The 144,179-nt window shown below is 38.5% G+C and overlaps 1 long non-coding RNA gene across 1 annotated transcript; it reads right to left on the reverse strand.

Annotated features, from left to right (window-relative positions):
* Positions 1-58,540: 58,540 nt before the first annotated feature.
* On the reverse strand, positions 58,541-116,255 carry LOC104005390 (uncharacterized). Its single transcript, XR_678693.5, has 3 exons — positions 115,714-116,255; positions 61,367-61,410; positions 58,541-58,909 (listed from the first exon to the last, which is right to left on the reverse strand). It is a non-coding gene; the product is annotated as an uncharacterized LOC104005390 (long non-coding RNA).
* Between the last annotated feature and the right edge of the window lie 27,924 nt (positions 116,256-144,179).

Below are 144,179 nucleotides of genomic sequence, written 5' to 3' on the forward strand. Positions count from 1 at the left end.
AACACACAGAATTAAAAGGCCATTTTCAGCTGGGCATGGTGGCTCATCCCTGTAATCCCAGCGTTTTGGGAGGAGGCCGAGGTGGGTGGATCACTTGAGGCCAGGAGTTTGAGACCAGCCTAGTCAACATAGTGAGACCCCCATCTCTAAAAAAACTACAAAAATTAGCCAGGCGTGGTGGCACACACCTGTAGTTCCAGCTACTTGGGAGGCTAAGGCAGGAGAATCACTTGAGCCCGGGAGGCGAAGGTTGCAGTGAGCCAAGATTGCACCATTGCACTCCACTCTGGCTGATGGGAGTGAAACCTTGTCTCAAAAAATAAAGATAAAATAAATAAATAGCCATTCTCGTTATATCTCACCAAGGGTATATATGAACAATATGAGTGATCTCTGTTGATGTTAATCTTGATCACTTGACTGAGGTAGTGTTCGTCAGGTTTCTCTCCCTTAACATTACTTTTTTCCCCTTCCTTTTCCACCCTATCCTCTTCGGAAAGATATTATTATAGCCCACACTTTAGGAGTGAGATGTTATTCTCCACCTCCTTGAGGGCAAGAGTATCTACATAAATAATTTGAAATTCTTCTGCATGGGAATTTGTCTATTCATCCTCATTTGTTTATTCAATGGTTTATTTATATCCTTGTGGACTCATGAATATTTATTTATATTCAGCTTATAATCCAACACTACTTCATTTATTTTGTTGCTCAACTTGGTCCATTTTTGGCCATTGAGAGATCTTTCAATTGGCTCCTGTGTGCCCTTGACATAAACAATGTGTTCTTGTTGTTTATCATCTTTTTCTTGAAATGCAATAAAGAAAAAATACAGTAGGACAAAAATTATAATGCATATATATGTTGGTGAAATACACAAATGGGTAAAATTTGTTGTTTGGAGCTGGAAATTTCATCATGGACCCAACACTAGGTTGTCCCTGCAATTGTTCCAACAGCACCAAAAATGTACATGAAATTTCTAGAAAATGCAGGTTTTTTAAAAAATTGGTTTTGATTTTAATTTTGTTGCGAAATGCTTAAAACAATAGAGTAAAATCACAATTTATTGCCTAGGTTAGAGAAGTAAATGAAATGTACTTCCTTTATTTATTTTTTTTCTTTTGGAAGCAATACCACTAATGCCAGTGCTCGAGCCTTTGAGTGGCTTTTATCTCTTGCTTTTATCATCCTTCGTGATTCCTTTCAGTTTTTTTCCCCCCTCTTAATCTTGTTTCAAGTACCGCCTTCTTATCCCTGATCCCCTTCCTCATCTGTCCCTCCAGGCAAGTCTCTGCTACTTGGTTATCCTCAGACAACAATTTCTTGATACAAACTAGACCTTGTATAAGATCCTCTTCCTCCTGGGCTTGAATTATTTCATTTGAAAATACAATGTTTGGACTAGATGATGTCCCAAATATCATGCATATCTAAAATTTCATGATTCTGGCAACCTATGGTTTTGCCAATTATTAAGAGATTATGCCACAGAATCCCCTGCAAAGCAGCTAATTGCGAAAACAAGTTGCACACAGAGTAAGTGACAGAGCCAGGAATAGCTCCAAGTCTCTGACCATCAAGAATCACCTGAGGCAGGAGAATGGCGTGAACCAGGGAGGCGGAGGTTGCAGTGAGCCGGGGATCGCGCCACTTCACTCCCGCCTGGGCGACAGAGCGACTCCGTCTCAAGAAGAAAAAGAAAAAAAAAAAAAAAAAGAATCACCTCAGGCCAGGCGCGGTGGCTCACGCCTGTAATCCCAGCACTTTGGGAGGCCGAGGAGGGCGGATCACGAGGTCAGGAGATCGAGACCATCCTGGCTAACACAGTGAAACCCTGTCTCTACTAAAAATACAAAAAAATTAGCCAGGCGTGGTGGCGGGCGCCTGTGGTCCCAGCTACTCGGGAGGCTGAGGCGGGAGAATGGCTTGAACCCGAGAGGCGGAGCTTGCAGTGAGCTGAGATCACGCCACTGCCCTCCAGCCTGGGCGACAGAGTGAGACTCTGTCTCAAAAAATTAAATAAATAAATAAATAAATAAGAACCACCTCCCCAAGCCTCTCCACTCTACTGCTTTATGCATGGTGTTTAGCCTTCCTTCCTTCCTTCCTTTTCCTTCTTCCCTTTCCTTTCCTTTCTCTGTTTTCTCTCTCTCCTTTCTTTCTTTCTTATTTCCTTCCTTCCCTCCTCCCTCCCTCCCTACCTCCCTCCATCCCTCTTCTTCCTTCTTTCCTCCCCTTCCTCCCCTCCCTTCCTTCCTTTCCTCCCTCCCTCCCTCCTTTCCTTCCTCTCTCCCTCTTTTCTTTCCTCCCTTCCTCCTTTCCTTCCTCCCTCCCTTTCCTTCCTCCCTCCCTCCTTTCCTTCCTCCCTCCCTTTCCTTCCTCCCTCCCTCCCTCCTTTCCTTCCTCCTCTTCCTCCCTCCCCTTCCTCTCCTTCCTCCCTCTCCTTCCTCTTCTTCCTCCCTCCCCTTCCTCTTCTTCCTCCCTCCCCTTCCTCTCCTTCCTCCCTTTCCTCCCCTTCCTTCCTTCTTCCCTCCCTCCCTCCCTCCCCTTCCTTCCTTCTTCCCTCCCTCCCTCCCTCCCCTTCCTCCCTCCCTCCTTTCCTTCCTCCCTCCCTTTCCTTCCTCCCTCCCTCCCTCCTTTCCTTCCTCCTCTTCCTCCCTCCCCTTCCTCTCCTTCCTCCCTCTCCTTCCTCTTCTTCCTCCCCTTCCTCCCTCTCCTTCCTCTTCTTCCTCCCTCCCCTTCCTCTTCTTCCTCCCTCCCCTTCCTCTCCTTCCTCCCTTTCCTCCCCTTCCTTCCTTCTTCCCTCCCTCCCTCCCTCCCCTTCCTTCCTTCTTCCCTCCCTCCCTCCCCTTCCTTCCTTCTTCCCTCCCTCCCTCCCTCCCCTTCCTTCCTTCCTTCTTTCCTTCCTCCCTCCCTTCCTCTCTCTCTCTGTCTTCTTTCTTTTTCTCCAGGCTCTGAAATTAATTACCCTCACAATTCCTTGAAGCCTTTATTTTACTCTATTTGATCAGCACCAATAGCTTAAGAAGAGAAATTCATCTTCATGATCCTTAGTATATTGCACTGTGAAAAGAGCCTGTACTCTTCTCCAAGCAGATTGAAATGCATAATTTTTCAACTGAATGCAAAAGAGGAACAACAAGGATTATTTAATACAGTGACTAATTCCCTTTCTCTCTCCAATTAGTCTGGGTTTAAAGAAGTGAAAAAAATTGCAAGATTTTCCAAAGACTTAGCCCTGTTTCAAGTGCTTTGAGAGATAGGAAAGGAATATAAAATACATTGCAGGTATGAAATTAACAGTCTGCCATTGGAAGGGCAGTATTAGTATACCTGAAATCATCAGTTTACAATACAACATTATGTAATTAATGGCTAAGTTGTGTGGGACTGCCTCCTTGCCCACCATAATACCTAATTCTGGATATCCTTTCAAATGTGCTTTTGATTCAGAATAACAAAGTTATAACAAGTTGAAAATAACACAAAAGTACTTTCTTTGCCTGAATCATCATATTTTCTCTTTAGTGCTGCCATTGTAAATATGAACTGTATAATGTATGGGGTACTTCTTGACATGTTTTCTAAACAGGGGCTTCAGGCCAGGTGATGTTCCTGAATATTTGTAATAAAAGTGACAACTAAGGAGAAAGATTATGGCATCTGACACCATGTGGCCATTTGGTAGCAGCTCAATAAATATATATCAATTGCTTTCCTTCCAGCTGTGATGAAAGATCACCTGGTTCCCTTAGAATCACAGAAGTAAAGAAGTAGTCAGGATTCATCAGAGCATGCTGTGCCAGCTTCTCAGATGAGTGTATCCTTGAATACCCAGTATCCAGAGCTTCTCTCTGCATCCCTTTGACTTTTACCAGTAAGGCTCTTTTCCCTTTACTCAGAATGAGCATGCCAACCTTTTTCCATTTTTTTTCCAAGTCTTGCTAGTAACCTTTTGTGGAACCCACCAGCTAACTCTTCTGAGAAGAGAGAAACTAGAGCTGCCTATTGCAACTCTCTCATCTTTCTACTCTGGTCTATAAAGGCTTCTGCAATCCTACTCAACATTTATTTTCTCGGAACATTTTCCCAGTGGAAAACATTTCTGCCTTCAATCCAAGATTAAATTCTCTGCCTGTGTCCCTGGGCTTCTGTGATGAGTATTCTCTCTTCCTAGAACTCCCTTTTCTCACTGCCCTTGTAATGGAACTCAGCTCCAGTCTTGCCTCCTCTAAGTAGGGTGTCTTCTCTTTTTCTGGGCACCATTACACACTCAGGAACCTCAAAGGAATGCAAACCCATGGCAGCTATTTCATCTCCCCTAGCATGTTAGGTTGGTATCCTCATTAGAACTATTATGCCCTCAAATGAGGAAGCTTATCTTATTTGACAGATGGATATTTGTCTGAAATTTTCCATATTTGTTTTAATACTTATTAAAAGTGTAATAAATCTTTATTGAGGAAAGTTCAGAAAACAGAAACCTATAAGAACATACAAATAATTACTGATATCCCACTTCAGAAATGGTTACTTTTCAGTTGTGTAAATTTCCCTCTAGTCATTTTCTTTACCAAATTTATAGAAATAACATTCCATTTTACATTTGTAAAATATTTATAATTTATATCTTTCTTTCCTGGCTCAACATTATATTATAAGAAGTAGTTCACAGCATTAAAAGGCCTTCAAATATATAATATTTATTTCTATAACTTATTTAACCTTTCCAGAAATGTTTTTTGTTGCTGTTGCAAATTTCTACATATATATAAAGTTATGGTAAAAAAATTTTTATACATAAATACTGTCCACATCTATTAAGATTTTTCCCTTAAATCAGCATTATTGGCCTCATAAATATTATTAAAAATGTTTAAGAAGATTCTTAACTATACTTGGCAAATTGTTTCCTAGAAGTTAGCACTAACTCGTATTTTCATGTGTATCGTATGAAAATGACAATGTCAGTGTCCACTCATTAGTATCAATGACTATTTTTGAAACCTGCTAGTTTGATTGGAAAAAGTTAGTATCTGACTTTTAAACTGGCATTTTCTTGATAATAAGTTGAAAATTTAGCATTTCCTTAATAAGTTGAAAATTTATCATTTACAGGTATTAGTTATTTGTATATCTGCCTTTGGTGAACTGTCTACATTAGTATTTTGGGGGGAGGTATTTTTTCTGCTGGTGTCTTGGCAATGAACTCTTTAGGTATGAAAGACATAAACATTTATTATTTGCATTTTTTAAAATTTATGAAATTTTAAATGTAATTTTTAAAAATTCAAAAGTTCAAATTTATCCTTTTGGTTTATAATAATTCATTCTCCTTTTATATTTATCAAATACTTCATCTACATAAATGTATAATTATATGTGAGATTTTTATGGTTTAATTATTTGCATGGTACTAGAATGTTCTTGAGAGTATAGTGTTGGATAGAATTCTAAATAAAGTTTTATTTCCTTATAACCTAATTTTCTATAGCATGTTTAAGTAGCCCATTTTTCACCAATGTTTAGTATTCTTCTATTACATATTTACCAAGTTTATTAACTGTTTATGTAAAATGCCTTATGTATTTATTTATATATTATGTTTATATGTATACTTATAATATCCATATATAAAACTTATTTAAATGTATATACACACTTATATACATTATGCCTATAAACATTGCTGTATACATGAAAGGTGTATATAACAGATACCTAGTATATACTAATATGTTCTGACTATATATTTTTATATGACTATTGTGTGTCAATATGTGTGTATGTCTTTCCTAGGTTATCTAATCAATTTCATGGATCTACTGATCTATTTATGCAATAGTAAGACTATTTTAATTATTGCAGTTTAAAAATACCTGGTAAGAAGGCCCCACCCTTTATTCTTCTTTTTCAATGTTATAACAATAGCCTAACATTTTATGTAATATAAATATTATATAAATAAAACTTGAGAATAGCTATTGCTATCATATGAATGTTTCTGTCTTCCCAAAATTCATATATTGAAATCCTGGTGCCAAAGATGATGGAATTAGCAGGTGTGGCCTTTGGGAGGTGATTGGATCTGAAGGCTTCATGAGTGGGATTAGTGGCCTCATAAAAGAGGCCCAGGGGAGCTCAGTTGCCCTTCTACCATGCTAGGACATGATGAGAAGGTGCCATCTATGAACTAGGAGGTAGGTCCTAGACAGACATCAAATCTGACAGCATCTTGATCCAGACTCTAGAAGTGTGAGAAATAAAATATCTCTGGTTTACAAACCACCCAGTTTACAGTATTTTGCTAGAGCAGACTGAATGGATTAATAGTTCACTATGCCATGTCTTCTCCTTCCTTACTGTCCACCATCAAAATCCTTAAAATTCACCTGAAATTTTATGGATTCTGTGTATTAACTTGGAAACAATTAGAATTTTTATAATATTCACGTTTTGTCTTTGGGAATATGACCTGTCTCTCCAAATCTTCAAATCTTCTTTGACATTGTGTTTGTGTTTTATAGTTTTGTTCATACAGGTCTAGGTCCAATTTGGGGCTGTTATTGGATTTTTATCCATTTTCTAATTGGCTATTTATGATCTACAGAAAATGATTTGTATATTCATAACAATCTGATTTCTGTATTTTTTAAACTCAGAAAGTTTTTGCAGTTAGTTTTTTTATTATAAAAAGTTACAGATGTACAGGAAGTTTTATATAATATAATAAATATCCTCTGTAAGGGATTTTATATCTATATTTATACATGAATTTATATTTTCATTTCATTAATTCATTAATTAACCCTTTTTAAAGTGTTATGCATATATTTTTATGGTTTTCAGATTATGTTTAATACCTTCTTAGTATTTCAGAAGCAGCAATATTTTGAAAATAGCTAAACATAAACTTTGGCATGTGTTGTTAAGGAGTTAAAAATATGATAACAAGCTCTGAAATTGAGGCAGTAATTAATAGCCTACCAACCAAAAAAACCCAGGACCAGATGGATTCACAACCAAATTTTACCAGAGGTACAAAGAGAAGCTGGTACCATTCCTTCTGAAACAATTCCAAACAACAGACAAAGAGGGACTCCTCCCTAACTCATTTTATGAGGCCAGCATCATCCTGATGCCAAAACCTGGCAGAAACACAACAAAAAAAGAAAATTTCAGGCCAATATCCCTCATGAACATCAATGTGAAAATCCTCAATAAAATACTGGCAAAGCAAATCCAGCAGCACATTATAAAGCTTATCCACCACGATCAAGTCAGCTTCATCCCTGGGATGCAAGGCTGGTTCAACATACGCAAATCAATAAACATAATCCATCACATAAACAGAACCGATGACAAAAACCACGTGACTATCTCAACAGATGCAGAAAAGGCCTTCGACAAAATTCAACACCCCTTCATGCTAAAAACTCTCAATAAACTAGGCATTGATAAAATGTATCTCACAATAATAAGAGCTATTTACGACAAAACCCACAGCCAATATCATATTGAATGGGCAAAAGCTGGAAGCATTCCCTCTGAAAACCAGCACAAGACAAGGATGCCCACTCTCACCACTCCTATTCAACATAGTGTTGGAAGTTCTGGCCAGGGCAATCAGGCAAGAGAAAGAAATAAAGGATATACAAATAGAAAGAGAGGAAGTTAAATTTTCTCTGTTTGCAGATGACATGATTGTATATTTAGAAAACCCCATTGTCTCAGCCCAAAATCTCCTTAAGCTGATAAGCAACTTCAGCAAAGTCTAAGGATACAAAACCAATGTGCAAAAATCACAAGCATTCCTATACACCAATAATAGACAAACAGAGAGCCAAATCATGAGTGAACTCCTATTCACAATTGCTACAAAGAGAATAAAATACCTAAGAATACAACTAACAAGGGATGTGAAGGACCTCTTCAAGGAGAACTACAAACCACTGCTCAACGAAACAAGACAGGACACAAACAAATGGGAAAACCATTCCATGCTCATGCACAGGAAGAATCAATTTCGTGAAAATGGCCATACTGCCCAAAGTAATTTATAGATTCAATGCTATCCCCATCAAGCTACCATTGACTTTCTTCACAGAATTAGAAAATCTACTTTAAATTTCATATGGAACCAAAAAGAGCCCATATAGCCAAGACAATCCTAAGCAAAAAGAGCAAAGCTGGAGGCATCACGCTACCTGACTTCAAGCTATACTACAAGGCTACAGTAGCCAAAACAGCATGGTACTGGTACCAAAACAGGTATATAGACCAATGGAACAGAACAGAAGCCTTAGAAATAACACCTCACATCTACAAATGTCTGATCTTTGACAAACCTGACGAAAACAAGCAATGGGGAAAGGATTCCCCATTTAATAAACGGTGTTGGAAAAACTGACTAGCCATATGTAGAAAACTGAAACTGGGCTCCTTCCTTACACCTTATATAAAAATTAACTCAAGATGGATTAAAGACTTAAATGGTAAGACCTAAAACCATAAAAACCCTAGAAGAAAACCTAGGCAATACCATTCAGGACATAGGCATGGGTAAGGACTTCATGTCTAAAACACCAAAAGCAATTGCAACAAAAGCCAAAATAGACAAATGGGATCTAAATAAACTAAAGAGCGTCTGCACAGAAAAAGAAACTATCATCAGAGTGAACAGGCAACCTACAGAATGGGAGAAAATTTTTGCAATCTATCCACCTGACAAACGGCTAATATCCAGAATGTACAAGGAACTTGAACAGATTTACAAGAAAAAAACAACCCCATCAAAAAGTGGATGAAGGATATGAGCAGACACTTTTAAAAAGAAGACATTTATGCAGCCAACAAACATATGAAAAAAAAGCTCCTCATCACTTGTCATTAGAGAAATGCAAATCAAAACCATAATGAGATACCACCTCATGCCAGTTAGAATGGTGATCATTAAAAAGTCAGGAAACAACAGATGCTGTAGAGGATGTGGAGAAATAGGAACGCTTTTACACTGTTGGTGGGAGTGTAAATTAGTTCAACTGTTGTGGAAGACAGTGTGGCAATTCCTTAAGGATCTAGAAGCAGAAATGCCATGTGACCCAGCAATCCCATAACTGGGTATACACCCAAAGGATTACAAATCATTCCACTATAAAGACACATGCACATGTATGTTTATTGCAGCACTATTCACAATAGCAAAGACTTGGAACCAACCCAAATGCCCATCAATGATAGACTGGATAAAGAAAATGTGGCACATCTACACCATGGAATACTATGCAGCCATAAAAAGGATGAGTTCTTGTCCTTTGCAGGGACATGGATGAAGCTGGAAACCATCATTCTCAGCAAACTAACACAGGAACAGAAAACCAAACACTGCATGTTCTCACTCATAAGTGGGAGTTGAACAATGAGAACACACAAACACAGGGAGGGGAACATCACATACCAGTCAGGGGAGGGATAGCACTAGGAGAAATACCTAATGTAGGTGACAGGTTGATGGGTGCAGCAAACCACCATGGCACATGTATACCTATGGTAACAAACCTGCACGTTCTGCACTTGTATCCCAGAACTTAAAGTAAAATAAAACCCAATAAATAAATAAATAAGTTAAAAATAGATCCAAACTTTTATTGAATTATTGCTGAGGTATACATTAATAGGGTATTGGAAAGACAGTCTGTGATGAGAAAATAGGTTTTATCTTTTGCATCAGCTGCATGTGGCTGTTAGTGGCTGCTTGAAGCATTCTCTTGAAAAGGATAATAAGTCTAAGACTAAACTCAATGAAAAGGAAAGGTGCACTTGATTACTAATACCTGACATGGATGCAGAAGAAAGAAATAATGACACCTGCAGTACAAAATTGACATCTGTGGGCCAAATCCTCACTAGATGAAGCAAAAGTCTTAAGTCATATTTAAACAAAACTAACATTTAATTTTTTGTTTTTTTGTGTTAAGTACAATTTCATGCTAATAAAAATTAACATTATCAAACTTTAGTTTATGAATCGCCAACCACACATTTCAAAGTTTGAAAGGTACACAAGGTGTAAAGTTAAAAACTCTGCTTCCCATTACAAGAAAAAGACCATTATTCAGAGTAGTTTCAGGTTCACAGCAAAATCGAGAGGAAAGTACAGAAACTTCCTATTTCCCCCATGCTCCCACCCATGCCTAACCTCCATTATCAACATCCTCCTGCAGAAGAGTAGGTTTGCTACAATTGATGAAGCTACTTTGATACATCATTGCTACCCAGAGTCCATAGTTTATATTAGGGTTCCCTCTTTGGTGTTGTACACTCTATGGTTTTTTTTAGAGCAGTGATTTCCAGACTTCTTACTTTTGAAGATTTCTTTTTTTATGATAGAAGTATCATGGACTTCACTGTAGTACTGTAAGATTACATATTTTCTCAAGCAATGGATAAAGTCCAACTATTATATGCCCAATTAACATGTTTAATTTGTGGCCGGGCACTGTGGCTCATGCCTGTAATCCCAGCACTCTAGGAGGCCGAGGTGGGCAGATCGCGAAGTCAGGAGTTTGAAACCAGCCTGGCCAATATGGTGAAACCTTATGTCTACTAAAAGTACAAAAAAATTGGCCAGGGGTGGTGGCATGTGCCTGTAATACCAGCTAATCGGGAGGCTGAGACAGGAGAATTGCTTGATCCTGGGAGGTGGAGGTTGCAGTGAGTCGAGATTGCACCACTGCACTCCATCCTGGTCCACAAAGCAAGACTCTGTCTCAAAATAAATAAAATAAATAAATAAATAAATAAATAAATAAATAAAATTGTTATTCTGTTACTTACAATTACATCCACATGTACTTGAAAAAATTATTTATGAAATATATGGTTTTATTTATTCAGTGTATTGACAGTACTTGAAAGACATATAGACCCTCAACTCCTTTTGCAGTTCAATGGTAAAATGACCAAAACCGCAATGATAATGAACAATACTTAACCATTTCCCAACCAAAACAAATCAGAGAAACAAAACCTGCAATAGTAAGAGAGCAGAAAATTTTAAATCATGATGATTTATAGGGTTTCTATTTATGGAGTGTTTGCTGTCTGTCAAGGATTAAACTAAATACTTTTCATTCCTCCTTTCTTTTAGTTATCATGACTATGCTATGATCACATATTAAGTTTGCACAGTGGATAAGTTGTGCACCTAGGCTTTAAGGATGGATCTCACTGGCTCTAATCCGTGTGTTGTTGCCACACATCTCCTGCCCATCTAAGCATCTGGTTAGTCTAAGGCATTCTGCTTTGGGGTTTAGAATATATTATATATTGTAAATTTAATTTCAGGTTTATCTTTTAATTATCATTGTCTTAGGTCAAGATTAAGATAAATCGGCCGGGTGCGGTGGCTCACGCCTGTAATCCCAGCACTTTGGGAGGCCGAGGCGGGCGGATCATGAGGTCAGGAGATCGAGACCATCCTGGCTAACACGGTGAAACCCCGTCTCTACTAAAAATACAAAAAATTAGCTGGGCGTGGTGGCAGGCGCCTGTAGTCCCAGCTACTCGGGAGGCTGAGGCAGGAGAATGGCGTGAACCCTGGAGGTGGAGCTTGCAGTGAGCCGAGATTTGCGCCACTGCACTCCCGCCTGGGCGACAGAGCGAGACTCAGTCTCAAAAAAAAAAAAAAAAAAAAAAAAAGATTAAGATAAATCTATATGTTTTGAATGCACATTAGCTGAGGACCACTTGGGATAATCCAGAATAAAATATGTGGTAAGAAAAATTTAGGTGGGTATTAGATTATTACAATGGGTGACTGGAAACTGGGATGCCCTATATCCAAGAACACACCCATGGTTCTTGAAATACATATTTCATTTAACCCTGTATAAAGGGAGATAAGACGAATCAATAAAGCTCAAATGGCTTACATTTGATAAACTGAAGAAATAATGTTTAGATGACATAGAAGTAGAGAAAAAATTAGGCACCTTAGAATAAAAGAAGACTCACTTTTTTTTCCTTTTTTTGGGACAGAGTCTTGCTCTGTCACCCAGGCTGGAGTGCAGTGGAGCGGTCTCCGCTCACTGCAACCTCCGCCTCCCAGGTTCACGCCATTCTCCTGCCTCAGCCTCCTGAGTAGCTGGGACTACAGGCGCCCACCACCACGCCCGGCTAATTTTTTGTATTTTTAGTAGAGACGGGGTTTCACCATGTTAGCCAGGATGGTCTCGATCTCCTGACCTCGTGATCCACCCACCTTGGCCTTCCAAAGTGCTGGGATTACAGAAAGACTCACTTTTAATTTTACTTTTACAATTTGACCAGTCTTGGCTACGTCACATAGGTAATTTAAACACACACATACACACACACACACACACAATTATTTTAATGTTTGAACAAAATTTGAAACTGTTAAGTTTCAGTTTCCCTTACAATCAGCCCTGTTTTCCAGTCCCCTGGATAATATTGTAGGTCCTTATGTGAACTGCTTTTTTTTTTTTTAAATTTGGCTCAAGTGCGCACATTCTATTGGCCTTTGTATCTATAAAAGGGATCTCTTTCATAAACACTTTTCATTGCCAGTACTGTAGGAAATGCAAATATACCGCATGGCATCTGTTTTGCAATTAATTAGTGTTAAAAAGAGACAGCAGCTTTATTATTATTTCTCCAATAGTTATTTCCCAAGACAAGATATGCTTCTTTACTTATCACTGTGAGAATAATTCTGTATTGAGTGCCCTGTGACTAGAACTAAAAACTTCAACATTTAAATTCACCTTCTCCCCCTAGCTGGAGAATTGAAATCACTACATCACAAATATTCCATCACTTCTACAGGCTATGAATCAGGGCACAAGGTGAAATATTACAGAATGACATCTAGCATTAATTATTATGACATGGCATGAATCCTTATATAGATATATTTACAGCAGTAGCCATTATTGTTATAAAAAGTATTAATTACATACTATTAATCCATTGTCCTTAGTGGGTTGACTCATACTAATAAACATTAAAAATGATTCAGATTTATATTTGAGATCATTTTAGTCTTTTATAATTGGTGAAAATTGAGAAATATCAAAAGGTTTACTTTATGGGTTAGTCCACTGAGATTATCTTATATCACATGATCCCCCTAGGTTGGTGGGAATAAAGAAGTCACTAATTGATGGCTGGGCATGGTGGCTCAAGCCTGTAATCCTAGCACTTTGGGAGGCTGAAGGCAGGTGGATCACCTGAGGTCAGGAGTTCAAGACCAGCCTGGCCAACATGGTGAAACCCTGTCTCTACTAAAAATACAAAAAGTAGCTGGGCATGGTGGCACATGCCTATAATCCCAGCTACTTGGGAGGCTGAGGCAGGAGACTCTCTTGAGCCCGGGAGGCAGAGGTTGCAGTGAGCCGAGATTGCACCATTGCACTCCAGCCTGGGGGACAGAGCAAGACTCCATCTCAAAAAAAAAAAAAAAAAAAAAAAATGAAGTCACTAATTGAACTAAAAATATGTGGGAAGCGTGAAAGTGGGAGTCAAAGTGTTTGGCCCCTTAGCACTTTGTAAACATAAACGCAGTTGTGTCTATACAGATGTGTTTGCTGTTTACTAAGCAAATATTATCTTTGCCAAAAATTCAAGTGCCATAACTTTGTTTCCTTTTGTGTAAGATCAGTTGAGTTTATGTAAAGTACGTGCTTTTATGTAAATAGCATGTTTAATATTACACTGAAGACAATTCAAAATACAAACATGAAAGCTACTTTTTTTTGTTTCCTATGCCTTCATTTATGTTGGTTGGCAAACAGTCTAGTCGTGTTCCTTAATGTGGCACTTTTGGTCAGTTCATCATATTCAACAACTTTAGGTTAACTCAACAGGAGAACTTTTAAGAAACTTGTTGCAAGTTATGAATGGAAAGAGAATGTCAAAACCAGTAATGCAAGAACTTGTTTTCAACGTTGTATTCCAGTCTGTCACATCTCTACTTTTTCTCAGGTTTTCCATTTTGTGTTAAAAAATAAATTATACTGTAGTCTGAAAGTTGACATTCAGTTTACCAGGCTGTAATAATTTTTAAGACAACAGTTTAAATATTCTGTTAGGCAATAGGAGTTTTATTCTTTAGTCAAATGCCATTGGTAATTTTAGAATGATGTATTTCCCTTCAGCACTATAGAAGTTGAAGATTATATGCTCTGGCAGCCACATTCTGTGACAAATCTGAGTAAATTTACATAATATTTCATCAATTCCTAGTGGGGGAAGGGCATTTACAAAGGAATTACCGGTCCTTAGAAAGACGGCACTACACAGTGCAAATAATCACATAAATTAGGTTTTTGTAATAATCAAATTTGGGAAAAATGTAATTGAATTCTGGGGAAAGGGATCAACAAAGGAATGCAGAGACTGTGGGACTTAGCACTTCATTTGTGCTCAACTCAGACGCAAAATTTAAAACACGAAAGGAAACTAAGACACGGTGGACATTTTTATATTCTCTGTCCTTTATAAGATTTCAGAGGACATGTGGAGATATCCAATTTACTACAAAGAGTAAAAGGAACTGTACAGGTCTACAGAACTGACACTCAAGATTAGTGATGCTATTACCTGTATCAAAAATTCAAAATCATGAAAGTCACGATGACTCATGACAGAGCAGGACATTGTGATGTGGCTCATCTGGTACTGTCAGTATTCTGGGATCCTTTCTCCCAGACCCCCACTGTACCCCTGACTTCAGCCACATCCCTGCAATTGACCTCATCCCTGACCCTCACCCCTCATACTCACTGTAGCCCAGACTCCTACCCTTTCATTGGTCATTTATTGTCACCTTCTCCTTTATTCTTACTCCCCCAGAAATCAGCTCCTTCCTGAGCTGCATCCTGTAGTTGAGAGAAGCAGCTATCAGTGATAGATAGGTCAGGCTCAGAGACAGGGTGAATGATACCTCTTATTTGATAAAGAAAAAAGAATAATAACATCAAAATGGCAATGGTTGGGCCAGGCGCAGTGGCTCACACCTGTAATCCCAGCACTTTGGGAGGCCGAGGTGGGCAGATCACAAGGTCAGGAGATCAAGACCATCCTGGCCAACATGGTGAAACCCCGTCACTACTAAAAATACAAAAATTAAGCCAGGCATGGTGGTGTGTGCCTGTAGTCCCAGTTACTCGGGAGGCTAAGGGAGGAGAATTGCTTGAACCTGGGAGGTGAAGGCTGCAGTGAGCCGAGACTGCACCACTGCACTCCAGCCTGGGCAACAGAGTGGGCAACAGAGACCTGGGCAACAGAGACTCTATCTCAAAAAAAAAAAAAAAATGGCAATGGTTGTTGTTGTAAGCCTTAACATAAACTGGATGTGAGAATCAAATGTCCCTCCTATTAAAATACGTGGTGTCCAAATGCCACACACCCCCTGTGGCAATACTGTCTGGGGCACTGGCTTGGCCCTGAGAGGAAAGTAAAAAATGCCCTGTGGATTCTAATAGGTTGCAGTCAAATCAATCCTACCCGACATGCAGGGAGTCAGATGGAGAATCATGCTATTGTCACTGCTAGTTTGACTCTGAAGAGACTTAGATCCAAATTCATCAGGCATTCCTCTGCTCAAATGTGGAATATAGAGTTTATCCATATGACTTGTATGAAGGCAGCATTGTTGTAAGATAAAGGAGACAATTATTTTGTAAAGGATTGTACCTTTTCCTTAGCATTTTTAATGTTGATGGTGTGGGATCATATGTTTCATAAGCTGAAAGAAACTTAAGGTGACTATTTGCTTTACTGATGTTTGTGTTTCAGATAGGAATGCCTGAGGTTGAATGGCACACAGAGCGAGAGAGCTTCTGATGCTATTTAAGTCTCTTGGTGCCGAATGGCTGGTGGACTTGTCAAGGCTGGGAATGTCGAGGAGTCGTAAGTGGGTGGCAGAGTTAAGAAAAAATGACAAAGTGAGAGCTGGTTTTTTTTGAACTCATATTCTCCTCTTTTTCTCCTCTGAAAATATGGTCACTCTATTAATTTCTTGTTAACCAACTGTATTGGGAGACAATGGGTCCTGAAGTAATGTCTCACCTCATATTATGAATTGGAAACAAAATTCCTCATAAATCTCTAAACAGTCTGTCTTGTTTTGATATTAAAGGGGAGAGGGAGAAGTAGAGGAGGGGTGAAGGAGAGAAGCAGGCAGGGAGGGGAAGCAAGGGGACGAAGAAGAAGGGACAGTGTCTAGAGCTGCAACATAGAGCAATGCCTCTGTCATAGCGGCAGCACTTTTCCTAAGTGGGATTGAGCTCTCCAAGGTGCTCCCTTCCTCCTCTCTGCCCTGGGAATTTTTAGCATCAGCTGCTTGCAAAAGACCTCTGGATCCCTAACCATGTTATTGACTTCTCCAGCCCTTCTGCAGGATACTGGCTCAGTCACCACACACAGAGCATCAAGTCAAAGGTGAAAAGTGTTCAGGGGAGCTCTGGAGAGATAGTGGGCTGTCTCTAGGACAGCCATGCAGCAGGCCCCCCTCCAAACCTTCCTGCTCTAAGTAACCAGGCTTCTCAGAATAAATATTTCCCTAAATGATTCACTGAAGTGGTATAACATGTCATGTTCACAAATCTAAACTCATATATAAATACATGAATGATTATGTTTCTTCCTGAACCAGAATGTTGTCTTTCTTTTGGTAGGCAAAAGTACTACTGGGTTTTCACAACTATTATTATTAGTGAACTAAAATGAGCATAGAAGACAGAATGCAGTTTTTCTTGGGAAATATAGTGGTGAATTCTCAACAATAGTTTATGTCATTCCTATATGTAACTGTTTAAAATGTGATAAAATTTAGGTTCTAAATCATCTATGTAGGAAGCATTTTAAAACATTAAAATTAAATCATTAAAATAAGATACTGATATATTTAATAATAGGGATGTAAAACATTTTGTAGAGATACATACCATGAAAAAAATTTAAAAAGATAAATAAAAACTGAAAAGAATTTGCAACACACACGTTTGGAAAAAATTAATAACCTTGCTGTAGAAAAGGTTCTTATATATCACAAGAAAATGCTGCTATAGACAATGGAAAATAAATACAAATGGTACAAATATGAATGCTTAATCTTACTAGGAATGAAATGATTGCAAATTAAAATATATATAGACTTATCAATCTCAAATGAGACCAGTTTATAGAGATATTGTTAGAAATGAAGGGTAAGAAAACTCTAAAATGCTTGTGGGAAATAAATTATTTTACAAACTTTTGGGAATTACAAAGCTGACATTATTTAGTGATTCTGCTTCTAGAAATTTATCCCTTGAAATTTGGTGTTAAGTTCACAATACAGTTGTGAAAAGCAATGCTCATTGCAGATTTTATAATATTGGAAATTATCAAAACCTACTTTTAATATAAAAGTATTAGAGACATTCTAGGGTATTTATATGATGGATATATTAGGAATCGTGCTCATAAATATTAATAAATTATAAATATTAATATATAAATTAACAAATATTAATGCATTACTACATGTAAGTTTAAAAGAACTTCAAGTATGCAATGTCTGCAAATAATTGTGTTTGTTAATAATGGAAATATACATTTATATCATTCTTTTTAAACTCTGTGCATATATGTATGTGTATATATATGCATATATATAGTATCTATCTCTCTATATGCATATATATGCACCTCTCAGTGTTAATGATAATTCTAGGTGTCATAAATGCATAAAAATATTATGTGATTTTATATTTAAACAAAAAATTTGCATAAATAAATCTTTCTCCTCCCTGTCCCTCATCTCTCTTACTTACCTATACTGACTTCCCTGACCCTATTCAATGCTCCAGATAGCAACAGAAGGCTGTAGTGGTGTTGGGAAAAAGAAGTAGAATAAGGTGAATATTTAGTTCACCTTGCTTTGGAGACAGCCTGCCACTCTCTTTAGGTCTCTAAGGAATGAATAGGCACATCCTCTTCTAGACCCGCTACTGGTATTTTGCTAGCACCTTCTGTGCTCTGACATCCCCTGCACATGCTTCGGATAGCTATGTCCAAGAAAAAAAACCGTTCCTTCACAATCCTCAATTTTTATATAAAATGAACACTGGTCTTTTTATGTAGCTATAATTCTCATAACAGCTTTTAGAAAATACTTTAGTCAGGAGAAAAACAACTTCAAGTCATCCTGCAGGACAAGGTGCTTCATGGTTAGTATTCACTCCTTGAAAGTAAACATTTCATGAGAAGGAGGGGAAATAAGGAAGGGAGAGGAGAAAGAAGAAGGATACAGTTATCCCTTAGTCTGTATAAATGTGGCTTTGGGAAATTTCAAAATACTGATGTGATCGAGGCAAACTGATTCACCCTAAATAATTTAAAATCTTAAATAAGATTTCCAAGCTGGATCAATTAGATGAATGATTCTACCGATCATAGGGAAGCTAAGCTCTCTTAGACACTGTAATAGAGAATGCCTTCTGAAAAATAAGAAAGGAAGACAAAATGCTCCTAGTTACGGTGAAAAAAAATCACGGGAGACATTCTTATAGTCCAGAGACAGCAGTGAGTCTGTCAACATCAGTAGAGAGAAAGATTCTGGAGCGGCAAAATGCCGCAAAGGACAAACAAAGACTGACTTGCTGAATTCGTCTGAAAATGTAAGCCAGAATAACCGTTCTAGTGCTAAAAAATCACCACCATGACTGAACATATTTCTGCTACACCTAAATTCTCCACTTACTGTCATTTTTATTTCTTTTCTCTTTAGAACAAGTAAAAAACAGGTCTCAATTTTAGGAAAAACGTAATTCATTCTACAACTGACTTGGCTTGGCCATTCCTATCATAAGATGTGAAAGAAGAGCTGGAAAGTAAGTGTTATTAAAAGACTAGTTTTTCAATAATAGAATAATCGAAGAAGTAAAAATGTATTTAGGCATGAAAGCAATCGTTTGAACATAAGGTGAACTTTAACTGTTAGTGCAAAACAGTATAAAATTATAAAGAAAGCATTCGTTCGAGTTTACGTTTAAACTTCCAGAAGAAAAATAATCTTAAAATAGTCCCAAACATTTGGAGCACTTTTGAATTAGGATTCTTTGAAGCATGAAGATAAATTGATTCCAGGATGATTCCACAAAGGCACCAAAAGAAGTCATAAAGCTGCTGAGTGCATACAACTGTTGAATGTTTAGTCTATAAGCTCAGCACATTTTCTAGACCTGGGATGATGGAGATTTTATTGCAGATGGGCAAGATGGTTTAAGTTGGGATAAGGCTATCATTTTGATATACCTGTGAGGCTTAATGTCTCTAGCCCTCAAAAAGTCCTTAAAATGCAAATGTCAACCACACCTAATTGCTTCTGAAGTTTTAGCTCATTTTAAAGGATTTACAAAGAGTCAATGTTTCCTACCTAGCAACCTACATTGTGTTAGTTGTGTATGAACATATGTGAAACTTCCTAGTGTAATATAATTTTATTAGACAACCTGAAAACTTTACAGACATAATGTATTAGGTAATATAGTAATTCATTAACACATTGTGTGGCTTTTAATTTCTTTTTTTTTTTTTTTTTTACTTTGAGAATTTGGTTGGCTGAGGGAAAGAGGATAGTACAATAAACTGTTAATGGTTACCTGGAATCAGTAATTCAAATAGTTTAAATAGTCAGAATGTTAATTTGGAGTCATTTAATCAAGATACTGATTAGGTGCTATAATTTATATCCAGAAAGATAATATGAACCAGGCATTCTACTATTTAGAATCTTGGTCCACGTGTCAGTTCCAATGGAGCCGTTCATGTTTAATTGCATTCTGGGACCACATGTGTGTTCCTGCTTATTTACAAGTCTTCTCTCCCCACCTCCTGGGATTCCTTTATCAATCTTTCATTTATCCTTTTAATCTTCACAGGGCTCAGTGCATTCCTTCCTACAGAGAAAACAGAACAGCTTGTGTACCTCCCACAATTCTTTACAAGATCTCATTTCTTGATGGTTGCATGGTAGCTCATTAAGCTGCTCTCACTGAGGGTATGAGATGCTGAAGAAGAGGGGAGGTGGCTGAATGAAAAGGAAAACCAAATATGCACAGGTCCCATGGGCATGTGGGCTTCAGCTATATTAGGGAAAAAGTGGGGGAAATCCTGTTTTTCTCCATGTGGATTCCATTATCTTCTTCTCAGAAGGACAAGCTTGATAGGTCTGCTTTGATGGTGCAGTATTTAGAAAAGAAAATATCGGGCTTGGAGCCAGATAGTCCTGAACTGCAATTCAAATCTTAGTTCTGCTGCATTTTGTCTCCATGGCATTGGATGAGTTGCTTGAATTCTTTAAGCTACAGTTTCCTTAACTACAAAGTGTCAATAAAAGTTCTTAATTTAGCACACTATTTTGAATATGAAACAATATAAATAATTTTGATTGCATGTCTCATAGAATTCAATAAATGGCAGCAATTGCTATTATTAATCCTACTAAATGGTTCAGAAAACAGTCCAGCTTCTTGTACACCTACAAACTCATGGCTTATGTAGCCCTAAGCCCAAGTATAGCCTTGGTTACCTTTCAAGATGACCTAATTTAATTGGTTTAAGTCTATAACCTGAGAATCTATCTCCTCCCTGGGTCTGAATAATCTGGTCCCTTCCAGTTCAAAAATGCTGGCTACTAGGTATAAAAATGTTTTATGGGGAAAAAAATGTAACAATCACAATGGAAAAGAAAGAGCAAAGAACTGTAACTCTCTTACATTTTTTTTGGTTTTGGATTTTTGATTTCAAAATATCCATAGGCTGCATGTGGTGGCTCACACCTGTAATCCCAGCACTTTGGGAGGCTGAGGCGGGTGGATCATGAGGTCAGGAGATCAAGACCAGCCTGGCTAACATGGTGAAACCCCATCTCTACTAAAAATACAAAAAATTAGCCAGGCATAGTGGTACACGCCTGTAGTCCCAGCTACACGGGAGGCTGAGGCAGCAGAATCCCTTGAACCAGGGAGGTGGAGGTTGCAGTGAGCCGAGATCGCACCACTGCACTCCAGCCTCAGTGACAGAGCGAGACTCCATCTCAAAATAAATAAATAAATAAATAAACCACTAAATATTTGGTCACTGTTAACTCTTTGCCGGAGTATGTATGCATACATTTAAATATATATACACATATATGTGGGTGTGTATTTATATATAGGCATAAAATGCATTGAAATATTCTGAAAGTTTCACAATCTATTATTAACCAGTAACCATGGGGAAATGAGTGGGATTCAATGGGTAGTGAATGGGAATTTTTAAGATTTTTAAATTCTAAGTCTGTATTATAATTATTACAAAATCATATTTCATCTATTATTTTTTCATTTTTGTTTTTAAAGAGCAGTATTCATTTACCTTTAACAATTCTTCATCTTCTCCTGCCTTACTAATTACTGCAACCCAATTTCTGTCCCTACCACTTCATAAAAACAGCACTCGCAAATCTCATCAGTGACTTACTAATTGTTAAACTCAGCAACCCCACTTGAGTTTTGATTGTACTTGACTTCCTGTAGCATTTGCCACCGTTATGCTTATGGCCCTTCTTTGAAATTCTCACCTTCTATGACATTACACTCTGTTGCTTCCTCTCCTACTTCTGTAATTATTCTGCACTTTATTTAATTTTATTCTGCTCCTTATTAGTTCCTTAATTGAAGGCATCTATACAAATTTTCTCTTGAGCTGTCTTAAGCATACTATTTTCCTGAGCGGCTTTAGCAATACTCAGTGATACAACTTGCACATTTCTAAGCAGAAGATTCACAAATATTCATCCTAGTCTCTCTCATAATTTTCTGCACTCAATTTCTAGTTTATAAGCCAGAGAGCTACCCATCAATCTTTCATGGGTAACTTAAACTCTGTATGTAAAATACTGATCACGTAACTGTTATCGCTACAACTTTCTCCCCATCCTGGGTTTCATATCTCACTTACATCATCTGCCAGAGAATGAACTCATCATCTGTGCATATAGGGTGGAAAGGTAATTCCCCAAATTTAAGAGCTATGTCTTTGGGAAAATTGTTAAAACTACCAGAATATTAGATTCATCATCAAAGAGGTAAATGTTAGTAATTATAATGTTCCCTAATGGTTGATGAGATTTATATATATGTAAATAACTCAGTAAGATGTGAAAAGATTTTTTAAAATAATCTTACTAGACACTGAAACTAGAAACCTTTGTGTAAGTTTATTTCTTTCTATTCTTATAATTGCTTTCCCCCACAACATGCCTTTATTAATAAGAGTATCAGAACCTACCAATTATTTTGCTGAATCATCTCTTATTTCACTCCCTTCTTTCAAGAACCTCATCTTTTCTAAATTGGATTATGACAATAGCCCTCACTAGTCTCCTTGCCCTGTATCTCAATAGCATTTATTTGCTCCCATTGCCATCCTAATAATTTCCAAATTCGTGATTTCATTAACACTTAAGCCCGGGACTTCTACAATCAGGATCCCATCTCTCCTTCCAGCCTTATTCCTTACCACCAGCTCTATGCTCTAATCAATTCAAACAATATACTTCTGTCTCTCTTTCTTGCTTGCTTGCTTGCTTGCTTGCTTGCTCTATCACCCAGGCTGGAGTGCAGTGGCATGATCTCCGCTCACTGAAACCTTTGCCTCCCAGGTTCAAGTGATTTTCATGTCTCAGCCTCCCGAGTAGCTGGAATTACCAGTGTACACATGTATTCCACTCAGCTATTTTTTTTCCTGTATTTTTAATAGAGATAGGGTTTTGCCATGTTGACCAGGCTGGTCTCGAACTCCTGACCTCAAGTAATCCGCCTGCCTTGGCCTTTCAAAGTGCTGAGATTACAGGCATGAGCCACCACGCCCAGCCTCTTCTGTACCTTTACTCATATTTGTCTCTTTGTCTAAACACCTCTTGCTTCTTCCTTCTTTATGTATTGAAACACTATAAAGTTCATCTCAAAAGCTTCTGCCACCATTAGAGATTTTCTGGTGACCTGCCATCCTATAAAGAATTCATTACATCCTAATTTTCTCTTCTACAACCATTGACTTTTATTTCTATGCTACCATTATATCATGCCTTCTTGTATCCATTCACTTATGCATTCATTCAGCAAAGACTTTCAGAGTGGATATACTATGTTGGCTCCTGTGAATTACCCCAGTGGCCCAAAGAGGTGCAAGCTGTGTAGTTTTCTTTCTTATACTATTTAAGTTCCTGCAAGATATTTCTGAGTCCTTTCATCTGTCCTTCTTTCTACAGTTCAGCTCATTGTTTGCATAAAATAGATGGTTATCAGATGCTCGTTGACTGAATCAGGTCAGCATTTACAACAACACCCTCTGCAGAGTCCATCTCTAGAAATAAAGTGTTAGGTCAATGATACTGTCTCCAGAAGATTAGCTCGCTTATTTGTAATCAAATTCTCTCTGAACATCTGAGGTACAAACTAGGTTTTCTTTTTTCAGGGAGTCCAAACTTTCTCTTTTTAAGTCTGTTTCTGCCATATTTATGAGAAAATATTGACTGAAAGAAAGCCTAAGATCAGGCATCTCCATAGAATTATTTCTTACCAGACCTGGAATTTTCAAAGTACTCCAGCCAATATTCACCTTGGGTACACACTGATTAAGCTTCTTTGGAAATAGTGAAATTATCCTGGGCTCTCCAGGGAGGGTGATAGCTCCAAATCCCCAGTCCTAGCTGAAGTTAGCTCTCACCTTTGAAATCTGGATGGCCAATAGTCTTGTCTTAAATACTGCTAAATCTTTTTAAGTAACATGAGCAAAAGGAATGGGAGAGTGGTGCTAGTGAAGTCAGGGAGTGAGGGCATAGAGGAGGTAGAGTCCAAGCAGAGCTTAGAATCCTTGTTCTAAGTCAGCAGACCCCGAAGACAAAGGAGGTTTAGTGGCAATTTGTGTTTCACAGCCTGTAAATCATGTCTGCGCTCTACCAGGTCAAGATGTTTTTTGAGATTTCTTTTAGTTTCATATTGCACATCACACTCACCTTTTCCATGCAAAGTGTTAGAAGGTTGATTAGAACTAAATGTTAGTGAACATTTGCATATGTAAAAAGTCCCTAAGGTTTTTTAAAATAAGCTTCCTGTATAGAAATTTTAAAAATATATTAAATCCCTATTCTGTTTCTGAATCCATCAAATATGTAATTCCACATACTACTACAAATAATATATGACCTTGTAACTTTATAAGGAGACAATGAGAAAATGCTTTCAAAAATAATGATAGCCTTTCTTTTTCCAATCCAGGTGCTTGTTTCTTTTTAGTGGCAAATTATTTAAATAACTGGATATTTTGTTCTATGTGAAACTACTAATTGATTTGTGTGATTTTTAAATAGTTACTATTCTTTTACAAATGAAAGGGTTTATTTTTAATTAACATCAGAGAAATAATTATGACTCTATCATCTACAGAGGAAGGAAACAATTGTATAGCCGCATAACAAATGCATTCATTAAAAGTATTTTGTGGAGGGGGGAGTTTTAACCTTGGAACAAGATTACCAGTTTTCAAATCTGATGCAATGAATATGACTTTTTACTTTTTTTAAGCAAAATTTTTATTTGGCAGTAAGGGAAAACCAGATTAATTTTTGTTAATTGCATGTGGTTATGAACATCTACGATTAATCACTTCAAGTTTATTAAGATGAACACATTGGAATTATCTTTAAACAAATTTAATGATTTTTGTGAAAATATACTGTTCAGATAACCTAAAACCAAAGGACCAGCATAGGAAAAAAAGAAGAAATGAGGGAAGGGAAAGGGAAAGGAAAATGGAAAGGGAAAGGGAAATGGAAAGGAAAAGGGAAAGGAAGGGAAGGGAAGGGAAGGAGGGAAGGAAGGGAGAGGGAAAGAGGGCTGCTATTTAAGAATTTAGGAGTCATAAGAGGAATCCAAAGTAAAAACTTTGTAATAGCTCCTTGGGCAATATATTTTCCTGAATATAGATCTAAGGTTTGAATTATAAATTACAGAGTATTTGAACTGAGTGATATAAAGTCTGCTAAATGGTACCTGATTCCCAAATATCTAGGCATCTGATACTAAAATTAGTTTCTTAAAATATTTGCATAAAATAACAACGGTAGCTAATATTTATTAAGCACTTGTCATATGGCAAGCATTGTTTTAATTTCTTTATTTGTATCATCTTCTTTCAATCACTTAAGCACCCTATGAGACGGTTGATATTATTACCTCCATTTCACAGATAAGAAAACTGAGGAAAATTAAGTAATTTGCACACATTTTGTACAGTTAGGAAATGGTAACTGGAGGTCTAATTCCCAAACTCACATCATTAACCATTATTTTAGTCCACATGAAAGTGAACATTTTATTCTGAAATGATCGTTAATTTTTTTAATCTTAGAAGACCAAAGTTATATGCCTCTCCTGCCACAGGGAGTCAAGGGATGCTTAGAACAGACATAGCCATCTTCCCAAATACATATGGTCTCATTTTTCCGCCACTTTCTCTAAAATTGTTTAAATAGTCATCTTAATAAACTCCATGTCAGCATATGGCCTGGCCAATAGTTATTAAGGTATCATTTTGGACAAAAGCTTTGAGCTCGGGAAGATAAAATATTCCTGCTGTTACTTCTCCACTCTCCTATCCTAACCAGCTACATTTCTGAAGTTCAGGTACATCCTCACCAATGCATTCATTTAAGTTCCAAATATTTAATCATTTACTCCAGGAAGACAAAACACAGAGGACCCTGAAGAGCTGTGTTTTAAAAGCCTTGGTGCTGCCCATGGTCTAAGTCAAATTACTTTGGCTTCCAAGTTACTGAGCTCAGTGTAAAATGGCATGCAGATCCGAATGCTTCTTTGATATTTTTGATGTGAAAAGAAGCTCTCAGCATTGCTCCCTTTATGTTCACTCGTAATGCTGAAAAGATTTTGCAGATTTTATGGAATTCCCACTGAGAGAGATGAAATGCTCCCTTTAGACGGCCCATGTTTTAATGATTGAATAGGCACTCAGCACATTGTAGTTGCTCAATAAAGGCTTGTTGAAAGGAATTAAGTTTTATCAATGGCTTGATTCCAAGAAAAGCATCTGTTAGGATGATGCAAGTTCAAATTTGGTGCTCCTTGTGTGGCTTATTTAGGCCAGGTGTTCAGTAAAGAGACTTTGAACTGAAATGTTAAAATAAAGAAAGGTGGAAGCATTTTAAAGGTAAATCAAGCATAGTGATACCTTACCTTTTTATCACAGTTGCCAGTTTTTTATCATCCTATGAGGCAGGCAGAAAATATTGTCTCAATTTGGCAGGTTAAGACAATTGAGACTAGGAGCAGCAGGAGTTGCATCTGCAAGATTAGTTGGTGCATGATAACACTGAGACCAGAGTGGAGGAGATTTAACTCCAGGCAACCACACCACACTGCCACTCAAAGGAAAGCTCTCCTGAAACCAGACAGCATTGTTTCTGTGCCAGATCTATTTACTCTACCTCCACCCGAACTTTCCTTCCCACAAGACTTAATTACTCATTGCTAGTACCATGCACATTCAACAGTCACGTGTATGGTATTCATTAAGAGAGAAAAATAACATAAAATAGCTCAGCTATGTATCTGCTTTCCCCCAGGAAGAGTGAAATGACTCCCACAGACAGTGGTGGAGCCTTAGGGTGCAGATGATGGAGAGGAATGAGAAGGGAAGAGGAGGCGGGAACGCTGGTCTCAGTGGGTGGGGCGGATATTTACATGAGCTCCTCGCCTCACTCCATCAACTTTATGACTCACCAGTGCACAGCAATTACTCCTCCTTCTCTAATATTTCCCTTGGACAAGCTGTCTCATTGTGCTGCTGATGTTCATAAGGTTTGGGGGAGATGAGTGTCCCTGAAGGTTAGATACATTTTTGTTAGCAAGGAATCCATCTTGCATAATTCTTACAGTGCAAATTAAACATAACTTTGAGTATCATAGCTGATACTTTTATTGCTGTGTGGTGGCTGAACTGCTGTTAGAAACACTGAATTTAACATTGTTCTGAGCCATGCGGGTGCTCTGCAGTGTGTGAATAAATGCCTAAGTTGTTTGTGGTTCAGCAACGAAATAATCTCAGGCTCTGACCCAAAATATACACAAACGTGAATTCTTTATTTTCCAAAATTTGTTTAGCTTTCATTTAGGAGATGAGGAGGGGAGGTATTAAAATGTGGGAATTTGGCTGCATGTGAAAATAAGGAACATTGAAAATGAAGTTAAGCATCTTCTGAAACTCTCAAACCTGTTTTGGATATCCAAATAAATGCAGCAAAAATAATTTATTGATTTAGAGAATTCTGGAAGACTCCAGGTTGATGGAGCACATGTTAATTATTAGATCTTTGTCTTCATAAGACTTTATTGATAACAGAACATCTAAGACAAGTTTCCTCACTGCCATTGGAGAAGACCCAAATTCTAGGAACTGGGCCTTATCCTCCAGAGCTTAAAGAAAGATATCAGTGCTAAATAGCCATGTTGAGTCTAGGAACACTTTAGTCATTAACTTATTTTTGGCTCCCCTCTGTGTAACGGCAACAACAGTCTTTTTAAGGGAAAAACATATTTTTGTAGGTAAAATAACTATGTACTGAAAGTATTATAATCATAAACTCCACATATCTGGGCTCTGAGTAAGTCTATTAGTCCATTTTCACACTGCTGATAAAGACGTACCTGAGACTAGGCAATTTACAAAAAAAGAGGTTTAACTGGACTCACAGTTCCATGTGGCTGGGGAGGCCTCACAATCATGGCAGAAGGCAAGGAGGAGCAAGTCACATCTTACATGGATGGCAGCTCACAAAGAGCGTTTGTGCACTAAAACTCCCCCTTATAATAACCACCAGATCTTGTGAGACTTACTATCAGGAGAAGAGCAGGGGAAAGACCTGCCCCCATGATTCAATTACCTCCCACCAGGCCCCTCCCACAACACGTGGTAATTCAATATGAGATTTGGGTGAGGACACAGCCAAACCTTATCAGTAAGCAAGTAAAACAGCATAGGATACTAAAAGGTAGTTAAGGTCAATGACTGGGGCTTAAAGTGAACACCCATATTAGGCCAGCTTTGAATATCTTTTCAAAGAATAAGTGTCCGGAGGTGCTGTTTATCTGACCATCGAATTAGCCTAGACCACTCTGGTAACTGGTAACGAAGGAAAAAAATCACAGTGCAGCTACAGGGCTAGAGGGTGGAGGGGAGCCAGGGGAAAATAACCTGGCCAGACTGGAGAAAATAATACTGATTCATTTTTCTTAGGAGTAAATACATGTTGAGCACCTATTAATACAAGGTGTAAGCCCAGGCACTTCAGCACTTTGACTTAGACGTGTGTATTACCTTCACTGGATATAATATGCACCTGTAAATACTCTTAATGAATGGCAGAAAGTAATACATTGCGTAAAGGAGTGATAACAAATGAGCTGTGTCAGCTGAAAGGAGTCTAAAATCACTCCAGAGATGACGAGCACGTGAGGCTTTTAAGCCAGAATTAAAGAAATGTGGGGCATGGGGCAGTGTCGGCCGTTTCAGACAAGAGGAATATTATTTTAATAAATGTATAATAACACAAACAATATTAACAAAAGCACAAAATTGAAGAAGTATAAAATTGGCATATGAAATGACTTAGCTGGCTAAAAGGATAGAGTGAGGAGTCAGGGTGAAAATTATGTAAGAATAAGTTGTTTGGGGTTCTTTCTTTACATAACTGTTGAAGGTTTTATGTGTCTACTGATCAAACAAGTTATACAGGGGCTGTATTTAGGATTAATATGACAGTTGTGTATATGTAAGGTACATTGATAAGGAGACCTGTAGAGAGAACATTGCTGTAGTTTAAATAAGAAGTAACAGGGCAAAGGCTTGCTAGTCCCAGGCACAGCAGAGAGACAATGATACCAGGAATTTGGGGTGAGTTCCCAGAGAGGCTAAAACATTAACCGAACTGGGAAATCAGAAAAAGGGGAAGCTTTTCAATGGAAAATGAATGAGCTCAGCTCCAGATAATGCCTTAGAGATCACGATTCAGATAATCTAACTCCAACAGGAGTTAGAAATCCAATCTTGAAACCCAGGAGAGAGACCAAGATGGTAAATATAGATTCGAGAGTCATCCGCTGCCTAGATGCAATCACTGAAGCTGACAGATTAGATGAGAGTGTTAAGGGAATGATTGCAAAGGGAAAGAGGAAAGTCAAGGACAAAGGCCCTAATGTCTTTCTTTTGGGAGTGAAAATCTTGGACTTCTAAATAGTCACTGCTTCACCAAGTGCATTTCTTTTCTTCCAAAATATCGTAGGACTGTTTGCAATATTCTTAAGACAGAAGTTGCCAATATGTTACTTAGCAGTAGTTAACAAATTTCTCTAGAAAGTTGAGTTTCTAATGCACCTCAAGTGTGTTGTGTGTAACAATGGTGAGAAGAAAAATGATAGTAGTTGTCCATCTGTGTGTGTTGGGGGGGCAGGAATAGCCAGATTTTCTTTATCATAAAAGAGCTAAATAGGGAAATGTATATAACTATTTCCACCATAATATTAGCGGTATTACTAAAGCTATTAATAGTTGTTACATACTATACATGCCATTTACCCTTGCAACAATTATTTGAGGTGGGCACCGTTATCATCCACAGTTGATGCACAAGGAAGTGAGTCTCAGTATAGTTCAACATCTCTCTCAGCATCACAAAACTATTAAGCAGCTGAAAAAGATGCCAGTTACTGACTCTAAAACTGAGATATTAATCACTGTATTTTTCTGCTTTGACGTTATTTCTGAATCAATGGTAAATCAGTCTGCTAACCTATGCTATTATCATTATATACTTGTCCATTTATACTTTGCTTGATTTAATTTAATTTTTGAATTTATATAAAGTAAAATGGTCTTTTTTTGGTATACAGTTCTATGATTTTTAACACAGGTATAAACTTCTGTAACATTTACCACAATCAGAATACACAACGCAACCATCACCTCAAAAGCTCTCTGGTGCCATCCCTTTGCAGTTAAACCTTCCCCTTCCCATAGTCCCTGGAAACTGCTGATCTATTCTCCATCACTGTGTCTTTCTCTTTTCAAGAGTGTCTAATCTAAATGGAATCATGCCATATGTAATCTTTTGAGACAGTCTTCTTTATCTCAGTACAATGTCTTTGAGATTCATCCAAGTTTTTGCAAATATCATTAGTTTTTTGAGTAGTTTTCCATTTTATTGATGTAATCCCTTCAGCTTATCCATTCACCAGTGGGTGAACATTTGTTTTTTGTTTTTTTTTCCTTCAGTTTTTAGCAATTATTAGTAGAACTGCTATAAACATTCTCATCACACTTATTCTGTAAACATAAGTTTTCATTTCTCTAGGGTAAATACTCAGAAATGGAATCGAGTCATGTAGCAAATGTACTTATATCTTTTTTTGAAAAAAGCCATTTGAGGTAAGAGAAACCTGTTGTAACACCTACAGGAAGCCATCTTGGCTATCTGTGAAAAAACACTTCCAAAAACATGCCGTTGGCTGGGCACAGTGTCTCACGCCTGTAATCCTAGCACTTTGGGAGGCCGAGGCGGATGGATCATGAGGTCAGGAGTTCAAGACTAGCCTGACCAATATGGTGAAACCCCGTTTCTACTAAAAAGACAAAAATTAGCTGGTGTGGTGGTGCATGCCTGTAATCCCAGCTACTCAGGAGGCTGAGGCAGGAGAATCACTTGAACCTGGGAGGCGGAGGTTGCAGTGAGCTTAGATCGCGCCACTGCACTCCAGCCTGGGCGACAGAGCGAGACTCCATCTCAGAAAAAAAAAAAAAAAAATGCTGCCAGTAAAGCAAAGAGTTGTTTACTAATGTCAGGCTAGGACACACAGAATCCAGAAAGGCATCAGCAAAATCTCCAGACTTCTGTAGAAATCATGTAGAGCCTTCTTAATAGTCTACAGGAAAGCAGTTGAGGCCCCAATATACTATGGCTTGTCACGTCATGAGTTTTTACGTGGCTGAGGCCAAACTAGGATCCTTAACTCCCAAACCGTGGGAAAGAACTGTTCAGGAAAGGCAAATGGAACTCTTCTCCCAGAAGAAGCCACAACCATAGTGGGAGTAGGGCTAACAATTACACGTTTTGAAGACAAAGAAATATATGCCCTGTTTTAGACTTTAAGGACTTTTTAATGGTGTACATGAGTATGCTTATCAAAAATTTCTCTATTTCAATGTTCCGAAGTTATAAACATGAATTTTAAGTTTTCTGTAAATATTTAAACATGAATGATATCCTTTTGTAAATATAACATCATATAAAGAAGTTGTGAAGAGTTGGTTTTATTCTGGGCATTTTGAGGTCATCTGATGTAAAACAAATGTTTAATGCTAACCAAATAACCCACTATGTAAATAACTATACCTCAAGTTATACTAAACAACATGAGGTATAATAGCTTATGAAGTCTATGTGTTTAAGAGCAATGTTCATTTGCTGTAAATAGCATAATTATTATAACTTTTGCTCTCCCATTAGTTGAATTCCTCATGAAATGCTTTGTTTTAAGGTCTGCTGAGTTTGGCAGATAATAAAATAATAAAAATTCTAGTATTTTCCAACTGAAAAAGAGAAGCATAATGGAATTCAGTGGTCAACAAGGGCGTATTTAAAAATAGCATTAATTCCTACCTCAAATATAATGTCTGTGAGGAGGACTGCTATCCAAGGAAGTGTGAATTTAGTGGAGGAGGCAGAAGCAGAAAAGGGTAAAAATGATGAGATCACTGTGCATCTGATGTAAAGATTATTGATAGAATTACACAGAAATCATGTGTGGCTAAGAAGACCACCACGGGTTTGTGGTGGTCTGAGAATCTGCTATGTATTTTTGGCATGGATCAATGTCCAACTCTGTCTGTGTAGCTAGTGAGGATGCAGAAGCCAGCTCAGCTCCAGAGTAGTGACAGATGATGTTCTACATAGATCGTTTACTTCCTTTATAATCAATAAAATATAGTTTGCTATTTTTTTAAATGAAGAAAATGATGAAAAGCACCAAGTTAGAGAAAAAAAAAAATAGAGAAGTGATACTGGGTAAAAAATAGAGACTCCCAACATAGAGGAGAGGAAAAGGTGGTACTCACAGCACCAGATGGTACCCTGAAGAGCCTGGTCCTCATCATTTCTCTGATGATAACTGTCAATCTTGATGTTTCTTAAGGGACTGGCTTTTTTTGCAGGATTGTTGATATTCATGTGCAATCTGTTGACTTAATGTTTAATGCTGTTTTATGGCAAATGGTACATGTTTTCAGTGGCTTGAGGGATCCCTCAGTGATTTCTTTTCCACTTTGTAAATCCCAGTGTCTTATTCAGGTCCCTGTGCCATTAGTCCACCGAAGACAATGTCCTAGACACTCTCATCACCCAGGAACCATCTTCCTGGTGACCCCGTCCACAACGAACGTGGACAGAGAGGATATGGAGAGACTCCTTTATTAATCTGTAATGGAACATCAGCAGAACGAGACTAAGAGATGATAATACAGAGGAAGAAACAATTCAGGGCAGGGAAATGGAGGGGAAGCAAATTCAGAGTAAGGGCAGATGAGGCCAGGGCCGGAGATGAAGTTCGAGAGTGCTGGAGCTCTGGGTTCGTACTCCAGTGGCGCCATGAAAAAGCCAGTGGCTTTCCCAGTATTATCCCCCATGGTGGTGTTGGAAAACTTTCTTCATTTTGCATGGAGGCCAGGCTGTAATTGCGAAGTAGAGGCTGGAGTGAGTAGGGACTGAGGGAACACAGTGTGAAGACCAAAAGTCTTGGCCAACAGCAGAGACATGAAGAAGTGCTGTATACCCAAAGACAAATCTGAAGAGATCAGAGCAAAAATTAAATTTGGGATACCAGAGCAAGCACTCATTAATATATATGTTAATAGCAAGTATTAGTATCAATACTGCTGTTAGTAATTATAATAGACTGATTGACTATCTGTGACTTCTTTTCCTACCTTGCCTTAATGATAACATTCTCTTTAAGCCAGATGTTCTGGGAATGGATGCCTGGTTTTAATTCACTAGTTAACATTTGTTAATGTCGCTGGGTCAAGACACTATACATGGGCTGGGAGAGCTAGGAGAAAGAAACTGTTGTGGAACAAATCACTTCCTACTCTCTGGAGACACTTGTGTCACAGAGCTCTAGGAGAAAGTATAGGTGCTTTTTGATTACCAAGCATTCAGACCAGGCATGCTAACTGGTTAACTATCTGTCATGTGAACCCCCCCACCCCGGGCTCTTCTCAAAGGTCTTATTTCTCATTGCTGGAGAGAGTTTACTCGCCTTAAGAGATACACTGCTTCATTCACATTGCAAACACATGAAAACAATTGAAATGCCACATACAAATATGCATCACCATCCATTTATCCTGCAGACACATACCATTGTGAGTAGGGTAAGTACAAGTGTACTTACAGCAAGATGTAACCTTTGTGAGTGCTGTTTCATTTGAGGTAATTATGTTGTTCATCTTTAGAATTGAGCTGAATAAGAAAAGAGAGTTTTTAATCTATTACCCCTGAATTTCTCCTGATCCCCTTTCCATGAAGAAGCTGGACTCAAACTCCAACATTTCTGGAAGTCATCATTTAATTTTTTTTAAATTATGATATACCAATCATATCAAAGAACATCCTGATAAATTCTCAATATTCCTTAATTCCTGAAACACTAAGTATTCATTTTTTCATATTCCTCATTATTATCCAAGGAAATGCATATTTTCCTAGTTACATTTCATATATTCTGCTGCTTCTCCACAGTGGATCATAATTTTTTCTTACTTTTTCTAAGTAGCTTTCAGATTTATAATTTTAATAACTAATAATTCTTATTTTAAGGCTGACAATGTCTTCTACCTAATTTAAGACAAAGAGTCTTGTCTATTTATGTACAGTTAGAGAATAAATACAACTATAATATAGCTATGGATATTCATTGCTAAGACCATATTGAAATAATGGAGATTCTTGATTATATTATTATAACCAAGGCTAAGTCCTGAATTTGGCAGCTCAAGTAATTTAAAATGGCTTTTTTGTTGTGCTAAATATTAAATTTAGACATTAACTTTCTAGTGGATAGCAATCAGGTTAGATATATCTAGGATATAAGTGACTATTCATATTGTTAAATATAAGAAGGGAAAACATGCCTAAACATGTCTGTGGTTCACCCATCACTAATCTCCTTAACACTGAGTCCTGAGACTCCAGTGAGTGCTTTGAGGAATGTTTTGAGAATCAGTAGGCCTTTGTACTTGACTCTTCAGCTAACTCTCTGGGTCGATGACAGCTGTTCTTGCAATTAGCCCTTCCCCTGACCTCATGGTCAACCACAATAGCCTTGGAGATTTCAGGAAGGGAAACTATTGCTTTTTAGGTATCTGGACAAGACTTGCATGTGTGCAAATTAATAGGGGAACTGTTTTCTGTGCTTTATTCTCCTTCTTCTCTCTTGGTTACAAATTGTCCTCATTCATATGTGACAGGCACATCTGGTTACCTACTCTAATGGGTGCAGAAATGGATCTAACAGGAAGGGGAAGCCATATAATACTCCCCAGGAATGTTTAAAAGAGGATTCTTCAGGCTTTCATGGAAAACAGGAGTTTTAAGGGGACATCCTAGGTAAGTTATTATATAAAAAAGAGAATTTGCTTGCATGACTTGTCTCTCTTATTTCTCTCTTAGAAGGTAGAAATATGTAGAATAAGATGATACTAGGATGTGTCAAGAGTATAAAAACACAATATATGAAGCAGTTAAAATCTTTAACAAGTTGCCATGATAGGTTTATAATGAGCTAAATTCCCTTCCTTTTCCTTATCATCACTGAATCCTCCCCTTTTATCAAAGGATTGTAGGCCTTGAATGCCCACTCTCTTCAGGCCTGTGTCTGCTGAGTCCAGAAGGCAGACTGCAGCTCAGAATCTAGGTTGGAGTCATCTGGGGATGGGGTAAGTGACCGCATGTCAATAAGCCCAGCTCTCTTTCTCCTTCGTGCTTTCCTTTCATTTCAAACAGGTAGAGTTGTCTGTAATTTGTGAGAAATAGAGTTGAACTGGAGAAGATCAGTCAATGAGCATGCCCACAGAAACTTGTTACATAAGAAACCTAAGAATCAAGAGAGGAATTGGAACAATGAGAAAATAACTGCCAGGAAAGGAGGTGCTAACAGCAGAGTAGACTGAGATATGGTTCTGAGAGTAGCAGGAGAAAGTCAAAGGGGAGATTGAAAGTGGAGCTGGAGAATAAGCCAGTGGTGAGCTCTTAGTGGAAACGATGGAGGCAGTCAAAATAGTGAACACATACTAAGGCACAATTCCATAGTAAAGCATTTTTTTCTAAGCCTTTTCAAGCGATGGTGACATGTAAAAACTTGTCCAAACACATCAAGGAGAAGAGGAATGACAAAACTAACTCTAGTCCCAACTATCCTTTAGTCTCAAAGGAAGTAAAAAAAGGAACGATTGTTTTCCAGAACGCCTATGGAAACAACATTCCAGAAATGCTGTTCACTTTCCTCTTGATCAGACTACCAGAGTCTTCCATAATTAAGAGGGTTACACAACTAACTTCCCCAATTATATTTTGTGTATTATGACAATCCTGCCTAAGTTGCTTTAGAGGAAAAAATAGAAATATAAGTTAATAAACATCAGGAAAATTGAATTGATAAAATAAGGACATTTTTACAGTACAGCCCAAATAATTCAATAATGTATTATGATAAAAAAGATCACAGCAAAAACATTCTTTAGAATAATAGTTTTAATCTGCCCATTATAGTTGTCCCATTCTATATGAGAACGCTGAAAAATTGGAACATGTTTTTCATATTTACTCATTGAGCTGTTTTAGTTGTCAAAGCACAGAGATAAATCTATGCCAGGAAGAATATGACTTAATTTTATTATCTTTTATTGGTGTGACAATGGGAGCTGCCACATTACATAGAAAATGTTTCATAAATGTTTGTGAAATGAACTAAGTAAAAAAATAAAAGGAGTTGCAAAAATAAAGGGAGTTGTTGTTATTTAAATACCACAAATGACTTTCAAATAAAAGAAAACTTTAAAAATAGTTCTAAGAGGGGGGAAATGTCCCCACTGCGAGGTGCTTAAGAAGGAGATAGGAGTATAGGCTAGGAACAAGTCATTAAGGACAGTAGTCATTCCAGGAATTCCTGATGAAATTAGCATTTTAAAATATTTCCAGTAGAATTAAAATTTAAATTCTCCTGTGAAACATCATTTGGCAAAAGGCGGAGAGGTTCTACCCATGGAGGTCAGGGAGCATTCCCAGAAGACAGGAAGAGCAGATAACTCTTTTATCTTGAGTCTCTCACACACACTGCCAAGTTTTTGGCAGCTGCCTCTATTTAAGCTGCATCAGATCAGTGCCTGAGAGATTTTGGATTACTCTGAAGTTGCTGCTTTGACCGTATTAGTGATATTAAACCAATAAGACCATGGATTATTCAAATTGGCATCCTTGAATGATCTCAAAACCTTTTTAGCAGGGAAATTCTGAGTGCCAAGAAATTTGAGTTAATTAATGCTAACGGCATTGATCTTTAATAAAAATTTTCCTGTAACAAAAGTAATTGTTAATTTCTTTAAAATAGAGATGGAAGGTGTACACCAGTGGGACTTACTGAAAGTCGATTTTTTCCCCGTGACCCCAGGGGGCATGTGCCAGTGTCTGGAGACATTTTTGGTGTTACACCTGGGCAGGAAGTGTGCTATGGGCATCTAGTAAGTAGAGGCCAGGGATGCTGTTAAACATCCTGTAATGCTTACAGCAGCCCATTATCCCACAACAACGAATGATCAGTCCAAAATGTCTATAGTGCTACTATTAAGAAACTGATATAGAAGTATAAAGATAAATTATCATGTTATTTGAGGGAGCACCAGATTAAAGATACTTGGAGATTTTGATGTATAGTCTTGAAAACTTCTTACATAGTACATTTCCCCTGTGTCTGAACTACTCCCTAATAATAAATTAGGCCTCTTATGATGCTGCATTAACTGTTTGAAACCACTAGGGAGCTATCAGCCTGTTACTACTGTGGTGTATTAAATACAGCCTTAGGGTATTTAGAAAGTTATTGGGATTTTCAAAGGTACGTAATTTACAAGTGAGCATTAAGAAAACCAACACACGTGAAAGGGACATAAATGCACTTAAAAAGGAAGACATAAACAAGCTCAAATGTTCAGAGGACACAATCTTAGTTAGGTGTGTGTTTGTGTGTTAAAGGGAAGGGAGTCATTAGTAAGGAATGGCTGGAGGTGAGTTTTGATCTGGGTTTTCAAGAAAAAGAAAATTATAGATTAGTTAGGAGTACATTCTAGCAATTCAGTAGTCTTTGTTAATGTAAAACAGAAAGTGGTTAAATGCTAATTCAATTTCCTAAGGGCTTTCAACAAATAGGAGTTGAAGAGAGATTAGTATCTACTGAGCAAAAACTATTTAAAATTAATACATCTTTTGATAAATTTTACATAGATCTTTATGATAACATTAATAAAATGTTCTGCATACCTAGAGTATGATTGATGACTTTGAGCTATATGTGTATATATATATACACACATATATATATACACATATATATACACACATATATATACATATATATACACACACACACATATATATATAAAATAACATTTTACAACGTCACAAATTTAGCTCACTAATTGCATGGCGGGAGAAGTTGACTTAAATCTGTGTTGGTATTCTTTATTAAAAAGAATGGACAAGTTTAAAAGGGGGGTCTTTAACCATGGGTTTAAAATACAGTGGGAATAATTTTTATTTTTACTTTTGAGATATACTTCTGGAGAAAAGAAGAGATTATAGCTCTCGTTGTTAGACCTGTTTGTTCCCTGACCCTCTAGCAGGGTACTTTCTGCACATGCAAACAGAGATGGGAGGAAGACTTAGTCAAGTCTGAAATAGCCCAGGAGAAATAGTAAAATAATATAGTTAAGAGCAGATATTTTATTTTCTAAATATGCTTTATACATTAACTTTGGTAGCTATAATATTTCATTGTCAATCTAAATAACAAAGAGAGGCTCTCTAAAAGAAAATGATGTTTACTGGGGAATAGTGCGTTGAAGTGAATACGCATGCCATAGTAAACTATGTGTGTATTCAGGTTGGTGAAGAAAGACAAAGGTGCTGGGCGCGGTGGCTCACACCTGTAATCTCAGCACTTTGGGAAGCCAAGTGGGTGGATCACCTGAGGTCAGGAGTTTGAGACCAGCCTGACCAATATGGTGAAACTCCATCTCTACTAACAATACAGAAAATACTAGGGCATGGTGACGTGCACCTGTAGTCCCAGCTACTTGGGAGGCTGAGACAGGAGAATTGCTTGAACCCAGGAGGCAGAGGTTGCAGTCAGCCGAGATTGCACCACTGCACTCCAGCCTGGGCAACAGAGCAAGACTCTGCCTCAAAAAAAGAAAGAAAGAAAGAAAGAAAGACAAAGGGTTTTTAAAGCAAATAAGGAGGATTGCATACTTGTTTTGAAATAATTATCCTTGACTACAAAGATCTACAGCAAGGGTGATGCCAGTCTGAGGCTGGACAGGCAGCTGTTAGGCAGATGTCTTGCAGAAGTCTTTTCTGTGTAAGGTTGTGATGGCCTTTGCACAAGGTTGTGTTGTTTGCAGTCTTTTGTGATAGTTTTTGTTGTCAGGTATTCATGCGTGAGAACTCTCCATAGCCTTCCTCAGCTCTAGCTGTCAGGATTTTTCTAACATTAGTGATTTCATTTTGATTCTGACAACTTTCACATTATCTTTTGGGAGGCCTTGAGGGGTGAAAACAATTTTGTAACAGAGTGGTTTTTAGAGAAACTTAAGAATTTTGGAATATTGTGTCCTCTGCCCAAATCCGGCTAACCTTTGGCCTCCATGGTGGCTGGAACTCCAAAGACAATGTGATGTTTAATAGAGTGTCAACTTGATTGGATTGAATCATGTGCAGTATTGTTCCTGGGTGTGTCTATGAAGGTGTTGCCAAAGGAGATTAATATTTGAGTCAGTGGACTGGGAGAGACCCGCCCTCAATCAGAGCGGGCACCATCTAATTGGCTGCCAGAATGGCTAGAATAAAGTGGCAAAAGAAGGTGGAAAGAGCAGACTTGCTGAGTCTTCTGGCCTTCATTTTTCTCCCGTGCTGGATGCTTCCTGCCCTCGGACTCCAAGTTCTTCAGATTTTGGGCTCTTGAACTTATGTCAGTGGTTTACCAGGGGCTGTCAGTCCTTTGGTCACACACTAAAGGCTGCACTTTCAGATTCTCTACTTTTGAGGTTCTGGGACTAGGACTGGCTTCCTTGCCCCTCAGCTTGCAGATGGCCTGTTGTAGGACTTCACCTTGTAATCATGTGCATCAATTCTCCTTAGTAAACTCCCTTTCATATATACATCTATTCTATTAGTTTCGTCCCTTTAGAGAGCCCTGACTAATACAGACAATATCACTACCAAAACAAGATTTCAACAGACCTTTGATGGTTAATTTTACATGTCAACTTGACTAGGCTGGGGTACCCAAATATTTGACCAAGCATTATTTTAGATGTTTCTGTGAAAGTATTTTTTAGATGAGATTAACAGTTAAATGAGTAGACATTGAGCAAAGCAGATTACCCTCCATAATATGGGTTGATCTTATCTAATTGAGTTGAAGTCCTTAATAAAGCAAGGACTGATGTTCCTGGAGGAAAAGAGACTTTTGCACCAGACTGCCTCTGTACTCAAGGTGCAACTCTTCCTGGGCCTCCAGCCTTCCAGCCTACCTTACAGATTTTGGACATGTTTGCCTCCATGATCCTGTGAGACAACTCTTTAAAATCTCTTTCTTTCTCTCTCTCTCTCTCTTTCGCTGGTGCCCTTCTTACAATGGTTCAACTTAACAATTTGTTTAGCTTTATGGTGGTACCCATACAACCATTCTGGGTTTTGCTTTTAGAATAATATTCAATAAATTACAGAAGATATTCAACACTTTATTATAAAATACGCTTAGTGTTGGATAATTTTGCCCAACTGTAGGGTAATGTAAGTGTTCTGAGCACATTTAATATAAGTTAGGCTAAGCTAGGATGCTTGGTAGGTTAGGTGTGTTAAATGCATTTTTGACTTACAATACGTTCAACTTACAGTGGATTTATTGGGGTGTAATTCTATAAGTCAAGGAACATCTGTGTACACACACACACACACACACACCCTATTGCTTCTGTTTCTCTGAATAACCCTAATATCGAACCAAAGACCACAGATCCAGACTACAGGGCATCTATATACTACTTTTCTTCACACTCTCTTTCCTTCCACAAATATTTGGTAGATGTTATTATGTAGAAGTTACTGCAATAATGTCTGACTTATGATGCTGAGCAAGATCAGACATTATAAATGCTGATACAGAGCTACAGAATCTACATTAACCTAGCTAAAAATAGACTGTAAGGCAAGGAGAAATACTAGAGGTAAGGGGGGATATTTCATAATGAATAGAGTTTAAAACAGACATTTGGAATATATCATAAATGTAATTTGCATAATCCTGATACCAAAGCTTCAAAATATGTAAGTGAAACTGATAGAAAAAAGATCAGTCGATAAACCTACAAACACAGTGAAAGACTTTAACACACCTTTCACACCAGTTGACAGGGCAGGCAGACATGAAATGAGCCACAATTTGGAAGATCTAAATAATTTACAAAGATCTGAAAATTAATAAAATTGGCCTCATTCTTGTAAATATGATTGTGCTCATATTCTTTTCATGAGCACATAGAACTACAAAAATCAATCATATAGTTAGTCATAAATTAAGCCTCAATTATTTTTCAAAATTCGGGATAATTTAGGGTATATTCTCTGATTATATTGGCAGTAAGCTGGAACTAAACAACTAGAAATCCCAAATCACCTAAACAGTAAATAAAACATTAAACATTACAATTCAAACATGAGTGAAAGAAGAAAACAAAATAAAAATAGGGATAATTTTAAAGGGAGTGGTACATCATTTCAAAAATGCAGCCAAAGGGCCAGGTGTGGTGGCTCACGCCTGTAATCCCAGTAGTTTGGGAGGCCAAGGCGGGTGGATCATGAGGTCAAGAGATAGAGACCATCCTGGCCAACATGGTGAAACCCCGTCTCTACTAAAAATACAAAAATTAGCTGGGCGTGGTCATTGCGCCTGTAGCCCCAGCTACTTGGGAGGCTGAGGCAGGAGAATCTCTCGAACCAGGGAGGCGGAGGTTGCTGTGAGCCAAGATCATGCCACTGCACTTCAGCCTGGAGACAGAGCACATCTCTGTCTAAAAAAAAAAAAAAAAAAAAAAAATGCAGCCAAAGGAGTACTTAGAAAAAAGTACACTTGAAATGTACATATTACATAAAACGACTAAAATACTTAAGCCTCCATTTCAAGCCATGACAACAAAAATAGCAAATTAAGGGAAGAAAGTAAATTACAAAGATTAAAAAGAGAAATGAATTTAAAAATATAGAAAAAAATATACCATAGAAGATTCAACAAAGCAAAAGTCTGTTTAAAAGACAACAAAATGGTAGCTCTTGAGGAAGATAGATTAAAATATAGAGAGATTTTCAATGTCAGGAATAAAAGAGACTCTCATTACAGACACTGTAGACATCAAAATGTTATTAAGAATAAGAGTAGCAGTAATATGACAATTTGGATTAAGTTTTTAAAATTCTTAAAAAAAAGACTTACCAAAACTCACAAAAAAGTTCTTGTAAGAAATTGAAACTTATTAAAAACGTCCTCACATAAATAATTCTGGGGTTATGTAGCTTCACTGATTCTTCCAAACGCAGTGGTAGAAATAACACTGATCTTGTGCACATTCATCCAAGAAATGAACAAGTGTTTAAGACATTCACACTGAAAACTCAAAACATTATTGGGAGAAATTTTTAAAGACATAAATAAATAGAGAATATAATATGTTCATGGATTAGAAAACTCATCATTGTAAATATTTTTATTCTCCACAAATTTAACCTATGGATTTCATATCATACTAATAGAAAATGGAAAAGTCTTCCTAAAATGCATATGGTGATGAAAAGTGCTGAAAATAACCCAGACTATTTTAAATGTCAAAGTTGGGAGACTAACAGTAAGAGATAGTAAGACTGAATCAGGCTGTAATTATAGCAGTTTTATACTGGTGCAAGGAAAGGCAAACTAATAGTACTGAATAGAGTCCACAAATCAATACACATGTGCAAACACATGATTTACACCAAAACAACATTAGAGTGGAATAGAAAAGATGGCCTTTTCAATGAGCAATGCTGGGTCAACTTGTTATCCACATGAATTAGTAACGTGTGTCTTGGCTTCTATTTTGTATCATATACAAAATGCAACTCCAGATGGATTGCAGATCTAAATGTGGAAGGAGAAACAATAAAGCTTTTAGAGGAAAATACAGGAGGACATTCTTGTGATCTTGGTGTTGGCAATGATTTCATAAACAGGACACAAAAGGAACTAACTATAAACAAACAAAAAAAGACAGATCAAAGACAAATTTATTTTAACATCAAGAACTTGCGTTCATCAAAAGACATCACTGAGTAAAAATACAGCCCCAAAAGTAGTTGAAGTTATTCTCAATATGTGTATCTGGCAATAAGTCACATCCAGAATACATAAACAATCCCAACAAATTAATAATAATAAAAAAGACAGACTATAGAATAAAAAAAGTCAAAAGACACTTGAATAGATCCTTAAAAACAGAAGATATTAAATGACAAGTATATGATAAGGTGCTCATATTTATTAGTCATTAGGGAAATACCTATGAAAACCATAATGTGATAAAACTGAATATCCATCATAATAACCAAAATGTAAAAGACATTTAATGCCAAGTGTTGACAAGGATGTGGAACAACTGGAACTCTCATATACTATTCATGGGGGTGTAAGTGGTTTATCCTCTTTGTATCTTCTATAGATAAACACACATAGATCCTATTAAGATCCTATTATGTATGCAGCAGCTCCACTCCTAAGTGCATATGCAGAAGCAAGGAGTCCAGTCCCAAACTAGAAACGGCTCAAATGCCCATCAATTTTAATATGGATGAGGAAATTGCCATATATTCATACAGTGGAATTATACAATAAGAATGAATAGGCCAAGTGTGGCGGTGGAAGCCTGTAATCTAGCACTTTAGGAAGCCAAGGCTGGAGGATTGCTTGAGCCCAGGAGTTTAAGACCAGCCTTGGGCAACACGCAAAACTCTTGTCTCTACAAAAAAAAAAAAAAAATTAGCTGGGCCTGGTGGCACGTTCCTGTAGTCCCAGCTACTTGGGAGGCTGAGGTAGGAGGATTACTTGAGCCCAGGAGGTTGAGGCTGCAGTGAGCCATGATCATGCCACTGCACTCCAGCCTGGACAACAGGATGAGACCCTATCTCAAAAAAAAAAAAAAAAAAAAAAAGAACAATACGCACCCACATAAAAAATATCAATGAATCTCACCAATAAAATACTGAACTTGAAAAAGTCAAATACAAAAGAGCACATGCTATAATGCTTCCAATTATTTACAAAGTGCAAAACAGGCAAAGATAATCTATGCTGGTAGAAGCCATGATAGTGGTTTAGCTGGTTTAGGATCGTGTTTCAGGAGGGAAGAGGAGGCACTAAAAGGAAAGCAGCAGGAATGCTTCTGGGGTGTTGATAATGTTATGTTTCTTGAACTGAGTGCTGGCTACTAATATGGGTTCCGTGTGTAAAAATTTACCAAGCCGTACATTTGTAATGTATTCATTTTTGTGTATGTATATTATACTTTTTAAGCATTAGGACAAATACCTAAGGCATGCAGGGCTTAAAGCCTAGATGATGGGTTGATAGGTGCAGCAGACCACCATGGCACATGTATACCTATTTAACAAACCTGCACGTTCTGCACATGTATCTCAGAACTTAAGGTAAAATAATAATAATAAAAAAGCAGTAAGCTTAAAAATCAGAAAAAAACACAAAAACAAAAACAAAACCAATAAACCTTGGCTCTGGAGGTCAGAGTACTTGGGTCTATGTCCCACACTTACTAGCTAAGTAATCTTGGGCGGGTTATTTACCTGTACTGTGCCTCACCCTTTATATGGAAGATGGCCATAGAAGAGCACTTAGTTCCCAAGCTGGGAGGATCACCTAACGATGCATTTAAAACACGCAAAACACTTCTCAAAAAAAAGTGACCACTCAAATATTGGTTGTCAAAGAATGGCTCATAGGCAATTTAGCTAGAACTCAGCTGAAGTTTACTCACCTAAGAGGGAGTTCAATCATATATAGACTGTCTCTCCGAAAGGTAGAATTTTAAAAGGCAAAATCTGCAGATGGACTATGAAATAGAAAATCTTATTTTATTTTCTCCTAGGGTAAATTGATTGACTAAAGTTACCAAGGAGGGCAATTTTCCCTTGAGCAGACTGGAAGAGTTATTGAGGAGAGAAGAGGAGGTCTTTGAAGGTTTTCCAGAACCTTCTGCTCTCTAGGTAGAAGAGTGATTGGTCCTTAAATGAGCGCCTCCTCCTTAAGCTAAGGCTACAGCTTCTCTGTCATTGTGATTCTCATTTTCCTCTTCTGGTCAACCTCAGCTTCCAAAGGAACTAAGGTGACCATGAGGACTTCTGTCTTAGAAATGGTGTAATCAGCTGCATGTCAGCTCAGGATAATGGCTGCACAGCATCTTAAAGTACCTGCAAATCAAATAGTGGAGAAAGGCAAGAAATATGAGTGACATTATAAGAAACATTTAGGACTTACTTGGTTTCAGTTTTTTGATTCACCTAGGCATAACCGAAAAAACAGTTCTGGCCAGGCATGGTGGCTCCCAGTGCTTTAGGAGGCCAAGGCAGGAGTATTGCTTGAGCCTAGGAGTTTGAAGTTACAGTGAGCTGTGATCACACCACTGCACTTCGGCCTGGGAGGCAGAGCAAAACTCTGTCTCTAAGAATCATTTTGGCTGACTTTAGATAACCAGATGACTGTTCATCTTAATTAATTGTTTTACTTCCTAAATTGCTTTCCCAGATGAAACAAGATATTTTAGTAATTACATAGGCTCCACCTTTGATGGCCAGTCTCTATGGTTGTGGGCAACTTTTATTGCCTCGAACTACTTTAATTGGTTAATACATACTGCTGTATTAGGCCTCTAAAAGTTATCCTGTTTCATTTTCTATCTGGACCAGGGTCAGGGATAAATTACAGAACACATTGTTTACTTGGGGAGATGCTAGGCAATGTAGAATTTCTTACAAGCCAGTGTATTCCAGTATCTTAGACTCCTAAGAAATGAACGTAGGCCAGGCACGGTGACTCATGCCTCTAATCCCAGCACTTTGGGAGGCCGAGGTGCATGGATCACTTGAGGTCAGGAGTTCGAGACCAGCCTGGCCAACAAGGTGAAATCCTGTCTCTACTACAAATACAAAAATTAGCTGGGCATGGTGGTGGGTGCCTGTAATCCCAGCTACTCGGGAGGCTGAGGCAGGAAAATCACTTGAACCCAAGAGACGGAGGTCGTAGTGAGCCAAGATGGAACCACTCCACTCCAGCCTAGGTGACAGAGCAAGACTCCATCTCAAAAAAAAAAAAAAAAGAAAGAAAGAAAGAAGAAGGAGAAGGAGAAGGAGAAGGAGAAGGAGAAGAAGAAGAAGAAGAAGAAGAAGAAGAAGAAGAAGAAGAAGAAGAAGAAGAAGAAGAAGAAGAAAAAGAAAAGAAAGAAAGAAAAAAAAGAGAAATGAATGTAGGTTTATCTGAATGAAATTCAAGCAACCTTTTCTGGGCTGATGAACACATCCCTGTGCCGGGAAGATGGCAGGATCCAACTCCACAGGGACAGAAGCTCCTGTGCTTGGGATCCTTCCTGACTTCATTCTGTATGTACTTCTTCATCTGGCCATTCATCCATATTCTTTATAATAAATTGGAAAAATGTTTCCCTGAATTCTGTGAGCTGTCCTAGCAAGTTATCAAACCCAAGGAGGGACAGCCATGGGAGCCATTTATAGCCAGTCAGAAGCACAGGTCACAATTGCCACTTGTGTCATCTGAAGTGGTGGGTAGTCTTGAAGGATGGAGCCTTTAACCTGCAGGACCTAATGCTATCTTCAGATAGTGACTGTCACAATTTTAATTGAATTATAGGACATCTAGTTGGTGTCCACTGCAGAACTGCTGCTTAGTAGGAAGAAACCCCAAACATCTGGTCACAGAAGTGTCCTGTGCTCTGTTAAGTGTGAGAGAAGGAAAAATTGTTTTTTTCTATCTCATACACAGCCAGAGGGAAAAAATAATAAAACATAAGAAAGAAAAGAAGAAAACATGACATTATTATTCTGATCATAGATTTTGATTCAATGGTCTTAGAAAGATGTCTACAACTGATATAGTCTTGTCCCTCAGATACTTGATACAACTGTCTACTACTGGGCCAAAACTCTTCTGAGGCATTTTAGTGAGCCTCAGAGCTAGATCTCCAGGTGAACTGAGTGTCCAGATTGTAAGATCTGCAGCATATTTATATTGGGAATGCTGGATCCATGGGAGATATGTTGCAGAGTTGAAGAATTGGTTAATGTAATTGAAATGTTTCTTTCTAATGTGATGCCAAGGCTGACTTCAACTTGTGTCTTTTCAATATAGCCAATCTCTCCAGGTTGTGTATCAGATGGGGATGTGTCTGGTTGTATCACTTTTGGAAGGGCAGCTTATCCCTCTTGGGCATGAAGCAATGTACGTAACATTCATTTTTAATAATAGCTAACAAAATCAGAATAAAACATGGTAGACTCTGACAAGTTCTTAAGTTGCCACTGCTGATAGAAAAAGCCAGTTTACTAAACATAGTCCTGAATGCCTTGAGGATACTTGCCCGTGGTGCTTACGGCTGCAGCATTTACTCTCAGATAACTTTGCTATGATGGATCTCATTTTTATTACAATTTTTGCATTGCTCTAATATATCGACTTTGGAAACAATAGACATCATTCTATTTATTCTGTGCTTAGTAGTGATATTTCTATTTACAAAATATAGTAAATCTCGATCAATCACTGAAAATGTCAAATCCTAGAAAATGTAGCATTCCTTTGGGGCATGGTGGCTCATGCCTGTAGTCCCAGCGTTTTGGGAGGCTGAGGTGAGTGGATTGCTTGAGCCCAGGAGTTTGAGACCAGCCTGGACAACATAACAAGACCCCATCTCCTAAAGTAAATTAATTAAATTTGCAAAAAGAAAAATGTAGCATTTCTATATTATTACCTGATGTTAGCATCATTCTCAAAAAGTTGTTGGTCAAAGATTCATTTGATAAGTTCGAGTTTTCTGAAACAGATGATTCTGATGCTTCAGACAATTCTGATGTCAGTTCTGTTTAGAAATAACTCCAAGAACAGATTTATATTTTATTTCCAAATTAAAAATCAGTCAGATTTGCTTCAGCCTTGTATTTTTCCATTCTCACGCTGCTATGAAGAAGTACCCAACACTGGGTAATTTATAAAGAAAACAGGTTTAATTGACACACAGTTCAGCATGGCTGGGGAGATCTCAGGAAACTTACAATCATGGCAGAAGGGGAAGAAAACATGTCCTTCAAAAGGCAGCAGGAGAGAGAAGGGCTGAGCAAAGGGGGGGAAAAGCCACTTATAAAACCATCAAATCTCATGAGGACTCACTATCATGAGAACAGCATGGAGGTAACTGCCCCCATGATTAAATTACCATCTACCAGGTCCCTCCCACAACACATGGGGATTATGGGAACTACAATTCAAGATGAGATTTAGGTGGGGAAGCAGCCAAACCATATCAAGCCTCAAAGAGCATGTTTATGTAAAATTAAATGAGTCCTGGCAGCGAGATGCACTTTATTTTTTTTAATTGAGACAGAGTCTTGCTCTGTTGCCCAGGCTGGAGTGCAGTGGCATGATCTCGGCTCACTGCAACCTCCACCTCTGGGATTCAAGCAATTCTCCTGCCTCAGCCTCCCGAGTAACTGGGACTACAGGCACACACTGCCATGCCTGGCTAATTTTTTTGTATTTAGTAGAGAGGGGATTTCATCGTGTTGCCCAGGCTGGTCTTGAACTCCTGAGCACCTTTTTTTTTTTCTAAACAGGAAAAAGGTTAAATTCCCTTTTCTCATTTTCATATGGGAGCCAAAAGTCATTTTTCCAAAGATTGCCTTCAGTATGAACTTCTTTTCACAACCAAGGCAATAATTTAAATAGCTGTTTCACCACCACATGTCATGTATATCCCAATCCTTGAATAGATAGATTTTTAGTGCCTTCAGTTTTCTAGACCAGAGAACCCATTCCAGACTTCTTCCATTTCCTCCATGTCTTGCTTTGGTTCCTGCTGTCCACTGCCAGTCCCAACCTCTCCACCAATAAGAAGGGCTATGATTGCAAACAACTAACTCTGATTAATTTAATCAGATAAGGACTATATAGGAAAATATTGGGTAGTTCAGAGAATCAACAGGAAACCAGGAGAACACGATTTTAAAAATTAGCAGAAAGCAAGGGCAGCCAGGAAGACTGACAAGATCCCATAACAAAAGTAACCTGATTAAAAATACCCTGGCCATGGTCCCATGATGGCAACGACACTGCAACTAATACTATCACTACTGCTGCTGCCACTATTGCTGGATAATATCCACCAATGCCAGCACCACTGCCACAGAACCACTGGGTGAATATGAGTGGTCTTCTGTCCCTGCGTCTGTGCATCACTCCATTTAAACTCAAAGTTCAAGGTGAGAACATTGGAATGTCTCAACTTTGATTTTGCATTTGAGCTCTACATGCCAGCAATTTGGGAAAGTTGAAGGCAAAAAATAATATTTTACAAACATTAGAGGAAGTTTTAGACATTAGCATGAAAAAAATGACAAATTTCCCCTATAAAACCTGCAACAAGATTTTATGCTAGACAGAAAAATAGATACGTAGATACATAGAATTATGCATGAATATATACACATATACATAAAGGAGAAAGATCTTTCAGGCTTTGGGAGAAGAGCCACAGAAGAGATGTATTATTTTATTTATCTGGCTTAAATTCATTTATGCCTCTCATCTCTTTTATATGTTTACTACAACATACAGTTCTGACAATATGGCAAGCTTCATAAGCAAAGAGAATGTGTCTTATAAATCTAGCATCCTCTTTAACTCCAAACAGACGATGCTGTACAGAATATGTCCCTGATAAGTAACTATTGATTTATTGATCCTTTATGTCAATAGCTCCTTGAGCACCAATTGATTCATGAGTAAAAAGAAAGGCCGAGATGTTAGAAGTAACCCACAACTGTGAAGAAAACTATGAATATCAAGGGATGGGCAAGATCAGAGAGTGTGGCATTGAAACTAGTAGGTATGAAAAAGACTCATGGATTTCTGTCTTTGAAATCTAAGGTAAAAATAAATGAAAATCATAACCATTAAGGACTGAAAATCGAAACTAGCTGTTTCATTTCTTTAAAAGCATACTCAATGCAACTATAATATCTACTTAAAATAATACCATACTTGACTATCTTAATAGCATGCACTGTTTTCCCCCAGGAACATAAGGAAAGAGATGCTATTTTACTCGAAGCTGAAACCAGACCCACCTGCTATTAAATATATATATATATATATATCAGTTTAACTTGTAGATCTAGACATCTAAAGTAACTAAAGGCCTCTCATAAAGTACTTGTATTGGCATACTTCATGGCCTCCATTTTGTGCTTGCAATTTTGTACTAATTAGTATTGCCAGCAAAATTATACATATTCCATTGACCCCAAATGATAAGTTTTGCTCACACAACTAAGGCAAAACAATGGCAAGCTTTTTCAGTATTAGGCCCAATGATGTTTTTGCAAGAAAATTCTGAAAGGGCAAATTCTTACAAGGAAATATATTGAACTCTTAAAAGCCCAAGAACATTTCTTAATTAAAATGTCATTGCTTGAAAAATTCAATTATGCTTTAATATTTACTCAGCTGGCTCTATTGACATATAGAGATGTACTTCACCATGATGGCAATGTTGAATGGTCTAGAATTTTAATATGCAGAACTTATTAGTGATTATGGAAACCAAGAGGCAGATCAGCAAGGGTCTAAATGACCTAGGTCATAAGTAAAAGTTCTAAGAGAGAAAATGCAAAGATAAAATAACCTGGATTCCTTATAGTAATTATTATTAAAAGGGAAAAAAAAGCACCTGACAGGAAGGCATAAAAGAAAGCATGCTAATATTCTCACATATGAAAGTCAGTTTGCATATGTTTACAAAGATGTTTGAAAGCCAAACCTGGTGTGTGCAGGTGAGGTGTACATTGGGAGAGAAGAGTAAGACTGGTAACAATGGCAAACTTTTGTCTTCAGAAAGAGCATGGTGGGGTTACCCACAAAGGAAGCATGCCATGGAGACTGGAGATGGGAATGGCATCCTGGTTAGTTTTGATGGAGATGGTCAGAACCAGATATTCATATGCTGTTTCTCTTCCCCATACTAGATTCCAGGAGAGTGGATACACAGAGGAGTCTCCAAGGACATAGGACACAATCTATTACTAGATAGAATTTTGTGTTCAAATCACCATAGGATATTCTGCACTCGAGAAGGTCAAATGAGCTTAATAAGCTCCAAGCCTCTCTTTACCTTTTTATTGCAAGTTCAGAAACAGGTTACTGGTTCAGAAACAGGTTTAACTGGCCTCTGTCATTGTTCCTTTCACCCAGGCCAGCCCCGGAATTTGGCCCTCTGCATTTCTGACTTTCTTCCTTCCGTTTTTTTTTTTTTTTTTTTTTTGAGACAGTCTCGTTCTGTTGCCCAGGCTGGAGTGCAATGGAGCTATCTTGGCTCACTGCAAGTTCCGTCTCCTGGGTTCACGCCATTCTCCTGCCTCAGCCTCCCGAGTAGCTGGGACTACAGGCACCCACCACCACGCACAGCTAATTTTTATACTTTTAGTAGAGACGGGGTTTTGCCATGTTGGCCAGGCTGGTTTTGAACTCCTGACCTCAGGTGATCCACCCTCCTTGGCCTCCCAAAGTGCTGGGATTACATGTGTGAGGCACTGCGCCTGGCCGGCCCTCTGCATTTCTGCACAGTGAGAAGATGCATGCAAAAGGGAAAAACAGAGCCCTGCAATTCAGACTTGAAACAGATGTGGCCCTCTCCACACACCTTTTCCTGTGGACCTGCCTGTGATTCCTACATGGCCTTCCTAGAATTGGTGATGCCGGATAATCTAGGCCACTGGTTCTCAAATTTAGCTGTATATTGCATCACCTGGGTAGATTTTAAAACTACTGATACCTGGGCCCCACTTCCAGAGATTCTGATTTAATTGGTCTGAGTAATTGCCTGGGCATCAGTTAAAGGGTCTCCAGGTGATTCTAATAGGTAGCCAAGGGTGAGGACAATTGGCCTAGGCCAGAGGCAATACAACAGTTGCAAGCAATGGAGGGACCAGTAAGAGCACCTGCAACGTGGAAAGACAGTCAAGAGAAAGATATGAATAATAATGGGGCAAATGACAGCAAACCATGTAAAGGAGCTTTTTTATTTCTTTGCTGCACCATGGAGGACCACTCAATAGTAATTCTGACTGCCTAATCTATTTTTTTAACCCAGACTCACCGTGGTGAATAGATACTTCCACCGCAATCAGACTTCTTTAGATGTATAAATGTTTGGTTATTGGCCTTTTCACTTTTATTCAAAAATACAGCCTCTTAATTTAATATACTATCATCATACTCTGTAAGAAAATTGGGACCTGGTTAAAATACATGAGAGGAGAAAAACCTATCCCTTGAAAGAGTAATCTTTAGCAAGTACTGTAGGCAGTCAGGATTCATCAGGACAATTTTTTTAAATAAATTTTTTCTAGTGTTATCAAATAGGAGCTGGCCTTTATGACAAAAAATAGCTATGTACTCAGGAAACATGATGAGAAGAAGAAACTGTATAAATAATGTGCTTTGAGTGGCAGGAAATAAAACTCAAACTGGTCTAAACAATAAAGGAGATTGTATTCGTTCATTTTTATTGCTATAAAGAAATACCCGAGACTTGGTAATTTATAAAGGAAAGGGTTTTAATTAACTCACAGTGCTGCATGGTTGGGGAGGCCTCAGGAAACCTACAATCATGGCAGAAGGAGAGGCAGCCACTTTCTTACTGCGGCGGCAGCAGAGAGAGAGCCTGTGAAGGAGGAACTGTCAAACACTTAACACTTATAAAACCATCAGATCTCACGAGAACTTACTGACTATCACAAGACCAGCATGGGGGAAACTGCCCCCATGATCCAATCAACTCCCACCAGGTTCCTTTTTGAACAGTTAGGGATTATGGGGATGGATTATAATTCGATATGAGATTTGGGTGGGGACACAGAGACAAACCATATTCGAGATGTATTGGCTTATATGTAATGGGAAATCTAGAGGCATAAGAGGTTTCAGCTCGCTGGGCGCGGTGGCTCACGCCTGTAATCCCAGCACTTCGGAAGGCCGAGGCGGGCGGATCACGAGGTCAGGAGATCGAGATCATCCTGGCCAACACGGTGAAACCTCGTCTGTACTAAAAAAAAAAAAAAAAAAAAAAAAAAAAAAAAAAAAAAAAAAAAAATTAGCCGGGCGCCACGGCGGGAGCCTGTAGTCCCAGCTACTCGGCGGGCTGAGGCAGGAGAATGGCGTGAACCCAGGAGGGGGAGCTTGCAGTGAGCCCAGATCGCGCCACCGCACTCCAGCCTGGGTGACAGAGCGAGACTCTGTCTCAAAAAAAAAAAAAGGTTTCAGCTGCAGTTTGGTCAGGATTTCAACTCGATTTCTCTACTGTTTTCAGTTCTGTCATCTCTTTTGTATTGGATTTGTCCTTAGGCTAGCTATCCTTATGGGGGCAAAATGGCAGACAGAAGCTACAGAGGAATCTCCTTGGTTGGTGTTTTTCATTTGCAAGAAATTGTATCTTTTGGCTGTGCTCTTGAAGGCATCAGAAAAGTTGTTATATTTTCATTTCAGTCCCCAGAAAACAGCTTCTAAAATCTTATTGTCCCAAATTGGACCACATATCCATCCCTGAATCCATTACCATAGCTAGTAGAATGGAATGGCTTGAGCAAGACAGAGCCCACTCCTGAATCTGGGGGTGACATCAGGCTTTGTAGAATTATATGAGAGCCCAGATGTAAATTTTTTAAAAAAAGGAAATGAGAAGAAATGGGGCTGGGCAGATAGCAAGCATATGTATAAAATAACTTCCAACAGGGAACCAGGGTAGCTGGGTTCCAATTTAAATTCTACTAGTTTTGTGTCCTTGGTAAACAAGTCACTTTTATTGTTCAAATGAGTGTATTTGACAAGGTGATCTGATTTCTAAGGTCTTGTTAAAACCTAAAATCTTAACTTTATATCTCTAAAATATCTTGTGCCTGAGATACTGGCTTTCAGTTCTATTTTGGGGGACACATTTAAAGAAATAGATTTGATTTATGGTCTGGGGCAAAATTGTAAAAGGAAATTAGAAGAATGTTTCCACTTTCCTTTGGTAACACAGGCACCTCTGGTCTTTTTAGCATCTACTGATGGAGTCAACTACTGGCTTCTTTTTTACTATTTCTCTGAGTGACTGATAAATGAGAGCAATTTCTCTGACTTGTATAAGAAAGGATTTTCTTATATTTGTTTTAAGACTTCCTAGAATGATTCACTTTGCTACCACCATTCTGTTGCACTTGCGAAATGTTATGTGACACTGCTAAGGTAAATTTATTGAGGCTCTCAATTTTAATTAGTTTTTTTCTCATATTTTCTCTGAAAAGTTAATCCCCTTTTAATGAAATTGTAAAATATAAGCAAATCTTACATGACACTTTTATCACCTGCTCATTTGAGATCAAAAGTCTAACTGTATTGCCTTCTAAAATTCTACCAAATTTTAAGTGCATATTAAGATGGTAATTTTTATCTCAGATCAATGGTTGAGCTTTAATTTATTTGAGCAAAATAAAACAATACAGATAATGGTTTATTGCTGTATTTCAACATATTTTATAGTACTAAGATATTATCGTAGTGATTTTTATCACTGTTTGAAGTAAAGTAGGAAGCAGATTCTTAACTTGAAAACTTAATGGGTCTAAATTTTCCATCAGAAAATAATCTACCAAATAACATCTTCATAATGAAAAAGGGATTTGCTCTCATCTCTCTCCCAAGTTTTATGATGTAAAATAGTACCCACTGTTACATGTGAGTGATTGTAAAAATCTAGCACATGTGAGAGTTTGCTGGAATAATAGTATTATTCCTTTAGCTTAGTGCTAAAGAAAATATTTGTACTCTAATCTCTGTTCTGAATTTTCCAACTATTTCTTACATTGAAGACCTGAAATGGCATGTTTGTCTCCATGAACAGTGCAATGGTATCCTCCATTTAATTTGGGCACCCAGTTTATATTGTTTTAGCTTTCTTCTTTATTTATGATCAAAGTATAGGTTCACTTTGTAGCCTTATGCTGACAATTTACAACCAGCTCATAAATGCCCTATCTTGTGATTTATGGTGGGCCTCCTACTTGCTGTCCATGACCTCTTTCTCCCAGGTCCCCACTCATTGCTCATCTCAGGCAACCAGTTGAAATTCATTAGCTTAGGTACCTGTTGGAAAAGGAAAGCCAGCGTTTAAACAATGTCTACATTATCTCCAAGCTCTTGAAGCCAGTACGTCAAAGGAGTGAAATATAATGATTTGTAATGATTGGGTCTGCCAACTGCTCAGAGTAAGACTCAACTTTGTTGATAAGTGTAGCTAACACTTATCAGAGGAAAAACAAAAGGCAAAACTAGTGTTGGTAATGAAATTAATTGAGAAAAAGCCAGTCTAACTGTCAAACTAGAAGAACCTTGAGAAGAAAGGCAGCTTCTAAAGGTCAATACTCAGCGTGCTGTAATCTTTACCATCTGTGTTCAGGCTGGTAAGATTCTGAGACTGTCATATGTAGCCCTTTTTCTGAAAATAACAGACAAGGGAAAAAAAGGCTTGCCCAACAGGGAGCCTGGATGTACTTAGCTGGATAGAAAATGAAAACACTATATGGTATAAACTTAGGATGACCCTTAATTTTTCTTCCCCTTGACCTACATGGGTCCACAGATAGTTTCAGAAAAGCAGCGCCATGGCAAATTGGAATAATTCCGTCACCAACGAAATGTAATATAATATTTACAAGGTGGAACACTAGGCAGCTCGATTCAATATGAACACCCTCTATCGTCTGACTCTATCTGATGAAGGCTAACAAGGCCATCACCATGTTTTCCTAGTAAGAAAGTTTTTTTTACGTAAGTGGAAAAATGGACTTGGTTTCTCTTTACTTGAAGATTTGAAAAATATATAGAAATCTAGAATGTTGTGATTCTATATATAGTGGCATAGCTTACTCTTATTAGAACAATATTTAGAGGTTTGGTATTATATAGGCTTTTTAGAAGACTTATACCAAATATACCAGATGTTTATTACTACAAGGGATAATTTCATGCACTCTCATTTCTTAAATCAGTAGTGTTTTCACATAATGGAAAATGATCAAAGAATAAATAAAAATATGTAATATTCATATACATATAAATGTATATGATTGTATATATGCATATATGTGTATGTAAAAATTATATAACATATATTATTATTAATTAGCTAAATCATGAATAAACTTTAAATGATTCTATTGAAACTTTGTATATTCTAATTAAAGTATAAAATACTATTGTTTTACCTCCCTCTATTATATACAAAGTACAATGTTTTCAATATTGTTCATAGAATATCAACTTCTATTTTTTTCTAAAAATCCAATCCTTCAGAGATTTTTCAGCTTTCACTTTTCCTGTTGCACTACCTCCATCTCTAGATGACATCATCTATAGAGCTCATTTTTTATGCATATGACTTCATTTTATACTCACAACATCCCGAGGATTCATGAATACACATATGACTTCAAAGATCCATGATACTGTCTTATAATAAAACATTTCCCTGGATTCATTGGTGCTATTTTAACCATGAGAGGGGTGGCAGGTTTTACAAAGTATGCTGCCATCTAAACTTCATAAATAAAGCTGTAGGTTAACTGATTTGTTTTTCTCTTCTGTGATTTCCTTGATTTGTTTTAGAAACACAAAAAAGGAATTTCTCGTCTCTGCAACATTTGTCACTGCTTCCACAGCCTCCCAGGAAAATAGGATCCATAACATCTTAGACATAAAAAATAATAACACTCTCCAAATGCTAGTTAATAAAATGCTCCGCCTCTTTAGGAGAAAGAGATATTTTATTTGTATTCATTAGGGTGACCTAACCACTCACTAGTACACTTTATTATACCTCTCCTGTGTGATGTAATAGCTTGAACACATGAAAATAAAGCATGCAGATCATATTGCTTTCTCTCTTCATGTATTTAAAACACAGGTACCCTTAGCCTCTCCCTTTTCCTATCCTCCCTTTTCATTTCCTCCTCTTACTCGTCTTCTCTTTGTTTCCTTCTCTTTCTCCTCCATGATCTGCCCACCAAGACTCCCCTAACGAGCCATTCATTTTTATATTCTGAAGGCAATCTTGTTGGTTAAAGCCCCTGTGAGATTTCTTGAGTGGGTTAGGTTTATTTTCTTGTTTTGCTTTGATATCGTGGGTTACGTATTTCTCATTTCAACCGGTTTATGTTGACCTAAAGACCTTTTCTATTTGGAAGAATGCATTGTTTTATAACTAATTAGTAAAGAAAAAATTATTGTAATTAATGAATATAGAATGAAGAATGAAAAGCTGTTCTAGAAAAACAGAAATAGAGAGAAAAAGAAACTTTTTCACAAAGGCTGCTAAATAAATGACTCTTTCCCTTAGTTTTAGGAAAAGGAATGTCACCATTAACAAATGATACTACTCTGAGCCTATTATGTTGAATATTATGTCACTGTCAATCACTTGGCAATCCACAGGGCAATACTTCTCCATAATAACTGCCAACTTTAGTCAATATATTTGCATCATTTTACTTTAGAGGCTTATGAAATGCAAATAAACATTCTACTAATAGTGCTTCTTATTTAATTAGTTCTGCCTGGCAGATATTCTTTTTCTTAAGCACGGCCTTAAAAGTAAGAATTTCAATTCCAAGCCCGATTTGGCCATTTAACAATTCTTTGTATTGTTGACCCATTGTTTTGAGGTCGTTGACCAAGGAGATAGGAATTACGACATGAGAAATAAGACCCTTTTTTGAAAGAAGGTACACAATGCAGAAATCTGTCATTCAGCATATTATTTAAAAACTCAGAGAAAAGAATCATACCCACATTGGTTTCTAAACTAGTTTTAAAAAACATCTTTGGGAAATGGATACTGTGTTTCTGTCTGAAGCCAAAGTCATCCACTACAAATATTTTGCTCTGTTATTCTACTGCATGTATGCACATGTTTACCCAGCATCATTTATTTTGAGAAAATATTGCCTAATTCAAATGCTTTATTAGCATAATTTTTATTTGCATTTCTCCTTCACCCCATAGTAATTCTGTTTATATAGAGAGTAGACAAGTGACACAGGCCTGGCAAATCAGAATAACCCATGACCCTAAACAATTAAGAATAGAAGCTGCCCAGCTAGTTGTTTGCGGAGCCTAGGACCATTATCTAAGATCTATTCTGCCCTCTGGAAGGGATACCCTATTTCAGAAACCTTGACAGCCAGCTTGGATTGACCAAGGTGCTTTGTTGGATGAAGTGAAACAGGTACTCATCAGCTTTCTGTCCTCTTTTCACAATTTTTGACTACGTGGAACATGACCTCAACTCAGTATTGCCAAGGAAGCAAGGCAGTTTGATTGCACTTCAGGCACTTAGGTTTAAACTATGAGGATGATGTGTTCACAGATAATTGAGACCAATGTGAATTACACATTTATATTAAGAGCCTGTTAGAAGATATTCCAGCCTACCTATATCACTAATGTGACACAATCTTAAGATGATTTATTTCTTTGGATTAAGGTGGTGGCATTCTTTCTTTTTTTCTAACGCCAGTTTAAACTATAAATCTCACATGAATCCAGAAATGTACTTTGAAAAGAAGTTAAGCTACTCTTGTAGAGCAAACAAGAACTTTTTATTATTTATTTATTTATTTATTTATTTATTTATTTATTTATTTATTTTTTGAGATGGAGTCTCACTCTGTCGTCCAGGCTGGAGTGCAGTGGCGCAATCTAGGCTCACTGCAAGCTCCGCCTCCCAGGTTCACGCCGTTCTCCTGCCTCAGCCTCCCAAGTAGCTGGAACTACAGGCACCTGCCACCACGCCCAGCTATTTTTTTTTTTTTTTTGTATTTTTAGTAGAGACGGGGTTTCACCATGTTAGCCAGGATGGTCTCGATCTCCTGACCTCGTGATCCGCCCACCTCGGCCTCCCAAAGTCCTGGGATTACAGGCGTGAGCCGCCGCACCCGCCCGAAGTTTTTATTTTTTGAGAACTCCTTCTGTTCCAATCTCTTGCACTCCACATGGATCCCAAGATTATTCCATGGAAACACAAGTCTCTGCAAAAATAAATGTTTGAAAAAAATTAAGACATTGAATTATTAATTGTATAAGAATCATCTCTTCAGGTTCAATCATTCCTTGTGGTATATTCCTATGTCACTAATACTCTAGAGGTTACTCATTTTAATTAGTAAGAATATATAGAAATGGGTGAGTGAGTGGATAGATGGATGGATGACTGAAAGCAGGTATGTATTGATGAAGGAGAAAATGGGAAAAGATAAGTCTGGAGCAAGGGGTAGAGGAGATGGTAATGCCCCAATTGAGGGGAACACTTGACATGCCAGCAACATTATAGTGGATCCCTAAAGAAGAGAGGTTGGTTTAAGAGAAAATTAAGGATAACAGACATGGAGTCAGTATATTTCATCTACTTCCTAACTTTGCTGAGGGAAGAGTCTGTCACAACCAATTTCTTCCTTGACTTAGTATTATATAGATACAGCCATGGCTGATAATAAGGGTGAACCCATGTGGGGCATTAAGACACTGCCACCCACACCCATATGTGTTAATTTACTTCCTGCCAAAACATGTCTTTTGAATCATGTAGGCTTGTGCTAACGGAAAAAGGCAGCATATTCAATGGAATGTAGAAAAATATTCATGAAATCGTGGGTCTGTGACTTCCCACAAGAAGTTTTGGTTTCTGCTTTCAAATCAACCTGCCCAAGTGCTGCTCAGAGGCTTGTAGATTATGGAGATCAATTCAAAAAACCTATAGCAATTGCTTGTGTAGTTAAGATTCTTATTTTCTATTAGAAGATTCCTAAGTTGTTAGTAGAACAATAGGCAGAAAACAGTGTTCAAACCATTTACAGGACACAAGGGTCTAGATAGGTTGTTGCAGTGTCAGGGCGGGACAAACAAAACAAAAACAAAAGCTGTAGATCACATTTAAACCCTCAGGGGAAATATGAACAAAGGGTAGACTATATATTTTTAAGGCATCTGGGTGTAAACCTTTTTTTCCCCTCTTTGCCAGAAACCATAGTGTTTATAGGCATGTTTTACTGGAAATCTGCTGCTTCTCACAATGTTTCCTGCACAACTGTCTTAGTAAAACTACATCTGGAAATGACAAGCACACAGTTGTAAATCTGAAAGTCAGTGTGTTGTTGTAATAGCTTGCAGCTACAGTATGGCTGTCTTGCTGAACACCAAAGAGTTATAAAGACAGAGGCCAGCTGTAGCTACTGAAATGAATGCTATTTTTCTGAAGGGATAGAATGAGGTTTAAGAGGGTTATAATGTCTCCTGTTAAAACTACGAAATGGAGCATTGAGCTGACTGTCTCTTGGACAAATCAATTATTTCAGAAACTCTGACAACCAGCCTGGATAGACCAAAGCATGCTTTGTTGGATGAAGCAAAAACAGGGAGAGATCCATTGACTTGTAGACCTCTAGAGTTAGGTTGGGTCATAGCAACCACCTAAATCAAATGTCTCCCTAAATAATGAACTTCCCTTCTCAAGAGCCACAAAATGCCATCCTCAAATACTAGGTTGAACATTTCAACAGTTCTCAGTCCTAAATGACTGACGAGATCCATATATAGGTCCCAAACAAAGCAACCTATACACTTAGCCTGAAGTTTTCCCTATGCTTTGGTTTGAATGAGTCTTCTCCAAAGTTCATGTGCTGAAATTTAATGGCCAGTGTGATAGAATTAAGGTATGGAGCCTTTAAGAAGTAATTACATCATGAAAACTCCTTTCTTATGAATGGGATTAGGTCCTTATTAAAGAGACTCCACATAGCATTCAGTTCTTTCCCTGTTTTATTCCTTTGGCCTTGTAAAGGCACAGCATTCCTGCCTTTCAGAGAATGCATCTAGGAAGGTGAAGCTGGGCCCCTCATCAAACACTAAAACTACCATTAACTTGATTCTGAACTTCCCAGCCTTCATAACTGTAAGAAATAAATTTCTGTTCTTTATAAATTACCCATTGATAGGATTTTGTTATAGCAGCTCAAACAGAATAAGACACCCTGTGTGTGTATCTTTGGATCATTTTCAAATTAACCTGGGGAATCAAAGAACGATTCATCACTATGGGAGTTTCGTTAAACCACATGTTGATATCAAAGCCACCAGTAAGATTGTAGTGATGAGTTAAGCAATGATTAGTTAATAATAAACAAAAGTAAAATATCAACCAAATTTTAATTTATTATTTAAATAATAATTGAGCATTGGTATGCTTAGACACTATGGGCTTTGGTTGTAACATATACATATATGAGCACTTTTTATCTTTAAAAATTGCTTATACTTTCAGTAATGTCTCTAAGCTGTGTATATCAACAGGTGGAAATTTAAAATAACTACAGTGTCTTACTTCTTCTTTGCTCTGCTTCCAGCATGTTAAAAATGGCTTATACTTTCAGTAATATCTCTAAGCTGTGTATATCAACAGGTGGGTATTTAAAATAACTACAGTGTCTTACCTCTTCTTTGCTCTGCTTCCAGCATGTTCTTTCTTCCTTCCTTTCTGTGACAGAGGAAGAACAGATCATCTTTCCTACAGGGCCAAACTAGCTTTTTATATTTCTTTCATTTCACTTCATTCTCAATTTCAAAGAGATCACAGTATTTTATTATTTATTTTTTCTCTTGTGTCTTCAATATTTGAATTCCCCTTCAAAGCCTTTTTTCCTTGCTCTCAATCATACACAAATCTCTCCTACATGAAAACATTTTGAAATGAATTATATGGCCCGCTGAATCTACCAGAATTGAAGAAGAAAAGTCTCATCTTGTCAAAGAATAGCTTTTATAAGATCCATGAGGGTAGGGCAGTGTCTGATTCATTGGTGTTCCCATTTTCTAAAGGCTGCCCAGCCACAGTAGATGCTCAACAGGTATGTGTCAAATAAACGAATGGAAACAGTAAATGGGTGAATAAATAGTAATGCATATAGACTAGCTTAACTTTTACCTTAACTCCCTCACAATTTACTGGCTGTTTTATTTCCCCACATCAGATTCTTCAAAAGCACCCTGATCTGCTAGACATCAAGTTATTATTTCCACAGCTTGTTCCAGGTCATCATTTTTCTATCTTTGATATATATTTAACATTTAACACTGTGAGCTCCCCATTACCAGCACTGCCCCGAAACACACACACACACACACACACACACACACACACACACTCACTCACTTATTAATAGAGTTTTGTAGCTTTCATGAGAAACCAGCATAGTTTTCATCCCACCTCTTGCTCTATGCATTACGGACTCCCTCACTGTTTTTGACTTTTCTGAGAGACACTTCTCCCTTGGTTCCAACTCCCCTACGTGCTAAACTTGAACTTGTCTCAGCTCACTTCTTGATGATCTAATGGCTTCTCTTTCCTTAGAGGGAGGAAAACAGTGGGGAGGAAAGGATAAAGAGAAGAATGGAGGCTGGGTACGGTAGCTCACGCCTGTAATCCCAGCACTTTGGGAGGCTGAGGCGGGCGGATCACAAGGTCAGGAGATAGAGACCATCCTGGCTAACACAGTGAAACCCCGTCTCTACTAAAAAAAATTTAAAAAATTAGCCGGGCATGGTGGCTGGCACCTGTAGTCCCAGCTACTCGGGAGGCTGAGGCACGAGAATGGCGTGAACCAAGGAGGCGGAGCTTGCAGGGAGCCAAGATTGCGCCACTGCACTCCAGCCTGAGCAACAGAGCGAGACTCCGTCTCAAAAAAGAGAAGAAGAATGGAAAGGTTTAAGTAGGATTTGTAGCTGGAGAAACTCTTTCTAAACAAGCCTAATACTTTTGCTTCTCCTGTTACCTCCTTCCTCTGTTTCTCAAATTGTGCCCTCAGTACAACCTATGTCAGAATTGATACAAATATTGATGTCAGGCTCTACCTTAGTCTATTACTCCTTCTAAAATAGAATTCCAAGGATGGGACCTCCAAAATCTACATTAAAAACAAAACAAAAATCAGTTTTTTCTAGTTTGCAGAGAGGTTTAGGGACCAGTGAACCATGTAAAACTGCATAGAGGTAAATAAATAATGAGAAAATAGATATGAAAAATTATCCATTCAAAGGCTATGGCACCTGGATCATTCATCATAACCTACAAAATCTACTGCAGCCTCTTCCTCTCCCAATTTTACAAGAGTCCTGTACTGAACTCAGCTGTCTCCAGTATGCTGAAGACTATTTATTACTTCACCTTCAATATGCACAGGTACCTCATCCTATAGGAGATGACTCTAGCAAATAATTTTCTGTGAAGTTGGTAAATCGTTATGGCTTTTCAGAGGAGTTTTCTCAAATAAGCAGAGATCCAACCAAATTATATGATTTGCTGAGACTCTACTACTTCTATTTCATTACAAGTCCTACAAATTTCTACTTCTATTTTCATCTTCACCTTTTTTAATCTTTACTACCTGTACTAAATTTTTACTTCTCAAACAAATCAATTTCAATAACTCTACTTTTTGAAATCAAAATATTCCATTTATGGTGTTATGCATATTAGCAACAAATGTAAAATTACTCCTAAAATTTTAAGGGCAGGGATAACTGCAAATACTTGGCATAAAACATGATTTAGTTATATATAATAATGGGACTAGTTTATAGCCACACACAAAATAAGTGACATTTCTTTGTAACTACATGTGTATAGTAGAAAGAGAGAGAAGGGAAAGAGAAAGACTGATTAAAAACCAATGGGCTGGCTGGGCACAGTGGCTCACACCTGCAATCCCAGCACTTTGGGAGGCCGAGGCGGATGGATCACCTGAGGTTGGGAGTTCAAGACCAGCCTAGTCAATATGGTGAAACCCCGTCTCTACCAAAAAAAAAAATACAAAAATTAGCAGAGCATGGTGGCTCACGTCTGTAATCCCAGCTAGTCGGGAGGCTGAGACAGGAGAATCACTTGAACCCCAGAGGAGAGGCAGAGGTTGCAGTGAGCCAAGATTGCGCCACTGCACTCCAGCCTAGGCGACAGAGCGAGACTCCGTCTCAAAAAAATAATTTAAAAAAATTGACTAATATTTGTTTTATTGACACACATATTAATTTCACTCTGTCTACATTCCTATATCTTCCCTTTTTTTTTTTTTTTTTTTTTTTTTTTACTCTGTGACACCCCTAAAGAACAACTGGTTCCTGTCCTGTCCCACTTCCTGGCCATGTTCCTCTTGGTATTTAGCAGTGACTGTTCTCCTAGGGGCCATACTGTGGCATATCCCCTATGCAGGAGCAGAGAAAATCCTGCCACCAAATGTGAGTAAAGAAATGCCTTCAGAACTACAACTTGGTCAAAACCCTACAGCTCTTTTATCAGGCCCTGAAATTAGATTGAGAAACATACAGAGTTTTACAAAGAATAATGATACCAATAGCTCCTGGTACTTTTAGTTCCTCAATTTTCTTTTTTGTTTTTTCTCCTTTCAAGCCACTGCTGTTCAAGAAGGACCTCACTGATACCTGACATGACACATCAGAAAATAAGTGTGAAGTCTGGCTATGCTATAACCCTGAGAGTTCACATTTGTGGTTCAATCGTGGCTACATGTGAGCTGTTTACACTCTAGTTATCTCTTGAAATTTGGCAGTCATTACTTATCTATGTACAATTTGACTTCTCTCTTCCCGCCGGGGAAAAACTATGCCTCGTTACCATCTTTATATCTTTTATCCATCTTCTTTTTAAAATTAGTTTGTTGATGTTTCTCTTTCTAATTATAACATTTGGGAAATACAGAAAATTCTACTGGACATGGAAACTCATGATATAACAACACTCACAATATCATTATCCAAAGGTACCCACTGTTAGCATTTTTAGTACTTCCACTCAACCCTTTTCCTTTCCTGCCTTTTTAGAGGTAAAAATCATACCATGCATTTTTAATTTTTTCTTTACTTTTCTCAGTATTTTATTATAAGCATTTCCCATTTAATACAAAACTTCATAAATATTATTGGTTTCATGATTCCCTACTAAAGGACAATCATATAATTTATTTGAACAGTTTCCTAATTGGGGATATTCAGACTATTTCCAAGGGTATGAATAGCACACATTTGAGAAATGAACATGAAAGAGCATTTTATTTATGCGTCTAACCAATTTGTTTCCCTAGAAGTACAGAGGCAGACTCAATGAATCAGAGTGAGTATTTTTGTGGCTCTCGGTACATACAACTTCTGCCTGTTTTCAAACCTGATTTTAAGTTTTACCTAGTTCCAGATAGTTGTGACTACATGTAGTTAATGTTCATCTATGAGAATTGCTGACTAAATATAAGAGAAGGTAATTGAAGGGAAATGTAATGAAAAGGGGGTAATTTTCTTGGAATTTCCATTTTGAAGAGTTATTTTATCCTTGATTAAGTTACACGTCAATTTTAGTGTGACTTTTCTGACTAGAGAGAACATGCCAGACCTTTTAGCTTTCCTTTAGAAGTGGTCTTCAGGATTTTTCTTGTTTGCTTTTTCTTCCAATTCTTAAGTGAATTTAGGCTCTCTCTTCATTTTTCTGATGCAAATATCCATGTGGTCTGGACAAAGGAGATGCATTCTTCTTTTGTCCTTCCCTACTATTGGGTTCACTTTAATCTGTAACACAAAGCAAGTTATCCCTCTATTTTCTAAACATTTTTGTGCTCTCAGTTTTATTCTGTCCAGTTTCTTGTTTAGCTGCCTAAATTCTCCCAGCTCATTCACTCACAGCCACTTCTGGATGATACTTGTTGCTTCAGGTTAATCACTCCTGTCTTAGTCCATTTTCATGCTGTTGATAAACACATACCCGAGACTGGGCAATTTACAAAAGAGGTTTAATGGACTCACAGCTCCACCTGGCTGGAGAGGCCTCACAATCATGGTGGAAGGTGAAAGGTATATCTCACATGGCGGCAGACAAGAGAAGAGAGTTCGTGCAGGGAAACTCCCCTTTATAAAACCATCAGATCTTGTGAGAATTATTCACTGTCAACAGAATAGCATGGGAAAGACCTGTCCCCGTGATTCAATGATCTGGCACCAGATCCCTCCCACAACACTTGGGAATTGTGGGAACTACAATTCAACATAAGATTTGGGTGGGGATACAGCCAAACCATATCAGCCTTATCCAAACTGTGGCCAGAGAGCTATGTACTCAGAAGGGTTTCCAATGCCACCATTCCACAATCTTACAGTAAAATGTCATCAAACATTCCTGTTAAATGTTGTTCACTTTGTTCTCACTCTGACATAATTCTCTTTCTTTTCTCTCTTCAGGAAAGAGAGCTAAATCCTTCCACTGAGTCCTATCTTGTAAGCAGATCATTCCTTCTCTACGCAGAGCTGTCGAAGTCACAGAAAGCACTAACATTCCAATGGTGATTTTCCTTAAGAAACAGCATTTTAAACAGTGACTGGGGAGATGAGTAGCTATGGCTTCTCTCTAACTGTGGTTTTGTGTGTCTTTGTGTATGAGCAGCAGAGGGCAGTGAAATGGGCGGAGGGATAAAAATAACCAGTCCTTTTATGTTTGGATTGAAAAAAATGTCTTGCTAATGCAGTTCTACATTTAACAATTTTTCTTAGGTAAGTTAGACATTTAATAGCAAAAGTCACTGATGTTCTATGGAAGGACTTCACCAGTCTTCTCTATAAATGACAAACTGCTGGAATGTAAAACATTTGGTTTTTTACAAATGCCTTTACTCGGGTTGGAAGTCGTGATCTATGTTTCAGGTCAAAGGCAAGAACATGCTTTCCCCTATCTGTTTCCTGTCTCCAAGCGATCAATCATTTATTTCCCCAGGGAATTGTAGTTCTTGGGCATGTGGCCTGTTTTCCATTGGCTTCTATTATCTTTTGCTAATTAGATTACAACCTAGTATTTACCTTACTATGTGGCTTTGAGACATTGCCCCCCCCCCCCGCCCCCCGCAGTGTTTTTCTGTTCACTTTACGAATGCTGCACCTCATGAGTTCTCTTGGCCTGCTTTGTTAAACCAGGCAAAGTAAGGAGCTCTACATTCACCTTTGAGGGGAAAGGAGTAAAAAAAAAAAAAGAAAATTAATTAATCTTACTCTATGTTCAGATCTAATTCACCTTTGAGGATACGCCCTCAGGAAATTTTAGAGTTGTTGCTATCTCTAGACTACTTTAGATTTTATTTTATAACTCTCACCTTGAATTTACATTTTGCTTATACTAGGTAAAAATTTATTATCTGACACCAAATAGTATTGCGTCCCACTGTGATGATTAATTTTATGTGTCAATTTGGTTAGGTTATGATGACCAGTTGTTTGGTCAAACACCAGTCTAGATATTGCTGTGAAGGTATTTTTTAGATGTGATTAACATTTAAATTAATAGAATTTGAAAAGCAGGTTATCCTATATAATATGGGTGGGCTTTAGTAAGGCAGACAAAGGCCTTAAAAGACAAGGACCCACAAAGAGAAAGGAAGTTTTGCCTCCAGACTGCACGATAGAATTTCTAGCTTTTACCATCAAGACTGCGACATCAATTCTTACCAGAATTTCTAGCCTGCCCTGTAGATTTTCAACTTGTGAGTCCCCACAAACGCATGAACCAATTACTTGAAACTTCTCTCTCTCTCTCCCCCTGTGGGTGTGTGTGGTGTGTGTGTGGTATGTGTGTGTGTGTGTGTGTGTTTGCATATATATGTATCCTCTGGGTTCTGTTTCTCTGGAGAACCCTGACTAATACACACACTTTGCCCCATTCACCCTCAGTCTTTTCTGATTTTTTTTTCCCAAAGATTCTATTTATGAAGAAACTTTCTTCTAAAACTCTGTATTAATCCAAGCACCCATATCCTTCAGTTTCTATTAATATTCTGAGCTTGTAAGGATAGATACATTGATTTCTAGTCAATTAAAAGGTCTTAGGGCCTTAGGTACGTAAGTATCACAAGGGAATATAAGGTAGTCTAGCTGGAAAGGCAAGAAACCTTTCTCTACAGCACAGAAGAGACATTTATCATAATGGAATTATTGGCTGTAAAATGTCTAACGAACATTTTCAATTTGGATGGAATCTGGTTTGCCATAAACCTTATATATTAGAGATAACATTTTAAAAGTTGGCTACAGAGGTTCTCTGTAGGGATAGGGGAGCTGTATGGAGCATATATCAAATCTCCTGTGAAGCTTTTGAGAACTTTCTCCTCCATTTTGAGAAGAGCATCTCTGTCCAGGGCATCTCTGCCCATGCTGCTTGCATAAGCTTCCCAGGACACACTCACAGCCCTCCCCCTCCAGCCCCTCCTCCTCACTGTCTTCCATCATCATTTCACTATCACTGGACTCTTGGGAAGAACAGAACAGGCAGAGAAGAGGAGGCTTTCTGACACAGAGTTAGAGAAAATTTTCACCTGAAGGCGCAAAGTTTATTTTAGAACTTCCAAAATATTCTAGACCCCCCCCTCCCCCAACCAACAAAGACTGGTGTCAGATGATTGGTTGCAAATTTCTTTCTGGGAGTCCTGGCAGGACTGTCTATTGCTACCTTACCTCCTAATCTCTCAAACTCTTTCTATCACAGTGTAAAAATAAGAGATGGGAAGAACTGAGGACCAGACAAATGGAACACACATTAAAGAGCTCAATAATTTTGTCAACCTAAAATAACCCAAAAGGTCAGAATCTAGTTTAAAGAGAGTTTATTCAAGTGCAAATGTTGAGGACTGCATCCCAGCCCAGCATACACTTCCAAGTTGCCTTGGGGAATGCCCTGGAGACCAAAAGAGAGGCTCAAGTTTTTAAGGAAAAAAAAGGATGAATCAGGAGAAGGGCAATTATGAAAGTTGTTCATTGGGAATTCTCATTGGTTTACAGAAATCACATTGGTTAATGATTGGCTATACATTGCTGAACTATAGGGAGTATAGGGTTTTATAGATACTTGGAATCAGTTAGTCTAGAGCCTGCATAGCAAGTGGTTTCAAGACTTAATTATTTAGCTCAAGGGAGAGTGAGATGTGACTGTTGGTACATTTTAAATGACTTTCTGAGCCTGATAATTTCAAAGTGCTTGCATTCCTCTGATGAATTTTTTTTTCTTTCTCAATTCTTTGGGGTATTTTTGTGGTGGGGGCACAGGGGAACAGCATCTCACTCTGTTGCCCATGCTGGAGTGCAATGGTGCAATCATAGTTCACTGCAGCCTCAACCTGGTCTCCAGCAATCCTCCCACCTCAACTTCCCAAGTAGCTTGGGAGGCCCACAGACACGTGCCATCAAGCGTGGCTTTTTTTTTTTTTTTAACTTTTTTTTTTTTTTTGTAGAGAAGGGGTCTCCCTGTGTTGCCCAGGCTGGTCTCAAACTTCTGGGCTCAAGAGCTCCTCCTGCCTCGGCCACCCAAAATGCTTGGACTACAGGCATGAGGCATGGTGCCCAGCCAATTCTTTGGTTCTTATTGAGCATTTCATTTAAGTGGTACATTGGTAGAATGTGTACTGGGTAAATGTAAGACATAATCTTCAATATATGGCTAGCTGAACATTTCTCATGGTTGAAAACTTTAAGTGACATTAGAAAATGAAAATGTGGTACATTTCCTACCTTCACCAAGGTTCCAATTCAGTTGAGAAGAGAAGGCAGATAGCCCCAAAACATAATGATAGGACTGAAGAAATTCCCAAGAAAGAGCTTTCAGTGTTAAAACTAGAAGAGCCTCAGGTAACCAAGGATGAGTTTGTCACTGTTGAGTATCAAGCAAGGGTGAGGGCCAAGAGTGGTGGAAAATAAAGAGAAGTCATATAGATGAAGCAGAATTGTGAGGGAAGTCATTCTGGATTAGGTGGAACTCTAGGGATTTAAGATTAGGGAGGAAATGCTGAGGCAGGAGGAAGGAGGCATTCCAAGAAGAAAGCTCTGGAGGAACAAGGAAATGAGGCTAGATTAAGCCTAATGCATCCGAGAGACAGCAGGGAGATAAGAAAGGCTAGTTGGATCAAACCCACGCATTTAAATTTTATTCTGTTAACAATAAGAACCAATGGATTTTGAGCAGGGTCCTGTCATGATCTAAAGAATATTTTCATTTTAGGTCATAAAAAAGTTGGATAGGAGATAGAGCAGACTAGAGTCTGAGAGATCAGATATTTTCCTAATTAACGTTTGAGGAAATTAAAAAATATAAATTCATTTGATTGCATTAGAAAAACAAAAGTCAGAACACATATGAGAAGCATGTCAAGGAAGAGCTGGCAGAAAACTATAACTGATTTGGAAAAGGAGTGGATAAAGAACATGGAATCAATGATGCTGTCAGACCTTCTGGAGTCAGAATCACCATGATCCTGGCATCCTGCGAACTCATTCCCTACCAGGAAAAGCTGATGCCTTTGGTTCTTAGGATGACATCATCCCTGAGGCATGTAAAGGGATTTAGCCTCCTATTGCTAATGCCTTAGATCATCTGCTAGCTGGTCTTGGGTACATGTTTGTTTTGGGTCTGTGTCATGGGTCCACAAACTAAATATATATATATATATATATTTATATATATTATTATATATATTTATATATTATTCTATATTCTATATATTATATATTATTATATTATATATTTGTAAATCTATTTCAACTTAATTTCTATTTTGAGCTCACTTGAGCCAGGGTAGCAACATTTTCTACACAGGTTTTTGAGCCACAATAGTTTTACTAAAATCATACCTAAATTTTGAGTGTTTAAGGTGTGGCCAGAAGCATGGGGGAAAGGCAGCCACAATCTGGGCTTCAAGTCATCTTTCCAGGTGGCCTCTGAGATATCAGTCATGTTCTGGGGACCCACAAAGGTGGCTGCTGAAATAACCCTCATTCTCTCCCAACGAACTGTTGCATGGCCGTTTTCTCCTCCAGCGATGTCTCTGCCTTGCTTGTGAGCTTGTGTCTGCAGCATGCCTGGCTTGGTGGGTCATAGAAATCTCTGCCAGTTGGCTAGGGTTCCAACCACCCCAATCCACTGTGCAGCTGCCCCTTTTCTGGGGTTTGTTTGCCTCCCTTAAAAAGGAGGCAGCCAAGCCCCATTAGCTGGGGCTCACTGATACTAACCTGGGCCCCTCAAACTGACGAAAAATCGCTCCTCTACTCGTTTTTCTTTTTCTCTTTCCTTCCTTTCTCTTCCTTTCTTCCTTCCTTTCTTTCCCTCCCTCTTTCTTTCTCTCTCTTTTTCTTTCTTTCTTCCTTTCCTTTCCTTCCTTCTTTTTTTTTGTTTTTTTTCCAGAGTCTTATTCTATTGCCTAGGCTGGAGTGCATTGTTGCAATCATGGCTCACTGCAGCCTCAACCTCTGGGTCTCAAGCTATCTTATCTCAGCCTCCCAAGTAGCTGGGACCACAGGCATACAGCACCGAGCCCAGCTAATTTTTTTATTTTTCTGTCGAGATGGGGTCATCCTATGTTGCCTAGGCTGGTCTTGAACTCCTGGGCCCAAGTGATCCTCCTGCCTGTGCCTCCCAAAATGTTAGGATTACAGATGTGAGCCACCACGCCCAGCCAGCCCCCAATTCTTGACTTTGCCATGGATGGACTGATACTTTTATAAATAAAAAAGTAATAAATAAAATATAAAAAGGACAAGCTTATTTTTTATATCTGGGTCATTAGACATAAAATGACCATGTCCAATTTTGATAAACATTTCTAAATGCTTCCTCCTAATATCTGTACTCATTTTATTGAGGACTAGTCGTACCCACGGGTCCTCTTCCATGATCCACACCTTAACTGCCATAAATCTACCTCTTCATTTTTGGCCCAGAAGGACCATTTCTGATTGGGGATAGAGTTGAAAAGAAATCACATAAATTATCAAGAGAAAAATAATATCTCAAGATTCTTTTGCCACATATTTAGCATTAAAGTTAAGGTTCTCTGAGCACTGCATTCTACCCCAAACCACACACACACACACACACACATTGAGTATTTTAAAATTATAAACTGGGCAACTTACTGAAACTCTGGGAAACGTCATCTGTAAAATGGGACTGAACATCACATCTATGAAAGTTCATAAGTACAGAGGATTTCATAAGAAAATGTCCATAAAGTGTCTGCCTTTCATAGGTGATTGGGAATCGAGGCTGTAGCTATTACCATAAAGATACAGGCTCAAGGAAAAATGAAGTTAGGGGTGAAGGGCTCTGAAATCCATTTCAGGAAATAGGCTTTCAAAGCAAGAAAGATGAGAAGTACTTGGTATGTCTTTGGGTCTTTATCACGGAGCTCTAAGTTCTTGCTGAGTGTAATCTAATTAATCTTGCTCATACTTATGGAGGTGTCATGTGCTAAGCATAGTGTGAGCTATTAGACCATTAACCACCAGAAGCCTCCCCACTCTGTGACTCAGATACCTATCTACTAGACTTCTTTACCACTTGAGAGTTTAACAAGTCCCTTGTATTTATGGTTTTTAAAGCACTTTTGGATGCTGGAGGATTAAGCGCACTATAAGAATGTCTAGCTTGCAATAATAATATCATAGCTTATTCTTGCAATGTTAACTACTCCAACATACAGGATTTTCAATATAATCTAGGCAAACAAATCTTTAAGCTATCTTTCTTGTTAACTAAAAATGACACAAATTTAAATTAATAGCCGATATAGCAATAAAACTGCTAAAAGATAGGATTCATTGTGCATTAAGCTCTAGATTCTTTATTTAGGTTAGGAGTGATTATGTGATAATAGGATAAATGCTTTGCTAAAAAAACTAAAATACTCTGTATATCACAGAGGCATATTACATTTGTAGGGCATTAATTTACCTCATTATGCAATAAAATTTTTCTTTTTAAGTGAAATCTCAAGAAGAAATCAATTTGCTGAATGGAACTCAAGATACGTTAACCTTGGATAAGAATCAGCATTTGGCATATGTTCCATGTCATCCAAATAGCTTCCTCTTGACCTTTAAAAAGAGGAAATGATTCTAGAGAAATCCTAACACATCTTGGCAAAAATTCAGGCATACTATTCTACTCACTCAAGATGTTTTCCTTGAAAGAATCATGGCTTATCCCTAACACCTAAGGGCAATGAATAGTTTGAACAGAGTTGTGCTGCTCTGAGTCAAAATAGTTTAACACTATATCAAGAAAATATATTAGAGTAAATATTTTAATTTAGTAATGACTCTACAAAGTTACTGATTTAAAAATCAAGCAAAATTTCATTTACATATTGTTTGACTACTAAGAAGACTACCTCTGGTTCCATTGTAGTAGCCTGTTTAGATGGCCATGGAAGTAACTTCAATACAATCTACTTAGTTGTCCAAGTCAAAAGCCAAGAGTTAGCTCTTCCTTCTGTTTCTTTCCTTCATCCTCTCCACATCCAATCCATCACTCCATCCTGCCGGTTTATCTGCCCAATTATATCTCAAACCTATACATTTCTGTCTATCTTTATCAAAATCTGAGTCTCAGCCCTCATCATCTTTTTCCTGCCTGGAGGGTGCAATTGCTTCCTAAATGGGCTCCCAGCTTTCTATCTTACCCTGTTATGGTCTATTCTTTATATAGCCTAGAAGGATATTTTAAAAATGTACATCAGATCATATTGCTCCACTGATAAAGCTTCAGGTGACATTCTACTACATTAGGATAAAATCGATGTCATTCTCTGGGTCAGGTCTACTTCTGCTTTTTATTTCATACCACTCTCCTCCCTTTTCACCATGATCTATCCAGATGGGCCTGTTGCTTTTACTTTAGATACTCAAAAGTTGTTTTCAGTTTATTTCCCACTGTTATTCACTTGGATGGAATACATTTCCCCCAAATTTTTGCAAGCATGGCTCGTTCTTATTAGGCAGGTCTTACCTCCAATATTTTCTTCTCAGAAAGGTCTCTGACCATCCTATATGTTGTGATCATTTTCAGTTACTTTCTATTCCATTATTTTCTTTGTATGACTTAACACAAAGAAATACCTTACAGCCCGGTTGATTGGTTTGTGGTTTATTTCCCTGGACCAGAGGCTTCGTGAGAATCATGACTGGATCTGCCTTATCACTCTGAATCTCTAGACCAGCACTGTGCCTGGAACTCAGGAGACCCTCAATAAATATTTATTGAATGTGCTCCTTGACTAAAGCATGTAGATTCTGATAGGCAAAGTGCTGGCTGATGAAAGGGCTTCCTGGCCTGTCCAAAACAGAAATACAAAAGGACAAGTATTCAGCCTATTTGCATCATCTTAATAAGCTGTCATCAAAGACCTCTTTTAAACAAGCAAATTCATTTAGAAATTATTGGTTTGTTAAGCCCTTTGAACTACCTCTAGAGGCTTATGATTGACTGATGACATTTCACGCACCTTTAGAGTGCTGTTCTTAATGTTACTACATTCTCTTGTGGACTATTTCAGCAATATGTTACTATTTGCCATTTTTATTTTCACCCCATAAAGTACATAAATCAAAAAGAATGTTGCTATCATGGATGATCGACATTTTGTCAATTTTTGCTGCCAGGATTAAAAATAATGTTTGGACTGTTCTCCCAAGAGATATTTAATTCTCTTGATAAATTAATGGCTGGCCTCTGACAGAATAAATGAAACTCTTCTTAATCTATGCAATTAAGGAAATTGGCTCATATATATGCTTGCTTCAGGATGCTAACAACATAGGCAGTACATGGCCAGAAACATAGATTACAATCAGGAAGGCAACCTGGAATACCGGCAGCCAAATTCACTCCATTTGCCTTAAAATGTTTAAATACAGCTGATGTAAAATGGAAACTTCATATAGAGAAGGTGGTAGGAAAAACATGTCACCCTAAGAAAGATGACATGAAGAAAATGAAAAAGCAAAATACAAAAATGCATTTCAATTTAAGATCTTCAAGTGGATTAAGTAGACTAGAACGTATTTTGGTTATACACATTTCATTTTTTAATTAGAAATCCCTTTGAGATACTGTTTCATCTAGGCCTCCATCAGCATTTTCTCCTGTCCCTTTCTTTATTTTTCTATGACTTCATCTGGGACATTCCTCCAAAGGTCAATCGCCTCGCCAGAATGATCCACACAATTTTTAAATGTCAGGGATCAATGACGGTGGCGGGGGTGCAGCAGAGGTGGGAGGAGGTAGGGCAAGTGTATAGATGCACCTGGGACTTGTCTCAACAGGGGTGTGGGAGGAATGGAAAGGCAGGCTCAAAGAGGTGGGGAGAAGAGCAAAAGGCAGAATCTAGAATTTGTAACTTCTGGGGCCAGAGGAAGCCGCAGCCTGACATAGAGCCATGTGGAGCACACCCTTTATGCCTCCTTTGCAAGGGAGGCTGGCGAGATGCAGGTCTCACTAATGAGAAAGACAGTGACAGAGTACAAGGCAGGGGATGCAGCAGACACAGAAGGACGGAACAGACATGGGGATTTTCTAGCAAGGCACATTTGGATTGTGCTTACCTTGGGGTACACTCTGGGCCTTCATGCAATTAGGGTGATGAAAATTAGGAAGCAACCTAAAAGTTTTATCTAATTGCCACTCCTGTCTTATCCCCTATTCTTTGTAACACATAGAATTTGTTTGGTTGTTCTCCAGAATCTCTATTCTCAAGAATCCTGTAAGTATCTTTGTGCTATCAATGTTCCATCTGATGCATTCGTCCTTCTACTTCAGTTCCCGCTGCCCTTCTGGCCTCTCCTTCCAGACTACTCTCCATTCATACTGTTGTTGGATGAATGACTGATACAGTAGCATTACCTCTTTTAGGAGTCTGTGTGTTAACTACCATTAGATCCTTAAGTTAAAAAGATGAGGGAAAGTGAAAATGTAATGGAACATAAGTAATACAGTCTACTTACTGTTGTTTACAAACACAGTGGTCATTTTGAAAAGATTCATATTTATCCAGCATGAACCTAAAGTCTACTAAAAAAAAAGGCATGCAAGAAATGTCCGTTTATTTTATTTAAATGAAACTGAATAATATGAAGCCTCCATCCTTGTCGAAAGATGAGACAGTCAATCTTAGAAATTGCTACTCTTGTTCCCTTTCTCTGACCTGACTCCTGATCAAGTCAGACCAAATACTTGGAAAGTTATGTGATGCCCAGAAAGCAGGGTCGTGGCTGTGAGCTGCAGGTGTCTTCCCTGTCCAGAGCTGGCTGCAGGCACATCTGCTGCTTCTTAGCCACGCATGCGGCTGGGAAACTTTGCTGAGTCCCAACCATGCTCCTACTCCTCCTTGGGACACAGCAACGAGGCAATGCAGGGAGAGATCCATGAGTGCAGAGTCAGACTTCCCATTTGAGACATGCTGGTCATGGAGACCTCACCAGGGGGTATCTTTTCAGCAAAGGCTGAAGGAAGTGAGGGGGAATCACATAGAGTGGTAGACTAACAGCCTACAAGCATGGCCGGGCACGGTGGATCATGCCTGTTATCCTACCACTTTGGGAGGCCAAGGCAGGTGGATCACGAGGTCAGGAGTTCGAGACCAGCCTGGCCAACATAGTGAAACCCCATCTCTACTAAAAATACAAAAAAAAAAAAAAAAAAAAAAAAAATTAGCAGGGTGTGGTGGTGGGAGCCTGTAATCCCGGCTACTTGAGAAGCTGAGGCAAGAAGAATCACTGGTACCCAGGAGACGGAGGTTGGAGTGAGCTGAGATTGCGCCACTGCACTCCAGCCCAGGTGACTGTGAAACTCCATCTCCAAAAACAAAATTGAAAAATAAATAAATAAATAAAGTGCTACAAGCCATAGGCTTCTCAACCTAAAGGGAGATTCCTCCTCCCAGGGGCCATTTTCAACTGTGTAGGTGTCTGTTTGGTTGTCACAATAACTGGTAAGGGGTGAGGGATAAAGGAGGCACTCTTGTTGGTAAATAGGTGACAGAAGCAAGGAACCTCAAAATCCTGGGATGCACAGGACATCCACAGACAATGAAGAACTCAAGAAGAGTCCAACAAAAAAATGCCAGTAACATCCTTGTTGAGAAATGGGAAGCAGAAAGAGCAAGTGAAAAGCCATGAGGCTGGAGCACTCCCACACAGCCCCATGCACACTTTTTGTTAACCTAAAGCAGGACTGCTGTGGTCTCCACCCCCTCATACCTTCTCCAATCGCACTGCAGCTCAGCAGCTCAGACGCAGCTTGTGCTGTGTATCTGCCCCTTGGTGATGTGTGCATTTTATCCCAGAACTTGGAGTACCACAGGGCTCAGGAACTCCATGATGAGAGCACGCATGCTTGTCCTTCAGACTTGTGGGTGAATTTGCTGGTGGTGACTGATTTACATAAAGTAGGAAAATCACTGGGATTTCCTACAGTGGGAGACCAAAGGTCCTATGTACTTTGCTCACATGCAAAAAATGCTCTTTACCTGGAGAGTTATTTTGTAAATAAAATAAAACATAAAATAAAATAAAATAGGGGAAGTTCAATACTCCCCAAGAATTTCATCCACTTTGCTGGGAACGCTAGAGGAAAATAGCTAACACTTTTCATAGATAACTTAGACTCTAATTGATCAATTTATGGACTATATTTGTGAAGAAATGAAGCATTTTGCATTTTCCATTTCCATATATATATATATATATATGTGTGTGTATATATATATGTGTGTATATATATGTGTATATATATATGTGTGTGTATATATATATATATATACACACACATATATATATATATACACACTTATATTCATATATTTTTTTTGACAGGCTCTTGCTCTGTTTCCCAGGCTGGAGTGCAGTGGCATGATCTCAGCTCACTGTAACCTCCGCCTCCTGGGTTCAAGTGATTCTCCTGCCTCACCCTCTCGAGTAGCTGGGATTACAGGCACGTGCCTCCACGTCCGGCTAGTTTTTGTATTCTTTAGTAGAGAAGGGGTTTCACCATATTGGCCAGTAGGCTGGAACTCCTGGCCTTAAGTGAACCACCCACCTCGGCCTCCCAAAGTGCTGGGATTACAGGCATGAGATACCACGCCCGGCCCATAATTTCTTTGACAATGAAATTGTCTGGCATAGTTGTTCTACAGTTCAGATCCTCTCTATAATTTTTTTCCTTTCTCATTTTAGTATAAGCCTCTAAAATAGTAGGATAAAAATATTAGGCTATACTTTGATAAATTTAACTTTTTTAAACAATAAATTTCCTCGTGGCTTTAAAAATCCATTTAATAGAATCCTCCTGTGTGTTTGAGCTACTCTTTCTCCATACAATGAAATCACACATGCTTATTAATAATTCTGTTGTTTTACCACCTTTGAAGAAAAACATTAAGCATTACCTTTTTATTCCACATTTTATTTTATTTTATTGAATAGGATCCCAGAAGAGGCATCAAAAAAAATTTGCCTCCAACTACGGTTCAGAGTACATTGCCTCACAAGGCCCACTAGCTAGCAAGCCATGCTATAACCTAACTCTAGCAACAGATTCCAGTAAATAGAGCTGCCTTGGTTGACTGGATCATTGCTCCCTTATCAAGACTGCTTTGTTGTAAATAAGGGAGCAAGGTCAGAATGAAGGCATGAGTTGAAGCAGGACTCTCATACCTTATCTCTGACCATTTTCTCACTCAAAGATATTTTCTGTCCTTTGGTAATTCTTTAGTAACTCTTGCAGAACTGGTTGAACAGAAATACACTTCACCAAATTTCTTTTCTAGCCCTGAAGGACATAACAATACATCTTCTCTAGCAGGGAAGAAGGGCCAGACCTGCCTTTGCTCTTTGCATATTTAACCTAAGCTGAATTTATAATCAATTCCTAGGATGGAATATTTAATGCTCACTGAGAGCCTAGGCAGCAACTGTTCAAGGCACTTTTCAGCAGACTCTGAGAGACACCTGTAAATGCTCCCACGAATGATTTGGGTCACTCTGAACCTGGAAATCTAAGCCATGTCCTAATATTTCCTATTCATATTGATTATAGCCACATGGACACCATCAGAGAAGCTAAATCCTTTCAAAAATTTAAACTTTCCTATAAGAGGGAAATAGAAAAATATATGTTTTATTTATTGCATAACCCAATTCTTTTACCTGCAGGTTTTCATTTCATCCCTGGAGTAAGTTATCAATGGTTTGCAGTGGAATGAGGAAACACGTAGTATTCTTTCTGCAGCATCTGTGCATCATTCAACCTGTGGCATATTTTGAGATTTGACATGATATCCAATATTGCCAAAGAGAAACCGCTAAGATATGACACCATCATTATCCTAAACATTGAGGGAAAACAGTTTCAATTAGGTCAGAAGTTCTTCAATAACACCCCCTAATTATCTCCACTTTTGAAGTCTCATTGCAATTAACTCAAACACTTATTATGGTGTTCATTCTTGTTTCTTTCTTATACGTGTACTGTTTATTTTTATGCTTGATCTTCTGAATTGGATTAAAAATCCTTTTAGGATTTTATCATTTCTGTTTTTCCACAACACCTGCAGTAGGAGGAAACTACTGTACATGCCCCTGAAACGTGGATTAAATAAATAAATTCAAAATTAGCCATGAACCTACCCAGTATTGTTACTATTTCAAGAATTGTGAAGGATGATCATTACTAATAATTGAAGGTAGAAGACTTGCAGGTAGAACAGCTTGCTTCGGTAATATAAACTTTGTTGAATTGCTCAGCTTTTAAATAAAATGCAACACACGCTATTTTCACGAGCAAGAAGATTTTTTGCCCCAAAATACTCACAACAATCCATAAACATTATCCATTATCAAAATAAATGTTCCCTAGCTAGAGTGTGGATCTCATTAGGGCAGATATCATTCTTCCTCTAGATAGAAATTAAATATATCTATAATGTTTATATGTCAGTGCTTTACATGGGGTAAGTACTCAATAAATGTTTAATTTATTTTCTAGAAATTTCTCATATTTTGGCAATAAATTAAATGAATAATTTAATTTTTCTGTCTCTTACTAGAATAAATGCAGACTTTAGGGCTCAATGTATGGCCTTTTAAAGGGATAACAAACTGGATTATCCAAGTGTGGCATGCCACCTGTGTGGGGAAAAAACAACCAATCTTGCTTCTTCCCCAATCCCAGGATCTGAGTGGTGTGGCTTATGCAAATTACCATGAGAACACCTGGAGCATCATGGAAAACTGGCAATAAGTCCATGAGTATGGCAAACCCAGGGCTAAGAGCGCTAGCCTTGCAGGGGAGATGATGCCCAAAAAGAAGACATAATGACCCTAATTACTCTGTCTGTGATCTGAGATCTGAGCTGTCTAAGTAGGCTTCATCTGACCACATCAGCAAGGACCCCAGCCTTAGGAGTCTCTGGACACCAAAGACAATTCTGTTGCAATTACAGAGATGGCCGGGGGTCCATTTGAGCTAAAATAGGGCCCTAGTCTGGGGTCTAGAGTAAGGGGTGTGGGGTTTACTGTGCCATACACCGATTCTAGTAACAGCTAGAATAACCACCCAAGGTTATTTGGCATTCAAAATAGTGCACAAGCACAGTTGAGCATGTGGCCTTAACCCCAAAGGTGAGGGTTAGTAGGTGATGCTACTGTTCAATGACATCAAGTTATTGGGATGTGACTCTTAATAATATCACATGTTAGCCTGTGATTGGTTCAAGGACTGGGCTAAGCTGAGCAGGCAGTGCTTAAGTATAGGTAGTCTCAGTGCTTAAGTATAGGTAGTCTCAGTGCTTAAGTACAGGAAAAGCCAGCCCATTCAGTCCTAGGTCTCTAAACCTGATTATATCTCAATACCTGGTGTTTCATCTTACGTCCTTAAACAATCCTTGAATGGCCATCAGTAAGTTATTTCTAAATCACCCTGCCTATGTGAAATGATTTCTCTCATTGGCTAGCTTCTCAGCTGACCCCTGAAGTTTCCTAAAGGGTCTTAGCCACTAAATACCAGTAAGTCAACCTTGTCATTGATATGGTCGTTTTCATGACATATGTAAGAAATTGACACACAGAGATGATATGTGGCTTGTCACAGAAAAATTAGTTCCAGGGCTAGCAATAAGAGTAAGGCCTCTAATATGCTCTATCATGCAATGTTGCATTTTCTTTTTCCATTTCCAAAATGAAGTTTTGCTTTACCTATTTAAAAACCTCTTATTCTAAACTAGGTTCTCTCACTATTTGTTGATTCTTAATAAACTCTATCTGTAGCCGGCTTCAGGCTGAGTTTTCCCTGTAAAGGAGCAAAAGAAGTAATCACAATATTGGGATTTTTTAATGAGAGAATCACCAAGCCAACCTAATTAAAGAAGGTCAATTAAACATAGCACTAAACCGTCTGAAGTACAAAGAGCAATTTTCTGTTTAGAAATTCAGGATACAGCAATTAACTTGTTAATTTGACATGTAACCAGGATACAGATTCCCAAAGCACAATGCTGTTTCTTAGACTTTCAAGTACTGTAGTTACTTTACACTCATTTTAACAAGCATTCATTTGTGGGTTAAAATTTCTTTTGTAGGTTGCTTTGGAAACCACATAGTTGAGTAAGATTCAAAAATCAGTTTAATGTAGTCTGCCTCTATCCTGTTGTTATCCTACCAAACCCATCTCTTGGTTAATTCTTGATTTAGCATCCAACTGGGAAGACAGTTAAAACTAATGTCCTTTGGAAGAAAGCAGCCAAGTAAAATCATTCTCAATCCAGAAAACCTTCAATTTCTCATGAAGTGGTTCTCAGAATTTAGGGTTAAAATACTACCTAGAGATGTGAAAAATATATTAATTAGCGGGCTTTCCAGAAATTCAGTTGGTAAAAGGTGAGGTCCAAGAATCTGCATTTTAGTAAGAAGACACTAGTGATTTCTATGTGCTGCACAGACTGTATTTGGAAATATTCATTCTTTATAAAATGATGTATTAAACACCCTCCAAAACCTCTCTGTGCACCTACTTGTCCCAATTACAATATTAACTTAAATTTGATAGTCTTGTGTAATAGAGAACCCAAGGATCAAAAAAGGCTGTTCCGTTCTACCTACTGCTTTGTGATTTATCTTACAGAGTTAAATAGAAGGATGACATCTCGAAACTACATCACCTTAAGTTTATTCCTCCCTACCCCGACCAAAGTCCAGAGCCTGTATATATTTGAAACCTAATCTCCTTAATCATGTGCGTCTCTTGACTTAAGGTTTTTATTTACTACTTTTCTGTGTCCCTACAGAATTGATTACTGGGTGAACCATTTCTGGCTCTCTCCAAAAGTTGATGTCTGCGTGTTATATAGAGTTAGACAGACCCGTCAGGAGTTTCAAGGATATCATACAGGTGGCTACGTAACAGTTAGAGTTAACAGGGATGTGAGAATATGTCCCACAGGGAACAGAGGTTTCCTTTTTTAAAAACAGAAGATTGATGTAAACAGAACATTAGCAAAGCTTCTATTCTTCAGCAGGATTTCATTTAAAAAGCGAGAGAGAGAGTGCACAAATTTTTAGGTTGAGGCCTTCTGCCTCTTGATCGTGCAACAGAGATATGTGAAAAATAAACCGATTCATTTTCAGAGCCTGACAATAGTCAATATGATGAATTGAATAAATGCTACCCCAAGGAGTGCTTTTTAACCTGCTGCTCTTTTTTCATTCTAGCAAAAATGCCTGTCCTCAAAGCAGAGCCCGGGTCAACCTTCACAAACTGGCATGAACTCCAAGCCCATCTCCTGAGCAAAGGGAGCCCTGACTTAGTGCATTTGAAATGCAGGCCCATTGTGATGCCCATCTAACCCCTGAAACTGGGTCACTGATAGCTCTGCTTACACCCAAACAGCATTGAGTTCTGGGGTGTCTCAGTGCTTAATGTTAGTGGTCTGGAACTCTCTAAGGCAGAGTTTCATAACTCCAAGCAAATTGTTTTACTACTGTATCTGTACATCTCTGAAACCAGCCACAAATTCAAAGAGCCCCTGGAATCACCCTTTGTTCTGGAATCCCTGAATTCCTAGGCCTTCTGAGTAACCACTACAGAATCTTCTTGAGCCCAAAGTGGTGTCTTAGCATGACAAAGACGCCAAGATTTTCACCGCCATACGAATGTGCTCCTAACCAAAACAGACCAGTCATATCTGTTCATATGACATTTTAACTACGCATCACTCCAAATCATAGACCTATGAGGCCTCAGATGACATGAAACCCAAGAATAATCTATTGCTATTTAAATTGGTTCATACGTAGCTCAAGGATTACCTGGTAATTGTACCAGGGAGGTACCTAAGCCCATAAGATTTAAGTGAGGCACAATTTTCTGCAACATGAAATTTGCTTTTAAAAGCACGAAAGAGTGGCCGGGCACGGTGGCTCACGCCTGTAATCCCAGCATTTTGGGAGGCTGAGGCTGGCGGATCATGAGGTCAGGAGATCTAGACCATCCTGGTTAATATGGTGAAACCCCGTCTCTACTAAAAATACAAAAAAAAAAAAAAAAAAAAAATTAGCCTGGCAGAGTGGCAGGCTCCTGTAGTCCCAGCTACTTGGGAAGCTGAGGCAGGAGAATCGCTTGAACCCAGAAGGCGGAGGTTGCAGTGAGCCCTGAGATCGCACCACTGCACTCCAGCCTCCGCGACAGAGCAAGACTCCATCTCAAAAAAAAAAAAAAAAAAAAAAAAAAAAAAAAAAAAAAAAGTACGAAAGTACGAAAGAGGCCGGGTGTGGAGGCTCACGCCTGTAATCCCAGCACTTTGGGAGGCCAAGGCGGGTGTGGATCACCTGAGGTCAGGAGTCCGAAACCAGCCTGGCCAACATGGTGAAACTCCGTCTCTACCAAAAATACAAAAAATTAGCCGGGCATGGTGTCACGTGCCTTTAATCCTAGCTACTCTGGAGGGTGAGGCAGGAGAGTTGTTTGAACCCGGGAGGCGGAGGTCGCAGTCTGCGGAGATCGCGCCACTGCACTCCAGCCTGGGGGACAAAGCAAGACTCCATCTCAAAATAAATAAATAAATAAAAATAAAAATAAAAAGTATGAAAGAAAAGTACATTTTTATATTTATATTTAAATATTATGGAGCAGGGCACACAATTTGACTGGACTTTGTAACATAAAAGTAAGATTCCAAAGAAAATTTTTGCTTGCATTCGTCTCTTAGGGACCAATATCTTAGGGATATCTTAGGGAATATATTCATTCTCTTCTGTCGCTGAGGCATGTGTTTGGAAAAGTTGGGAACCACTATGCCAATATTCTCATTTCATAGAAAAAAGAAAGTGAAACCATGATCTGTTCGAAGTCAACAATAAACTGGTATCAGAGCTAGCTATGTTTCCTTTTCATAGCCTTCACTTGTATTCTCTCTTGCTCAGTCTCCCTTGTTACATCATAAATCCCAGGAAGGTCATTTTTTATTTTTAGATTCTGCTAAGGTTTACATGCAAATAATTCCAATAAAGATATAAGATGATATAAGACTGACATATTTTCAAAAGTCATGTATAATTAATATGTCTAATTATTTTCTTGAGTATTTTCACAGGAAAAGGGAGAAACAGAATTTAATAGTGGTCTGGGAGTGAACATAGCTTTCTTAAGAATGTGTGTATGTGTGTGTGTGCTGTGCACGTGTATAAATGTAAATGTAAGTGAGTCTAGATTTCTGAGTTTTGCAGTAGAAATGCATTAGGTAAGACAAATATAGCATAAAATAAGAGAAGCCCAAAGCACTGAATACACATTTCCCTATTTGCAATTGTGCACAATATTATAGCAGTTGTTATAACCCAAATATTGCATACCTAACCTCGGCCTTTTCCTTAGAAAAATCATGCCTTCTTGAGTGTTTCCATCACTCATGTGAAAATACAGCTAAACATCTTTCCACTTGCAGCTGCTCGAAGTAATGGATTATGCCTTTGAACTTGCCAGTAAACTTCACGGTCCCGGTATAAATATCAAACTTGTCAAACTTGCTTTCCATGGAAGCCCTATAATGAAAGGCTTATCTGTTTGGGGGTAAGTTAATGCCTCAATGTTGCCTCAAAGCAAGATCCTGAGAAAATTTAGGTTGTAGAGAAGTTCCTGCCAGCTATCAGGGTCATCTCTGGCCAGGCCCAGAGGCTGGTTTCACTGAAGTTTGGATCCAGCCACTCTTCTGGCTTCTACAAAGCCTGGCGCTTTCCCGGTGAACTCTATGCCTTCTCTGCTCTCCCCTTCCCTTTGAATCAGCACTTCAGAGGATCAAAGAGGTCCACATGCAAGAGCTACCATGGAAAACAGTCAGGAGGGTATGATGGGATTTCACCAGGGACCTAAGGGGTGCCTAATGCTGCCAGGCGAATAGCTGAACAAATACGGCTCAGCCAGCTCATTATCAGGCTTCAGGTGGCAGTCTGTGAGGGCCAAGGACAATTTCTCTGAATCTGGGTTGTAAGGGAATAGCTAACAGTTTTCTTCTTTCTGGGAAACATAGATTTAAAAAAAGAGAGAGAAAACCCTGAAACAAGATATCTGCAATCTGATAATGACAAAACCACATTTCAGTGTTGAATTGCAGAGGGCAAAAGAGTATTTTTTAAAAAGGGGAGTTAGAACAGAAATAATATTAATAAAGTAATAAGAGTGGCTTTGGAGCACTTGCCTTACTGATCTGTTCCTTGCAAACACTTAAGTCTAAATCATGTTTTCATCATGAAAAGCTGGCCTCCCGCGTGGATGGGCTGTTGATTTCTTAGCCATCCCTACTAGGCGCTGAGCATCTGAGCATCAATCATCAAGAGTCTTATTGTATAGGAAGACCAGGGGTCTTTTGTTTTCTCCTTTAGGGTAGTTGAGGAATGATTTTCTAATGAGAACCTTCTGGTCTTCTTTAGACAAGAAACTTTGTGATCTCCAGTTTCCACACTACACCCTAGAAAAAGGCCGTGGGTTTTAATATGCTCTGTGGTACAGAACCAAAGGAAAAACTCAAGGAACAATTGCTGATCATCAGATAAAGCCCTCTGAACAAATGTTTCTACCTGGCCCCACTAATAAAGATGCCAGACCTGTTGTTTCTTTTTCTTTTTTCTTTTTTTTTTTTTTCCCACTTCTAGATCTGTGGCCAGCTGTATTGTAGTTAAATTTCAAAATACTCATTTGGCAGCTTTGTATAGTGGTACTATAATGTTTATAAAGCCCACGGTGCTAGTTTGAAAGTGACATGCACAGATATGCACTTTAAAGGGGGCATAAAATGAACAATATGCATTACCAAATGCAATACCCTGTATTAACCACATTCATATGAGTTTTGTATTTACTCCAATAAAACAGTAGTGCCAGATGTAAAATTAGCCTGTAAAACTTTCCCTCTACTTTACCATCCACTATTACTACTCTCAAATACCAACGTACAAAGGTGGCATCTTTCTTTAAAACAAGACGTTTAAGAAAAAGCTGTAGAATACATACCACATGCAGCACACATATATTCATTATATACCATACATATTTATATATATATATAACATATGCAACATATTTCACTATTTATGATGTGTGTGTGTATATATACACACATATATAAAATAGTTACAATAATTTTAATTATTGAGGAAATTGAATGAGGCTCTCTCATTTCCAATTTGACTTGCTCATGCCATATATTAAAGGCATTTAAAAAGCCCTGTGTCCTTGAAAATTGTTCCCCTGATGTGTATCAATATTCTATTTTTGAAAGAGAACAATATTTTGTAAAGGACATTGGTGGTGGTTGCCCAGCCAGTGCACCTTACTCATCCTTGAGATAAAACCATTGGAATTTTCCTTGGGGAACCCACTTGTAGCTTAAGCCAGCTAACCCCATCCCCTCCTCTGTAAGCTGGGGCAGCAGTGGGCACAGAAGCCAGGCATGGATAAGCAGGTCACTTGGCCACCACTGTCAGCAGTTATTTGGTCTTGGATGGACATGTGAACCACACCAGGGCCATGAGCTGTGGTACAGACTTTCATTAGAACCTTTGGGAAGAGAAGACACTTGCATCATTAGACTTGAAGCTATGAAGAAGCGTGTCTATTGCATGCATCTGGGACTGCAGAGGAGGCCACCCAAGAATGGAGCTTACCCATTGGAAAGCCCAGTTGAAGAATGGAGAGAAGCCAGTCCGAGTTTATAAGTTGAGAGATGGCTCCAAGTGTGCCAAAGGCCAGTTCTTCCATGGACTTCTCGGGTAAGTGAGTTGGTAAATCCCTTTGTTGGCTAAGCCATGTTAAGTTAGAGTTCCTCTCTCTTGCAACTAAAAGTATGTTGACTAATACATCTTTATTTCATAAGTTCCAGTTAATTTTCTCAGAATAATCTGTAAGTTAAATATTATTATCTTCATTTAACAAATTAAATATCTGAGACTCAGAGGAGAAAACTAAGTTAACTCACTAGTCCAAGACAATTAGTCAGTCACAGAAGAGAGACCTGCCTAACTCCAGAACCTAGGTTTTTAATATACATGAATCTAGGGTTTTAAGTGTATCTTTAAATGTGAATATATTTGAAAGGAGAAATAATTTAAGCAAGTTATAAATAATTTAAATCTTAATTAAATGAAAGATCTAAGTGTACCTTTAGTTCAAAAAACGAACTTCAAAGGAAGCGGAATCTGAAAGAAGGCCAGATGTGTGACTATACTGATGAGAAACACTTGGAGATAGCAATTAGCAAGAGGTGACATTCACTGAGGGCACATAAATGAACGGATGTAATCCCCCCCCCAAACCCCATGAGATAGATACTATTATTATCCCCATTGTGTAGATGGGAAAACCAAGGCACACACAGGTATAATAACATGTTCAAAGTTATGCAGCTTCTAGGTGCAAGCAGCCCTCCACATCTGAATCTTATTTTAATGTACACGGAAAAGTAGAAGATGCATTCTTAAATAGAATGTATTACTTGTGCTAACAAATACTGTAAATTGCTTTGACAGAAATATTCCTCTAGAATTCTGCAGTCTCTAGAATATGGTTTGATAAACCACCTGATCAAACAAACGATTTCGCCTTTAAGACTTCACTTTAAGAAAACCTTGCTAGAAGGAGGATATGAAATGTTTCCAACACACACACACAAAATGACAATTGTTTGAGGTAATGAATGTGCTAATTACCCTAATCTGGTCACTCACTATACATGATATGAATGGAAACATCATGATCTGTCCAATGAATTTGTAAATTATTATTTGTCAATTAAAAAAGTTAAATTAATTATTTTAAAAAGAAAACCACTGTTGTATGGAAATGTATTATAAACCATTATTTTCCACTGACATGCCTAGAAGGATGGAAATTATAAAGACGATAGCTCTCATCACTGAGAAGTTTATTTGGCAGATTCTGAAGTCCTAAGGTCTTTATATTTTAGAAAAAAAAAAGTGGGGGAAGTATCAAAGACTTTTCTTGCAGCCTAACTGCCAGAGATGTTACTGGAAGTTATTTGATAATTACAGACACAGTGCTGGCTCTGGGGTAATCAATATGATTTTCAATAACTATTTAACATGACTCTCAAGAATCTAGGTAAGTTCTGAAAATATAAGAGCAAAAATTGTGTATGAAAAGGTGTATTCGTAGGTGACATATCTGCACTAGTGATCTCCAAACCTTCAGAGGGTTCATTGATAAGGAAGGGGTAAAGGTCACCTAAAATACTTCTCTTTAAGCAACATGGATTTGAGTGGTCCTGTTCTCTGTCCATTTTCAATGGTCTACGGCTTTTAGACAGCTATGAAAAGAGCTTTGTCTAAAGCAAATCTTTAGATGGTCCTATATGACCTTACCCTAATTTCCCAGAGACATTGGGTGACTTTTCCTTTGTGAGGAAGATCAGGCAGAGAATATCTTAAAAGAGGATAAAAAAGATGCTGAAGAAATGAAGGGAATGTAATTCTTTCAAAACCTTGCCATAAAGCTACCTCCATGTGCTAAGAATAATTTCACATTATAGATGCCTGCTACTTTCGGGTCTTTTATGTAAAAATAGTAACTTTCAAGTAGCGTATATAATGGTCATTTTAACCAGCTGGAGCAGGGATCTTCATATTAAGCCCCAGCAGCCTGACCATGACTTCCTGGGACATGACTAAGAAACAGACTGGTCCAATCCATTGGCTCATGAAAATGCCTATAAATGCATTTTTAATAGACCTTGCTGCTTATGGGAGTGTGTAGGGAGGACATGGCTGAGACTTTACAAAATATCCCATTTAATTACTCGGTAACAGGGTAGAGTAGGTCTCACAAAAGAGGAATCATTACTTTAGAAATGAAAATACAATTTTCTAGAACTCTTTTCTAAATATTTGGAATAACAACCCAGGGCCCCATATCGCTATTTTTGCCCTGAAAGCTTTTCCAAATACAACACAAGGGAACACACTTGTGAAGGGAACACACTTCAAAGTTCACAATTTTTTAATTTTATTTCTATTTTTTTGCAGAGACGGCAGTCTCACTATGTTGCCAAGGCTGGTTCAAACTCCTGGGCTCAAGCGGTTCTCCTGCTCCAGCCTCCCAAAGTTCTGGGATTACAGGTGTGAGCCACCACCCCCAGCCCAAAGTTGATAACTTATTTCTCCATTTCATTATGAATGGCCATGTTAAAAACCAAAGAATAAAAAAAGAGAGAGAGAAAAAGCAAAGCAGTGCATAATGGAATACAAAAGTAGTGTTCTACAAAACAGTTCACTTACATAGGCCTTAAATACATCTAAAATGTAATTTTCTTCTTAGAAATACAACTTTTATGTCACCTATCAGTATAATATCTTACTATGTAAAGTAGATTTCAAATGTTACTTGATAAGTCAAATTTTATTGCAGTTTTTACTCCCCGCAACTGGAAGTACTCACTGCCTGCATGGAAAAAAACTATCATCTTGCCATCAGATCTTAGTGTTTGGTTGATATGCATTAATACTAACATTATAATTCACAAACTATAATATGGGATGAAACTCAGAAACAATAAGAGAAAAAATGGCCATAACTACCCTATGCTATATCTGTATAAGCTTTTGCGTTATCCATATTTTGGTTCTGCTTCGTTTGTGTGGGTAATGAAGAACTGACTGTAATTGCATTCAGTTCATTGATGCTGAATTCAATCTTAGGTCTGAGGTCATTACCTGACTATTACACATTGGCATTATAAATGCTCTCTAGTGCTGCAACGGGTAGTCTTAGATCTGCTGGAAGCCCGAATTTTTTAAATTTGAGTTTAAGAATTTGCCTAATGTCCTTACAAAATAAAGATTAATAAAACTCTGCCCTGCGTAAGATAAATCAAGCAAAGATAATTATATTCATTTTCATAATTTCTCATTATAATAGCCTTTCATAAAAGAAATCAAAAGTACTTAGATTTGGTTACTAATAGGTATATCTAACTAATATATGACAGATAATAAAAGATAATTTATGTAAAAAAAATCAATGCGTTAACATTGATTGTGAAACAATTCTGGAGTATCAAAGCAAACAATATGACAGAAGAGCAATATCCTTGAAATAATTTCTTGCTACCTATATTTTGGTTAGGATGTTTTCTATCTTTTTCCTTTTAATATTTCTTCACTCATGCTGGAATTTGTTTTCAACTCTAAAATGAACCATTACTTTAATAACAAGATTTTTCTCAAAAAAAGAAACCTTAAGGTATCCACTTTTGAATTTACTAATCATAAAATAAATATGTATCCCTGTAATTATACAACCTATTTTCTTCTGTATTGCAGTTTGAGTCTAATTATTTTTATAATCAAAAGATTAATATTTGTTGAATCATTTTGATGTTTGTCATTATGTAGGGCTTCAAAATAACTTTTTTCCCCCAAGCCCATGTTCTCCACCTTCATGTCTTTAGTACTTTTAAGATTGATAGTATTTCAGCATATACAAAAAATACTAAGATGTATAATCTGCATTTCTATTTGGTAAACTATATTACGGTGTTACATTTTTTGTTCTTCATCGATTACCTACTTTTAGAAGTTCTACAAGGTCTCTTAAATGTCAGTCAGAAGATATTGACAGATGTTCATCTCCCTTAAGCTTTCAGAATTCAAGAACAGATTATATTAAGTTCTCCTACCTTTGAACATTTGATGATGATTTCCAAGAGTTTTAGCTATTTCTATTGTTTTTAGTTGCAGGTAACCTGCTCCATAGAGAATGCATTTTCGTTTTGACTCCACATTCTGTTATAATGTTAAAAATAAATTTTACTTGAAAAATTGAATTTTAATCTTTAGTGAAAATTCAACTGCATGTGGAGCCACCATTGCCAAAAATGTAATTAAGGTGACAAGAGAAGGGAAGTCACCTCTACACACAGCTGATCTCACATATGTGCAGTCAAAGATCAGTGCTTCACAATTACTCCCTGCCTGGTACTGATAGTAATATGCAACTCAATATCACTAATATTAAATTAGACAAAACAAAACCGTACCTTAGACTAAGGTATTTCTGCTTTCTGAAATTCCCTCAATGTCTCCCATATTTGTTTTTCAGATTCTGAAATTTTCAAGGCCTTTGTGTTCTTTGGCAAAGGAATCCTTCTCTCCTACAACCTCCTCTAATGCATGTTATTTCATGGTTATTTATGCATCTGTCTTATTTATTCTAGTAGATTGTAACTGTTGAAGCATGCATGGAGGACTGTGTTTCTCTCGCCGCTTTTAGCCTGGCTTTCTGTGCCAACATCTTCCTGCATAGCTCTGAGAGTTTCACCAAAATTCATTCAGTGCAAAGGTATAGGGACTACCATTAGCTATACTTTGTTAAACTGGCCATATTACAGAGTTATTGAACACAGAGATTAGTGAGAGTTCTAATCGTGGGTCCCTTCTGCTGTATATCTGAGGAAATCCATTTTTTTCTTCCAAAATAATTATAGTGAGAATGTTCTGCATGCCAAAAATGTTCATTCTTAGATATAAAGATAGGTTATGAAGAAGAGGCAGGATTCATATTCCTGCTTACAGTAGCACATAGCAAATGCTGTTGAATGAGCGATTTAATATCTGTTGAATGAGTGATCATATAAATTACAGTCTCTGTGTATTCATGATCTATTGCTGCATAACAAATTATCCCAAAACTTAGCAGCTCAAAGCAGCAAATATCAACTCACACTTTCAGTGGGTCAGGAAACTGGGTGTGCTTTTAGCTAGCTACCTCTGGTGCAAGGTCTCTGATGATATTGCAGTTACACTGTCTTCAGGGGCTACAGTCATCTCAAGGCTCAAATGGGCCTGAAGGATCTGCCTTCAAGCTCACTCATGTGATATTAGCAGGTTATAGTTGGATTTGGGGCCTTTGTTCCTCATCATGCTGTGAGGAATCCTCACAGCCTAATAGCTTTACTTCACCCAGCATGAGTAATCCAGAGAGAGGGAGAGAGAGAGAGAGAAACTTCAAATGCTCAAGATGGAAGTCACAGTCTATTTTTTTTAATAACCTAATCTCAGAAGTGGCTTTTCACCATTTCTCCCATATTTTATATCTCAGAAAGAGACAGTAGTGTAGCTGACATGCAAGGGGAGGGGATTACACAGGGCATGAATACTAGGAGATAAGGAATATTGTGGGGTTCTTCTAGAGGCTGCCTACCACAAAGTCCATGTGACAAAATATTGCTCTATCATGCTGAATATAATAAACTTGCCAGAAATGGCTGCATGTAGCTTGGAGGTCAAGAGAAATAAAGGGAAAGTGGCTTAGCACCTCGTATCTGTAGAGGCTATCATGTAGAACAACTTGTTTCCCACCTTGTTTGACTTCAGAGTGTGTTCTTGTTCAGGCTTATTAAAGATTATTGTTGAGGACAATAATCTACCACTTAAGCCTCACATTGATAGCATCAATTTTATTTGTTTTTATTTATTTATTTATATTTTTTTTAGAGACAGAGTCTCGCTCTGTCACCCAGACTGGAATGGAGTGGTGAAATCTCTGCTCACAGCAGCCTCCACCTCCTGGGTTCTAGCAAGTCTCCTGCCTCAGCCTCCTGAGTAACTGGGACTACAGGCATGCGCCACTGAGGCTGGCTAATTTTTTGTATTTTTTTTTTTAGTAGAGATGGGGTTTCACCCTGTTGCCCAAGCTGGTCTCAAACTCCTGAGCTCAGACAATCAGTGCTAGGATTACAGGCGTGAGCCACCTCACCTGGCCAATAGCGTCAATATTAACCAGTGACTTCCATTTTTAAAAACATATTTTATGAGATGATCTAGTAAAAATTCCAAATACCCAGTGATACCCAGTGAGATGAATAGAATAGAATAGAACAGAATAGAATAGAAGACGATTGTGTTTCAGTTATTTGCAGTTATTATGGGAAATCATTTGATGTATCTTTTTTTAAAAAATCAAGTAAAAAGAGAATTATTTTCTTTTTTACCATTTTTTTTACTTCAACTTTTTTTAAAACAATTTCTTGAGTATAGCTCAATGCAAAAGAGGGAGGAAAATCTTCCTAGTTCAATTGTTCAGTTTGCTTTTATTAATTGAAATATCAATACAATAGAAAAAACTATAATATTCTTACAGTTGCCACATTTCTTGATATTTTGGAATTAGCCACTGAGCATTCAAGCCTGAAAATGGCTCTTAAAGAGAATGCCTAACAACATAGAACAGCCAATGGAATGTGTGGAAATTGTTCTTTCTAGGATTAGGAAATCCTAGAACTAATCTGGGAGGAGCAAATGCAAGTGCCATGAAAGGTTTATCCTTTCTACTTCCTGAGCAGTACATTTTTCTGGGAGAGAATGGAAAAAACATTCAGCAATAGCTGTGGGTGAAAAGAGGAGTCACCCCTATGCAAGGGGAGTCGGTGCCTAGAAAATCAAGGCTGCATGGAGCACAAAGCCTCAGATCATGGCCTCCATCTTAGGTGAGCAAAAAGCAGACTCAACAAGCTGCTCAAGATCACATGTAAGTTAGTGTTGAAGTTGCCAGCAAGTAGAAACTCCCTCACTTTCCAGTATCCCCCACAGTGCATTGCAATCACCAGCTACCCTGAACACTCCAGCTGTCTCTTAATTTGGCTTCTTTCTGAGTGTCCTCTCTCCACTTCCCAGAACTGAGTCAGAAAATCTCCGGTAGGTAGGCCTATGGGTCACACCCACTCCACTCTCTGCATCTGCTTTTACCTCTGCCAACCATCTCAGACCTAAGAATTTATGAACTCAGTGACAACATAATTCCTTTCAAAAATGCAGACATTGAGCATACACAGATTTATACCCCTGTATCTTCTCAGCAAGCAGGAACCTGTAGCTAATGATTGACTGTTCTGCACTGAATGTGCAGATTGCTCCCATACAAAGCCATGGAAGACTCATTTAGGAAGGGGACAGGCAATTCTGTTCCCTTCTCATAGCACCTTGCTGGCTTTTTTACTGTCTCCTTTTTCATGTTTTTTATCTCTATTGTTCTTTCTACTTATCTGATATTGATGGATAATTTGCTATATATATTGGGAAGGAGAGATTCTTGTGCAGCTTGTTTGGGAATCCAGCTTCATGGAGATCTTATAGAATAGTCAGTAAGACTCTTGACCCAGAGTGCCAAGGTTCAAATCCAGGCTGAGTCTCCTATTAGCTGTGCAAATGATGTTACTTCTTCCTCTGCTATTGTGAAGACTGAACAAATATGTAAAAGCTTTTAACAGGGCCTGTTAAGAGTTAGCTATTCTAATTGGCCTATTATTGCAAATTACCCTATAAATTTAGACAATCCCTAGGGCTGGGGAGGGACAGAGACCTGAGCAGAGTAGATCACTAACTGAGATTAGAACACTGAATCACAAAATAATCATGACTTTGACTGACTTTACCTAGAAAGGAAGAAATGGCATTTTTTGTTTGTTTTGTTCTTAGGTAGAAATGGGGATATGAAGTAGAAATTAAGGTGCATAATAGAAATATATTTTAAAATTACTGTTGTTATCTGAGTTTGTAAATTGTGAAAAGATTACAGCTACTACCCATATAATCACAACAGGGTAGAGTAAGACGTTAACTGGGGATAGAGTAGGAAGTTCAAATGCAGAATAAAAGAAGTCTTCAGAGGAGATATAACTTTGCCGAAACCAAACAAGACTAGAGGGAGACAAGGGGCAGGTGATCCAGGTGGAGAGTATCCCTTTTTTTCAGCTCAAGAAGTGACAAAGAGATTGGCAATCCCAAAATGGGCATATTCGGCAAGGCTTCAGGTGGTACCTGGAAGGATGCCTGTTAAGGAAGTAAGGCTGGATATGTAAAGAAAGGATAGATCATGAGGGGATTGATAAAGGTGTGTTAAGAAGCTGGGACTTGACTGAAACAATGCTCTTGAGTCTTTAGGGGTTGATAGGGTTTGGCTCTGTGTCCCCACGCAAATCTCACTGCTTTTTGGTTTGTTCGTTTTGTTTTGTTTTGTTTTGAGATGGAGTCTTTCTCTGTCACCAGGCTGGAGTGCAGTGGTGCGATCTCAGCTCACTGCAACCTCTGCCTCCTGGGTTCAAGGATTCTTCTGCCTAGCCTCCCGAGTAGCTGGGATTATAGGTGTGTGCGACCACGCCCAGCTAATTTTTGTACTTTTAGTAGAGACAGGGTCTCACCATGTTGGCCAGGATGGTCTCGATCTCTTGACCTCATGATCCACCCATCTCAGCCTCCCAAAGTGCTGGGATTACAGGCATGAGCCTCCGCACCCAGCCCAAATCTCACTTTTAATTGTAATACCCGTAATCCCCATGTGTCAAGGGTGGGACCAGGTGGAGGTAATTGGATCATGGGGGCAGTTTCCCCTATGCTGTTCTCATGATAGTGAGTGAGTCTCATGAGATCTGATGGTTTTATAAGCTTCTGGCATTTCCCCTGCTGGCACTCATTCTCTCTCCTGCCGCTCTGCGAAGAGGTGCTTTCTGCTATGATTGTAAGTTTCCTGAAGCCGCCCAGCCATGCAGAACTGTGAGTCAATTAAACTTCTTTTTTTATAAATTATCCAGTCTCAGGTATTTCCTTTTCCTTATAGCTATGTGAGAACAGACTAATGCAGGGATTGAAGCAGAAGATTTATGAAGTTACTTCAAGTTTAAATACTAAAGTTTTATTTTTAACTGTTTTCTTTTCCCAATGGACAACTCTCCTCATTGTTGACACAGATATATAAAATATATATGGTTATATAATATATATATTTATCTATAATGTATTTATTACATATTTTATATATAATATTATATATATATATTTTAGCAGGGCATTGTATGGAAGGGGCATAAAATGAAAGAAGGGAAAAGCATCTATGGTAGGCAAAGAGAAAGATTTCTGGGAGTTGTCTTCTTTTTTCTTTCTTTTTTTTTTTTTTTTGACAGAGTCTTGCTCTGTCACCTAGGCTGGAGGGCAGTGGCACCATCTCAGCTCACTGCAAGCTCCGCCTCCCGGGTTCACACAATTCTCCTGCCTCAGCCTCCCACGTAGCTGGGACTACAGGCGCCCACCACCACGACCGGCTAATTTTTTGTATTTTTAGTAGAGACAGGGTTTCACCGTGTTAGCCAGGATGGTCTCGATCTCCTGACGTCATGACCCACCTGCCTTGGCCTCTCAAAGTGCTGGAATTACAGGAGTGAGCTACTGCGCCCAGCCCCTTGTTTTCTTCTTTTAATGAAAACAACACAATCTTGTTTTTTGTTTTTTCCACCTCTGTTCAACCAGTGATTTTTGCAAAAAAGTGAGCATCCTTTGACTTTTTGATTCTCTAAGGGAGCTATTGCCAAAAGGAACTGAGAGAAAGAGAGCTTGAGTCCTTAAGAAAAGAATGTATTGGTAGAGAAAGAAAAGAAATCATTCCACCCATATTCGCCAATGAAAGCTTCTTTTCCAGCTTTGACTTGTTTTGCACTCTCTTATCCTTTCTCCCCAGCATACAAACACACATATATATTTTTTTACATGAAGCATTTCTAAAACATTTGGTTCCAGAGATATTCAAACACATTGAGTAAAGTGATTGCCTTGTATCTTGATTTTCACTCTCATATTCTATCAGAAGACCTTGTGATCATTCTGTGATGATGAAGAGAAACAGAAGAATTTAAGACCAAAAACTCAGCTGTCTCTTAATCCTTGAACCATTTCTTACTCTATTTTTTTGAATACGCTGGTAAAGAGATGGAAATGGATCCCTTTAGAAAGGGCAAAAATGATTTGTGGAAAATATATAAAGAGTTTGGAATGGACATTCCAAACATCTCTAGTCAGTTTATACATTATGTTCTTTTTAAAAGGACAGAAAAATCTTCTTTGGAAGAGAGTGGATCATTCAAATATGGTCAATAGCCCTACGATTTTATTATCAAATTTGAGTGTCTCAGAAAGTGTGAAAACCCATGGGCTAGAAGAGGGAGAGGTCAGAAGCTTCTTGTTATCTGTAACAATCTTTCGTCCTTGTCTTCACTACATGTCACCACTGAAAGCAGCAAGGGACCCTCATTGTCTCAAGGCAAAAATCTATGAAAATCAATTGTTATATTTAATGCTCATTTAAGATGTAAATAATGTCATTGATTTTTTCTTAATATTCTTTATTTTAAAATTGTGTTTATAAAAGTTCTCTCTCGTATCTATGTGTTTCTCTGTTTGTAGGTTTCAAAGTTTTCAGTTTAATCAAGTTCTCCCAACCCTGAGTCCATAAAGTCTGACATTACTCAACCTTACATCTTCAATCATAATTGTTATGAGGTGTCTAAACTACCCTATGTTGCTTTGTAAACACTCTCAAGGGTTTAATGGATAGTTCAATTAACCAGATTATACCTTAAGCATGTTTGAACTGAAGGGAGTTATCCAGTCTTCAAGTATACATCCCTCCTGTCAAGTCTTTTACCCTCTAGACACAATGTTACATGGAACATCAATGTAACCAATGTATCAGCAAGTAAGCATATAATTACTTTCTCTGAAGCAAGGAGAAAGGACTTGGGACCCTGCCTATTTGGTTTTGACCTTCTCATCCTCTTTTCTCAAGGACTGTCTTGCAGTTTAAGGCTATTTACGATCCCTTAGGAAAGCACAAATCTATTTCAACCCATTCATTTTACTAGTGAGGAATCTATAATCCAAAAGAGTTGATTCTTGTAACATCTCACAGACAGTGGTCACCAAAACTAAGACTTTCATTCAGGGGTTCTAAAGTCAAATCTTGGCTTTTTCAACTATAAGATCCTGGATGTAGAAACCATGGTTTTTTGAATTTATTTTTAGTCTTCTTGCTCATTCAAATCAAATTGTGAGTATGACATAGGCTATTTATTAATTAGATGGGTATGTTAATCAAATTGGACAGAGCTGAGTGAACCGTTAGTGTTGGGGATTTAAAATTTAAGTAAACAACAAAGGTATGAATGGAATTGGGGGATTGACCCTAAAGCAAGGAGAGGGGCTGATTGTAAAAGTCTTGTGCCAATATTTCTCAGAACGGTACTAGCATTGCCTAGATTCATGACGATGCACTATGTTCCCAATAAAGTAGTTTCCAAAATATTATATTGCTCATTCTGAGGTATTTCTTTGTAATATAACTTAATTATACTATCTAAAGTAATAAGAATGCCAATAATGTCAGACATACTCATATCCAAAAATAAATACAAAACATTTTAAACTCAAGTTTACATGCCTTTTGGATTACCTACTATTTTGGGATTATTTTTGCATTGTTTCTCCTCATTAACACTAATGATTAAGGACTAATGATAAAATTAGCTGATGGGAGAACATCACATGTCATAATAAATTCTTTCTGTCTTTTGTAATAAAGACCACACTCAAATGTTAACTTGTTGAAAAGTAGAAATTATAGAAAACCACAATTACATTTCACCAGAAAAGGAATGTAGATACTCATGTTTTGCACATCTAAATCCAAATGCCTTAAAAAAGCAGTCATACATAAATATACCAAAAAAATTTTAAACCTAGTAATATAAATATTTATTGGCCCAAACAATTGATTTTATCTAACCTTTTCAGGTGTTAGAATTGTAAATATTTTGCAATTACCATAGCACCATTTGGAAATCAATTTGGATTATTACTATTGAAGCCATGTGTTTTGGATTTTCAAGAAGAGTTCTGACTTCCAGGGCAGTCCTGATTGCCAATATCCTGTCCTGTTATTAGGCCATGTGTTCCACGAATGTTTACTATTTTTTTTTAAGGAAAATATTCACTAAGCTCCCAGTTAAGTTGTTTGGATAACAGATCATCATTCCCATTCTCCCATCTTGGAAGTTCACTCAAGCCAGAGTTTATCCCAAAGCTCTAATACTCCCCCAAAGAAAGTGAGGAGGACAGCCTGAACATTCTAATCCATTGTGGGAGAAATATGAGACCTCTATTTCAAACTATAACAACCTCAGCAACTCAGGATTCCACAGGGTAAGAGCGGCAGATGCAGACCCATTTTCAAACCAAAGCTTGCCCTTTTCTGAAGATAAGTTGTCAGGCTGACTTTGGTCTTTCATGGACCCAAATCCCTGGGATGGTGCTAGAAGCCATTTGGGTGCTCTAGGAGAGGCTTGTTAGTGCTTCCACGCCCCATCCCCCACTTTTGTAGTTAAATTGCATACAAAGACTGCAGATTCCAAACTCTATGGTTTGATGAATGTCATGCAGCTGGAAAGCATAAGGGAGGTCAGAGTTGGTTGCCATTGTGCTAAGGTTGTCCTATTTTCATGTAAGCAAAAAAGATGACTAGGAAAATATAAAACTATTGTTCACGCAGAACTAATGCTAAACTAATGAAACTTCTTTAATAAATAACAGAACTTGTCAGTGGTAAAAGTCTCATCTGGCAGTTCACATGACTTTAAATACTGTTTAGCCACCCACATGTCATAAGCAATATCAGTACATGAGAAAAATGGTGACATCTGTTTTTCTCAATATATGTGTGCATCTATATATGTGTGTATGTGCATGTCTCTATCTTTAATCCATTTAGAAACTAATGAGTATAAATTTACTGTAAGTAAAGCACTTAAATTATTACTTTTAGAAGCAAGGTCTCATTCTAGGTTGGCCAAGCTGGAGTGTAGTGGCTGTCATCATTATAATTCACTGCAGCCTCAAACTCCTGGCCTCAAATGATTCTCCCACCTCAGCCTCCCAAGTCATTGGAATTATAGGTATGAATCACCATGCCTGCCTCCTAAATGAATTTGTTTTTAAACTTCACCAGACAACACAGGGGGAAATAAACAATCCTAGAGTTCAAATGCTTGCTTGATTTGGAGTATTTTCCACATATGTTAAATTTGTCTTCACCTTGATATATTAGTCCATTCTCACATTGCTATAAAGAAATACCTGAGACTGGGTCATTTATAAAGAAAAGAGGTGTAATTGGCTCATGATTCCACAGGCTGTACAGAAAGCATGACGCTGGCATCTGCTCGGCTTCTGGAAAGGCCTCGTGTCACTTACAATTGTGGCAGGAGGTGAAGGAGAAACACACACATCACATGTTTGGAATAGGAGCAAGAGGGTGGGGGAAGGTGCTACACACTTTCATACAACAAGATCTCATGATAACTCACTTGTACACCGTCATGAGAACAGCACCAAGGAGATGGTGCTAAACCATTCAGGAAGGACCAACTTCATGATCCAATCACCTCCCATCAAGACCCACAACCAACACTGAGGATTACCATTTGACATGAGATTTGGGTGGGGACACAAATCCAAACCCTATCACTTGGTGAGTATCAAGTAGTGGGAATGCCACTGGATGGGATCTTGGTGGATGAACAGTTACTTCCTCCATAAGTTAGCCATTCTCAAAGGTGCTCTAACTGTTACAGAATCCTCAAGTACCCTTTTAACAAGCTTTCCCAAGTGGTCTCACGATCCTAAAGCTTTAGGACCCCATTAGCAGAATTTATCTTGGGCTGTGACTATGCAGCTGGTTACACAGCTGGGAAACCAGACAAAAGAACAGTCAATCAATTCATTTTGGCTATTTCCATGATTACTAGTAATTGCTCCAGCTGTACTAATGTATAGTGATCAATATTCATTGTAAAGAGGCAAAAATGGACAGCATGGATGCCCCTTTGTCATTTTATTTCACACATGTTGTCCTGGCACATATACATAGAATGATTCATTCAACTGGCAGCACCTAGCTTCTAATTCTCCCCTTGCAGAATGCCACTATTGACTATCAATGACTATTAAAAACAAAGCAAAACAAAACACTCTAACAACTGGGTGCCTTAATTAACTCAAAAAATAGTTTGGAGGATAGATGGATGGATAGAGGGGATGGCAAAATGCCAGTGGTCCAACATCTGCAGTGTTTAGATACTCAAAGTTGCATCCCAGCAGGTCAGTTGAGTCCTTGAATCTACCCAAAAAGTTGGATGATAAGATAACTAAGAAAGTGAGCTACAGTGAGGACTCCAAGGAATCCCAAATACCATAGGACAATGAGAGATGCCATCTTATTCTTATCCTTGGGCTTTGGTCAACTCTACTCCTGAAGGAGAACTACCCTCTTTCTGTGTCTCCTTTGTCCATACTGAACAAGTTTCTTAGAGATGGCTTTCAAAAGTTTGCATGAAGTGTCAGCCTCAAAAATGTAGAGGCCGATTGAGACCATTGCCAGGCCACTCAGAGGTTTCCAATTTTTTTATTTTTTTGCAGAGGAGGGGACCAAAAAGGGAAGAAGGGCATCTCCTGGGGACCCTGGCAATTGACCTTGAAATCTGAGCCCATTTTTATTCTTTCTTTGAGAAAACCAAAGAGTTTTTGCTAGGATGATTCTTTGTCTCTTATCTAAGGGCTTTTGGCTCTATTGAATGAAAGAATAAATTTCTATCAGAACATTTTAAAAATTAGGTGAATGAAAGAATGAGTGAATGATATCAGACATATGTATAATCAAAAGTTCTCTCTATAGGTAGAAATATGGAAAGTTTTTGGTTTGAATTTCCTTTTTAAAATAAAACATTAATTCAATTAAATGTCATAATTGTATCTAGAGAGCAAAACACAAACGCTTAGCCATGCCAAACCTCCTTTTTATGAATTGTCTTCACTGTCTAACATTCAGCTGCTAATATATTTTTCTCCCCTAACTGAGCTCCGCTCAACAGCATTAGGTTTAGGCTTTAACTTTTACCTGGACTCAGTGTATGTTCTAAATCAATCATTTTATCACCTGAGGCTTCAGTTATTTCGTTAACAACAAAGGTTTAACCTAGCCTTCTCCAGATGCTAGGAGACTTTAGACTAGAAATTACTTATAAGGTGGGGGCATAGTAATTAATTTTGTGTTAAGAGCTCTTGAGACATGGCTCTTTACTTCACACTCTCACCTCTTGATAATGGAAATTTTCTTCCACTATAGAATGGAGGCCATGTAACACCAGGTATTCTCAGCAAATTACTATCTGATTCAATTTAACAACAATGCAATTGGTTATAAGAGAAATGCATAATATTAATCCTCATTATTACATAAAGCTTTCTTTCTTATGACTTACTTTCACATATGTTATCTTATTTTTATTCTCACAATACCTTATAAGCTACTAATTAGGTAATGCTCTATGATTTGCACCCTTACAGAGTTTTTAGGCTTTCAATTACAGGACTGGCCCAGGTTCTACTTGATCAATTTTTCTTAGTATGGTGTTTTCAGAAAAGCTGGTGTTTGGCTCTAGTTGTGAACTCAAAGAGGAGCAGCAGAGCAGGTTTTGTGAATAAGCCTGGGTGTAGGCCTGGCACAACTTCTTGGGAAATTTAAAGGAGAAAGTAACTTTTTCTCTCCAGATTTTAGCTTCATTAGTTGGAAAATAAAGGCATTTGTCCTAATGATCCAAAACTCCCTTCTAGCGCTTTGTGATTCTTTGGAACTGATGGCAGAGCATAATTTTAATTATGTGTATTAGCCAGGTACGGTGGCTCATGCCTGTAATCCCAACACTTTGGGAGGATTAGCAAGAGGATCACTTGGGTCCAGGAGTTTGAGACTGGCCTGGGTGTCATAGTGAGATCCTGTCTCCATTAAAAAAAAAAATCAAAAAAATTAACTGGGCATAGTGGTGCATGCCTGTAGTCCCAGCTAGCTGGGAGGCTAAGGTGGGAGGATCACTGAAGCCTGAGAGGTTGAGGCTGCAGTGAGCAGTGATTTTGCCACTGCACTCCAGCCTGGGAAACAGAGTAGACCTTTTCTCAAAAAATGAATAAATTAATTTTAGGTATTGAATTTTCAAATTATTTCAAATACTGATCATATTTCACTTTTAAATTATTAATACTAATGACTTCCATTGCAGCTAAATCCTTGGCGTGTTCCTGGCCCTTGGTTTGATTCATGTCACTCCAGATGGGGTAATAAACAGAAAATCTGGGAGTCTGAGCTGAATGTACCAGGATGCAGAAAGGTCTTTTGGTTGGAAGACTATTATTAATATTAATTGGGGACAGGGCATTGCCTTTTAACTCTGTGTGAAACACAATGTTAAGGATTTCATACACTTTATCTCATTTAATTCTTTAGATAACTCTCCAATGTGCTTGTCAATATTCCCATTGTATGGGGAAACAGAAGCTCAGAAAATTTAGATTACTTGTCAAAAACCACACAGATAATGAGTGATGGATCTAGGGTTCAAACTTATGTGTGACTGATTCTAAAGTCAATATTCTTTATGATTACCTACCACTGCCTACTTAGAAATTGAAAGGCACACACAAATGCACATGTATACACACACATATATACACATATATGTACTCCAGAAAATGTGTCTGCATAGAAGTAAATAAATGCTTAATTGAGAAATGGGTTGCATATATGAATGCAGGTGACAGTGTTTCTGTGGGTGACCTGGTCTGTACTGGTTTTAAAGGGTCTAAACAAAGTTGTATGAACCTAACCCTCCCGTCCAGGTGCCAATGAGTCTGTATTAGTCTGTTCTCATGCTGGTAATAAAGACATACCAGATACTGGGTAATTTATAAAGAAAAAGAAGTTTAATGGACTCACAGTTCTACATGGTTGGGGAGGCCTCACAATCATGGCAGAAGGGAAAGAAAAAGCAAAGGCATGTCTTGCATGGTGGCAGGCAAGAGAGCATGTGCAGAGGAACTGCCCTTTGTAAAACCATCAGATCTCATGAGACTTATTCACTATCACGAGAACAGCATGGGAAAAACCCATTCCCATGATTTCATTACCTCCTACTGGGTCCCTCCCATGACACGTGGGGATTATGCAAGTTACAATTCAAGATGAGATTTGAGTGGGGATACAGCCAAACCATATTATGCTGCCCCTGGCCCATCCCAAATCTCATGTCTTCAAATTTCAAAACCAATCATGCCTTCCCAACAGTCCCCCAAAGTCATAACTCATTTCAGCATTAACTTAAAAGTCCACAGTCCAAAGTCTCATCTGAGACAGGCTCCCTTCCACCAATAATCCTGTAATATCAAGAGCAAGTTAGTTACTTCCTGGATACAGTGGGGGAACAGGCATTGGGTAAATACACTCATTCCAAATGGGAGAAATTGGTGGAAAAAAAGGGTTTAAAGGCTCCATGCAAGTCCGAAATCGAATACGGCAGTCATTAAATCTTAAAGATCCAAAAAGATCTCCATTGACTCCATGTCTCACATCTGGTTCATGCTGATGCAAGAGGTTGGCTCCCACGGCCTTGGGCAGTTCCACCCTTGTGGCTCTCTGGGGTACAGCCCTTTTCCTTGCTGCTTTCATGGCCTGGCATTGAGTGTCTTCAGCTTTTCCAGGCACAAAGCGCAAACTGTCAGTGGATCTACCATTCTGGGGTCTAAAGGACGATGGGCCTCTTCTCACAGATTGACTAGGCAGTGCCCCAGTGGGGACTCTGTGTGGGGGCTCCAATCCCACATTTCCCTTCTGCGCTGCCCTAGCAAAGGTTCTCCATGAGGGCACCACCCCTGCAGCAAAATTTTACCTAGACAGCCAGGCATTTCCATACATCCTCTAAAATCTAGGTGGAGGTTCGTAAACCTCAATTTTTGGCTTCTGTTTGCAACTGCAGGCTCAACACCACGTGGAAACTGCCAAGGCTTGGGGCTTGCACCCTCTGAACCCACTACCTGAGCTGTACTTTGGCCCCTTTTAGCCACAGCTGGAGTGGCTGGGACACAGCGCATCAGTTACTTAGGCTGCACACAGCAGGAGGGCCCTGGGCCTGGCCCACAAAACCATTTTGTCCTCCCAGTCCTCTGGGCCTATTATGAGAGGGGCTGCCATGAAGGTCTCTGACGTCTCCTGGAGACATCATCCCCATTGTCTTGGTGACTAACATTCAGCTCCTTGTTACTTATGCAGTTTTCTGCAGCAGGCTTGAATTTCTCCCCAGAAAATGGGTTTTTCTACTCTATTGCATCATCAGGCTGCAAGTTTTCCTTTCTTTTATGTTCTGCTTCCTCTCAAATGCTTTGCCACTTAGAAATTTCTTCTGCCAGATACCCTAAATCATCTCTCTTAAGTTCAAAGTTCCACAGATCTCTAGGGTGGGAGCAAAATGCTGCCAGTCTCTTTGCATAACAAGTGTCACCTTTGCGGCAGTTCCCAACCAGTTCCTCATCTCCATCTGAGACCACCTCAGCCCGGACTTTATTGTCCATATCATTATCAGCATTTTTGTCAAAGCTATTCAAAAAGTCTCTAGGAATTTCCAAACTGTCCCACATCTTCCTGTCTTCTGAGCTCTTCAAATCTCTAGGAAGTTCCAAACTTTTCCACATTTTCCTGTCTTCTTCTAAGCCCTCCAAACTGTTCTAATCTCTGCCTGTCACCCAGTTCCAAAGTCGCTTACACATTTTTGGGTATCTTTACAGCAGTGCCCCACTCTCTGTGGTACCAATTTACTGTATTAGTTCATTCTCACACTTCTAATAAAGACATACCTAAGACTGGGTCGTTTATAATGAAAAAGAGGTTTAATGAACTCACAGTTTCATATGGCTGGTGTATTAGTCCATTTTCATGCTGCTTATAAAGACATAACTGAGACTGGGCAAGTAACAGAAGAAAGAGGTTTATTGGACTTATGGTTCCACGTGGCTGGGAGGCCTCACAATCATGGCAGAAGGTAAAAGGTGCATCTCACATGGCAGCAGACAAGAGAAGAGAGCTTGTGCAGGGAGACTCCCATTTTCAAAACCATCAGATCTTGTGAGACTTCTTCACTATCATGAGGACAGCATGGGAAAGGCCTGGCCCCATGATTCAATTACCTCCCATCAGGTTCCTCCCACAACACATGGGAATTCAAGATGAGATTTTGGTGGGGACACAGTCAAATCATATCATTCCAACCTTGGCCCCTTCCAAATCTCATGTCTTCACATTTCAGAACCAATTATGCTTTCCCGACAGTACCCAAAGTCTTAACTCATTTCAGCATTAACTCAAAAGTCCACAGTCCAAAGTCTCATCTGAGACAAGGCAAGTCCCTTTCACCTATCAGCCTGTAAGGTCAAAAGCAAGTTAGTTACTTCCTAGATAAAATGGTGGCACAGACATTGGGTAAATACAGCCATTCCAAATGGGAGACATTGGCCAAAACAAAGGGGCTACAGGCCCCATGCAAGTCCAAAAATCCAGCAGTGCAGTCAAATCTTAAAGCTCCAAAATGATGTCCTTTGACTCTGTCTCACATCCAGGTCAAGCTGATGCAAGAAGTGAGCTCCCATGGCCTTAGGCAGCTCCACCCCTGTGGCTTCACAGGGTATAGTCCCCTTCCTGGCTGCTTTCACAGGCTGGTGTTCAGTGTCTGCAGTTTTTCCAGGTGCACAGTGCAAACTGTAGGTGGATCTACTATTCTGGGGTCCAGAGGATGGCGGCCCTCTGCTCACAGCTCCATGAGTCAGTGCCCTAGTAGGGACTCTGTGTGGGGGCACCAATCCCACATTTCCCTTCTGCACTGCCCTAGCAGAGGTTCTTCATGAAGGTTCTTCATGAAGGCCCCACCCCTGCAGCAAACTGCTGCCTAGGCATCCAGGCATTTCCATACATCTTCTGAAATCTAGGCAGAGGTTCCCAAATCCCAATTCTTGACTTCTGTGCACTCGCAGGCTCAACACCACATGGAATCTGCCAAGGCTTGGGATTTGCACCCTCTGAAGCCGTGGCGCAAGCTCTATGTTGGCACCTTTCAGCCACAAGCGGAGCAGCTGGGATTCAGGGCACCAAGTACTTAGGCTGCACACAGCATCACAGCATGGGGACCCTGCTTGGCCAATGAAACCACTTTTTCCTCCTAAGCCTCTAGGTCTGTGATGGGAGAGGCTTCCATGAATACCTCTGACAAGCCCTGGAGACATACGCCATTGTCTTAAGGATTAACATTCAGCTCCTCATTACTTATGTAAATTTCTGCAGCCAGCTTGAATTTCTCCTCAGAAAATGAGATTTTCATTTATATCGCATTGTCAGGCTGTAAATTTTCCAAACTTTTATGCTCTGCTTTCCTTATAAAACTGAATGCCCTTAACATTACCCAAGTAACCTCTTGAATGCTTTGCTGCTTAGAAATTTCTTCAGATACCCTAAATCATCTCTCTTAAGTTCAAAGTTCTACAAATCCCTAGGGCAGGGGCGAAATGCTACCAGTCTCTTTGCTAAACATAACAAGAGTCACCTTTGCTCCAGTTCTCAACAAGTTCCTTATCTCCATCTGAGACCACCTCAGCCTGGATTTAATTGTCCATATCATTATCAGCATTTTGGCCAAAGCCATTCAATAAGTCTCTGGGGAGTTCCAAACTTTCCCACATTTTTCTGTCTTTTTCTGAGCCCTCCAAACTGTTCCAACCTCTGCCTTTTATCCAGTTCCAAAGTCACTTCTAAATTTTTGGGTATCTTTTCAGCAGCACTGCACTCTACTGGTACCAATTTACTGTATTAGTCCATTTTCACACTGCTGATAAAGAAATACCAGAGACTGGACAATTTACAAAATAAAGAGGTTTATTGAACTTACAGTTCCATGTGGCTGGCGAGGCCTCAGAATGATGGCAGAAGGTGAAAGGCACATCTCACATGGCAGCAGACAAGAGAAGCAAGCTTGTGCAGGGAAACTCCCATTTTTTTAAATCATCAGATCTTGTGAGACTTATTCACTATCACAAGAACAGCATGGAAAAGACCTGCCCCCATGATTCAGTTCCCTCCCACCGGGTGCCTCCCACAACAGGTGGGAATTCACGATGAAATTTGCATGGGGATACAGCCAAACCATATCAGCTGGGGAGGCCTCACATCACGGCAGAAGGTGAAGGAGGAGCAAAGGCATGTCTTATATGGTGGCAGGCAAGAGGGAGTGTGCAGGCAAACTGCCCTTTTTAAAGCCACCAGATCTCATAAGACTTATTCACTATCATGAAAACAGCATGGGAAAAACCTGCCCCTCATGATTCAAATACCTCCTACCAGTTCCCTCTCAGGACGCATGGGGATTATGAGAGCTGCAATTCAAGATGGGATTTGGGTGGGGACACAGTCAAACCATATCAGAGTCAAATTAGCTGCCAATATCAAGTTTTCTTCCTTATTTTTTCCCCTGCTACCTGCAATGGAACACAAATACAGAGGTGTGAAAGATGTCTAATACATTTTGCAAATATCCACCATTCTTGAGAACCAGCCTCCTCTTGTAGTGGTGGGCAGAATGTGAAGCATGTCTCCTTGAACAAGTCGCTTGCAGGTGGCAACTGACTTTGTTTGCAATCTGGTGACTTCACTAAAGTAGATGTTCTTTTTTAAATGAAGACTATCTATTTGTTAGAAAAATCTGCTTTTCCTTAGAATAATACTTTGGGACAAATAGAATTATCATGAGTTGATTATTTGAACAACTAGAGCAGAGCAATAAAGTTGCCTTTAAAAGTTTGTGTATAGCACACAAATTCCCCCACAGTATGTATTCTATACTGAGTGGTTATGAGCCATTGACTGACCAGAAACATATCTACCTTAGTGTCTTATGACACAGCTACCATTTCTTTTCTTTAAGAATAAAGACTAGTTTCATTTGGAAGTTATTACCCCTTAGATGACCAAATCCTGACCCAAGATGCCTAATACATACTCTGCCTTTGAAGCATGATAGTTAGTTATTTCCCCATCTGCATGTCTTTTTTAAAAACTTCTTAAAAGTCTGTGTAGTTATGACAGAGACCAAGAGTCCACAATGTAAATGTGCTTCATTAATCAACTCGATGATTTGGGGGAGTAATGAACATTTTGCTATTTGACATCTGGTAGTGATTTACAGTAACAGTAACAGGAATTCCTAGTTTACAGAAGTGCATATGTATAATATGATTTCTTTTGGTGTATAAAAAACAATCTCCCTGCTGCTTTTCTTGGAAAAAAAAATGGTAGGAGCAAGGGATTTATCAGGATGGGGTTAGACCTTAAACTTCACGTAGATTTATAAGTAACTAAACAGCTTAGAGCAAAATGTTGTGTGAGCTTTGTAATATGTAAAATCTGGTGTTTATGTAAGCTCTCAGGCTGGCTCAATACCAGTTACTGGTGAGTGATATCTAAACATAAAATAATTTCTACATAAACTGTGGGTTTGTAAAAATGTAAGCACTATATTTGTGTGTAGTCTGAAAGAAGGTATTCTTTGAAATAGATTATTAATGTAGGGCATGATTCTACCCACTGTACTTTTGTGAGTTTTTCTTTTCTTTTTTCTTTCTTGGAAGACTGATTAGGGACTTGGGTCTTTACCAAAAAGTCAACATGTACTTACACAAAACTTGATATGTGATACACTGACTAAAATGAAGTTTACAATTTACTTTAAGTCGACCTTGCTACTGTGCAATGAAAGTTTTAAATGAATGCATAATCATTAGGAATGTGTGGCCTCCAACTAAGCTATTAGAGTACAGCCAGGCTTCTTGGTAGGATTATCTTACCTACAACACCGATGCTATGTTAATGATTAAATATATAGAGAAAAAAGTCACTGGGCTGGAGGCAGAAAGAAAAATGAGATTAGAAAAGATTTTCAAATCATGAGAATTAAGCATTAATGGGTAGTTGTTTAGACTTAAGAAATGCAATACTGTTTCCTAGAGTGGTACATGAAATTAGGTATTTATCCCTTTTAACAAATTCCACATGTAATGAATAAATATGTCAGTGGGGCAGTTATGATGCTTTTTCAAAGAACTCTTTCAAGACTTCTTTGCATAGTCAAACTTCTTCACAGTCCTCTTAATAGAGTCACTTCTGCATTGAAAGTGGCATTGACATCTAGAGAAAGGAAAATCAAAACCAGAAGGCAAAAGTAGGGATGGGGTGGTTGGGTAATATTGGCAAGAAGAGATGCCACCCCATACGTGACCCTGAATTTGAGGCTAAAAGACAAGCCCAGTGGTTTCTCTCTAATTTCTGTGCACATCCTACTAACTGAGGCCAAAGCTAGCAAGACACTTCCTGGTGGTTAGTGCTTTGGAAAGAGAATGGTTTCTTGCTACATCAGTGGTGACTGCTGCTGTTGCAATGACAGAATCTCATCTGAAAATGGCTTAAGAAAAGAAAAGTAATATATTATCTCATCAAATTAAAATCTCAAGGGAATGGCTGGTCTTGGGGATTTGGAATTCACACATTTTCATCATGAATCAGTTTCTTGCTATCAACGTTCTCTGCCTTGCACTGTGTTGTCTTCATCATCAAGCCCCACATAGTGACTCCCAATAACTCCAGGCTCACATTCAATACATGCCTTAGAGCCAAGCAAATTTGGGCTCCAGTCCTGTACCTGTGTGCTTCTGTGGGCCCAAATATTACAAACACAAGAAGCTCAACTTTACTAAAGACACCAGGGTACTTCGTCACTTATAGTTCTGAGCTGAGCTCTGGCACAATGCAACCTACGACCTAAATATCTCTTGTGACTAAGCCTCTTCAGGCCCCAGGGAAATGCTTCCCTCTATTACCCCAAGACAATGATCAGTTGCTTCCAAAGGCTGTTAGGTATGTAGGTTGTTAGGCTGCCGACCCAAGATGTGGGCACTGCTTTGTAGTCAGGGGCTATTTGAGCAGCAGATGCACTTAGGTAGGAGGGAAGACAAATTCATCAACTTGTCAAATCTTTTCAGAAAGCAGGAATAGAGGACTTCTCCCATAATGAGATATCCTTCTCAGCTGGTGCTGCCTGCTCATTTTATTGATTCTGTTTTGTATTTGCATCCATAATTCTGGAAGAACACATGACTTAACACAATTCTTACAACAGTTGGATACAGTGGCTGAGAAATATTTTGCAATATTAAACAATTCAATTATTCTTAAATTTGTACATATTTAGGTTCAGATAGAACATAAATGAAGTAGGATACAAATTCTTTACAAGGATCACTGGATGGACACTGAGTGCTAGGATAGTAATAGCTTTATTTCTATGAAAGGTTTGATAAGTTTTAAATAGTTTTCAAAAAATAAGATAAAAGTTAACTTTATTTAAGTACTTTTATTTAAAACTGTACAAAAGTTAATTACAATTTATATATTTTGAATATTTTAGAAAAAATGTGAAAATCACAAAAAATTAACTTTGTTAAATTTCAATTTTAATTTATACTTTTTATTAAGATACACGCAGATATGATATACTTTGGTTATAGTTACGTATTATCCTCAAACTTTTTAGATCATTAAGAATAACGAGTAATATTTTCTTAATTTCTAGTCATATAAAAATGGCAGAATTAAGCCTATTTTAAAAATTTTACCATTATGAAGGTATGGCTGTGTCAAGATAGAAAACTAGTACGTGTTTTATTTAATCATTTATTATGTTGAGGTGCAACTTTAAAATATGTCTAATGTATATGTCTCCATTTGCATCTCTAGCCCAGGCTCTGCAGACATTTAGGGAGGGTCTGAGCAAACCATTTCAACACCAAGCCCAGCAGAAGAAGTGGCCCTAGAAAGCAGTGAAAGAAATTTTGCTCAAACATAAAGTTCTGGAATTGAGTTTCATTTGTACCATTTGCCTGATGTAGTCAAATTTCTATTATTTTTTACCTATCAAAGACCTGGTTAATATTGCAGTGCAGCAATAAGTGAGTGGACCAATAGTTTTAGAGACCTTTAAGTTTCATAGACTAAGAAAAATGTGAAAATTTCTGACACATGATTTTAGAAAAAAATTAATTTGGCTGAAAGGTGAAAATACAGACCTTAAACTATGCTTCCAGACACCACCTGTAGAGATTTAATTTCAGTTGAAGAAGTTTTGTTTTGTTATGCAAAGGTGAAAATAAAGACTAGGAACCAAAAAACCTAGAAATGATTCCCACATCCTTATGGTTTCACTCGCAAATTTCTCCATAGGTCACTCTCTGCCCGGAAGACTGCTGGCTCCTGTGTAGACACAGGACCAATAACTAGATGTTTCTCTTACTGCACACATAATCAAATTATCTCTAAGCATAAAAATCAATGTTAATAATTTAGAAATACAACCCAGCAAGACATCTGATCTCAAATAGTATACAATAAAAACAGTTCCAAAGGACCCCAAATCAAATTGAAACTTACTAATAATTATGAAACCATACTACATTTTTGAAAGTTTTATATATAATTTTTTCAAAGTCCTCTGACATTTATCATCTTATTCAATGACAATTTGGACAATGTAGTAAACTACACTGATTTGTTTTCCTTTTCAATTAAAGGATAATGTTGCCCTAAGAAAGGTGGTGGGGCATTTCCTTACTTTACAGTTTAGTAGTTTTTTGCTTTGTGAATGTTTGTAAATGTTTTGATCCACATGGATGTAGTCCAAATAGATGCTTGGGAGGGGTTCAAGTGGTTTCAGCAACAATGTTATGCTATTTTCTCATATATAAATAACCAGCCATACCCTTTTTCAATTAAGGGACAAGTATTGGTACCCAAACTGACAAGCTAAACTACTTGCTTAGTAGTCTCCTACGATTTTATAGTGAAGATGAATCATTTCCACTTCCATAATACGGAATTGACCAGAAACCAGTCAAAATTAAAACAAAATTGATCATTTTCATTCATAACATCAAAATTGTTATTTTTGGTCTATTTTGGTTATGTCTAGTGTCCCTGAAGACTAACTAAATGAAAAGTGCAAAGGACAACTTGGAAAGGACAACTTACTGGAGGTTGTTAGTATTAGACAAATACTAACAAGAGGGCTTGGCATCACATGACTAATATCAGTCATTACGGGTGATAGACAACCCAATTGAGCTCTTTGGCCTTTCAAATCTTCCAAGGGGCATATTTACTCCCAATGACTAGAGGTGGGTGTAACTCTTTAACCTACCTGGGTTATATGAATCGCTTCTCTTTACAATTGAAATCAGCTTTTACATTTATAAAAGCTTGTTTCTTGGAAGGGCAAAGATGATCGGATTCATTCATGTGTTTACTCATTCTCCCAGGAAACCTTTCTTGAGCAGCATCCTGTTCAACTAAGACCACCATTCCTCAGGTAAGTCACATGCACTAAAGCTAGGTCAACAGGGAGCTGTTCTTTTTTTTTTTTTGAAATGGAGTTTCACTCTTGTTGCCCAGGCTGGAATGCAATGGTGCAATCTCAGCTCACCTCAACCTCCGCCTCCTGGGTTCAAGCGATTCCCCTGCCTCAGGCTCCCAAGTAGCTGGGATTACAGGCATGTACCACCACACCCGGCTAATTTTGTATTTTTAGTAGAGAAGGGGTTTCTCCATGCTGGTCAGGCTGGTCTCGAACTCCTGACCTCAGGTGATCTGCCTGTCTCAGCCTCCCAAATTGGGGAACTGTTCTATAGGCACCTTACTCACTCATATCCAAACCCTGGCCTTCAAAAGAAAGCAAGGACTTGGGCTGAAACCATGTGCATAATATTCCATTGAAGTTGAAATTTACTTGGGGTTTCTGTCCACGCAACCCTCAGAGAGGATCTTTCCAATTCACCTTTTATCTCTTCTTTATCATCTCCAAAAGAGGATTCTGCGGTTGCTTCCAAATCTCACACTAAGGTTATTGTCAACCAAGCCTGCCATTAACATGATTTGTAAGTGAAAGGAGAAATTACAAAAAAAAAAAAAAAAAAATTGGCCTTTGGCTTAAAGTATTTTTTACTATTTGTAATAATAACATTAGCTGGGTATTTAATATGTTAAAAACTCAATTAAGGTATACTTCTTAGTCAATTTATTTTTTGTATTAATTTTCTTGGCCTGTTATACTTCCTACTGGCCAAGGAAACAAAGTTCCTCCTCCAGCCCTTAATTTCTTAACAAAATTGCCATCAAAGCAAGTACCAGAATGATTGCCTTTGCATACACTATCACTTTGCTGGAGCCAGGTGGGAAAGTTTGTCTTTGGACTCTGTAAAGGAAAATACTAAACTGGCTCATTGTTAAATGACAAAAGCATTTATTTAAAAAATATAGGGATACTACAAGCATAAGCCTCAAAATCGGTGTTTATAAAGTAGAGGATCTCACACCAAAATACTCCATTTCTCAGATCTGTCTCAGCTCCTTTCTTCATAGGCACTGCCAGCCTCCCACTCTTGTCTTGAGGAGCACAGAGTTTTGCATAGCTGTGGACTTAAGGCCAGTCACAATAGTGACTGGTAGACACTGGCCGAGCAGCTGCCTGAGAGGTGGGACAGCGCCCAGTAGATCGCTCTCAAGGCTGGGCTCTGTTGCTCTGCCATTGTGGTACAGGGTCACCTTGAAGCACTTCCAATATACTTCTAGTGTGTGTGGAGATGACCCTCTTCAATCAAGAAAATTTGGGAGTGAAACTCCCCTGTTAATTCAACTAATCTCATAATTTACATTATGAGTCAATTCTTACGAATATGACTGTGCTGAGTCAAAGTTCACAGTTGCTGTCTAGCTACGATTCCAAAAAAGCCTCTAGCACTTTGTCTCGTTCACGATAGCTGTTCAAAACATAACTGCTGCCATCACTTTTCTTGTTAGAGGAGGGAACACACCGTGGAACGTCTTACCAAGTTCCAGGCAACTTGAGGGTACTGACTCACAAACACTGAAAGGAATGAGTAAAAAGGTAATCTATTTTTGGCTTAAATAAACTCCTATTTGCATGGTTGTTCTAGGCTTCTCTTTAAGGGCCCCATCTTTCTTCATTCCAGACAATCCCCTTTATCCTTCACCTCTACCTCCATCCCATAACACACACACACACACACACACACACACACACACCACCACCACTATGGCCACCATAAACAACAAAATAATCTATTTGTCTAAACTCTATCAGCCTGTGTCTCAATTATCATCCTTCACTGTCCTTGGGTGAGAACATATTCTGACATCTCTCAATCCCCCAGAACAGCCTTAGAAGCATCTTGTTCCCTAAGCATTTCCCAGGGTTGCAGGACACCACCCTTGCACACTTGTAGGTAATCCCACAGACCCCAAGAATGTCAGAATGACACAAAGCAGTTCAGATCAATGCTCTCCATTCTCAACCAGATTTTCACAGTTTTGTACAAAACAAAAGACCCTTTCTTTAATGTCAGTTGAGGCATAGTGAGGACTTGTTTTCTCAGGGTTGTGGACCCCTGACCTATTTAGGCAAGAGGTAAGTAAACAGAAGATGAAAGAAAAGTTTACAGAACCTCTACAGACCCGAGGGATGTCCCCAGAGCAAGAAGTTCCTTTGCGGAGACTAAAATCTGCCCCTGCTGCCTGTGCAAAAGGAGGTTTGGGGGAAGGGGAGGGAGAAGGGAAATTGCTCACCTTGTACTCAAAGCTGGAGCCAGATGTTCGCTTTGACTTTGCTCTGATGCTTTGGGTTCACTTATGCGCCCAATTCATCCCAGCTTCCATCAGTTGCAGATCAATTTCTAAATTGTTCTGGGAAAGCCACATAATGAAAACTTGTCAGTGAAGAAAAATGACTAGTGTCAGTTCTAGCCCTGACTCGTGACCAGTTACTAGTAGGAGTTTAATGTTCCTAGGGTTTCCCTTAGTGGAATATCATATATACCACCTTTCTAATGCACACAGTAGTGTGAATTAGCTTTTTGAAACTGCAGGAGAGCCTATAATTTAAGGACTCAGGGCCATAACCACAGCAAAGGAAAGGATTAGGGTTAAAAATAGAATGGTCCAAAAATACCATTGGAAGCATTTGTACCTAGTATCAAGATTTTGCCAAAAGAAAGAGCAGCCAGTATACTCTCAACACCTCCTTAGAGAACGTTAAATTCAGAAACACAGCTTTAGATTTGTCGATAGGATACATAAAACCCAACATTCTGTGGCTATAATTAAATCACTTTAAAATCCCAATCTAAAACACAATAACACATTTTTCAAATCATTTTGTCACATGAAGAGGATGGGAACACTTTAAAAGTGGATATTTGGAAATTTTGTGTTTGAGCTAGTTGGTGAGTTCTGCCAGGAGATAGGTAAATTGCTTACAGGTGCAATTCCATTGTATTCAAATGAAGGTATTTCTAACTACACCTAAACAAGCAACTGGAAAATGTTGGAGGAGTTATTGTGAATTGAGTGTGGGAGGTGCTTCATGGATCTCCTCTCATTACTAAAACACATTATGAAAAGCAAGTCAGTTGTTTGCATGTCCTGATGGCAGAGTCAGAGGACACGGCTGGGAGATCCAAGGTGCCTTCTTGCATAAAAAGAAGGTATAGATTTAGGGTCTTTACTAAGAAAGAATAAACACAAACAGTCTACAAATTTGATGGTAAGTGTAGGATAATAAACATAAGATTATCGCCATAATTGTAGGCAAGATTCTGGTTTCCTAATTTTCTTTGACCTCGTTATTCCTACTGATTACATCACACTAAAATGCACTGAAACTCCATATTTAGGGAGTTAACCCTGTCTGTTAATTGCAGTAGCCTCCTAACTGGTTTGCAGTTTTCCCTCTTGTTCCCTTAGTGTTACCACACAGAAATAAATCAGACCACACCTTTCTACTGCTCATTACGATCCAGCCTCTTACCTTGTGTTTTCAATGCCTGATCTTTCAATCCCTGTCTCCTTCTTCAAGATTATCGCCCATTCTCTTCCTCCTCACTCCCTCATTTTTAGGCATCCTGGCCTTTGTCATATTCCTAAGAGACATAGAACTAGTTTGCACTTGCTTTTTCCTCTGCCTGAAATGCTCTTCTCTGAGTATTTTCACACAGCTTTCTTATTTCATCCATGCCTTGGTCAATTGTAACTTTCTCAGGCAGGCTTTATTTGGCTTTCCAAAGAAAGAGCCATTCTGCCACCTCTCCTATCTCTCTGAACACTTTATCTGTCTTTTTTTTTCCTTTACATCACTTATCACTACTGGACACTAAATAATAGATGTATGTTATTCAATATTATCTTTATCTCCATTAGAATGTCAAATTCTGAAAGGGAAGAATCTTCTCTTATTTTTATTCACCACTGTATTCTCACTTACCTAGAAAAGTAAGAATCCGTAAATGTTTGTTGAAATGGAGAAACATCCATAAAGAGTGAGAAAAGAATTCTGAAATAGGTACACACTAAAATGTTCATAAAAATAATCCCATCAACTCGTGCCTCCCAAATTTGCCAGATCATAAAAACCATTTCAGTAGCTTAAAACAAAACAAAACAAAACAAAATCAAGATGAACACTTAGGACCCATCTCAGACTTAGTAATTTCGGGACTTCAGAGGAAGGTCTCTCTGTCTTAGTTTGCTCAGGCTGCCATAACAAAATTCCACAGGCTGAAGCCTTAAACAATAGAAATTAATTTTTTCACAGTTCTGGAGGCCGGAATTCCAAGATCAAGGTGCTTATAGATTCTGTTTCTGGTGAGGCCTCTCTTCCTGTCTTGCAAGCAACCACCTTCTAGCTCTGTCTATGTTCAAGTGGCCTCTTTGTACATGTGCACAGAGAGAGAAATATGGCATCTGCTGCTCTTCTTATAGGGACACCAGTCCCATAGGATTAGGGTCTCACCCTTATTCCCTCATTTAACCTTAATTACCTCCCTAAATGCCCTATCTTCAAATATATATTACAGGTTAAAACTTCAACATATCATTTTAGGGGGACATAATTCAGTCCATAATTCTCTTAAAAGCTATATATTTATAACAAGATCCAAAGTTCCTAGGCAATTTTTATGGCCAATAAAGTTTGTGAAGCAGTACTTAAGAATGAAAACAACACCCCCAGCCATATGGAAAACAGTCCTGTGGTTCTTTGTGTTTAAATCAGTCTTACAATATGGGGAAACATCCTTAGAAAAGGATTTTAACATTAAGCTAAGGTTTCCAGTGTATTGAAAGAAGAACTGTACAGCTATGAAGGATAGTAACCAAATTCTAACCACCCACTCACCCCCCCCCCCTTTTTTTTTTTTACTTTCAAAGTTTCCGGAGAAAGTCAAAGTTGTTCCTCAGTTTTAATGAGATTTACCTAAATGGTCTGTTGATTGAAGAGTCTAAGCAGGGTGCTAGTGATGGGGGCAGGAGGCAGATAAATTCTAGGCAGGCAGGGGCGGGTCCCTGGCGAAACCCCATCCTCAAGCTGAAAAACCTGAGACCACGCCCCAAAGTGAGAACTTATATACCAGTTTTCCCGCTCAAATGCTGCCTTTTCCTAAACCACCCATGGCCCCTCCCTCGGATCACAAGGTCAGGAGATGGAGACCATACTGGCCAACATGGTGAAACCCCGTCTCTACTAAAATACAAAAAATTAAGCCTGGTGGCGCGGGCCTGCAGTCCCAGCTACTCGGGCAGCTGAAGCAGGGGAATCGCTTGAACCCGGGAGGCGGACGTTGCAGTGAGCTGAGATCGCGCCACTGCACTCCAGCCTGGCGACAGAGCGAGACTCAGTCAAAACAAACAAACAAAAAACAGAACAAAACAAACAAAAAAACTCCAGAATCCAGCAGAACGACAGCAACAGAGAGGAGAAGCATCTGGATGTTGGGGGCTGTAGCTGGATGTCAGAGAGAAGTGTCTTGACTTCAGAGGGACAGCTTGACAGCATAACTTTGGAGAAGAATCCAGCGGGAGATGGCTGGACTTCCGGGGAACATTACCTTCCCACCCCATCCCTTTTTCGGCTCCCTTTCACACTGAGAACCACTTTCATCAGCAAAAAAATCCCCCGCATTTACCATCCTTCAATTCATTCATGCAACGTCATTTTTTCTGGATGCTGGACAAGAACTCAGGAGCCGCGGTGTGGATACAAAGCTGTCCCACTGGCCCTTTGCCCTTTCTGGCGGAGGGCAGCCACCTCATGTGAAAAGGCAGAGGGTCCACTGAGCTGTTAACACCGAAGCTGTCCGTGAATGGCCAAGCTAAAAGAGCACTGTAACACTCCCTCAGGGGCTTCAGGGGTTGCAGGCATCCCCGTGGACACTGCCTTGGGGCTTGCAAGGATTTTGCCCCTGCCAGTGCCCCAAAGTGCTCGCCCGGCTTCTGCACCTACTCACCTGCGTGCTCCCTTCCGTGAGGGGTGGAATGTAGCGGGTCCCAGTGATTGGAGTTTGCCCCTGCCAGCACCGAAGCAGCCAGCTTGTTCCAACACTTGGGCACTCCAGTTCCCGCCTTGTTCGCTTCTATGCTACCTCCTGCAAGGCGTTGAGAGCTGCAGGGCTGAGTAAACAAGGAACCCCTGTCACAAGTCTCATGAAGGGGTCAGGAAAATATCCTGCTTCACTAGAGTGACAAGGGTGGGGCAGGTAGACAGCTATTGTTCTAAAGCTCAGCGTTTGCTGGGGGAGGTCTATGTATTAAGGTGGCAGGTCCAGTTTAGGCCAGCTTACCACTTCTATTGCAAGTTCAATTTAGAGCTTACCTCCTCTCAGGCCTGGACTTGGAGAGGGAAGGGGTTGTGTTTTGCCCTTCTACTGCTTCCCACCACCCCTGTTTTTTTAAGCTCCTCAGGGTTAAGCAGGAAGGTGAAGATTAAAAGGACAAAACTATTTTTCATTAGGTGGATCTTGTGGTCTTCCTGTGGCTATCAATGCGCCTCTGTGTGACAGTAGCCTAGCTACTGTCTTGAGGGAACCTAAGTGAACTATGTAAGGCAGTAAGCGGAACATGGGGGGATCTTCCTACTTCTCAGTTCTCTGCTGGAGAGATGTTCTATGTTTTGACCTCTTTTGAAATCCCCTTAGCTTCCTCTCCTGTAGATACACTGTTATCGCTTGTTATTATGATTCCTTTGACTGTATTTGGCAGTATCTTAATGACTGATGGAAGATACAGGTAAAACAGGCCAAGTAGTGAGAGTCTAGAAGGTTTCATGGTGGAATTTTCTCTCTTTCTACTTCCTTTTCCACCTGCTCAAATAGACAAAAAGGAGACAAGCTGGCTTCCCAAGCTGGACTACAACCAGGAATTGAGATGTCGGCTTCTTCCAGCTACAGATATTCCTCATCCCATCTTCCTGGGAGCTTCCTCTTGCTCCCATCTGGGGAAAATCCTGACCTTTCCTCCTAGGCCAAGCCCTCATTAAACTGTTTTGAAATTCCCTCTCTCCCCTGTATCTTCTGATTATGTAGGTGTTGGAAGGAAAGAGGATGTAGCAGAGCTGGCTGATCACATCGTCAGAGGCCCAGGATAGGCTTAGGAGGCACTGGCAGTGTTATTTTTAACCTTACACCAGCACTCCCAAGCTTTTTGGCACCAGAGACTGGTTTCATGGAAGACAATTTTTCTACAGATGGTGGGTGAGGGTAGAGGATGGTTTGGGGATGAAACTGTTCCACTTCAGATCATCAGGCATTAGATTCTCATAAGGAGTGTGCAACCTAGATCCCTCGCACATGCAGTTGACAGTAGGGCTCGTACTCCTGTGAGAATCTAATGCCACCACTGATCTGCCAGGAGGTAGAGTTCAGGGAGTAATGCTCACCTCCTGCTGTGCTGCCTGGTTCCTTACAGGTCACAGATAGGTACCAGTCCACTGGCCAGGGGTTGGGGATCCCTGCCTTACAGCTTGAGCTGCAATTCTGAAACAATGGGAAAAGTCCGATTCACATCCACTGTCAAAAAGTTTCATGAGGCTTACATGTTTGATACATAGTTGCAAGTTTCTGCCAATGCAGACTCTATATGATATGTCCTGTGTCACTGAGGGGCTTCTGGAGGCTTCTGATGGACCACTTAGTAGCAGGTTTGATTTTTTTCCTTTACACAGTAAATAAACCCTTGGATAGACTAAATTTTAAAATTCATCGTTATCTTCTCACAGTGTTTGAAGATTTTTTTCCTAATTCCTTTCCCATCAAATTTTGATACCACAGATAAACTTTCTAAATTTTACGTAATAACTAATATTTTCACACTTCCCCTCCCAATAACTGGTTTTCACTTCCTTGGGGGCAGTATTGCCCCTATTGAGAATTCATGGAGTAAAGTAATAGCATTGAAACAGCAGATTTCAGAGTACTCTTAAATATAATATTGTTGTATAAAGCTCAATTACCATAACTCTTATCCGAGGTAGTTGTTAAAATTTTTTAAAGAAACACTTCAGGTCTGCTCTGAAGCATCCTCTTGGATTGCACAGCAAAGTTCTTAGTTTGGGAAAACTATGATCACCAAAATGGGTCCCTGAACCCAGTACCCCATTACCTGGGCAAGCTGTTTCATAGTTGTTCCTCTTCAACTTCCATTTCAGCCAAAAAAAAAAAAAAAAAAAAAAATCCAATAATTATAAGCCCTTTCCTTCAGCAGATGTCCTCTTTATAGACACTGGACTTCATTCAAATTTAACCTTTGAGGACAATGCCAACTCTATGTTTCTTTTGATATGTAAGTGCTACACTTTGTCAAAGCCTAATTCTCTACTTGAGTCTGTTATGTCAGAGAGGGACATAATGTGTGATTTTCTGCTTTCACCTTAACTGTAAAGGTGAACTTCAAATTTTCAATTAGAAGTAATAGTCTATAAACTTCCACATAAAAATGTACAATTTTCTTTCCCAATACATAGTCTTATTCTTTCTCATTAGAGAGCTATATTGAACAATGGGGCTTTGCTTATACATGGTAACGAAAGTGCCATGCCTGAAAAAAAAAAAAAAAGCCATAAAATGGGAGCCCAAAACAAAGGCTTGAGAAATTTATATAAAGATTTGGGGTTTTGGTTGGGTGCAGTGGCTCACGCTTGTAATCCCAGCACTTTGGGAGGCAGAGGCAGGCGGATCACGAGGTCAGGAGTTCAAGACCAGCCTGGCCAAGATGGTGAAAACCTATCTCTACTAAAAATATGAAAAATTAGCCAGACGTGGTGGGTGGCGGGTGCCTGTAATCCCAGCTGCTCAGGAGGCGGAGGCAGAGAATTGCTTGAACCGAGGAGATGGAGATTGCAGTTAGCCGAGTTCATGCCATTGCACTCCAGCCTGGGTGACAGAGCGAGACTCCGTCTCAAAAAAAAAAAGATTTTGGGTTTTATTGTAATTCCCCTGAAATAATGCTATACACAGTACCTTTCAAATTTCTTCCATGACAATAGAGAGGAAAATTGGGGAATAATAAACTATTCCTTTATTCATGTACTCGCCTTACCTCTCACCTGCCACCAACCAATGTCATCAGCTAAGCATTCAATTGTAAGAATAATTACAAAATTAGGAGTTAGAATTTGGACTTGTATAGAGTAGTTTTATCTTCTATAAAAAGAATTCCACCGGAATAAAATACGAAAAGCTGAATAAAACGTAATAATAGAAAATTAAGAATGAGAGAGAAAATGCCAAGAAGTAATCTTGTTTTTATAATATACTGCATTCAGCTACAAGTAACAGAGAGCTTCAACAGCTTAAAAAAAAGAAGAATCCCAGAGATAAGGCATGGTTTGGTGACTGGCTCAATCATGGTGTCCTGGACCCAGGTTCCTTCTACCTCTCTGGTTTGCCATTCAGCCACAGAAGCTACTTTCCTCATGGTGATAAGATAGATGCAGTAGCTCCTGGCACCCCATCCAGGTCTGAGAAGGACAAAGTCAGATTCTTCCTTGTGTTTCTTTTTATTAGTCAGGAAAAGCTTTCTTGGAAGGTTCCTAGCAGACTTCCTTTTATGTCTTCCTGGCTAGAAGTGTGTAGGGCCACCATGAGTGGGTTAGAAAAATTCCCGAGGGCCTGCAAGTGGTAACAACTTCCTAGTAAAACCAAATAGTTTAAGCAGAGGAGGATGGAAACCAAGATAACTTTAGAGCACAGCCAGCCAGAAAGAGGGATGGAGTGTGGGGCTGAGGGTTAGCAGTTGGAGCAGTCACCAGGTCACCAGAATCTGTTCCATATTTCTAATTCTATGTAACAGAAATGGGTTTCATTTCTCTCTTGAAAGATTTTAAGCTACAAAGTGTTCTGGAGCAATTTTACCTGTTTCATTGAGCACTATGAAGATACAACCCCAATTTGCATACTACTGAAGTTCAATGTCCATTGTCAGTACCTTGGTGAATGTAAAGGAAAGTTTTAATTTAGACTTTCTGGCTAAATTCTGCAGTTTTGGTGTAGACTCAAGCAACCCTCCTTGAACTCTCCAGTAATTTTTGCTACTGATCTCTTTCCCAGTCCATTCTCCTCAATCTTTTTGTAATTCTCCATTCTCTTGGTTTTCATAACCATTCACTGCCTTCCCACTATTTTTTTTTTCCTTTGGTTTCACTTCGCTGATCTGTGATCATCTTCTGCCTAAGACCAAGCCCATTGGTCAGGTTGCTTTGTCTCTGTTTCTATTCCTTTGGAAATTTCATGTGCTTTCAGGCATAAATGGCCTCTTCTCTGAAGCATAGATCAGAAATTGCTAGTCCAGTTTTTATATTTCTTTAGAGAAATTCTCTCAAATTCAACTTGGCTAAAAGTTATCACCACATCTTTTTCCCCAAACTGACTGGTGACCCTGAACTTAATAGTATCATCATTCTGGTGTACTCAGACTCAAAACTTTGTATTGTGATTGACTCATTTTTACATTAGCTTCTGTATGATCAAGTAAGACCTACTGATTTATTCATTTATTTATTTTCTGCTGAGCCGTCTCTTACACTGACTTCTTAAAAGAGATAATGCATATAAAATACTTAAAGTAAGAAATTAATACATGTTTGCTGTTATTATAATAGTACAGAATAGTACATTGAGTTACTGAAAAATCCTCCTGTTTCTACTCTATTTAATTTCTTTCTGAATTCATGGTTCACATCTCCTTACACATAACAATACTCCTATCACATAACAATACTAGTACCATGTTATTCCCTTACTTAAGATTTTTTGATTATTTAGTACCTACCTGGCACTATCATTTCATCTCAGTATCTCAAAAATGCTATTCATGATCTTTTATTCTAAGATTATCCTATTGATTCCTCAGTAAACCTCTCCTTTCACAGAGTCACTCAATGTTTTATTTCTTCTTCCCATCTTGCCTCCCTGACCCCACATTCAGGGGTTAGTGTAAACTGGGAATGTTTAATCTACCTTCCTCTGTGTGTTGGTGTGAAAACCAAGCACCATATTGTTGCCCAAGGTCAATTGATTACTGCTGGAGAGACAGAGCCTTGATTCAAACTCAAATGCTCTGTCTTCTCATTCAAAGCTCTTTTGAATTCACCACATCTATTGCAGCATGGTATTGCTGCTGGCATATTAAATTCATGCTCAACTAACCCTGCTGTTCATTTTTCACATCAATCCAGCCTTCCTGGTGTCCTGAAACTTTTGACACAAAACAGAAGATTTTTAATGGAGACTCAATATTTTTTAATTGTCTACAGCTGAGTGTTCTGAGTCGGTCAAGATCACATCCTCCATGATGTTCTAGGTACTGGGCAGGACTTAGTAACTACCTGCTGACCTAATGCCCACCAGAGCACAGGTTTAGGTGCTCACATTAGTAAGCCATGGAGGACATAATTTTGTCTCACTTATACTTAAAGCAAACCAGTGAATCCAGCCATATATATATATATATATTTTTTTTTTTTTTTTTTTTTTTGAGACAGAATCTCATTCTGTCACCCAGGCTGGAGTGCAGTGGTGCAGTCTAGGCTCACTGCAAGCCCCACCTCCTGGGTTCACGCCATTCTCCTGCCTCAGCCTCCTGAGTAGCTGGGACTACAGGTGCCCACCACCATGCCCGGCTAATTTTTTGTATTTTTAGTAGAGATGGGGTTTCACTGTGTTAGCTAGGATGGTCTGGATCTCCTGACCTCATGATCTGCCCGCCTCAGCCTCCCAAAGTGCTGGGATTACAGGCGTGAACCACCGCACCCGGCCCAGCCTCATATAATTTAAAGCAACTTTTCTGACCATGGAGTCAGAACTATGTTTAATGTGGCACATAGTCATATATGTAGCCCGAAAGACACTTTTACAGTGACTCAATATATAAACTTGGAGTGGGTGCAGATAATAAATGGCCAAAGGCTTAATCTGCAATCAGGAATGTGCTTATCAACAGCTTCATGTTCTTAGTGGATGCTTCTCTAGCTTTGGCCTCTAGTTTTCCTTAAAGGGTGCAAAGACAAATAATTAGGTCTTTGTTATTGGAATCTAGTTTTGTGGTTTTGTTTTTTTTTTTTTAATGAGACAGAGTCATGCTCTGTCATGCAGGCTGGAGTGCAGTGGCTTAATCACAGTTCCCTGCAGTCTCAAATTCCTGGGCTCAAGTGATCTTCTTCAGCCTTTTGAGTAGCTGGGACTACAGGCATGTGCCACCATGCCCAGCTAATCTTTTAAAAACTTTTTGTAGAGATGGGGTCTTGCTATGTTGCCCAGGCTGGTCTCGAACTTCTGGCCTTAAGTGATTCTCTCACTTCAGTCTTCCAAAGTGCTGGGATTACAGCCATGAGCCACCATGCACAGCTGAATCTCTATTTGTATATCATGTCCTCATTTACATCACAGTCTTCCTATGTGAAAAATAAGGGAAGATTCCAGTTTAAGACAGAAAAGTAGAGATGGGGACATGAGGTAAGAGAACTGGCAGAAAGAACAGGAATAATCTTTGTTTTAGAAAGTTTAAATGTGGAGCATCTGGATGAATTCAGACCTTATGCATGATCTTATATTAGATCCTGATACCTCCAACCAAAAAACAGGAAATATAAGATAACCAGTGTAGTCAATATACAATAAGTTATAAGCAGGAGAGAATAAAATTAGAAACAAAAGCAAGAAGACATGAATGAAACAACATTTTAATGTTTAGTTCTTTTTGGTAATATCTACACAACAAAATCATTTCTCAGCATTTTCTCATAGCTATGCATAAATGCTAACATTGACTATGTGATTGGGGATAAGACTCAGAAGACTTAGTGGTTCAGAAGTGAACAGGAATTATGTCAAAGCTGTGGTCAGCAGGACAGAGTCAATTGCCTTAGAATGATACCAAACGCAAAGTTGGTTTGCAGATGAAAAATTAGTTTCTCTTAAGCCAAGAGAATACAAATTAGCCATTAGACCACATCATCTGCTGATTGCATTGTTCTGTCCAGCTGATGTACTCGGTGGCATGTAGATAAGATTTTGGTATCCTTGTTTAAATCCTCATACATTTATCTGGCTTCATTCTTCGTTCATCTGTTTAGGACTATTTGGCTATTAATGAAAACAAAACTGTCTCCTGAGATAGAAATTGTTTTCAAACAGTCTCTAAGCTGACTCTGAATTTTTGTAACTGCCTTTTCTGTTACTCATATCTTTGACCTATTTTAAGTACATCATTGCCCCAGGGAAATTACTATCTCTTATTATTACATAAGATCCAATTATCCAATGCATCATTATCACATAGGAGATAACATATATGTTTTCCCCTTGAATGTTGCTTTAGAAAGATTGACTTGGTTTCCTCTATTAAAGAGAGTAATAGGATTCTCTTCTAAAAGTAGTCACTTATAGCATAATTACTTTCTCATTCAAACCCTCCTCAGATGTGCCATTTGTCCTCTTAGTACAAAGCAGTTATTGAACTATTATTGATATGATTAACAGTATTTCAGCTTCTCCAAATTTAATGATAAACTACAAATGATAATTATAAGCTGTTAAAATCAGCTTATAATGTGTTTTATCTTTCATAGTCCATATAATCCCAAGACGTAGAGGATCAATTAACTTTAAAATAAGTTTAATAGAAAAGGTCTATTAATATTTTAATCATGCTGTCTGAAGTTACCATATTTATTTTCCACCCCCTGGAAAATAGCATCATTCTGATCATCTTCATACAAATAAGTTTCTCACCAGACTAAAAGAAAACCTGTGCCCCCAACTGCCTTACTTGGTTTGATCTAGCATCCTCTTCTTTGTTTTAATATAATATCTAGCATTTCTTAACTGATTTCCATCCCAAGATCATCTCTACCCACTTAGGAATGATTTGGTTGTAAAGTAACATTTATTTGAGAAGTTTAGGATGCCTGGATGAGTACATGTGAGAGACGTGACCAAAAAGAAGAGAGGGATGGAAACGGAAATAGAGAAGGGAGGTGGTCATTCGCATGACAAAGGTTCTTGGGAGCAGCAGTTACTTAAATCCACCTTTCCACTAGCCTCTTTCCTTAGGATGATTTGCTTTGCTCTAATCTTTTTGAATTTGGAGAGGAGCTCTTGAAGATCTCTGTACCTCTGCAGTCGAGGGCCTGGGTTAATGAAGAGTACACATTTACGATTTGTTTGTGCAATCTGTTCACTGCACAGCTCTGGCCTGTAATGATTGCTCAGTTAACCACTGTACCTTTCACTTCAAAGTATGGCCATCACCCCTCTGGAATTCTCCAGTCAAATGTGTCCATTGACAACATTTCTGCAAGGACAAAGCTCATATCATTGGTAGTTTAGGCTTTTGATTGACAAAGAAGGACAACGATAGACCTCCCTCAATGGAGCCGAGTGACTAGAAAGAAGTGTGGTCTAGCCTCAAAATGGAGGAGTTCCTTAGCCATCCTATCAAATTACATAATGCATGCAAAATCCAAGATGCACTTAGGAATGTTTACACAAGTTAGTGGTCATCTAACAACTGAACAGGCACCTTCAACACAAAGATGAATGGAAACAGAGCCTGCACTTGAGGAGCAACTATTCTAACAGACAGATCGCAAGAGGTGCCTGGAATATGATCAGCACTCATACATGTCTGAATTAAAATACAGTTAAGTAACTAATTGTCCAAAATGAAGGGAGAAATTAGAGCACCCTAGGTTTATCAAAGTAAACGTCACAGAGGAAAGAAGAAAATCAGTGTCAAAAAATGAACAAGATGTAGAATTAGTCTATAGTTAATTATACGGTCAGGATTTAATTCATTTCACTAATTACTCCTCAGCTGCTCTACTGCTTGAGTGGTTTACAGTTGCTAATATTATAGCCTGGCTCGGGTTGCATGTGTTTCTACATAAAGCCTATGTTAGGGTCTGCTAGTAGGTGATAAATATAAGTGGATTCCTCTCTTCCTGAGTGTGCTGCAGAGAATTTACCATGTCCTGGGAATTAGCAAGTGAAAAACATTTTTTTTTTTTTTAATTTGTGAGGCCAAGTGAGGAATGGAATCAGGGTTAAATCCAAACAAAGCTTGGCCCTCTCAGTTTTGAAAATCTACTTGTTGCTCTTTAATCATTGAGTTCTCAAGATCATGGATTGAACCAGCAGGACTAAAATTCTGGTGAGCTTCAATTACAGGTATCTCCAAAATTTATGTCACTTGTAGTATACCGCTATTGAGAATTGTCCTAATATTTTATGTTGATTGGTATGTGTAAAAGTCTTTATGTATATTTACATTTTTAACAACACAAATAAATGTGTCCTAAATTTATTGGATCATGTGCCTACTGTGTTGTTTAAAACTAATCTTATCTTTATAATAACTCTATAATTATTTATATTCTCCCATTACAAAGGAGAAAACTGCTCATTCTACTTTGTCCTTACAGTTTCTGCAGAACACAATGTCACACGCATGCTTTGGATGAGCATGAGCTTCAGAGAGCATGTTGAAGCCATATGTCTCCAAGATGATTTTTGCATTTAACCACCCTGGCCAACAGTGTAGGTTTTTTCTCCCCCATTAGCACTGGCACCCATTGGGGCAAGAACTTAATGAATGTGCCTTGATTGAATTAAGAGATGATTATATTCTCTTAAACAGAAGCACATTTTTTAAAATGCCCCTTAAATCCTACAGTGAGAGCCAATGAAACAAGCTGGAAAATCTATGCCAGGTTAAAGTTTCCTTTGCTTCCCTTAAGTAACCCCTGGAAAGCAAAATCTCTAGGATTCGAATGGACTAGAAATTTATGGCAGAAACGGCTTCATCCTCTACTGAAGTCTTCTTTTCTTTGTTGAGACAGAGTCTCACTCTGTTGCCCAGGCTAGAGTGCAGTGGAGTGATCTTGACTCACTGCAACCTCTGCCTCCCGGGTTAAAGCTATTCTTCTGCCTCAGCCTCCAGAGTAGCTGAGATTACAGGTGTCTGCCACCACACCCAGCTAATGTTTGTATTTTTAGTAGAGACGGGGTTTCACCATGTTGGCCAGGCTGGTCTCAAACTCCTGACCTTAGGAGATCCACCTGCCTTGGCCTCCCAAAGTGCTGGGATTACAGGCGTGAGCCATCACAGCTGGCCCAGAAACCTTCTTTTCTTATGGGCACCTCAAGATAGCTGGGCCTTTTCCAATAAGTTATCCTTTAAAATGCAAAAAAGAACACAGGTAAACAAATCTTGACACAGGAGTCCATTTTTCTGCTTACAGGAAATATGCATTTCCAGAGCTCTTTGAAACACACTGACGCCTTCTTTTAAAACATTCTCAGTAAATAAATTTTCATCAGTAATTTTTAAATTATAAGGCCACATAAGTGGACTACTAAAAGGAGAACTGAGAGAAATCTTCTGTTGCATATCCTTTTTCTTAGCTTGTATTCGCTTTTCAAAATCTTAAGATACAATATTTTCCTCTGTGAGCTCATTAATTCCTTCCAAGGAATGAACAATTAGCAGGATGACCAAGGAAGCCACAAAATGTGGGAATCTAGTTTATGAACAAATGTATTGACCTTAAGATCAGTGTTATAGAAAAGATACATAGTTGCTTCTTAGAATCATTAGGCAACTATCTGCTGGCATTTTAGTCCATTCCAATGAAAAAAGGCATGTGGCAATATAAAAACAATAGCACCATTAAAGATAAGTAGTCCCGAGCCTTACATTCCTATAATAATAATATTGGCCTTTTGCCTCGGTTACAGCAAATCTATTAAATATTCATGTCGATGTTTATTTTCTAAATGTAAAATGGAATCAGGATAACAAATAAAGTCTACCATCTGGTGATAATATTGGTTATATATTATATTTTTTTGTTTTGTGGGCTTTTATACGTTTGATTCAAGGTAGCTTACTGAATAATGCATAAACGTCTTTAAAAATGCATTTGAATAGTTGACGTTATAGTTGGTTGTCAGGGTCTTCTCTTGAACTAAAAAGTAGTGATTTTCTTTTTGTACTGAACAAAACTACGGAGAAGATAGCCATTAAAAACCTAATTGGTTTTGAGTCAAAATATTTTTATGATGTAGATTCTATGTAAGTGAGTTCACTTTCTAAGAGGAAATCACAATAGTCTCTATAAAGGTTAGGTTTCCTGATGCTTCTTCTTAGGAGAGCTTTGTGTGTGTGTGTGTGGATTGTGAGTAATCTAAAAATAATCTAAAGATATAAGACATAGGCTGTATTTACAAAATCTAAAATTACAAAATGATATATAGCTATGGAGAATGACATATCTTTTTGTTATAGTTTTGCCTTTTGGAAGGGATCATTTTTATCTTTCTATTCATCATAAACTGGTGGTACATATATTTATACTTTACTTCGGAGGCAGAATAGATATTAAAGGTTTAGCTTCTTTCTTTAGGGCTTTCTAAGTAGTGACTGTCCATAAAGCTGCCACAGTCTGAGTTCTGATTTTCAGTTCTAGATGCTCAGGAACTTGACTGTATAAACATACCTTGCGATTTTTCATGCTTGGTGGTAAACCGTCTTTAATTAAGCAAACTCATAGAAGATGGATTGATAGTGCGAAATCCCCATTTATTAATTTCCAACAAGAAACATAAGCACAAATTAGACTCTGGGCCAGCTACGTTATTGGTAGAGCCCAGTGCAAAATGAAAATATTCAGCCCTCTGTTCAAAATGATCAGGAATTTCAAGGTAGTGATGGTAGAGTATTAAACCAAGCACAAGGCCATTCTACGAGAGGGGGCCTTGTCCAACTGAGTAGGTTACATGCTCATGAAGCTGGCCCTGATTAAACTCATACATCTGTCAAAGATTGCTTTTAAGTATAGAAATAGGGTAGAGGGATTTGGAGATATACCTGCATTCCTGACAACACCAGTTGAATTACTCTTTCCAGCATTACAGTGTATGGAAACACATTAGCACTTCCTACTGTTGGTTCATTTTATTTAGCTCACTGCCCTTCTGCTGTAGTGAGGCAGTCGCTCTTTCCATCACGTTACAATCCAGTTGAGCTGCTAACAGCTTTTTGCAAAACACCGCGTCTTCTTAATTGGATTCAGTAGATGACCTAGTCTCATCAGCTGCACTTTGAAAACACACCTAAGTGTACATTATATTTTATACATAATTGGCGGGCTTTTAGTAATTTCCATTTCAGAGGATTGCCTTTCTCAGTCCTATCCCTGGACTGAGAAGAAACTTATAACAATCCTCTCTGCACTGACTAGGCTTTATGTATTTATTTAATATGTCTTTATTGAGTACCTACTATGCATTGGATGCTATAGTATTTAATATTATATCACACATTTTTCACTGAGAATAAACACATGTATTTGTCTGTTATGTTGGGCATATATATTAGTTGGGAGAGTTTTGATTACATTAATAAAATCCAACTCAAACTACCCTAAAAATAGATAGAAAGAAAGAAAAATAGATGGATGGATGGTGAAATGGTTTGGCTGTGTCCCCACCCACATCTCATCTTGAATTGAAACTCCCACTAGTCCCATGTGTCATAGGAGGAACCCAGTGGGAGGTGATTGAATTATGGGGCTAGGTCTTTCCTGTGCTGTTCTCATGCTAGTAAATGAGTCTCATGAGATCTGATGGTTTTAAAAATGGGAGTTTCTCTGCACAAGCTCTCTCTGTCTGCTGCCATCCATGTAAGATGTGACTTGCTCCCCCTTGCATTCTGCCATGATTGTGAGGCCTCCCCAGCCATATGGAACTATAAGTCCATTAAACCTCTTTCTTTTGTAAATTGCCCAGTTTCAGGTATGTCTTTATCAGCAGCATGAAAACATACGAGTACAGACGCATAGACAGACAGATGGGACAGATGGATAGATAGATAGATAGATAAATAGATAAATAGATAGATAGGTGTTTTCAAGTTTGGCTGATTCAGTAGTACAAAACATGCGATTAGAACCTCCTCCTTCTCATCCTCCTACTCCTACTTCTCCTCCTCTCTTATTCTCCCTATTATCTCATTTCTTATGATCTGGATTTATTGTCAAAGCAGGCTCCCTCCATGTGGTGGAAAAAATAAACTCAAATACCTCCAAGCTCACATGCCAGAGGGAGAGAACATCTCCCTGTTTGAGCATCCAAAATGATTATTTCAAAAGATGCCCATTGGCCTTACTCAGATCACATGCCTACGCTGAACCAATCAATGCATTCTGGGGCCTGGCATACTATTATTAGCTACCTATGAGACCATGATTGACAGCCTCACTGGGAAGTGAAAGGGCAGTTTACGAAAGGAAAAAGGAGAGGTTTTGTTACCAGAGAAGGAGGAAGGAATTCTGGCATGGTAAAAACAATACATGTCTCCTCCAGCATGACTACATTAGAACCCTATGGTGGAGTGTAAAGAGGGCTTAAGATTTGAACTCTGGAGAAAGTTATGTGCTACTAAGAAAGTTATGTGCTGCTGTGTATGGGAATGGGGTCAAATCGCTGTGGTCAGAAGAGCAAATCATTTTGATTCTTTAGGAAAAAACACAAAGCAAATAGACTGACTTGTTATATGATTCTCAGAAGAAACTCCAGAAAGTTTACAATTCAGCTACCAATTTTGTCCAATCTCACCTCATATGTAGAGAGACAATATGTGATTTTTTTGAACTTGGCCAAATGTTTAACTCATAGAATCTAGAGTTCCCAGTCTAGAAAATGGCCGTATATGCTTATTGTACAGCCTTGCACCAAAGACAGAAGCAGGCCAGCACCTTCAGGGTTGAAGATAGGACTTGGGTTTCGATACTTCTAAAAGTTGCATTATTTCTTGTATGCCTCTCTAAATCTATTTCTAAATTCCAAATAAACCATATTTTGGCCACTTCTCCTGACCCTCTATGAGAAATGTCCAGAGTCACTCACATGGTTCATACCAAACAACATTTAGCATTGTATAGAGTTGATATTTCCAAGTACTTATAAATTTTTTTCTTGAATTTTATCCTTACAATAAACTTTGAATAAAGGTAATAGTATTATTATATAATGCTAAGGGACTTGGCTAGAAGTAAACAGCTCTCATGAATAAACTTGTACGCAGGTATTATGATAATTGATTTTGTCAGCATTCCATTTCTGCCTCTCTTCATGTAAGATAAGGTACAGCAACATAAAAAGCTGCCGTACTCTACACACAAAAGATGCGCTCATGTCTCTTTCAAGCACCACTCCTTCCACCCACACCCACACTCCAAGAGTTTGAAAGTGCACTCTGGCCCATATGACAACACATTAGAAAAAATGTCTCTCCTGTGTATATTCTTTATCTGTGGGGTGATGGGACCCTGAAGCTTGTCTCCAAAACTCCTCAATTGCATCAAGCAACACTTCTGAGAGCCACGGTGACAGCTGATGCTTATCCTATTTGAGCCGAGAAGGGGAGGCACACTTTTCCTTCTGCTCCTTTGCAGGGATGCTTGAACAGGTTTAGGAGACAGTAGGTCTCACCTCATGTTTATAATCTTAAAGAGGGATTGCAGTCACTGAAAATCTGAGATCAGTGAATCATCGCCAAATTACTGAGAAGTAATAGTTGCAACAACTATTATAGCTTTTTGCAAAACAACAATACCACAACCGCCACCAACAAAATCAGTAACAGAAGAGTCTGCTAACTCCAGCATCTTATCAATACTGCTGTGGTCATTTCAGCATGGTCTAAATGCTATTGTCATCTTGGTGTAGAGTCTCAAAGAAGGAGGTGTTTAGGGACTGGGGCCACTGCATCAAAGAGACAGTGTTGACATTGGGCTGATGACAAGGGCTGCAGGAGCAGGTTCTTACTGGACAACAAAGAAATTCTCATAGTGTGGATTTGTCACAGACATGGCACTCAGGGAGAAGAGACAGAGAGACAGAGAGTTTATATATGTCATTTTTATTTTTTTTAACCTCAGGTGTAGAAGAAGAACAGGATAAAAGTTAAATAAATGATATGGAGTTAAGTCCCAGGAACCAACTAAGGAAAATTAAAAATAGCAAGATCCCTAAATAGAGTGTCAGGGCTGTCTGCTGCCTAGGGTCCTGGAGACTAGACATTCCAGGGAATCTACCAGGGCCCTAAGAAAGCTTTTGTTTTCTCCCTTAATGGATTCTCTCAGCACTTAAACAGCCCTAAATATCTCTAATGGCATTGACGTTCCCAAAAGACAAGTTGGCAGTTATCTATGAGCAATCATCTTTTCAGAATGCTGCGGTTCTTCCCTGGGTGTGTTCCTCACAGCTCTGAGACCAACAGGGATGCCATCTTGGCTCCTAAAAGAAGGAAAAGCTGTGATTCTATTTCAGAATCTTTTGCTAAAACTTGCTCAAAACAGTCTCCATTTGTAAAATGTCATTAAAATAATCTTGTTTGCATTAAATAATGATATCAGAAAGAGCATAGCTATTAATAGTACAGGCTTCAGGTATAATTTAACCCATTACAAAATAATTCTTTCACTGCTCCCTTATTCTTACCAACACATGGGTTTTTAAAATGTTATCTTATTTTTAAGACTTGTCAAACCAAAAGTGTTTCAGTCCAACCTTTCTACCCTTCAAGTTCAGAGGCTGTTCCCCATCAATCCTTCTTTTTCTCTCCTTACTCATTCATTCAAAGCTGCCCTCAGGCAAAATTGTGAAGTCTGTGTTACTTGCCTGCAGTGCCCCTTTATCCCTCTTTCACCACTTTTCTCTGCTTTTTTAAGAGCCCTTGCCTTCCCTTCCCTTGGGCATTCAGTGTTCTTGAACTGTCTGGCTGTTAAGAAGCCTCTTCAGTAGTGACAATCTAGTCATTAACCCACACTCAGGACGGCTCATTCCAGGATCCCTAGAGGACAACAACAAGTAGGATCAGACCCTCTGAAAGCCCGTTGCAAGCTGTGAAACCCTGGGCAACTCAGTCACTCTGAGCCTTACTTTTCCCATCTGTTCAATGAAACAATACTTGCTTCAAAATCCCCCCTCACATCTGGAGTCCCCCTCACCCCCTACTTGCCCTCACCATCCTACTTGCCCTCACCTCTTTGCTTCACCAGCTCTCTTTCGGGCGGGCTCTCCCTTACTCTTTATCAAGTTTTAGCTTAAATTTTATTTTGGGGAGATCTTCCCCAACCAGCCTAAGAAGCTACTTCCCTTCTACTCTAACGGACGCAATTGGAAATACATAATTATATTATGTTATTTCATTCATCTGGTTGATATTAACTTTTTTTTTTTTAACAGTCTGCCTCCTCTACCAGACTGTAACTCTGTGAGGGCAGGTGTCCTATCTTCTTCCAACCTCACTGCTACTCCAGATCCTAGCACAACACAGAGTACTTGGCACTGGAAAGTACTCAATACACATTTTGTTTAACCTCTGTGAGCATGTGCAGAGATAAACTAAGACCACCCTAACCAGAACAGAGGCATTTCCTTCAGATTGTGGTAGAGCTAAGAGAGTCAGCCACCTTCTCTTGTGCTTTACAGAGACTCAAAGGCTGATGGAGTTTTATAGTGAAAAAGAGGGAAGACATTATTAAGCTCTGATTGGAGGTTGTCAGCATAGGGAAGCTGGAGGTAGGTGTCTTATGTGATTGGTTTGAGGAGTATATTTGGCTTTCTCTGTTGGTCCTGAGTTAGGAGTGATGGCAAGGAGTAGACCAGCTATCATTCATCAACCAAATCTGGATGTTCTGGGCTGATTCCTGTGGAGGTTGAAGGTCAGAGGTCTATTGTCACATGTGGTCTGGCCATTTAGTCTCTCATAGGATTCCTTCTCCTTTCTTTCTATACCCAGTGCATAACCTATTCTTTCAAACAATGTACAAAGGGAATATATTGATTAGCTTAAAATAAGCTGTTAATATATGATAATATATCCAGGCATATCCATTTCAAAGAGAATTGGCATTTATTAGAGCGATCGAGGACTCAAACAAAGGAATGGATAAGAATAATGAAGACCAGTGAGAAGAGCAATATTTAGGAGTTGGTTTCCTAATCAAATTGCACTGCAGGAATCGTCCTTTGTTTTCTCTTTAAAATGTACAAAGGATAAGGGGTTAATCTCTTAAAAGGTATAAATCTCAGTTATGGGAGACCAAATAAGAGACATTTGATGCCTGTGCATTGACGCCAAGACACACCATGCACATTGTCACCCCTAAAGTCCCTGTGTCCCTGGGGCTCTGTGTCTGGGGCCCTTTGCCCCTTATCATCTCTAATCGAGGCTCAGCACTTCAAGACACACACCAAGAGTCATCCCTCTCCAGGCAGTCACTGCCAACAGCTCCTCTGCTGTCCTCTAAATTTCTGAATTTCTTATCTGTGTCACTCAACACTTTAATGACACTTTGCAGTGGGATATTTCTTATGTTCATGTTTTTTCTTATCAATTAAATTGGAAGTTTCTGTGACTTTTGTGTATCTGCCACAGAAACTATAATAGATACACATTCAATTGATTCAGCTATATAAATGCTTTCGTCTATTAATAACCATAGGAAATCAATAGACATTAACACTTAAAAGAAAAAAATAAGATTATTTTACCTTGCATATATGTGGATAGTAATGCATAATATTTAACTACATGGGTTCTGGATTAGGCTGGTGTTTGGATCCACAAGAATGTACATCATGTGTACATTCTTAGGCAAGTTTATACAATGTTCCTAAAGTTGGGCTACCATTTTATAAAATGAGAATAAAAATATATATCCTATGCAGAACATACTGTATATAAAGTATTTGAGACCTAGTAAGTAATCAATAAACATTCATTTTTGCTATTTAAAATGAACTAAAATTATACGTTAATATTTGTTATAAATAGTCTATTTATAATACATATATAGTTCTAAAGGTTGGGTAATTTGAAAAATGTTTGGATTGTTTTTTAAAGTGTTTAATGGACATGAAAATTAAATTGATTAAATCTGTAGAGAATATATTAATATTATGATTATTTACCACAGTTTGATTTCCAAACCAGAAGAGTCATGGTCTAGCAATAAAAGACATGTGGCAGTGGAGAGGTATTCTTTTCTTGCCTCTCAAGCAATATACTCACCAAATGACAGTTTCCTGAAAGAACAGAGGTCACTATGGTGTGGTATAAAGGCTTCGACTTGGAATCAAATCTACCATGACTCAAGATCTACCATTTGCTAACCATGTGAATTTGGGTAAATCACATATCTTCATTAAATCTTTTTCCTCATTTGTAAAATGGAGATAATGAATTATATTTAACTCAGGAAGAATGAAACACAAATATGAAGGGATTTCTGTTTCTAACTATAATTGACATATTGCAGCAGAATAATCTGGCACCAAGAATAACCGAGAAAGTCAAATAGAATATATATATATATGTGTGTGTGTGTGTGTGTGTGTGTGTGTATACACACACATATATAAATCTGTGTGTAGGCATTGGGAAATTGTGTAGGTAACCAAAATGTGAGGGTGAAGATCCCAGGAAAAAATGCAGGTCATTAAGATAAGCTCAACTTCTCCATACTTCTCTTCCTCTTGGGGCATTTGTTAATTTTCGGTATGAGTGGTAGTGTGAGAAGCCAGGCAGACAGCTGCCAAAGGGCAGGGGAGCCAGCAGAGCTTCTGAAAATATCATGAGGCTTGGAAGACAAACACTGGAGTTCAGGCCAAGAGGAAATCAAGGGCTTGGGGGACCAAGATCATGGAAAATAAAGAGGCATGGGGAAGTCAGCCTGACAGTCTCTGGTACTCTCCATTAGACATTTGCCAATTCTTTATTGAGCAGTGTCAGGGGTTAAGAAGCTAAGTAAAAATTAGCTGAAAAGGAGAAGAGAGTTTTTGGCAGTCTCACAACACTGGGTAAACAAAAACTGGAATTCAGCACTGCCAAGGCAAAGAGGTCATAGTAAACACTCCAGTCTTTTAGTCTGGACCATTGGCAAGCTTCACTCTAGGAATTGGAAATAAACAAAAAAATACACTGAGACTTAAAGAGACTGCAAATTAGCATTGGGTCAAATCATTTCCTGGCTATATTAAGATAAACCCTTCTTACTTAACAGTAGGATAGGGTGAATCCTTATTGTAAGAGCACATCAGCTAAACTCTATCATACTTATTATGGAGAATGCCTGGCATTCAACCAAAATTGCTATTCCAAAATTGAAAGACAACAGAAACAGAGTTACAGGTTAACTGGATAGATTTTTCAGACATAGACCCTAAGTTGACTCAAATGAACAACTTCAAATAAATAAATAAATGACAAAATGCAAATTTAAAGAAATCAGAGGTCTAGCTCAATGTTTAATAAAAAAATGCCCATGCCTGCAAAAAGAGAATAATGTGACTAAAATCAATGGAAAAATAGACAATAGAAATAGACACAAATGATGCAGCTCTTGGAATTAGCAGACAAAGACTTTAAATAGTTATTAATATTTCAAGAAAACTAAGAAAAATATTAATAAAATAGAGAAAAATAAGAATTTCAACAGAGCAAATATTTCATATTTGCATATTAAAAATAGTGCTGTATTATATGAGATTATTTTCTTTAGAACAGGTCCATGCTTTCCTATAGCAGACTGAAAAAGTGGGAGCTTATCACTTTGATCTAATTATGCACTCAGTTGAAGACATCATTGCAAAGTTAAGGCTCGGTCTACTTCTGTTACAGGAAAGGGGACTCGATCCAGACCCCAAGAGAGGGTTCTTGGATCTCACCCAAGAAAGAATTCAGGGCGACAATTCTCGCAAATAAAAAGCAAGTTTATTAGAAAAGTAAAGTGGTGAAAAAACTGCTACTCCATAGACGAGAGTAGGACGTTCCTGAAAGCAAGAGGAGGAACGTGTCCACCCTAGGGACAATGCTCGTATATATAGGGAGATGTGCTCTGCTTCAAGGGTTTGTGATAAAGGGTTAATTTTCTTAATTACTGTATTTTGCCAGAATCGATATTATTATCTTTAAAGCAAAATTAGGAATGCCGTTGTTCTCCAGATATCGGGATATCTGGACACTCCCAAGTCTGGGTCTGTTTAGTAAACATTATTAATTTATTCCCTTAACCATACCATAAGCATCTAGAGGCTGGGAATGCCTAACTTTCTGAGAAAGCAGCCCAGCAAGTCCAAGCCTCATTTTCCTAGGCCTTACTCAAAATGGGTCGCTTTGGTTTGAATGCCTCTGACACCTCTGGTTCTCCCATATTCTTGAAACATAACCCTGGGACTGAGACCAAGGGTATTCACAGGGGCCTAGCCCCTGTTGGGTCCTGCACTCTCATTGTCATCTACTCAACAGTATGGGACTGAGGAACATTCTGCTCCACTTTTTAGATGTTTTCAGCATAGCTCTTTAATTTCCTGTTCTACACAGCTTTAGAATTTGGCAAATGTGTTGAAACACTGGCTGTGTGTCGGAGGACTGTAAAGTCCCCACTTTTGTCTTTCCAGCTTTAGAGAACTGTAAAAGTCTCACTTGTTGGCCATTCCCAGCCTTTCTCCCAGAATAGATCTTGGATCCCTGGCCTGTTGCCCACACCAAGAATCTGCAAATCTTTTTAGGAAAAAAGGCAGCTACAAATGATACACTCACATTTCTTCATTTGTCCTCTCTTTGGAATCTCAGTCCTTCTAGTTCTCATTGTTTCAGCAGCTCTCTGATGCCTTTAAGCAAATTTTTCTTTTTGTTTTATGTAGGTTTTGAGTTGATCTCAACATGAGCATTTGTCTGCCTCAAGCTACTCCTTCCTGCTTGATTAGACTAACAATGTCAAGTGTTGGCAACAACATGAGGCAACTGTGACTTTCAAGTGTTGTGACAGAGTGTGAATCAGTACAACCATTTTGGAAATTGGCAATAGTATTCATGTCCCATTGTGACATAGCAATTTTCCACTAAGGACTATACTAACCCACAAAAATGCATCTATATATTCACCAAAGGACACGCACAAAAGCCCCAAACTGAAAACAACTTAAATGCCCATCACAGCTGAATGGATATATAAATTGTATTATATTTGTTCCAAAAGGAGAAAAAACTACAACCACCGTGATGGCTAATTCTATGTGTCAATTTGACAGGGCCCAGCGGTATCCATATTAAGCATTATTTTGAGGTGTGTCCAGGAGGATGTTTCTGAATGAGATTTACATTTGAATTGGTGGGCTAAGTAAATTTCCCTCCTCAATATAGATAGACATCATCCAATCCATTGAAGGCCAGAATAGAACAAAAGTTGGGAAAAGGAGGAATCTGTGCCTTTTGCTTCCTGCCTGCCTGCCTGAGCTGGGACAATGGTCTTCTACCCTTTGACTGGACTTACAATCTCATCTTTCCTGGGTCTCCAGCTTGCAGATAGGACTTCTCAGCCTCCATAATCACGTGAGCCAGTTTCTCATAATAAATCTCTTCATACACACACACAAACACACACACACACACACACACACACACACAGAGGTTCTGTTTCTCTGGAGAACCGTAATACAACCATATACAACATGATGAATCTCACACTGTTTAGCAAACAGCTAGACATAAAATAACACTTAACATTTGAAAAAAAAATTGCAAACAGCAAAACATCATATCCATAAGGAATTATTATTGCTGAAACATGCACTTAACAATGTATAGAATATTGCTAGGCCTTGGAAATTTTATTCCCTATAAATTTAACTCCTAATAATTTTATGTACTTTCAGTGAAAAATCCATAAACTGAATTTTAAAAAATGCAAGATGAAAACAAAAATATACTGGTCTTGAGATAAACTTAGTAGTCAGTATCAAGACACTCTGCTATCACTACCATAAGTTGCTTTTTATTTCTCTAAACCAGGAAAGCTGCCAATGTGTTCAACATTCCACAGCTTTTATCTCTCTGGCCCAAATGCAGAGCTGTATATTTTTGCATTTCTTTGGCCTGATATATGTCTCTCAATTTTGTCACTTATGTTTGAAAGCGTTAAATCCTAATTTGGACTGCTTATCTTCAATCTGATAATTGTGGAGTTTAAGGAATGTAGTGGCTACATCACATGCCTTCTCTCAATGTTTTGACAATAACAAGTATCTTTTCCAATGACCAAATGCTCCTGATTTTGTTCTCTGATTAGGCCTCACAGTACTGCACAGTTTTTTTCCTGCGCAATATTATTTTTACAAAGGGAATATTTTGAAAAAGATCTGAGAAGACAGAAAGACCTTGACTGAAGTTAAACAATGCCAATGTTTACCATAGAAAGGACTTAATATAAAGGACTACTAATACTTGAACACGTCTCATAAATAAAATCAATTATATATGAGGCTGGTTTTTCTCAAAAAGACAAATTCTTAAGTTGAGGCATGTCAGCATGCTTGGTAAAAGCAACTTGTCTGAACCTCATTTAGAACTATTGCACATGAGAAGTTAAATATTTTTGCAGCCAGACATTGAACTTACCGCTTCACACATCTGGAATATCACTTCTTACACATGCTGATTTTTTTTCTTAAAAAAAGGAATGTCATCATTGGATGATTTTTTTTTCACATAGAACTTTAAAAAATATCTCTTATTTCTTCTAATTTCAAACTGACTGAATAGTTGCAAGAATAGCACAAGGAATTTCTGTATATCCATATAGTCACGTTCACCAATTATTTGCAACAAACTTATCCCTTTGCTTCATCATGTTCTCTCATGTGCACACACACGCAAACATACACACGTATTTTTTCTAAAATAAATACATGTCTTTTATTTGAGAACGAGTTGAAGATATCATGCCCCTTTACCCCTAAATACTTTAGTGATTGTTTCCTAAGAATAAGGAGTATTTCAAATTATCAAAACTTACCATTGGCCTGTATTATTTTCTAATCCACCATTCACATTTTTTTTCAGGCCAGGATCTAAAACAAGATCACACATTAATTTGTCTGTCCTGTCTCTTCAGCCTCCTTTGATCTAGCACAGCCCACCAGCGTTTCTTTGCCATTTTTGATCTTGATATTTTAAAAGAATTAAAGTCAGTTAATTTGTAAAATATCCCTTAATTAGGATGTATCTAATGTTCTTTCATGTTGAGTTTCAGGTTACGCATAAACAATGCAGGAATGCCATAGAAGGGATGTCGTGTTTTCCGTGTATCACATCAGGAGGAACATAATGCTGGGTTGTCACTGATATTAAGCTTGATCATTTCACCATGGTATCTACCAGGTTTTTCTCAAATATTACCCACACATTTTACCATCTGTTGGAGATTTTCTCACTTCATCATCCCTTCTATATTGATGAGTTGGCATTCTTCTGTATGAAAAGGCTTTTACTTCCCTCCCATTAATTCATTTATAAATTTATTTAATTACTCTTATAGGGACTCATGGGTTCATATTTTAAGCAATGAGTTATAATCCATTATTATCATTGTTTATTTTTATGCTCAAATTATCCAGGATTTGGCAGCCTCTACAAGTGTGCCCCTGCGTGTGCCTCAATGTGTGTGTGTTTACATATTCTCATCATTGTTTGAGAGTTTTCTTATTTCTGGGTACATGTCTTTTTTTGAAGGAACCCAGGTTTCTTTGAGTGGAGAGTGGTATTTTCTGGTATCAGAGTGGTATTTTCTAGTACCGTTTCTTTTAGGTACCCTCAGCAGAGTTGGAAAACTGTTTTAATACATCTATGCCTCTATATTTTAATGTGTATCTATATGTATATCTATAGCTGTAAAACGCAGGAGTTTATATTGATATCTCCAATTTCAATCTAGTGTCACAAGACATGTTCTAGTCTTCTAGTCTTCAATATTTATAGCTCTAACACCTCACATGGAGTGCATTTGGTTTTCCTTTTTCATTTCTCTCTCCGTCTCTCCTCCTTTCCTCCATTGTTTCTAAATGCACTTTATCTTTTAAAAGACATTAGTTATAATATTGTAAAAGTCTCAAAATATTAAATCAGTGTTAAGGATGATCAAAAAAAAGTTAATGGTCTAAATACATGGTTTTTTTTCCATAAAATTAGTGACTCCAATTTTAAATACTACATTTTGCTTATACATACAAGTTTGCTCTACTCATTATGTTGTAAATTTCTTTAAAATTTGGAAAAAGCAAATTTATTTTTATTTTTTGTAAGATCATGGTTATATGGAGGTAAAAAATACTGTCATTCATTTGTGTTTAATGGAAACACATTCATAAGTGTTTCCATTAAGTGATAGGTTAGGGCATAATGGATATCTTTCGATTTTGTCAAAGTGTGATGGAGAAAGAACTTCTTTCACTGAAATTGTCAACCTGTGTTTGTTCAATGCCTATGATGCACAAGGATCACCATTGTAAATTTGCATCCATCAGAAATGACAAGAATGACCTAGATTATTTTTCATGAGTATTACCTTCCGTTGCCTTTTGGAAAACAGACAAATACTATAGTCCCAATGTCTGTTCCCACCCTCCTTTTCGAAAATGCAATGCACGAATAATGGACTATGGGGTCATAAAAATATGTGAAAGTACCAAATAGAAAACTGCTAGTAAACAAGTGTGAGGTGTATTGTTCTACATTTGGGAGGAGAAGAATGTGTCTGTAAGGAGATGAGGAGGGAATAACCCAATAGCCAGTTAAATAAACAAACTCTTAAATAAGGAAAACAATAAATAAAAACAGAGAAAATGCACTTTTGTTTTTTG

Source organism: Pan troglodytes, chromosome 13, assembly GCF_028858775.2.
Source record: "Pan troglodytes isolate AG18354 chromosome 13, NHGRI_mPanTro3-v2.0_pri, whole genome shotgun sequence".
Lineage (NCBI taxonomy): Eukaryota > Metazoa > Chordata > Mammalia > Primates > Hominidae > Pan > Pan troglodytes.